Source organism: Piliocolobus tephrosceles, chromosome 7, assembly GCF_002776525.5.
Source record: "Piliocolobus tephrosceles isolate RC106 chromosome 7, ASM277652v3, whole genome shotgun sequence".
In the NCBI taxonomy this organism is placed as follows: Eukaryota; Metazoa; Chordata; class Mammalia; order Primates; family Cercopithecidae; genus Piliocolobus; species Piliocolobus tephrosceles.
The window spans coordinates 126,590,914-126,725,375 of NC_045440.1; the positions used below are offsets into that span (position 1 = coordinate 126,590,914).

The 134,462-nt window shown below is 42.1% G+C and overlaps 2 protein-coding genes and 2 non-coding genes across 17 annotated transcripts in view; 2 read left to right on the forward strand and 2 right to left on the reverse strand.

The window, feature by feature from the left end:
• Nucleotides 1-21,713: 21,713 nt before the first annotated feature.
• On the forward strand, nucleotides 21,714-100,907 carry TBC1D31 (TBC1 domain family member 31). Of its 11 annotated transcripts, none has more exons than XM_023224507.1 (23): nucleotides 21,714-21,919; nucleotides 22,373-22,504; nucleotides 26,174-26,320; nucleotides 31,760-31,875; nucleotides 35,285-35,463; nucleotides 44,737-44,888; nucleotides 48,428-48,587; nucleotides 51,939-52,139; nucleotides 56,194-56,370; nucleotides 60,219-60,298; nucleotides 60,376-60,522; nucleotides 71,114-71,247; nucleotides 76,251-76,384; nucleotides 76,703-76,882; nucleotides 78,484-78,716; nucleotides 79,291-79,443; nucleotides 80,418-80,553; nucleotides 84,590-84,682; nucleotides 88,889-89,029; nucleotides 90,404-90,598; nucleotides 93,185-93,323; nucleotides 98,755-98,850; nucleotides 100,560-100,907. In XM_023224507.1, exons 1-23 carry the CDS (start codon nucleotides 21,843-21,845, stop codon nucleotides 100,691-100,693), a joined length of 3,336 nt encoding a protein of 1,111 aa, XP_023080275.1. In that variant the 5' UTR covers nucleotides 21,714-21,842; the 3' UTR covers nucleotides 100,694-100,907. The 11 variants fall into 11 exon arrangements, with proteins under 11 accessions (XP_023080275.1, XP_023080285.1, XP_023080314.1 ...); XM_023224517.1 differs by having other exon boundaries at nucleotides 98,758-98,850; XM_023224546.1 differs by lacking the exon at nucleotides 90,404-90,598.
• Nucleotides 100,908-105,939: 5,032 nt separating this feature from the next.
• TRNAM-CAU lies at nucleotides 105,940-106,012 on the reverse strand. The gene has a single exon. It is a non-coding gene; the product is annotated as a tRNA-Met (tRNA).
• A 22,631-nt stretch (nucleotides 106,013-128,643) lies between these two features.
• The window catches only part of FAM83A (family with sequence similarity 83 member A), a 35,141-nt gene continuing 29,322 nt past the window's right edge, over nucleotides 128,644-134,462 (forward strand). For 2 of the 4 annotated variants that reach the window (XM_023224486.2, XM_023224495.2), the window contains exon 1: nucleotides 132,191-132,862. In XM_023224486.2, coding sequence (XP_023080254.1) covers nucleotides 132,383-132,862 — 480 coding nt within the window. In that variant the 5' untranslated portion in view covers nucleotides 132,191-132,382. Of the gene's footprint in view, nucleotides 129,802-131,540; nucleotides 132,863-134,462 lie in introns of those variants that run through there. The other 2 variants (XM_023224481.1, XM_023224472.1) reach the window with 2 other exon arrangements.
• LOC111551637 lies at nucleotides 129,881-130,096 on the reverse strand. The gene has a single exon (XR_002734418.1). It is a non-coding gene; the product is annotated as a small nucleolar RNA U3 (small nucleolar RNA).

Here is a 134,462-nt window from a genome sequence, read left to right on the forward strand (position 1 = left end):
TTTTTTTTTTTTTTTTTTTTTTTTTTTGTATTTTTAGTAGAGACAGGATTTCACCATGTTGGCCAGGCTGGTTTTGAATTCCTAACCTCGGGTGATCTGCCCACCTTGGCCTCGCAAAGTGCTAGGATTACAGGCGTGAGCCACTGCACCCGGCCTGACTGGTGTCTTAATAAAAAAGAAAAAATGTGGACACACAGAGAGAGAGAGAGAGAGAAAGAGAGAGAGCGCCATGTGGATACAGAGGCAGACATTAGAGTAACACATCTACAAACCAAGGAATGCCAAGATCGCCAGCAACCTCTAGAAACTAGGAGGAGGGCGTGGAACAGACTCCCCTTCAGTGCCTCCAATAGGAATCAGCCCTGCCAATACCTTGACTTATGATTTTTTTTTTTTTATGACAGAATCTCGCTCTGTTACCCAGGCTGGAGTGCAGTGGCATGATCTCTGCTCACTGCAACCTCTGCCTCCTCGGTTTAAGCGGTTCTCCTGCCTCAGCCTCCTGAGTAGCTGGGATTACAGGTGAACCTCACCACACCTGTCTAAGTTTTGTATTTTTTTAGTAGAGACAGAGTTTTGCCATGTTGACCAAGTTGGTCTTGAACTCCTGACCTCAAGTAATCCGCCTGACTTGACCTCCCAAAGTGCTGGGACTACAGGTGTGATCCCAACCATCACACCCGGTCTTGACTTAGGACTTCTGGCCTCCAGATATGTGAAAGAATAAATTTCTGTTCTTTTAAACCAAACCTCCACACAGTACAGTACACTACTGAAAACCTATCTTGGGCCAGGCATGGTGGCTCACACCTGCAATCCCAGCATTTTGGGAGGCTGAGGCAGGAGGACTGCTCGAGGCTAGGAGTTTGAGATCAGCCTGGGCAACATGGTGAGATGAGACTTCCTCTCTAAAACAGAAGAGAAAGGGAGGGGAGGGGAGGGGAGAGGAGGGGAATTTTTGGGTCTTCCTTCTGTATAGCTTAGACAACACCCTTCAGTGGTACCTTCCCTGAACACTTTAATCAAAATACCATCCCACACCATCAGTCTCATCCTTTTATTCTGCTTAAATGTTTCCTTACTTTTCATTACCCAACATATCATTTATTTATTTTCTTATTTGTTCATTGTCTGTCTCCCCAGCTAGAATGCAAGCACAACTTGGTTTTGTTCACTGCTGTAGCCCCTGCTGACCCAGAGCAGCTCTTGCACACAGTAGGAACTCAATTAACAGTTATTGGCCAGGCACGGTGGCTCATGCCTGTGATCTCAGCATGTTGGGAGGCCAAGGTGGGTGGAGCACCTGAGGTCATGAGTTTGAGACCAGCCTGACTAACTTGGTAAAACCCCTTCTCTACTAAATACAAAAAATTAGTCAGGCATGGTGGCGCATGCCTGTAATCCCAGCTACTTGGGAAGCTGAGGCAGGAGAATTGCTTGAACCCAGGAGGCAGAGGTTGCAGTGAGTGGAGATTGCGCCATTGCACTCCAGCCTGGACAACAAGAGCGAACCTCTGTCTCAAAAACAAGAAAAAAAAGAAAATAACTGAGCTAACAAATGGGCATCCCTTTATAAAAAGAGCGCAAATGTGGCTGGGTATGGTGGCTCACGTTTGTAATCCTAGTACATTGGGAGGCTGAGGCAGGCGGATCACGAGGTCAGGAGTTTGAGACCAGCCTGGCCAATATGGTGAAACCCCGTCTCTACTAAAAATACAAAAATTAGCTGAGAGTGGTGGCACGCACCTCTAGTCCTAGCTACTCTGGAGGCTGAAGCAGGAGAATCACATGAACCTGGGAAGCGGAGGTTGCGGTGAGCCGAGATCGCACTGCTGCACTCCAGCCTGGGTGACAGGGTGAGACTCCGTCTTAAAAAAAAAAATAAAGAGCAAATCTAACCTTGGTATCATGAGGAACAGGAGAAAACCATTTACCCAAAGAAGAGAGCAGAGAGACCTCCAAGAACACCTGAAAGCCAAAAGACTCAGAGGAAAAATAAAATAATTTGAGATGTTTTAGTGAAAGTTGAATGTGCAAACTCTTTTAGTCACAGAATATTATTGCTGTCACTGCAGACATGATGTGCAAACATGCATATGCTTGATTGGCAAGGCATTTGAGCCAAAAGTGCTACATCTGTCATGTTTGTTTGAAGCCAAGCCAAATAGGCTGAACACACATTTAGAGAGCGCTAAGAGAATTTTATACCTTGTACTTGCTGTCAAAAGCAGCAGGGGAAAATGTGTTGAAATGAGAAAGTGTACATACTAAATAGCCAAAATGGTGCATGTGGCAAGTTACGTGCAGGGTTTCTCATCCTGGGCACTGTTGACATTTTGGGTTGATAATTCTTTGCTTGTGAGGGGCTGTCCTGTGCATTGTAGAATAATTTGCAGCATCCATGGCCACCCCATGACAGAACCTTTTCCCCAGTTATGACAACCAAAAATGTCTGCAGACATTGCCAGATATCCTCCGTGGAGGGTGTGGGGGAGATGGCAAAATCACCCCGTTTGACAACCACTGAGTTTGTTTGGGTTTTTTTTTTTTTGAAATGGAGTCTCACTCTGTCCCTCAAGCTGGAGTGCAGTGGAACAATCTCAGCTCACTGCAACCTCCGCCTCCCAGGTTCAAGCGATTCTCCTGCCTCAGCCTCCCAAGTAGCTGGGACGACAGGCACATGCCACCACCATGCCAGGCCAAGTTTTTGCATTTTTAGTAGAATCTGGTTTCATCATATTGGCCAGGCTGGTCTTGAACTCCCGACCTCAAGTGATCAGCTCACCTTGGCCTCCCAAAGTGCTGGGATTACAGGTGTGAGCCACCACACCCAGTGGAACATTTCTTTCTTAGATGCCAGCATCATGTGAAGAAGCTCAAGCTAGACTACTGAACGATAAGAGGCCATGTGGAGAGAGGTCCTGATGGGTGAGAAGCCATCTTGGATGTTCTACCCCAGCTGAGCTTCAGCTGAATGCAACCATGAGGCCTTGGCTGTACCATGCAGGGCAGAAGAACTGTTCAGCTGAGCCCAGTCAACTCACAGAAGTAAAAAAAAAAAAAAAAATGGAAATCACAGTTGTTTTAAGCCAGTAAGTTTTGAGCTGGTCTGTTGCACGGCAATAAACAACTAAAGTATTATCAAATGTCTAAGTTGGTAAAGGTGAATGCACCGTTGCAGCCAGCTCACACCAGCTACAGGAGCCAAATGCTGAGTTTTCTGGGTCAATTATTAAACACAGCTGTTATTAAAAATTAAATTGGAGCACAATTCGCAATTGCAAAAATGTAGAACTAGCCTAAATGTCCATCAATCAATAGGTAGATAAAGAAACTGTGGCATATATATATATGATGGAATATGACTCAGCCATAAAAAAGGAATTAATTAATGGCATTCACAACAACCTGGATGGAATTGGAGACCATTATTCTAAGTGAAGTAACTCAGGAATGGAAAACCAAATATTGTATGTTCTCACTCATAAGCAGGAGCTAAACTATGAGGATGCCAAGGCATAAGAAGGATACAAAGGACTTTGGGGACTCGGGGGGAAAGGGTGGGAATCAGGTGAGGGATAAAAGACTACAAATTGGGTGCAGTGTACACTGCTCGGGTGATTGGTGCACCAAAATCTCACAAATCACCGATAAAGAACTTACTCATAACCAAAACCACCTGTGCCCCAAAAACCTATGGAAACAAAAAATTTTTAAATATATTTTTCTAATTAAATCAGGCTGGGTGAAATGGCTCATGCCTGTAATTCTAGCATTTTGGGAGGCTGAGGCAGGAGAAACACTTGAGCTAAGAGTTTGAGGCTGCAGTGAGCTATGATTGTACAGCTGCTCTCCAGCCTGGACAACGAAGGTAGACCCTGCCTGTAAAAACAAAATTAAATTAAATTATATAAACTTACATTAAAACACATTGTATTTCAAAAGATAATAAGTACCAACTTTCTATTTATTTATTTATTTTTCAGATGGAGTATCACTCTTGTTGCCCAGGCTGGAGTGCAGTGGTGTGGTATCAGCTCACTGCAACCTCGGCCTCCCGGTTCAAGCAATTCTCCTGCCTCAGCCTCCCAAGTAGCTGGGATTACAGGCATGTGCCAGCATGTCCAGCTAATTTTGTATTTTTAGTAGAGATGGGGTTTCACCATGTTGGCCAGGCTGTTCTCAAACTCATGCCTCGGCCTTCCAAAGCACTGGGATTACAGGCATAAGCCGCCACACCCAGCCTTTCTAATTATAACAATGCATTTTACTGTTATCTATGCTCTTGAAGTTATTTATGTCTACTGTGTCTGAACAGTGAACATACTACATAATAGTGTACTGTTGCTTACCTTTGTCCAACTCTGCATTCAGTGATATTACATTGACAGCCTGAAATTGGCCATCACAGGAGCATTTCCACCACAGAAATTGCCAAATGTTATCCACCAGAACTCTTTTTGTCCAGAGAGGCAATCATTAAACATTTACAGCACATCACTGGTACCCACCTGGTAGGGCTTTAATAATAGCTAACACCCGTTGAAAACAGCCTGATGCTGTTCTAAACTTTTCCCAGCTCTATGAGGTCAGTCCTATTATGATACTGATCTTACAGATGAAGAAATCAAGGAACAGAGAAGTTAAATACTTTGTCCAAGGTTATAGTACTATTAGAGTAAGCAATGGAGTGGAACTCAGGCGTCTGGGTTTCATGCCTTTAAGTATACTATGCATATTTTCCCAACCATTACTCAGGGTACAAGATCTAATAAATGCAAATGTATTTAGTGGGGAGAACAGAACAGAAAACGTGAAATTGGAGCTCTAGGTTTACAGTACCAATTAGTTAGAGGTTTTAATATAATGCAAAATTCAAATAGGACGTCCTGTGGGATTTAAAAACCAAAAAGGAGGCCAGGTGCAGTCGCTCAGGCCTGTAATCCCAGCACTTTGGGGGGCCAAGGCGGGTCAGTCACCTGAGATCATGAGTTTGAAACCAGCCTGGCCAACATGGTGAAACCCCATCTCTACTAAAAATACAAAAATTAGCCGGGTGCAGTGGCGGGCACCCATAATCCCAGCTACTCAGGAGGCTGAGGCAGGAGAATTGCTTGAATCCAGGAGGCAGAGGTTGCAGTGAGCCGAGATTGTGCCACTGCACTCCAGCCTGGGAGACAGAGCGAGACTCTGTCAAAAATAAATAAATAAATAAATAAATAAATAAATAAATAAATAAATAAATAAGGAAGCAAGACCAAAGAACAAACTAGAATAAAGTGAAAAGCAGCTAACACATACCTGGCACAGATATCTAGTCAATGTTGGTTCCATTACCCTCTCCATGCTCTAGATGTTCACAACTACTTCCTTACAAAGAAATTCTCTGCAGGGTTAAGTCGCTGGGCCCAACTTCTAGGGCTTGATTTCACTAACAGACAGTACTCTTCCAAAGTCTATAGAGTAAATCAATGATCCACTGTGCTTATCCTCTTATCTTTTTCTTTCCTCACATGGAAAGTTGCTTGCAGTATTTCTCAAACCCATCAAACCCATCAATATAATAAAAACAAAAACACTTGGAAAAAAATGGTTTTTACTACTAAGGCCACATAGAGAAGGAAACAAACCAAAGAGCCAGTTGATGTGATGTTTGGCTGAGGAGGGGTCTGTTAGATGCTGATTTCTTGCTGGTCATCCTTACGCCTCAGGGTGGGTGCCCGAGGAGGGATGCTGCCCTAGAATACTTTACTGGACAGTAAACGCTTAGTTCAATCACTTTGTCTTCCATCCTTGCAGCAATTAGAGGCATTTTACTCATAGTTTACTGGCATTATCTCATGCTTGATTGAGAGCCTGTCCTCTGAGCTCGCAAATGTTATTAGGCGCCTGCAAATCAAGGCTAATTATTCAGTTTTGTGGGACATTGTCCCAACATCTCTCGACGCCCACAGCCTTCTGCCCAGGGAGATCTTTGGAATAGGTCACTACCTGCAGATTATAATTTTGCAGCCTAACTGATAGAATCTTCCCAAGCTGGTTTATACTAGTTCCTGCAATAGCACAATTAGATATTAATTTTTCTGGCACACAGATTGCAAATTTTTTTTTTTTTTTTGAGGGGGAGTCTCACTCTGTCGCATAGGTTGGAGTGCAGTGGCACAATCTCGGCTCACTGAAGCCTCCGCAGTAAGCTTGTGATTCTCCTGCTTTAGCTTCCTGAGTAGCTGGGATTACAGGTGCTTGCCACCACACTCAGCAAAGTTTTGTATTTTAAATGGAGACAGGGTTTCACCATGTTGGCCAGGCTGATCCCAAACTCCTGACCTCAGGTGATCTGTGTGCCTCGGCCTCCCAAAGTGCTGGGATTACGGGTGTGAGCCAATGCCCAGCCTGCAAATATTTTTTTAAACCCAACTGCCAACAACTGGGAGATTATAAAATTATGCCACATCCTATGTGATGGAGTATTATGTAGTTCTGGCTATAGCCCAAGTGGCTCTAAACTGTCTTTACTGCTTAGGACGGCTTTAGATGTCATAAAGGCTGATAATTCCACCCCTGCCTCCTTTCCTGGCCACATGGAAGGGCTCTAAAGACTGGAAACTTGCAAGCAGGGCTCATTCTGTCGTGGGACTGGGAGCTTCACCCTTTGGGCTCCTCCTTCCTTTAGAGTGGAGAAAACCTTTTAGAAACCTAATCTATGTCAGCAGTTTTCTCATTGTATGTGGGCATGGTCTTGCTGCCTGTCAACATCAACATCACATTTCCTCCTCTCCTCTGATATTGTACTATTTCAGCGGTAGGTGCCAAATCCTTTTGATTATACATGAAACACTGCCCTTGGTTGCTTTCATGTATGTTTTATGAGAACACCTAAGCATGAATATTTATTAAAGCAGCTTGGAACACATCTCTTTGATTTTTTTCTGCCCTGACTCATATTAAAGTGGGGAGAGAGGGAGGTATACTATGTCATAGCTCACCTGCAATGGTTTCTGCCTTCTTCCTCCCCCTCACAAGGCCAAATAGTTGAGCCATTTAGGCAATGGAAAGCATTGCCTAGGTTTGCATCAGTTAGCAGCATGACACATATTTTTGTTTTACTGATGAAACAGAACTGTTTCTTTTGCAATGCCAGCTTTCCTACACAATAGGTCCATAAATTTGTCACCTAACTGTTGCCTGACTTGGTCAACGCTTCTTCACTTTTTGTGAAGCAAAAAAAGCAAAAAAAAAAAAAAAAAAAAAAAAGCTACTGTGAACTATGACACAGTGTACCTTCCCTCTCCCGGTTTTAATGAGTCAGAACAGAAAAAAATCAAAGCTATGTGTTCTAAGCTACTTAAATATATATTCAACTTTTGCCTGAAGCCTCAAACTCCTCTGAGTGATCTTCCCACTGCAGTCAAAGGGATGTATTTAGAAAAAAAGGAATTTCCCTAGAACCTTTCAGGATAAGATCCAAACTCCTTAGAATGGCAGATTCGGTATATGTATGTATGTATGTATGTATGTATATATATATATGAGGAAGTTTTGCTTTTATTACCCAGGCTGGAGCCCAATGGCACGATCTCGGCTCACTGCAACCTCCGCCCCCCCGGGGTTCAAGCGATTCTCCTGCCTCAGCCTCCCAAGTAGCTAGGATTACAGGAGCCCGCCACCATGCCGGGCTAATTTTTGTATATTTAGTAGAGATGGGGTTTCACCATGTTGACTAGACTGGTCTTGAACTTCTGATCTCAGGTGATCCACCTGCTTGGGCCTCCCAAAGTGCTGGGATTACAGGTGTGAGCCACCACGCCCGGCTGGCCAGGCTGGTCTTGAACTCCTGGCCTCAAGTGATCTGCCCATCTTGGTCTCGCAAAGTGCTGGGATTACAGGTGTGAGCCACTGCGCCTGGCCCCTAAAATATATAGATATACACACATATATATACATATATATGTATTTTTTAAACACATTGTTTCAGTGTGTTTCTTGTTCTAGTGATTTTTTTCTTTTTCTTTTTCTTTTTTTTAAGACAGGGTCTCGTTCTGTTGCCCAGATTATAGTGCAGTGGCACGATCTTGGCTCACTGCAACCTCCCCCTCCAGGGTTCAAGCGTTTCTCCTGCCTCAGCCTCCTGAGGAGCTGGGACTACAGGCGTGCGTCACCATGACCAACTGATTTTTGTACTTTCAGTAGAGACAGGGTTTCGTCATGTTGGCCAGGCTGGTCTTGAACTCTTGGCCTCAAGTGATCTGCCCATCTCAGCCTCCCAAAGTGCTGGGATTACAGGCATCAGCCACTGTGCTTGGCTGTGTCTTTTATATTCTAACTACAGCATAACTCATTCCTCTGCCATTCTCCATATAGAAATAATAGTAACTGTTATTGTTATTATTGAGGGCTTTCAAAGTGCTAAGCATTGTATATGCTCAATGACTCCTTGTGCATCTGCCCTTAAATTGAACAGAACTCTTTTAGTTTGTGGAAGATATCCTGTCGCTTCACAACCTCTGGATTTTTACAGATGCTATTTCCTCCCCTAATGTCTCCTCTGCCTTGGTAAGCTCCACCCATCCTTCCCGACTGAGCTCTTGCATCATCGCCTCCTGCAGCCTTCCCTCGCCCTTTTTTTCTTCCAATTCCATCTGCTCTCCAAATAAGAGGCAATGTTTTAGCTCTAATACAGGAAAGTCAGGAGGCCAGATTAACTTCTGGGGCAATTAGAACAAGGGATGTTGCCGGAGGCAGTGGCTCACGCCTATAATCCCAGCACTTTGGGAGGCCAAGGCGGGTGGATCACCTGAGGTCAGGAGTTGGAGACCAGCCTGGCCAACAAGGCACAACTCCGTCTCTGCTAAAAATACAAAAATTAGCCGGGTGGGGTGCCACATGCCTGTAATCCCAGCTACTCGGGAGGCTGAGGCAGAAGAATCGCTTGAACCCGGGAGGTGGAGGTTGCAGTGTGCTGAGATTGTGCCACTGCACTGCAGCCTAAGTGACGACAGAACGAGATTGTGTCTCAAAAAAAAAAAAAAATCAAAAAACAAGGGACATAAATGCTGCCACGATGCTCTCTTCCCACCGCTTTTTCCAGCTTTGTCTTGAGCTTTAGCTATCCCCTCTCAGACTCATCACCACAAAGCTATTGCTTATGGCTACTCCCTTTCTTTGCTACCAGGGAGTCCTCACACTTAAAAAAAAAAAAAAAAAAAAAAAAAAAACCTCCCAGCACTGGGTTCTGATTGGCTCAGTTGAGTCAGGCCCCACCCCCATACCAATCATACGACCAATGAGGGTGGGCTAAGGAGCCAGTCCAGGAAGGGTTTGGGAGAGGGCGGTAGATTTGCCGGTGGAAGTAAGAGTGCTGGGCAGGCGAAATTATCCATGTTTACAATCCTTCCCCAGCCCCACTTCCTCTGTGCTTTATTATGTTTTAAAAATGCTCTCAGCATTGACAGCCTCTTTATGTACCAACACTTCCTTTCATACGCAAAGGAACTCTTTGCCTTTCCTTTCTTTTCTTTTTTTAAAAAAAAATTTTTTAATTTAATCCTTGCTTGGTTGAAACTTTATTTTCTTTGTTTCCTTTTCCTTTTTTTTTTTTTAAACAAGGTAGGCTAGACTAAGCTATGATTGACGTTCAGTAGATTAGAACAGAATATTGTTATAAAGGTTCCCAGAGATTTTTAACCCAGGTTAGCAATAAATTATTTTGTGGTCTAAGCAATGGGTCTTTTGGAAGAATTACAGAACTACATCAGTCAGGCAGACCAGCAGACCCATCTACAAAGGCAGAGAAGCATAGGAAACGCAGAGTGAGCCAATGGAGCCAGCTAGGTCTACATTTCAACCTTGGCTTAATGGCTGTATGACCATAGGCAAGTTACATTGTAGCAGGATGAGCAGCAGACAAAACTCCTCAGACACCGGATTAAAGAAGGAAGAGGTTTTTTATTCGGCGGGGAGCATTGGCAGACTTGGCGTCTTAAGAGCCGAGCTCCCCGAGAAAGAAATACTTGGCCTTTTTAAAGGCTTATAACTTTAAGGGGTCCACGTAAAAGGGTCGTGATAAATCGAGCAAGCATGGGAAAGTGACTGGAGGCTACATGCATCAGTTAACAGAACAAAAAGTTTTACAATGCTTTTTTCATGCAGTGTCTGGAATTTACAGATAACATAAGTAGTTTAGGCCAAGGGTTGATGTTATTATTATTACTTTGTTTAACTCCTAGGGCCAGGTGGTGGTGCCAAGGTTGTCTGGCTATTTATCTTACTTTTGTTTCTTTCTCTTTACTCCTGTCTTGTGAACTAGGCAAGGTGGGGGGAGGAGGGCAGCAGGAGTACTAGTGGTCTCCTTCCTTAACATAACCACTCCAAGCCTCAGTTTCCTCATTAGTCAAATGGGGACAAAATTACTGCATTAGGTGGGATGGGCAGTGTGATGGTTAATACTGAGTGTCAACTTGATTGGATTGAAGGATGCAAAGTATTGATTCTGGGGGTGTCTGTGAGGGACTTACCAAAGGAGATTAACATTTGAGTCAGTGGGCTGGGAAAGGCAGACTTACCCTTAATCTGAGTGGGCACAATCTAATCAGCTGCCGGCAAGGCCAGAATAAAAAACAGGCAGAAGAATGTGAAAAGACAAGACTGGCTAAGCCTCCCAGCCTACATCTTTCTCCCTTGCTGGATGCTTCCTGCCCTCGAACACTGGACTCCAAGTTCTTCAGCTTGCAGATGGCCTATCGTGGGACCTTGTGATCATGTGAGTTAATACTCCTTAATAAAACTCCTTTTTTTTTTTTTTTTTTTTTTTTTTTGAGATGGAGCCTCGCTCAGTCACCCAGGCTGGAGTGCAGTGGCGTGATCTCAGTTCACTGCAAATTCTGCCTCCCGGGTTCACGCCATTCTCCTGCCTCAGTCTCCCGAGTAGCTGGGACTACAGGCACCCGCCACCACGCCCGGCTAATTTCTTGCATTTTTAGTAGAGACAGGGTTTCACTGTGTTAGCCAGGATGGTCTTGATCTCCTGACCTCGTGATCCGCCCGCCTGGGCCTCCCAAAGTGCTGGGATTACAGGCGTGAGCCACCGCGCCTGGCCAATAAACTCCTCTTTATATATACATCTATCCTATTAGTTCTGTCCCTGTAGAGAACGCTGACTAATACAGGCAATAACAAGAAACCACCAAAACGCTTCCTTCTGTGTAGAAAGCCTTTTCCACCTCATCCTTCCAGGCCTAGCTCAAGTGTCACTCTGTTTTTTTTTTTTTTTTTTCGAGATGGAATCTGGCTGTGTCGCCCAGGCTGGAGTACAGTGGCATGATCTCGGCTCACTGCAACCTCTGCCACCCAGGTTCAAATGATTATCCGGCCTCAGCCTCCCAAATAGCTGGGATGACAGGCACCTGCCAATGCGCTGGGCTAATTTTTGTAGTTTTTAGTAGAGACAGGGTTTCACCATGTTGGCAAGGCTGGTCTTGAACTCCTGACCTCGTGATCCACCCGCCTCAGCCTGCCAAAGTGCTGGGACTACAGGTATGATCCTCTGTACCCGGCCTGTCACTCTTCTTTTAAAATCTCTCTCTCTTTCCCAGATAATTAATCACTCCCTTCTCTGAAATTTACCAATACCTCAGTTATAGATGGTCCCAACTTATGACAGGTCAATTTATGCTTTTTTGACTTTATGAGTATTCAAAAACAATAGGCATTCAGTAGGAACCATACTTCAACTCATATAAGCATTCTGTTTTTTCACTTTCAGTATATTACTCAATAAATTTCATGAGCTATTTACGGAATATTATTATAAATTTATTATAAATATTATTTGTTATAAAATAGGCTTTGTATTGGATGATTTAGCTCAAGTATAGGCTAATGTAAGAATTCTGAGCATGTTTAAGGTAGGCTAGGCTAAGCTACGATTGACATTCAGTAGGTCAGAGGTATTAAATTCATTTTTTGGCAGGGTGCAATGGCTCACACCTATAATCCTAGCACTTTGGGTGGCCAAGGCAGGAGAATCACTTGAGCACAGGGGTTCAAGACCGGCCTGAGCAACATAGTGAGACCTCATCTATACAAATAATAAAAACATTAGCCAGGCATGGTGGCATATACCTGTGGTCCCAACTACTTGGGAGGCTGAGGTGGGAGAATCGCTTGAGCCCAGGTGATTGAGGCTGCAGTGAGCCATGATTGTGCCACTGCACTCTGGCCTGGGTAACAGAGCAAGACCTCATCTCAAAAAAAAAAAAAAAAAAAAAGCGTTTACTTATGATTTTTTTTTTTTTTTTTTTTTTTTGAGACGGAGTCTCACTCTGTCGCCCAGGCCAGAGTGCAGTGGCGTGATCTCTTCTCACTGCAGCCTCCACCTCCCAGGTTCAAGCGATTCTCCTGCCTCAGCCTCCCGAGTAGCTGGGATTACAGGCACTCACCACCACGCCGGCTAATTTTTGCATTTTTAGTAGAGGTGAGGTTTCACCATGTTGGCCAGGCTGGTTGAACTCCTGACTTCAAATGATCCACTCACCTCCGCCTCCTAAAGTGCTAGGATTACAGGCATGAGCCACTGTGCCTGGCCAACTTATGGTATTTTTAAACTACATTGAATTTACCAGGACACAACTTAATCATAAGTTGAGGCACATCAGTATAACGCTGATCACATGGTATTACAGTCACACATGTATTTCTCCCTAGAACTTCCCATTCCACCCTAAGCTGTGGGCTTTCTGAGAACATGAAACTCATCTTATTTTGCCTCTGCAACTCCAGATACTTGTACAGGGCCTGATGCCTAGTTGGCATTCAAAATATTGAGTGAATGATCCACTGATGATTAAATCAATGAGTGACAAGAGCAAGATATGGCCTACCTATAGAGAGGAGAAGAGCTAATCCAGGCCCTTTTCCAATTTTGATAGAAAGGATTTTGCAGACACATTGAATATGCCATTTATAAGCCTTAAGTTTTTCAAGAGTAGTTACTAAGCCAGTTTTTTTGAGAATCATTGGGTTGAGCTGCTGTCTCCAATTTGGGGCACCAAAAGTTGACTCTACTTGGGTAACAAAAAAGAATAGAGGTGTGGAAAATAGGTGCCAGAGTTTCTTTGTGACAAAAGTCAAAATGAAGTGACGTATCACATGTGTGTCATGAGAAATTCCAGAAGAAACAGGGAAATAAGTGAGGAGGGAATCGTATTTCCCACAAAAAAGAAACCTCTTCCGGAAGGTCCAGACTTGACATTGATAACTTCAAGGGGTATTTTCATAAAATGCAGCATGTTTTTATGTATGTCAGGAAGAAAACTTGTGTGTAAACATGAATCATGTCTGCTTGTGGCCTTCTGAATGCATACCTAAAAATATGAAATAACATTTTCTTTACAATTACGCAGAAGAAAAATGACAAGGGATGCATAAATGAGCTTCCATGTTGTATATTTAGCAGCATGGGATGTGGGAAGTGCAAGGCTGTTAAGGAAGCATTTTTCCATTCCTGCCATTTGCAGGTGAGGAAGATGAGACTCAGAGAAGTTGTGACTTACCCAAGATCATGCAACAATGTAGTGACTGAGCTGGATTAGAAACTCAGCCTTTTTTTTTTTCTTCTTTCCCACTATAGTTTGATAAATTATATATACACAGCCTGAAGTAGTTTAGGTTTCAATAATAGCTCAATTGTTCCATAAACATGCCTTAAGGGCTTACGATGTGCCTAACACTGTGCCAGATGCTAGGAAGCACAAAACAAGTCAAGTCCCCACTCAACACATATATTTTGTCCACTTTTCTTTTTCTTTCTATCTTGTAGAGATAGGGTCTTGCTATGTTGACCAGTTAGTTTTGAAATCCTAACCCCAAAGGATTTTCCCACTTCTGTCTCCCAGAGTACTGGGATTACAGGCGTGAGCCACAGCACTGGTCTTTTGTCAATTTTTTCCATGCCACACTCTGCTAGGCTCTGGGGAGCTCTGTCTTCATGAAGTTAACTGTCCCGTGGGGCAGGCAACACTAATCAAAGAATCACACAATTAATGAGTATCTTACATGGAGGGAAGAGACTTCCATAAGTGTGTAATCTTCCCAATATTTTTCCTTTTCTTTTTTTTTTTTTTTTTTTTGAGGCGGAGTCTTGCTCTTTGGCCCAGGCTGGAGTGCAGTGGCCAGATCTCAGCTCACTGCAAGCTCCGCCTTCCGGGTTTACACCATTCTCCTGCCTCAGCCTCCCGAGTAGCTGGGACTATAGGCGCCCGCCACCACGCCCGGCTAGTTTTTTGTATTTTTTTTTAGTAGAGACGGGGTTTCACCGTGTTAGCCAGGATGGTCTCAATCTCCTGACCTCGTGATCCGCCCGTCTCAGCCTCCTCCTTTTCTTTTTTAAATTTTTTCTTTTTTTTCTTTTAAATAGAGACAGGGTCTTTGCTGCCCAGGCTGGTCTCGAACCGCTGGGCTCAAGTGATCTGCCCACCTCGGCGTCCAAAAGTGCTTGGATTACAGGCTTGAGCCACCGTGCCTGGCCTTCAACATTCTCACAAGGCAGGACTCTAGTTTCTGGATCAGCTTCTAGGCTCTTTTTGACTCCTGTTAATGAGAAAAAGAGCTAAATAAGCAGAAAGATAAAGCTGAGCTTCTAACAAAGAGTTTAGAGTTAGAAACCCTGGTGTTTATGGGCGCTGAGGAAAGTTTTAGAAGAGAAAAGGAGGAAGCCCTGAGGGTTGTAGAGATTTTAGATACTGAGAAATAGGGATGGTGCGGGAGTTTTTAATGCTTTTCACCAAATATTTTAGGTTCTGCCCCGTTCCAAACACACAGTAGGTGTTGTAGATTGCATAACTGGTCCCCATTCTGCACTCCTCCCTGGATCCATGAAACTTTTCAGTGCTCTCCTGCCATGAATGCAATATAATACTCAGCCCTCGGGCTCAGCCACATACTGGCTTTGGCCATTAGGAAGAGGTGAAAGTGATGGTGTGCCAGCTCCAAGACTAGAAGAATTGCATGTCTGCTTGCTCACCTGCACCACTGCCACTGCCTTGAGAGCATGCTTGGTTAGCTTGTGGGAGGATGAGAGACACTTGGAATAGAGTTACTGCAGTTGCCCCAGATGAGGTCAGCCTACAAAGCTGAAAACCAGCTGGCCCCTAGATATGTGTGTGAGCCCAGCCCAGATCAGTGGAGCCACCTGCTGACTCCAGATGCATGAGCAATAAATGCTTATGGTTAAATGCTAAAGAGGTTTGGTGGTTGTTTTTTTCACAGCTTTATTGCAACTATATATAACTGATTTAGCAGTATTGCACTCCCTAGCTCTGTGTTAAGGGTATAGCCATAGTTCTGAGGCATTTTTTATTCACATAAATACAATTCAAATGATCTAAGAGCATCAAAGAGAAAGCAGTTAATAACCTTTAGCAAACTTCTTAAAATATCCCCTTCCCACCTTATTCAGTGAAGTTAGACTAAGTTATGCCACAGTAAGTTCATCGTCTTACGCGAAGGAAGTCAAGTATGCAGACACAAGAAGCGGGTATTAGGAGCAGAGGTTTACTAGGCACAAGAAGGAGAAAGGAGAACAGCTCTCTCTCTCTTGCAATAGAGTGGGGAGCCCGAATGGGACTTCCAGCCTGTGGCAGAGTGCACCAGATTTTATAGAAAGGCTTGAGGAGATGGTGTCTGATTTACATAGGGCCCACAGATTGGTTGGACCAGGTGTGACGTTTACGTAATGCCTGGGGAATGCTGGCCACGCCACCCTAGTCTTATTATGCAAATGAGCTTTCTCCTTGGCCAGCACCATGTTGTCTGCTCCTTGCTATACATGTGGTTTGGCAAAGAGAAGGGAAGATGGAGATGCCATTTTGAACATGCCTAGTCCCAGGTAGCCTTTTCCTATTGGCACAACTGCTGGTATTTACCCATGCAAGCTTCTGGCTTGCTTGTCTATGTCTGCAGCTCGATTTTACAGGCTGCTCCTTGTTAGAAAAGAAAATGATTTGGGGGCTGCTTTTCATTAAAAGGGAAACCTTACCAAGAACTTCCCTACCCTCATTATCTGCCTAAATAATTTATTCTTAACTCCTATATCAGTTCTGGTCATGAGTTGGGAGCAAAAGCAATAATGACGTTTCTGGGCTGGAACATTTAATTGCTGGTGTGAGAACCTCTAGAACTCTTTTCCTACTAATACACCAACCAAAAACTTTTGAAATACTAGCTACTCCCTCTGTCTGGATGCCTCAGAGAATGAGATAAGCTGAAAACCCAGCCCCCCCCAAAAAAAAGCTGTTTTAAGCGATTAATCTAACGAAGATTTTGAAATTGTTCGTTACTGTGGCATAACTTAGTCTAGCCTCACTGAATAAGGTGGGAAGGGAATATTTTAAGAAGTTTGCTAAGTGTTATTAACTGCTTTCTCTTTGATGCTCTTAGAGAGATTATTTGAATTGTATTTATGTGAATAAAACTATATTTATTTGAATTGTATTATATTCTTATAGACAATATTTTAATTGTATTTTCATTTATTTTTGTTAACTTTTTTTTCTGAGATGGAGTCTCACTCTGTCACCCAGGCTGGAGTGCAGTGGTGCAATCTCGGCTCACTGCAACCTCCACCTCCAAGATTCAAGCGATTCTCCTGCCTCAGCCTCCCAAGTGGCTGGGACTACAGGTGCCCGCCACCACACCTGGCTAATTTTTGTATTTTTAGTAGAGACGGGGTTTCACCATGTTGACCAGGCTGGTCTCAAACTCCTGACTCAAGTGATCTGCCTGCCTTGACCTCACAAAGTGTTGGGATAATTATTTTTGTTACTGTACTACTTTAATTTGTTTGCTAACCTGTTGACTGGCCTAGGTTTTTTGAGAGTTATCAGTATAGTTACCAAAGAACTGGGAAAGAGAATAGCTTCACTTCTTTACTTCCAAATATCTTGACACTTTTCCCAAACCAAAAGGGTATTCAGATGTTGGGCAATCTATATGTCTACCAAGCTCCCTCTACCAAAGAAATTAGAAGTACTCTTTTTCTGTCCAAATTGTATATTATCGTAGCAAAAAGAAAGACATCCTTCAACTGTGAAAGTGTGATGTGTGAGAGCACAAGGAGAAAGGGCTTTGCAAAGCAAAATCTAAAATACCCTTAGACACACACGACTTTCCATTCTTTTAAGAATATATTTGAAATACAAAGAAAAAAACAAAGGAAGAAATCTTTATGACCTTGGTTTGGGAAAATATTTCTTAGATATGACACCAAAAGTACAATCCATAAAATAAAAGATGGATTGATCTTCACAGACATTAATAACTTCTGCTTTTTGACGGATACTGTTAAGAGAATGGAAAAAAAGGCCATAGACTGAGAGAAAATATTTGTGAAACATATACAGAATAAAAAGTTTGTATCCAAAAATATATAAAGAATTGCGAAAATTGAATAATAAGTTTTCTTTAATAAGTTTGATAAAAACAAAACAATTAAAAACAAGGCAAAAGATATGAACAAATACTTCACCAAGGATGTATGCAGAAGGCAGATAATCCCGTGAAAAGATGTTGAACGTCATTTGTCATTTCAGAAATGGAAATCATGAGATACCACCACAACATGGAATGGCTAAAATTACAGATTCATCATAGATGTGGAGCACCTGGAACTCTCTCATACTATTGGTAGACATCTGGAACTCTCTCATACTTTAGTGGGAATGTAAAATGGCACAACTACTGTGTAAATGCTTGACAGTTTCTTAAAAGTTAAACCTACTCCTACTGTATGACCCAACTGTTCCACTTCTAGGGTTTACCCAAGACAAATGAAAGCACATGCTCATACTAAGATTAGTATAAGAATGTTCTCGGCACTGTTATTCGGAACAGCCAAAAACTGGAAACAACTCCAGTGTTCATCACCAGGTAGATCAGGTGGATGGATAAACAAATTGTTGTATATTGGGCCAGGCATGGTGGCACACACCTGTAATCCCAGCACTTTGGGAGGCTGAGGTTGGTGGATCGCTTGAGCTCAGGAGTTTAAGACCAGCCTGGGCAACACAGTGAGACCCTGTCTTTACAGAAAATACAAAAGATTAGCCAGGCATGACACCTGTAGTCCCAGCTACTCAGGAGGCTGAGGTGGGAGGATCCCTTGAGCCTGGAAGGTCAAGGCTGCAGTGAGTCATGGTCATGCCACTGCACTCCTGTCTGAGCAACAGAATGAGATCCTGTCTCAAAAAAGAAAATTGTGGTATATTGATGTATTAGTCCATTTTCACACTGCTTTAAAGACATACCTGAGAGTTGGTGATTTATAAAGAAAAGAGGTTTATTTGACTCACAGTTCCACAGGGCTGGAGAGGCCTCAGGAAACTTATAATCATGGCGGAAGGGGAAGAGGCACATCTTACATGGCAGCAGGCGAGAGAGTGTCAAGTAAAGGGGATAGAGCCCCTTGTAAAACCATCAGATCTTATGAGAACTCACTCACTATCATGAGAACAGCATGGTGGAAACTGCCCCTCTGATCCATCCAATCACCTCCCGCCTGGTCCCACCCTTGACACGTGGGGATTACAATTCATGATGAGATTTGGGTGGGGACAAAAACCCAAACCATATCAATTGATGCCATAAAAAAGAATGAACTACTGTACATACAAAAACACAATTGAATATAAAAATCTCAAATTTATGATGAATGAAAGAACCCAGACCAACAAAAAAAGGAAAGACACCAAGGTACAATACGTACACATAGTCTATGAATCCATTTATATAAATTTCTAGAAAATGTTAACTAAAGAAAGGAAAACAGATCGGTGGTTGCTTACAGGCACAGTGGGGTGGGAGTAGAAAGATTACAAAGAGAAATGAGGAAACTTTTAGGGATGATGGATGTTTTCATTATCTTGATTATGGTGATGGTTTCATGGGGGGGTTTAGCTATGTAAAAACTTATAAAACCGTACACTTCAAATATGTAAAGTTTATTGAATGTCAATTATTTCTCAGTAAAACTGTTTATATGTACACTTGGAACACTAATTGGTAGTCCCTTCTGCTCTAGTTCCTTTCTGAATTGTTAGTCACTCAATAACAGGTACATATGTGTCTACGTAATATATATACATATATGTATCTATGTACATTCTGCTTATATATGTATATACTATTTATATAGTACATACTATTTATATGTACATAAATACATATAAAGGTACATATTTGTGTGTGTGTGTGTATATATATACATATATATATATATAAAGTCGTGGCGGTCGTGGGTGAGCTTCGCCATGCAGAGCACTGACCTAGGCAACAAGGAGAGCGGCAAGATATGGCACCGCAAGCTGTCCCCGGCCACGTGGGACAGGTAGAGGCTGCGGTGGGAGGGCGCAGGCTGTGGAGGGGATGGAGACCAGAGAGGAGGGGACGCCGGGTGTCAGGCATATACATGTGTACACACACATATATATATATACACACACACACATAAATACATATAGGCTAGGTGTAGTGGCTCACACTTGTAATCCCAGCACTTTGGGAGGCCGAGGTGGGTGGATCACTTGAGGTCAGGATTTCAAGACCAGCCTGGCCAACATGGTGAAACCCCATCTCTATTAAGGAAAAAAAAAAATACAAAAATTAGCAAGGGATGGTGGCACAAGCCTGCAATCCCCGCTACTTGGGAGACTGAAGCAGGAGAATTGCTTGAACCCAGGAGGCGGAGGTTGCAGTGAGCTGAGATTGTGCCATTGCACTCCAACCTGGGTAACAGAGCAAGACTCCACCTCAAAAAAAAATAAGAAAAGAAAACATATAAAGGTCCAAACTATGTACCTTTATAAATACATATAAAAGTCCATATAAATAGTACACCTTTATACTATACAAAAGTATACTGTATACTAAAGGTAGATTTATATGTAAATAGGTATATAGTATACCTTTATATATAAAGGTATATAGTATACCTTACATATATAATAGGTATGTAGTATACCTTATATATATTATAGGTATATAGGTATACTTATACTATATACCTTTATACATATATATACCTTTATATATGTATTACATAACATATATACATATATGTATTACATAACATATATACATATATGTATGTATATATACATATAAACAGTATGTACCTGTTACTGAGGGACTAATGATTCAGAAAGGAACTAGAACATAAGAAACTACCAATTAGTGTTGTAAATGTATATGTGTATGTGTATATATCCATATATACCCGTTTATAACAATATAAAGCTTAAAAATCTGCATTAGTATTTTTTTTGAGAATTTGCTTTTCTGATCAAGAGTTTGAACTTTTCCAATACCACGAGCATACAATTTTTTTAACGTCATTTTTCTGTTGTGGAATAACACAGAGACTAGGAATGGAAAGATTTAAAGTTTCCTTGTCTGCAAAAGTGGATAATATTAGTACCTACCTGTAATAGGTGGATTGGTGGCCCCCCAAAATATATGTCCACATACTAATCCCAAAATCTGTGACTGTTACCTTATTTGGAAAAAGGGTCTTTGCAGATGTAATCAAGGTAAGGATTTTGAGATGGAGAGATCATCCTGTATTATTCACATAGACCCAATGGCAAGTTTCCTTATAAGAGAAAAACAGAGGGAGATTCTAAACAGACAGATGAGAAAAAGATACATCCTGGAAGAGAAAGACGTGTGAAGATGGAAGCAGAGAGTGGAGCCATGCGATCACAAGTCAAGAAAGCCAGCAACCCCCAGAAACTGGAATAGACAAGCCAGGGAATCTTGCTTAGATCCTGAAAGGAGGCTGCAGATACTTTGATTTCCGATGTATGGCCTCAAGAACTTCCGAAGAATACATTTCTGTTTTTTATGTCACCAAGTTTGTGGTAATTTGTGAGGGCAGCCTCAGGAAATTAATGCACAACCTCATAGAGCACTAAAAATGGAGATAATTAGTACTACTTGTACATTTGCTACAAGGATTAATTGAGTTGATATATTCGGAAAGCAAGTAGAAAAGTGCCCCATACCTAGTAAACACTCTGGAGGCACTAGGTGAATTTTTATCAAAGGAACACTAAAGTCAAGGCAGCCAGTTGTCGATATTATTGCTTTTCCGGACCGTGATTGGTGGACTGGACATCATGATGCCGGAAGGTCCTGTCAGATTATGGAACTGAAGAAACAAAACCAAACCATGAGCATGGTGAAAAGGTCAAGAAGAATGGACTCTTTCATCTGTAAGTTTCTTTTGAGCCCGAACGTTCTATGAAAGGAACCCATCAGTTCTCAATGTATTTATCTCCTTGCTTCTCTGCATTTGTCTCCTTGCTTCTCTTAGTTATTTCTATACAATTCTTTAATCCCTAAAAGCAATTTAGAACGGAATGCAGAGACCACAGGAGAAAATTACTTTTATTGCCTGTGTTGGGAGCCTAAAACCCCACGAGGTTCCCAAAGGGCAGAATTCCCAAGCCAATTCCTCGCGTCTGTGATCTACCTGCAGAAAACTACGATTCCCAGAAGGCTTTAGGTCCGGGGGCGGGAAGACTGAGCTCAGAAAGAGGCGGAGTCTAAGAGAAGGTCTTTGGTCGATTCCGCTGTCCAAAGAGGGAGTGGCCGCTTGGGCGGAGTTTGGTGGGAGGGATCCGCCTTCCGATTGGTTGTTATTAGAAAGGGGGTTGGTAAGGCCGGCGGGTGCAGTATCCAGGCCGCCGTGGCCGGCGCTCAAATTTCCCGGGCCGGGAGCGCTGGGCCTGCCGGGAAGGCACCGGGACGGTTACGCAGCGGGCCGCCGGCGGTCGTGGGCGGCCTTCGCCATGCAGAGCACTGACCTAGGCAACAAGGAGAGCGGCAAGATATGGCACCGCAAGCCGTCCCCGGCCACGCGGGACGGGTAAAGGCCGTGGCGGGAGGGCGCGGGCTGTGGAGGGGATGGAGACCGGCGAGGAGGGTACGCCGGGCGTCAGGTAGCGGTCCGAGTTCTGGCTCTGACCTTGCCCCACATCCTTGGATTGGATGACCTGCGGTGGAACAGGTGGTTCCGGACGTCAGGGTCCGCAGAGATCCCCTTCTGAGTTCTGGGAGCGGGGGTCTGGTCCGGGACAGGAGGAGGCAGGTGGTTCTCAGACCTGGGAACTTGCGGCTTTTGGTGTGTGCCGGGACTCTCCTGGTTTAATGATCACGGTATCCCGCTAGTGTCCCTGGCACGTAGTAGGTGCTCAGTGAGTATTTAACAGTTGCAGCTGGAGCAGAACTCCTGGGGGAGATGCTGGGTGGAAGAGCAGGACAATTCTGCCTCTTCCAAAGTCTGCAGTTTATTCATCCTTAAATCCTTGGATGTGTTTAGACGCACAAGCATTCATCAACTATTTGTTGAGCGCCTACTGTGTGCCAAGGACGCCTCTAAGTGCTGGGGACGGCGAAGGAACAAAACACACTTCCGGTTCTCTGGAGTTCTCTGGAGTTTACATATTGGCGTGTATGTAGGGGCTGGGGCGTTCATTATGCATTGCTGGGGGGCTTCTAGTACGGCCAGCGCTACTTTTCATTCTGTTCCCAGTTACCTGTCCTGTTTGAGGCTCAGCCTGTTTTGTGTTATTTTAGTGGAAGCCTTTGCTACAAAGCGGTGCCATTTGGATTTCGATTTCTGCACGCAGAGTGGTCTTATTGCTTCTAATTCCCTAGGATTTCACGGAAATCGCTGGAGTTCCTGTTTCAGTGTGTTTCTTGTTCTAGTAGTGATTTTTCTTTTCTTTGAGATGGAGCCTTGCTCTGTCGCCCAGGCTGGAGTGCAGTGGCGCGATCTGGGCTCATTGCAACCTCCACCTCCCAAGTTAAAGCGATTCTCTTGCCTCAGCCTCCCAAGTAGCGGGGATTACCGGCGCGCGCCACTACGCCCGGCTAATTGTTGTATTTTTAGTAGAGACGGGATTTCACCATGTTGGCCAGGCTGTTCTCCAACTCCTGGCTTCAGGTGATCCGCCTCTCTCAGTCTCCCGAAGTGTAGGGATTACAGTCGTTAGCCACCGCGCCTGGCCTCTAGTGATTTTTCTGTTGATCCTTTGGTTGCTTCTTGACAAATCAGACTTTTTTTTTTTTTCTTGAGACAGAGTCTTGCTCTGTCGCCCAGGCTCGGGTGCAGTGGCGCGATCTCCGCTCACTGCAACCTCCGCCTCCCGGGTTCAAGCGATTCTCCTGCCTCAGCCTCCCGAGTAGCTGGGATTACAGGGGCACCGCTCCTGGCTAATTTTTTGTATTTGTAGTAGAGACGTGTTAGCCAGGATGGTCTCGATCTCCTGACATTGTGATCCACTCACCTCGGCCTCCCGAAGTGCTGGGATTACAGGCGTGAACCACGGCGCCCGGCCGACAAATCAGTTTTAAGTGCCTACTATGTATATCCAAAGTGCAACGTTTTACCAGCAGCTTGTTTGGTTCCTGGTTACTGTCAGGCCACTTTATCAATGCCGCTATCTCAACTACATTGAATAAAAAATTTTGTCTAAAGTGGGGGTTCCTTAGGTTTTTCATTTTCAAATTTTGAGTTTGTGTAAATACCACTCCCACCTCTGGTATTCTCTAAACATTCTAAAAGTTATAGCCAACTCACCTTTCTCTTTCTTGCTGGTACAGAATATCTAGATATATGTGCAAGATTCAAAAAGTGAAAGAAATGGGTTGATTATCCAAATGTCTTGTTTGCTTTTTCCACTAAAACATAGCTTATTTTTGTGTTCGTTAAAACTCATTGTTCATGCTGTTTAGACAGGCAGAGAGCACTGACTTGGAGTCAGATGTATTTCGTTGAAGTAAATGTCCGTTTACCAACTCTGTGACCTTGGGCAAGTTAATCACTAAGGCTGTCAGTGGGGATAATCGGATTTAGCAGACAAGTTGTCTTACACATTTGGTGCTCAGTAAATATTTGGTATTCTTCTTATGTTTGATAACCGAGGAACTCTGTCAGGCAGTCTGTGGGAATCTGAAAGTAAGTTACTCTAAAATAAATTTTTTACGTGGGATTTATATGAAAAATCGGAGGGGCTGAATGTCACTATTGTGATTACATCTACTTGGTAGGATTATAATTAAGTATTTGTTTCTTAGTGTATTTCTATATTTTTCATATTTTGAACAATGATTAGGTAATTTTGTAGCCAGAACATGTAATAAGTGTTATAGAAAATAAGACTGGAGGAAAAAGTTTGCTCTGAGTTTAGTTGCCATGAAACATTTTGATATTGTTTGTCATTTCTGTACATTTATTGTTGTGTTTTTAATTCCTTGGGGACTAGATAAAAATAAGCATTGTTAAGAATTTTACTGTTTCCTTTAACGAATCTAAAAAGCCTTATGTTTAGATAAACATGAAGAAAATGTTTATTCCACTTAATTCAATATAGCATGCTTTAATCAAGTTTTAATGAAGATAGATGTTTCTAATATAAAATCCAAAAACTAGGCAAGGTGCGGTGGCTTATGCCTGTTATTCTGGCACTTTGGGAAGCCAAAGTGGGTGGATCACAAAGTCAGGAGTTCGAGACCAGCCTGGCCAACATGGTGAAACCCCGTCTCTACGAAAAATACAAAAAATTAGCTGGGCATGGTAGCAGGCACCTGTAATCCCAGCTACTCAGGAGGCTGAGGCAGGAGAATCACTTGAACCCAGGAGGTGGAGGTTGCAGTGAGCTGAGATTGCACCACTGCACACCAGCCTCTGTGACAGAGTGAGACTCCATCTCAAAAAAAAAAAAAAAAAAAAATCCAGAAATTTATGAAAAATCAATTAAGATAAAATTTTCATGATTAAAAACTATTGTTGCAATAAAGAATGGGATTATTCTGGCCTTTGTGACCAGAATATACACACATATTATTTTAAGGAGTTATTTTGTGCTGTAAGTTAATTTTATGAAGTTTTCTTTCAACAACAGGGTATATGATCCTTCTCTCAGAAAAGGGTAAATTTAAACAAATATAGCTGTGTATTCTTGTCTTTCCTGTTATGAAAATAGTATGTAATCATTAAAGAACATGTCTAAAATATAGAAAAGTAGAAAGGGGAAAAAAATTAACCATATTGCTATTACCTGCAGACAGCTGCTGTTAATATTTGACTGTGTTCATCTTTTTTTCCCTATATGTAGATTTTTCTTTTCCTTTGGAGACAGGGTCTTACATGTCACCCAGGTGGGAGTGCAGTGGCATGATCACGGCTCACTGCAGCCTTGACCTCCCCAGGCTCTGGTGATAATGCCACCTCAGCCTCTTGAGTAGCTGGGATCACAGGCACATGCACCATATCTGGCTAATTTTTTTGTGATTTTTCTAGAGACGTGTTTGGTTTTGATTTTTCTCATTTATTTTTTCTTCTCATTGTGTGTGTGTGTGTGTGTGTGTGTGTGTGTGTGTCAGTGTTTAAAACTTCAGGTTGGAATATTTTCATTTTCATTTAACAGTTTAATCATTACATATGTGTCTCTAGAATATAAACTCCCTTATTTTATATGGAAGTATGATTAATGTGGGTTTTAAAGAATGATTTCTTAAAGCATTTGTTCATTCAGTAGGCATATTTTGAGTGTCTTTTGTGTATTGTAGACCAGGTGTTGGGGTACAGTAATGAGCAAGCAGTGGTCCTGTCCTTACAGAACTCACCTGCCAGGGTATTCATGGTAGATACATTAGAAATGAAAGTAAAACTCATGCACACTGAATTCACTGTGAAACATTCCATATACAAAAACAAAATCTCATACCCTGTTGTTGTGTATCACTTAATCACCGTGTATAAATCTGTTTATGTGTGTGTTTATTTTTTTAACGTCTGTCCTTACTACTAAACTATAAGTGCCATGGAAGCAGGGAGCGTATCAATTATTCTTAGCACCTGGCTTGTTCTGCATCTGACACAATGAGTTTTCAAGTATTTGATGAATAAATGAACAGTAGCTGCTTTGACAATGAGTAGCTTCTGCACTGTTTTTCTGAAATCCCGGTAAGATTGATTCTAGAGGAGAGGCGGTATAGCGGTAGCAGTAGGAGAGGGAAGAATGAACAGACAGAATGCTTTACTTGCCATATTTTTCATAATATCAAGTAATACGTGATATAGAATTTCGATGTTTGGGTTTTTTTTCTTTGACAGAATTATAGTGAACATCATTCACAACACTTCCGATTACCATCCAAAAGTTTTGCGATTTTTGAATGTGGCTTTTGATGGCACAGGCGACTGCTTAATTGCTGGGGACCACCAAGGAAATATTTATGTTTTTGACTTGTATGGAAACAGGTAAGCAGATACTGTTGATATCTACGTTATTTAACAAGTTATTAATTCACTGACTGTTTTCATACCTGCTATTCATTATTCATTCAGAAAGATTTATTAAGTCCTATTATACTTCAGGTACCTTGCAAAACACTGTCATAGGTGCTGAAGGAAGAAAGTGGGAAAGGACAGAATGATAATACGGTTCACATTTTAGAGAATTAAACTGCTAGTTTTAATAGTCTCTCTAGTAGTTTTTTTTTTTTTTCCTTAAATTTAAAAATTTATTATTGCTATATTTTTTTTTTTCCTTCAGACGGAGCCTTTTTCTGCCGGCCAGGCTGGAATGCAGTGGGATGATCTCGGCTCACTGCAAACTCCGCCTCCCGGGTTCCAGCTACTGTGCCCAGCCCATTATTGCTGAGTTATCAATTTCTGGTACATCATCAGGCAATGTAGAAAGAGCGCAATTTTCTTTGCACATTGTTGTTATGGCGTGCCAGATCTAAGAATTTTAAAGAATTGATTTTCAGCTGGGTGTGGTGGCTCAGGCCTGTAATCCCAGCACTTTGGGAGGCTGAGGCGGGCAGATCACTTGAGGTCAGGAGTTCGAGACCAGCTTGGCCAACTTGGTGAAACCCTGTCTCTACTAAAATACAAAAATTAGCTGGGTGTGGTGGTGTACGCCTGTTTTCCCAGCTACTCAGGAGGCTGACACAGGAGAATCACTTGAAACCAGGAGGTGGAGGTTGCAGTCAGCCGAGATTGCGCCACTGCCGCTGCACTTCAGCCTGGGCGACAGAGAGAGACTGTCTCAAAAAAAAAAAGAGTTGATTTTCACTCTTCTTCCTCTTCTCTTCCCTTGTGAAACAATCTAGTCCGAAAGCAATGAGGTGGGATTGATGGAGGTAGATATTCATGCAGTGGGGCTAGGTGGGAAGGAGAGCTGCAGCAACCCAGAAAGAGAGGCAGAGGGTGTCTGCATGGTGAATGGGGCAGTGATGGGAAGCTAGTTTAATACAGAGGGCTTTTATCAAATAAATATATTAGGGATAATGAGGGCCAGGTTTCTCACTCTTAGAAAAGAGACTTAAAAATTATGGAAGGCAGAAAACTAGAATAAACCCCTTGACATTGTATTGGAATTAGACATATCAGTTTGAACCCCTGGTTTTGAATATATAGAGATAGATATAGAACTAAATAGAGGTATGTACAAATATATGTACACATATTCCTTACCTTTGTACACTCAGAGGGCCTGGGAGCAACAGCATGCCAGTAGCAATGAATATACCCCGTGTTGAGTTCTTATTTTCAAAGTACCACTTTCTACAAAAAGGAATCAAGGATATTTGCAGAAATGGCCAATTTCAGAATGCAGACAGGGAAAGTACAGGAAGAGCCTGTAACATTTTGTAGCCAGAAAGAAGGAATTGTTCAAAGAATGTTCGGGATGTGTCAAAAAGACACAGTTGCCAGCTTGAAGGAGCTCCCTCTGGTCATGTTGGAGATGGGTTGTCCATTGAATAAAATTGAAATCTATGAGTTCATGTTGGAATCAACAAACAGTTTAATAAGGAATGGATATTGAATAGTCACAAAGTACCTCCCCACAAAATACTTATTAATTATAGAGGAAAAAAAGAGTAATTATACAATGAAGAAGCCTAGCAAACGCTGCCTTAATCAAATGACCAAAGTTAATACAACCTGTAGTGGAATGAATCAAAATTTGTGTGCCACCTGATAGGATGCAGTGAGAAGAACACAGCATCATTTCTGTGGTATTCCTGCCAAGATATATAACCTGAATCTAATCAGTGGGATCATCACACAAAGCTAAATTAAGGACATCTAATAACAAAACTGTCCTGTAATCTTCACAGGGGTCAAGATCATGCAAGTTGGGTAAAGACTAAAGAACTCCTAATCTGAGGGAGGTGAAAGGGACATGACAAAGGCATGAATCTGGGCTGATCCTTTTGCTATAAAGAACATTATTAGGAAAATTGGCAAAATTTGACTGGAGTTTTAGGATTAGATGGTGGTAATGTATAAATGTAATTTCTTGGTGCTGATGTATATTGTGATTATGTAGGAGAGTTTTCTTATTTATAGGAAACTTGATCTTGGTAACTTATTCTCAAATAGTTCAAGAAAAGACGTGACATATAATTTACTTATCTGTGATTCATTAGGTAAAAATCTATAAATCATTGTTTCTGCCCTTTATTAAAAAAGTAATGGGCCCAACTTTTCTACCCTTTATTCTTGTTTAACTTACCTCACCAATTCCCAATCTTAAATCAGTACCACTGTCTATTTGCTAATACTCCTGAAAAAAATAAAAGTAATTGTTGATTGATTTCATGACAGAATAATGAACTTCAATATTGAGGATTCTTTGCACTTCATTTGCTTATCTACCGTTACTTACTTTGCCTATTCTCCACCAAGTGTCGCAAACCTTTACCAATTTCCTTGTCTCCTTTCGTTGTACTCCACTCTTATTCTGACTGCCAGGCCTCCTGATTCATGGGAAAACAGACACCTTCAAGCTTTCCTTTCTCCTTCCGAATTGCAGCCTCAAGTATATTGTAAGTTCAGCCCCCATTACCTTATTCATAAAGTTCAGCTCTCATTACCTTATTCATAAAAGCTTCTGTAGCCTCCCCTGAGACATTGCACCGTGAGTGTTACTATTTTGTCCATTGTCCCCTTTCACTATTGGTTGTTGGGGAGAAAAAATTATTTTTCTTCTACCCTTCTAAATTCTCAACTGGGCCCCTTGTAACAAAAGATAGATTAACAAGAGCAGAATGAACAAGTTATCAATTTGTATCATGCATGTAACACATGAGAATACCCAGAGTATCCAGGTGTTAGTGTGAGACATTATCAACTTGCATCATGCATGTAACATGTGACTGTCCAGGTATTACTAACTCAAAAAGTGGCTTATACTCTGACTTATACAGCATCTTTGTCAAAGAACAGGATATTTTTAGAGAAGTGACAAGACAAAAGAAGAGGACCTTGAGTCTCTCAGGGCAGCAAATTGTGGGAAGGCAAATATATGGGAAACTAATGGTAGTCATATATATTTCTCTGGTGCTATTTCCAGGATGATGAAGATCTAAAGTCAGCTCCTGTGATCAACTGTTATCCTTCCTGGTAGAGAAGGGAAGAGGGACACCTTTGTAAATGTATGCAAATTCATGTAAACTTTTAGACAAGGGCAGAGAGCTTTTCTTTTCTTTTCTTTTTTTTTTTTTTTTTTTGAGGTGGAGTCTCGCTCTGTCACCCAGGCCAGGGTGCAGTGGCACAATCAAGCGCACTGCAGCCTCCGCCTCCTGGGTTTAAGCAAATCTTCTGCCTCAGCCTCCCAGGTAGCTGGGATGACAGGTGTGCGCCACCACGCCAGGCTAATTTTTTATATTTTAGTAGAGACAGGGTTTCACCACATTGGCCTGGATGATCTCAATCTCCTGACCTCATGATCCGCCTGCCTTGGCCTCCCAAAGTGTTGGGATTGCAGGCGTGAGCCACCGCGCCTGGCTGAGAGCTTTTCTTATATCTGCTTTTTCTCAGTTACCTTCAGCTCAAAGTAATCCTTATGCCAAAGTGGCGTGTTCTGATATGGCATATTCTGCCACCCTTCACTAAAAACATTTGTGGCTGAGCTGAGCAGTTAGCGGCAGAGCTCGCACTTAAAATCAGACTTGAGCTCGGACTTAAAATCAGGCTTGATCATAAAGCCCAGTATACTGGGCTCCCTCAAAATCTTCCTAATTGTTCAATCCATTGGTCACTTTTCAGTTCTTGTTTTACTAAAACACTAAGCACTCTTGTCTTCCCATCCTGCCTGAAATTCTTTTCTTTGGCTTCATGGTACAGCAGTTGCTGAATTTTCTACCTCTCTGATCATTTTTCCCCCTTGTTTTACTGACTCTTCTTCCAGCGCCTGCCCCTTTCATGTTGTGCTCCCCAGACATCTGTCTTTGGCTTGCTTCCTTCCACATTTCAGGCACTCTTTTCGATAATCACATCACCACCAAGCCTCAGGCTTCATCTGCCATGTAAACACTGTTGACTTAGACCTACTTCTGCTACTACTACCTACTAGAACTCTTCTAGATTGGGCTTTCCAGGGGCCACTAACTTGTATGTAACTCTTGAGCCGTTGAAAAGCGATTGGTCCAAATTGAGATATGAAGCATGTGTAAAATTAAAATACACACTGGATTTTGATGACTTAATATGATAAAAAGTATAAAATATCTCAATAGTTTTGAATTGATTAAATATTGAAATACTAATGTTTTAGATACATATTGAGTTCTTAAAGTATATTAGTCTGTTGTCATGCTAATATAGACATACCTGAGACTGGGTAATTTATAAAGAAAAAGAGGTTTAATGGACTCACAGTTCCATGTAGTTGAGGAGGCCTCACAATCATGGCAGAAGGCAAAGGCACTTCTTACGTAGTGGTGGCAAGAGAGAAATGAAGACCAAGGGAAAGGGGTTTCCCCATATAAAACCATCTGATCTCATGAGACTTATTCACTACCATGAGAATAGTGTTAGGGAAACTGCCCCCATGATTCAATTATCTCCCACTGGGTCCCTCCCACAACATGTGGGAATTATGGGAGCCACAGTTCAAGATGAGATTTGAGTGGGGACAGAGCCAAAGCATATCATATATTATTAAGATTAATTTAACCTATTTCTTCTTACTTTTCTAATATGGCTCTTAGAAAAATTTAAATTACATATGTAGCCCACGTTGTATTTCTTTAAGACAGCATGGCTCTAGATCAGTTTCACAGGGCCTTAAACCACATGTTTAAAAGCTGATTTATCATTTCCTACCCCCAAACTTATTCCTCTTTTGCCTAAGTTCAAAAGCTTAATTTTCTGTAAATTAAACTCTAGCTAGGTGCCCAGTACTCTACTGAGCACTCAACATGTATTATTTCATTTAGTCATCACAACAGCCTTGTATCTAGCCTTATCTTCATTTTACATAAGTGCAGGTCCTGATTCCCCCTTCTTCGCTCCATGTTTAATCCGTACTGAGCCTCTGCTTGGCTTCTGAAACCTCTCCTATTTGTGCTCCCATATCTCTGGCTGAGATTTTCTGTAGTAACTTCCTTAGTGATCTCCTTTATTCCTTGTCCCTCTTCCCATTTGCCATTGCTGCCAGGATCATCTTCCTAAAACACATACCTGATTGTGATTCTGTTGTGCTAAACACTTACAGCGGTTTCCTATTCTAATAACATCCAAACTCCTTAATATGGCACATAGCACGCTTCATCATCTATTTTTGGCCTAAAATGGTAGCTCATTTTTCTGGGTTTCATTTTCTTCATCTCTACGGACTCCTTCCACGTGGAATTTGTAATTATTGGAAGTATTTGTGATACTAATGCAATGATTTCTTAATAGGTTCAATCTTGTTCAGCGAACAGCGCAAGCTTGCACAGCTCTGGCCTTTAATCTTCGTAGGAAATCTGAATTCCTTGTGGCATTAGCTGATTATTCTATTAAATGTTTTGATACAGGTAAGAACTTCTGTTTTTCTCTTGAAGCAGAGTAAAATATAGAGTGAAGAAGTGCAAGAAGTTGATCACTCTGTACAGCTTGAGGGCGCAGTCCCCATGACTGCCCTCGCTTCAGACACTAGGTGCAAGCTGGGGGTCCTAGGAACAGCCTCACTTTAGATCGGTTGACTACAAAGTCAGGGTTTCCTGACTGCTGTCAGGTTTCATAATTCACTAGAACAACTCACAGGACTCAGGAAAGCACTACACTTAATGATGATAGTTGTAATATAGTAAAAGGATACAAAGTATAACTAGCCAAAGGAAGAGAAGCATGGAGTGGAATCCGGGAGGCTTCCAAAAGAAAGTCTCCATTGTCCTCAGGGATGCATTGCCCTCCCAGACAACCCTCCCAGCACTGGTGTGTGGGTGGCCATCTGCGCCAAGCACTGTTGACACAGGGAGTCAACCCAAGCTTTGGTGTCGAGAGTTTTTACTGAGGTGCCATGACATAGGCATGATTGATTGGATCATTCCCCATGTGGCTGGACTCCATTTCCAGCCCTCCTCTCCTCCTAAGAAGTTAGTCTGATGTCACTCGCCCCAAAAGCCCCAAACTTCTAATCACGTGGTTGACCTTTCTTGTGTGGCCATCTGCCACTCTGAGTCTTCTTAGCATAAACTATCTGGTATAGTGTGAGGGGCCCGCCAGGAATAACAAAGACACCCCTAAGTCACGGGTTTAGAGGTTACCTCCCAGGAGCCTAAACAGAAGCCAGACCGCTCTGCAAAGGTCAAATTCCTTACTACACAGGTACAGTATCTTTTTTTAATATAGCCTGTGTGTTTTATACCACGTTATGTTTTTAAATTGAGAAGATAGAGTTCTGTAGACTAAACCTATTACTCTTAAAAAAGAGATATTTCAACTGTATTTTTTTATTAAAATAGTCAATGTGTTATAATGTTCAGCAGATGTATAAATAATAATATTAAAGCTAGTGATAGCTAACATATAGTGTTTACTCCCTGCCAGGGACTTTCTGTGACTTTATACACATTAATTAATTTTAATCATCATCATAACCCACAGAGATGAATACTGTTATTATCCCCATTTTGCAGATGAGGAAACTGAGGCACATGGGTAACTTAATCAGAGTCCCACAGTTTATAAGCAATGGAGCCAGAATTCCAGCCTAGGTAGTCTGGCTGCGGAGTCACTGCTCTTACTCACTGTAGTACACTCTCATCCTACATACGAAGAAGAAAAAGCACAGTGATTCCACAGTACTGCCTAGAGACGCAGTGTTTTCATAATGGGGCTCTCTCTTTCCAGTCTGTTTTCTACGTATATACATTTTTTATCTTCTAACAAATACATAATTATCCTGTCTGTATTGTGTCATGGGATAATTTTACCTCATTAAAATTCATATTGCATATCTAAAATCAATACCTAACATTCCACTGTATAGATGTTTACCATAATTTTTTAACCTATTACCTATTGCTGGACTTTCAAACTGTTTTCAATTTTTGGCGTTACAAACATTGCTGTGACAAAATATCAGAAAAATCAAGTCTTTATAACTCACCTTTCCTTAGATTCTACTCTTCTCCTCTTTTTCTTCCTTGGTCCATGTTCTTATAGTTTCTTCTACTTCACGGAACCCCCACCATGAAGCCCCTTCCTTAGACACTGTCTCCTTCCTTCTTTCTTTCCCCTCTCTGCCAAATTCTGCCTCTTTGCAGTATCCATTGATGAATTCTGACCCTTGCTTCCCCACCCATGCTACTGAGACTTCTGTCTCCAAGGTCCTTAGTAACCCTAACCCCTGATCGTTTAAGTCATCTTTACAGTTTTCATCCTACTTCTCTATAGCACTTAACAGTTGCGATTACTTTGAAAGTTTTTTGTTTTGTTTTGTTTTGTTTTAGTTTTCATTCTATTACCTTGGTTCTCCTCCTGTCTTTCTAACTGCTTCTCAATCATGTCTCCTGAATTCTTTCAGTGGTTCCTAGATTTTGGATTTTTGACCCAATTAAAAAAGTGGAAGAACTCACATAGCTTGTCAACTTTTAATATTGCTAATTGACATTGGAAAAAAATACAATTTCATAAAACAAGGGATTTTCTTTCTGCATAAACAGGGAGTGACATAATACAAATGAAAGAGTAGTACTTTAAATTTGACTTTATGAAAAACTCACTGCATTATCTGTATTTTTCTCTTTCCCTGAAGACCAATGGAAAATTTATCATTAACTAATGCCAGACCTCCGAATGGTGTTTGGAAACCTCTGCTGTTTCCCTAAGGGATTTGTCTGTTTCTCTGTCTTCAGTTTTGACCTACTTTGTATCATAATGTTTCCCAGATTTATATCTTGCTTTCTGACTATTCTCAAGTTCCATCTTTCTGGGGGGAAAATTCTGATCATAAAAATAAAACATGCCTACTGTAGAAAACTTGCAAACATACAAAAAAGTGTAAAGGAAAAGAAAAATCACCTACACTTTTACTACCCAGTGATAATTATCATGAATAGTTTTTGGTACTTTCCCTACCAAACTGTTTTCTCTGCTTATACAAATACACACAAGTACCTCAGACTCAAGTTTAAAAACCAAATGTATTAAGATTATCTCACACTGATAAAACTGTTCTTCCTCATGTATTTATTATTATTATTATTATTTTATTTTTTTAGAGATACGATTTTGTCATGTTGCCCAGGCTGGTCTCAAACTCCTAGGCTGAAGTGATTCACCTGCCTCAGCCTCCCAAAGTGCTGGGATTACAGGCGTGAGCCACCGCCTGGCCCCTCCTCATGTATTTCTTACATCCACTAACAATATCACCATCTGCTTAAATAACTAAGCTGGAACCACTGGAGCCTTCACTTCTCTTATATCTCAGGACATCAACTTGATCACTAATATCTTTTTGTTTTTTTCCTTACTAGCTCTTGGATTTGTTCTTTTCTCCATTGCCACTTTCTTAGTTGAGGCCCTCCCTATCTCCTGCCTGGATTATTACAGCAACATATAAATTAGTCTTTCCTGTTCAATCTCTTCCCCTCCACCAGATATCCTCAAAGTGCTCTTTCTAAAACACAGACTAAATATGGTATTCTTTTACATAAAATTACCCGCAAGAGAAAGCCCAAACTCACTAGCATAAATTTTGAGGTTATTCTGCATCAAAGCCTTTGTCAGCCTTGTCTCCTACATGAATGAGATGTTGTTAACATGTCCCATCATACTTTGTCAACTAGCCACAGGCTTCCATTTTTGTGGATATTGATGGAGGTGCCTCATATAGTACCTAAGCACCTATTGGATCAGGTCATCTATAGTGTTTATATGTAGTGTTATTTCTAAACGTACAGTGTTTTACCTGGGTAACAATTTTACTTTTTACCACAGTCACCAAGGAGCTAGTTAGCTGGATGAGAGGACATGAGTCATCAGTATTTTCAATCTCTGTGCATGCATCAGGGAAATACGCCATCACCACTTCTTCTGATACAGCACAGTTATGGGACTTGGATACCTTTCAAAGGAAAAGAAAGCTGAATATTCGCCAGTCTGTGGGTATACAGAAGGTCAGTGACAGGGGACATCTTGGCCTGTTGTGCTTCTCGGGCTAATTTCTTGGTCAACATGGTGTATAGATGTATATGAGTAATGATTTACTTTGTCCTTGTAGCTCTGTAACTCAGCAACAAGCAAAGTAAAGTGGCCAACACAAAGATGTTGCCTATAGCTACAATTTATGACTTAGTGAGCTCTTTTCTAAAATTATAGCTGTGTAACTTCAACTCTCGTAAGGCGAAAGTCACTTAGTTGATTGGTTTTGTTTTCATTTTTAACCTTCTGACATTTTATTATGAAAAATTTGAAACACGTAGTAGATTTGTGAGAATTTTTGAACACATGCACATTCAGCATCTAGATTCTACCATTAACACGTTACTGTACTATCCTCTACTATACTTTACATGGTACTATACTCTCTTATGGGTCTATCCATCTTTCTTTCTTTTTCTTTGTTTGAGACAGAGTCTTGCTCTGTCACCCAGGCTGGAGTGCAGTGACATGATCTCAGCTTACTGTAACCTCTGCCTCCTAGGTTCAAGTGATTCTCCTGCCTCAGCCTCCCAAGTAGCTGGGACTACAGGTACGCACCACCATGCCCAGCTAATTTTTGTATTTTTAGTAGAGACTGAGTTTCACCATGTTGGCCAGGCTGGTCTCAAACTCCTGATCTCAAGTAATCCGCCCACCTCAGCCTCCAAAAGTGCTGGGATTACAGGTGTGAGCCACCGCACACCCAGTCACTCTGTCCATCTTTCTATCTTTCTGTCCCTCTGTTCATTAATTCTCCTAATAATGTGTGTGTGTGTGTGTGTGTGTGTGTGTGTGTGTGTGTGTGTGTTCTGAGACGGGTCTTTCTCTGTCACCCAGGCTGCAGTATAGTGGTGTAATGATAACACACTGCAGCTTGGGTTCAAGCGATCCTCCTGCCTCAGCCTTCCATGTAGCTGGGACCCACAGGCGTGTGCCACCATGCCCAGCTAATTTTTAAATTTTTTATAGAGACAAGGTCTTTCTATGTTGTCCAGGCTGGTCTCAAACTCCTGGGCTCAAGTAGTCCTCTTGCCTCGGCCTTCCAAAGTGCTGGGATTACAGGCATGAGCCACCGTGCCCAGCTATGTGTGTGTTTTAAAGTAAACTTCAGACATCAGCGTACTTCCCTGTAAATACTTAAGCCTTTGCTTAATTGACTAGGGGTCAATATTTGTTGATGTAAAATTTATATATAATGAACTATGTAAGTCTTAAGTATTCATTTGTTAAATGTGACGAATACACACACCTGTGTAACCTGTGTAGATGTAGCATTACCATTATCCCAGAAAATTCCACCGTCTCCCTCCCTGGGTGACCACCACTCTTCTTTTTCCTACCATGGATTAGTGTTGCCTATTCTAAAATTTTGTATAAATAGAACTATACAATAATAGTTTATGTAAGGCTTTTTTCACTCAGCATAATGTTTTTGAGATCCATCCATATTATTAATAAGTTGTTCTTTCTTATTGCTGTTTAGAATTCCATTGTATAAATATACCACCTTTTAAAAATCCATTTCTTTTGTTTTTTTCCAACTATGTAGAAACATATGGTATATGGGCCTCCAGATGTACTCTTGTTCTGAGCCCCACAAGTGCCCCAGTTTGGTTCTATCATTTCTTTTTACAAACAAGCCACATAACCAACCTCTCTGGGCTTCCGTTTCCTGAGCAGGAAAATGGGTCTGTGGTAACCACCTTACCAGGGCTAGTGAGAAAATGAGATAAAATAAATAATTCATGTCAAGGGCTTGGCAGAGTGCCAGGCCCTTATATAGTAGCTCCTATTGTTATTTTGTCCTGTATGTCCGCTGGTGGTCATCTCCTATGATTTCCTATATGACATCCAACTGGTCTCTTTCATAGGGTTTCTGTGCTGCTGCCCCCTCCTCCCTCCTTACCACACCCAGTAACCCTCCCATTCTCTCCACCTAGTCAGATCTCACCCTTTCTTCAATTGTGATAATAGCTACTGAATCGTTTACTATGTTTCAGGCATTGTATTAAGAACTTTCCATACCTTATCTCAACTCAGTCCTGACACTGCCTCAATGAAGTAGGCAGTGTTTATTGTTCCCCAAACACAAAGACACTGGGATCTGGAGACTGGAAGCACTGGCAGCTGCAAGTGCCAGAGCCCGCAGGGTGTGAAGCCAGATCGGAGCCTTTCTGCAGAGTCAGGCCTCCCAAATCCTGGGATGGAGTCAAGGAGCCTTTGGCTGTCCCACCCTTTTTCAGTGCCCGGGTGACTCTTCCTCCTCCAGGCCCCCATATCCAAGCCTGTCATATCTTTTCAGCTCTAGAGGTCTGTCTGTTACTTCCACCCTAAGGGAGCTGGCACTTTGTGTCACACTACATTGTCCACATCACCGATTCTCCCTCCCTCTCTCCCCTTCCTTCTTCCTCCCTGTTCTTTTTTTTTTTCTTTGAAACGGAGTCTGGCTCTGGCACCCAGGCTAGAATGCAGTGGCACAATCTCAGCTCACTACAGCCTCTGCCTCCCAGATTCAAGCGATTCTTGTGCCTCAGCCTCCTCAGTACCCGGGATTACAGTCGTGCGCCACGGCAGCCAGCTAATTTTTGTATTCTTAGTAGAGATGGAGTTTTGCCATGTTGGCCAGGCTGGTCTCAAACTCCTGGCCTCACGTGATCCACTCAACTGGTCTCCCAAAGTGCTGGGATTACAGGTGTGAGCCACCATGCCCAGCCTGGGCACCTGTTCTATGCCAGGCTTTGGTGTTCAAAATGTTAGAAGTGGAGAAGTCAGAGGAAGATGGAATTATAGGTCTTTCCTCTTCAAAACTTTCTGTTTGGCTGATTTTATTCAAATGAGCACGCAGGCCCTATTCCTCAAACCCACTTCAAATGTGGCACTGCTAGGTTTTTGTCCAAGGAAGGCCCTGTCTCCTTAATGCCCACCATCTTTTGCTTTTCAGGTTTTTTTCTTTCTATTTCATTAGCTAAATATTATTTTCAGGAGTTATCTGAGTCTTTTGTGTGATTAATTATTTTGCTTCAGGTTATATTATACATGCAGTACTGCTTTTAATTTCTAGGTTATTAACATGAACAGCTAGCAGTGCATGTCAACCAAAAATTTACTTTGTAGTCTCCCTGGAAATCCCAGAGTCCTTTAATGTGCTTTTAATAATTAAAAAGAGATAAAAGTTGTGCCAACTTATTCATTAGGGATTTAGGCCAAATGTCTTAGTAGGTCTTTTCTTCTTTAATTGCTTTAGTACTTACATTTTGAATTTTAAGTTCCAAAGAACAGAACATTGAGAGTTGAACCCACATGGAAACAGAGTTATGAAACAATGACACATGACACAGAAACCATCTGTTCTTTTTACTATGAAATTAAAATGAGTATACGCTGAATAGTTGCCAATGCAAACCTTGCTTGGACATTAAGATATTTTAGTTTAAAAATTAGGACTGTGGAAAATGTATGTATACTGTCATGTGTGCCTAAGTATATTAATGTTAGTGCTATAAGAATAAAATTAAATGTGAAAATGTATGTATAGTGTGATGTGTGCACACAGTAAATCGCTCTAAAATAATACAACAGGACTGGGTACGGTGGCTCACGCCTGTAATTCCAGCACTTTGGGAGTCCGAGGCAGGTGGATCACCTGAGGTCAGGAGTTCGAGAACAGCCTGGCCAACATGGTGAAACCTCATCTCTACTAAAAATACAAAAATTAGCTAGGCGTGGTGGCACATGCCTGTAATCCCAGCTACTGGGGAGGCTGAGGCAGGAGAATCACTTGAACCTGGGAAACAGGTTGCAGTGAGCCGAGATTACACCATTGCACTCCAGCCTGGGCAATAGTGAGACTGTCTCAGTAAAATAAAATAAAATAACACCATAGTCCAAGTTATCAGCAAATTTTTCTTAAAGGGCCAGTAAATATTTTTGACTTTGCAGTTCAAGAGCAAAATTATATAACTATTCAGAATGTAACCGTTTAAAGCCAGGTACCCAGCTAAGGTGGGAGAATCCCCGGAGCCCAGGAATTCAGGACCCAGCTGGGCAACACAGTGACACAGTGAGAGCCATCTCAAAAAAGAAGTGACCACTCTTAGCTCCTGGGCTGTACAAAGACTAGAGATGGGCCAGGTGATGACCACTTCTGTTGAAAACAGGAAATAACTGTAACCTGAATATTAAAGTAAAATGTTCGTTTTTTAAAAAGTTTTTTTTCCCATGACACAGCCCTCAGGAGAGCCTGAGAACATGTGCCCCTAAAAACGTTAATTCTTATCAAATTCTTACTAAACTCATATTTTTATTACAGATTCTGATTCTATATTTTAAATAGAACTTTTATTTATTTATTTGTTTTGATGACACATGCGACCCTTCAGTAACTTGCTTTGGGTCTTCTGTTACGGATTCCAATTTCAAGGGCTCTTTTAATCTAACACAGTCTTCTACTTTTTTCTCATGACATTAATTTTCTAGGGAGATCAGACCAGTTATCTTAGAAAATGCCCCACATTCTGGAGTTGTTTTTTCTGTTTCATCATTATTGTTTAACTTGTATGTCTTTCACCTGCATTTTCTGTAAACTAGATATTAAGTCTAAAGGTTTGAGTAGATTCATGTTAGACATTTTTGACAAGCTATTTACCTTATGTGTAGGAAAAAATAGTAAACAATACAGGTTGAGGATTCCCAGTTCAAAAATCTGAAATCCCAAATGCTCCAAAATTTGAAACTTTTTGAGTGCCAACATGATACTCAAATATCAGGCTCAAAGGAAATGTTCAGTGGAGCATTTAAGATTTCAGATGTTTGGAGTAGGGATACTCAATTGGCAAGTATAATGCAAATATTCCAAAGTCAAAAAAAATCCAAAACATTTCTGGTTCCAAGCATTTTGCATAAGGAATACTCAGCCGTAGTCCCTCCCTCAGGGTTGGTTTCAGCACTGAATGTGATAATCTATGCAAAGTTAGGACAGTGCTGGTTGTATAGTAAGTGCTTAGTAAAATTGCATCTGTTGCTGTTGTAACCATCAAGCCTATGATAGGATTATCTCAGTGCAATTAGATAATTTGCCTAAGCTGTAGGGTGCCAGGCACATGGGCTCACGCCTGTAATCCCAACACTTTAAGAGGCAGGCTGATTGCTTGAGCCCAGGGGTTTGAGACCAGCCTGGGCAACATGGCGAAACCTTGTCTCTACAAAAAAATACAAAAACTAGCTGGTGTGCTGTCATGTGCCTGTAGTCCCAGTTACTCAAGAGGCTGAGGCACAAGAATGGCTTGAATCCAGGAGGCAGAGGTTGCAGTGAGCCAAGATCACACCACTGTGCTGCAGCCTAGGCGACAGAGCGAGCTCCTGTCTCAAAAAAAAAAAAAAAAAAATGGGGGGTAACTGTTATTTATTTATTTTTTAGCTACATTATATTAACAATTAAGAAACCCAGAAGTGTTTAAGTAACTCAGCAGCAAAATGCGATCTGACCTCAATTCATTTGGCAGCAAAATCTGAACCTAATTGACATGAGGCTGAAATATTAATATATTTGAGTATGGAGCATTGCCCCAGGTCGCCTAACGTTCTACATAATGTTATAGAATGTACATCACACTACCTATCTAAAATTGGAAATCTGCACTCTGAAGCCCCAAGGGTTTCAGAAAAGGAACTACAGAACTTTGATTTCAGAGTGTTTGTAAAGAACCTACCACTGTAACCTCTTTCCGCTGATTTTTGTAAGCAGTAATAGTAGTAATTATTAGTAATAGTAATAGATACCTGTTGTTCAGTATGTTCCATGAACCTACATTTTAAATAGTTATTTTCAAGCTTTAATCTGAAAGGGTAGATACCATTGTCCCCATTTTGCAAGAAGGGAAACCGAAGGTCAGAAATATTAAGTACTTTGTCCAGAAATACTAAGTAATTTGTTCAGTATCACATAGTTTAGAAGAGAGTTGCAGTTTGAATTCAAGCCTGTCTTTATCTAAAGCCTTACTGCTTCTCAGGTAAACCAGTTATACCTTTTCAGATTAGTACTTTTTTATTCTTTCGTTGATGCTTGGAGGTAAGATATTCGGCTCATTAGTTAGATTTTGGAATCCCCGGGATTTGTGATTACTGTGGTATCAGAGAGGCTTTGTGATGGATATCAGAAAACATCTAATAAAGAGTGTTTTGCTGAACTTAATTCAGCCTGTGTACCCAGAACACTCAATGAATTACTGCCAAATAATACACTTGACCTTAACTTGCTAATATTAGTATCCTAAACTCTTTAAACCTTGAAAAGGGGCCGGGCACAGTGGCTCACATCTGTAATCCCAGCACTTTGGGAGGCCAAGGCAGGCAGATCACTTGAGGCCAGGAGTTCTAGACCAGCCTGGCCAACATAGTGAAACCCCATCTCTACTAAAATATACAAAAAATTAGCCGGGCATGTTGGCATGGCCCTAGTCCCAGCTGCTTGGGAGACTGAGGCATAAGAATTGGAGGTTGCAGTGAGCCAAGATCGCGCCACTGCGCTCCAGCCTGGTGACACAGGGAAGACTGTCTCTAGATAGAGAGATAGATAGATAAATAGATAGATAGATAGACAGATAAAATAAACCTTGAAAAGAGTTCATCTACCTCCTCAAACTGAATTGGAAAGCTTAGGATTTTTGTGTTCTACAAGGAAAAACTGCAGCTCCGTCCTTGAACCTAACCCCCCAAAAAGTATACTTTGTTAATGTTTTGAAGTCTTTCCTAAGGTTTTTATGTTTCTCAAGAGATGACACTATCTAAATAATAATGACATGCTTCATTAGGAACAATTTTATAATCATTAAAATACGGCAATTAAAATCACAAATCTAGTAATGAATAATCATGTAGGCAATAATCTATCACAGTTATTCCGCTAAAATAGCAGTTGATGCTCATTAACTTTTAAGCTTCTGCTTTTCCCAGTAGGAATAAACTTTATTACTTTTCCAGAAAAGTGACTGCTAATTATAATAATAATTTTCTTAAGTCACTTTTTGACATCAGTTTTGAAAGAGTGTTTTAATGCATTCATTGTAGATCATAGAAATCTGTAAGGCCTTCATATTATAAATCTTCCTAACAGTGAATCTGATAGCAAAAGATCTACCACAGATTATCGTTAGCAAAGTGAACCAAGGAAGAAGTCAGGAGCTTGATCAGGCCCTTGCCTGATCTGTCAGTATCTGATATAGTTGAGTTAGTATTTTTTATTGTCTTATTGGCATTAATCCTAAGTAGATTATTTTTGCTAACCAGTATGTTCTCTAGTGCATTATATACGTGTGTGTGTTGTGTCGATGACACACAAAATCATATTTGAGGCCACTGAAACTTTTATGAGAAAATACTGGTTAATTTCCGTTAATAATTTTGTATTAACAAACGGAAGCATTGTTTATGCTTGTGATAGAAAAATGGAAACTAGGAGAATAAAGTGATGACATTTTCAACTTCACTATCATTTTCACTCTCAGTTGTCCATTAAATAAACTGAATCTCTAATAAGATAGGATTATATATGCATTTGCCCCTTTTTACTCGTATAAAAAAATGCTTAACACTTACTTATCTTAAAACACTTTGCCCAATATTCCCAAAGGAGTAACTTTTTTTCTTGAGATGGAGTTTCACTCTTGTCACCCAGGCTGGAGTGCAGTGGCACAATCTCAGCTCATTGCAACCTCCACCCTCCGGTTCAAGTGATTCTCATGCCTCAGCCTCTCAAGTAGCTGGGATTACAGGTGCCTGTCACAACACCCGGCTAATTTTTGTATTTTTAGTAGAGATGGGGTTTCACCATGTTGGCCAGGCTGGTCTCAAACCCTTGACCTCAGGTGATCCATCCACCTCAGCCTCCCAAAGTGCTGGGATTACAGGTGTGAGCCACAGCGCCCAGCCAGGACTAACTTTTAAAAGCAAACTGACTAATTTGGGAAGATACATATTTTAAGGCTATTGACACATACAGTATAGTATATTTAACTAATTTTTACTCCCAGTGGCAGTGTATGACAGTGGCTTTTTTTTACTATATATGTGTGTGTGTACATATATAGTATATATAGAGCTATATACTAATATAAACACTATATACTAATATAAACACTATATCAAATACTAACTACTGATAGATGTTTAAAAAGTATCAAATGTTGGTGGAAGTATAGGGAAAAGGCACTGTCATACACTGCCACTGGAATAATATATACATACAGCCCATTTTGTGGGAGTAATATGTATATATAAACACACCACATTTTGTGTATGCATATATGTGCTTTCTTTTTGAAGACAGAGTCTTGCTCTGTCATCCAGGCTGGAATGCAGTGGTGCAATCTTGACTTATTGCAACCTCCGCCTCCCGGGTTCAAGGGATTCTTTTGCCTCAGCCTCCTGAGTAGCTGGGACTACAGGCACGTGCCTGGCCAATTGTTTTTTTTTTTTGTTTGTTTGTTTTTGTTTTTGTTTTTTGAGATGGAGGCTCACTCCCTCGCCCAGGCTAACGTGAAGTGGCAGGTTCTTGGCTCACTGTAACCTCCACCTTCCGGGTTCAACCAATTCTGTCTCAGCCTCCCAAGTAGTGGGGACTACAGATGCCTGCCACCATGCCTGAGTAGTTTTTGTATTTTTAGTAGAGCCCTTGTTGGTCAGGCTAGTCTCGAACTCCTGACTTCAGGTGATCCCCCACCTCGCCTCCCAAAGTGCTGGGATTACAGGTGTGAGTCACCACACCCGACCTAATTTTTGTATTTTTTTGGTAGAAATAGGGTTTCACCATGTTGGCCAGGCTGGTCTCAAACTCATGTCCTCAAGTGATCCACCTGCTTTGGCCTCCCAAAGTGCTGGGATTACAGGTGTGAGCCACCACACCTGACCAGTGTGCTTTATTGAAGTAAAATTGATACTCAAAATTATATCTTGTTTTCATTTAACTCTTTAATAATATTAGGTGAAATTTTTTAAACTGCCATTTAAAATTTTGTGACTTGCCTAGTCATTATAGTATACCTAGTTTTCGTTTGAAGGGTTTTTTGTTTTTTGGTTAATAATAATTTATGAAATAATCAGTATTACTCCTTGTCATATATTAGAAATGTATTTTTCTCCAACTTAAGAAAAGAATATTTTAATAAAGAAAAATAAGCTACTTGTATAATTTTAAATTTAAAGAGTACTATGTGAAACTTGTGTGAAAACTAACTTTCTCTATTCCTCCTTAGGTTTTCTTTCTACCATTAAGTAATACCATCCTCAGCTGTTTTAAAGATAATTCCATTTTTGCCTGGGAATGTGACACACTGTTTTGCAAATATCAATTGCCAGCTCCACCTGAAAGCTCTAGTATATTATACAAAGTGTTTGCTGTGACCAGGTAATGTGCATTTTAAGACACTAGGAATATTTAAGAAATTTAATTTCTGGTAAAAAAATTACAAATTTTTGTTTAGTTTTTATTCAGTATCTTTTTGTCATATTAGAAAAAGCTACCTTCAAATTTAGATATTGTCTGCTGACTTTTTTTTATTTTGCGAAATATCAAATATACACAAAAATAGAAAAATACATGAAACCCTAAGAATTTCTTTTTTTTGTTTGCTTTTTTGTTTTTGTGTGTGTGTGTGTGTTGTTTTATTTATACCAGCATTTCCTCCATCAGAACCACTAAATATTTCCATAAGCTACAATAATCATCAATGAATGGCCATTTCTTTTTTTTTTTTTTTTGAAATGGAGTCTCGCTCTGTCGCCCAGGCTGGAGTGTAGTGGTGCGATCTCAGCTCACTGCAACCTTTGCCTCCTGAGTTCAAGTGATTCTCCTGCTTCAGCCTCCTAAGTAGCTGGGATTATAGGCATGCGCCACCACACCGGCTAATTTTTGTGTTTTTAGCAGAGACAGGGTTTTGCCTTGTTGGTCAGGCTGGTCTCGAACTCTTGACCTCATGATCCACCCACCTCAGCCTCCCAAAGTGCTGGGATTACAGGCATGAGCCACCGCACCCGGCCATTTCACGCCCGGCCATTTCTATTTTTATCAGTCATTTCACCTACTTCCCCAATGCATTGTTTGAAGTAAAACCTAAGTATATCATTTTATCCATAAATATTTCAGTTTATCTCTGAAAGATAAGGGCCCTTTTGGAAATATAACCATAGTATTATCACACTTTATTTATTTATTTATTTTTTGAGACGAAGTCTCATTCTTGTCCCCCAGGCTGGAGTGCAATGGCACAATCTCAGTTCACTGCAGCCTCCGCCTCGCAGCTTCAAGCAATTCTCCTGCCTCAGCTTCTAAAGTAGCTGGAATCACAGGTGCCTGCCACCACGCCTGGTTAATTTTTACATTTTTAGTAGAGACGGGATTTCACCATGTTGGCCAGGCTGGTCTTGAACTTCTGACCTCAGGTGATCCATCCGCCTTGGCCTCCCAAAGTGCTGGGATTACAGGTGTGAGCCACTGCGCCCGGCCTATTATCACACTTTTTAAAAATGAATAAGAATGTCTTAATATTGTCATATGTCTAGTCATATTCAAACGTCCTTGATTTGTCTAATAATTGGTTTTTATGATTGATTTGTTTGAATAAGAAGCAAAACAAGGTTCACACATTGTATTTTGTTGATGTATGCATCTTTTCTTTTTCCCTCATAGTTTATTCATTAAATAACTGATTATTTCTCCTCTTGAGTTTTCTATAGTCTGGATTTTGCTCTTTGTCTTCATGTGGTATTGTTTAATATGATCCTCTGTTATCTGTATTTTTCCTGTATACTGGTTATACCTGTATTTTCTAAAAACTGGAGGCTTGATCTGATTTAAGCACAAGAAGACATTACACAAGAAGCTGGTTTGTGTACTTTCATCAGTAACAACATAGAACAGTTTTCTTTTGTGATGTCAGTAGCCATTGGTGATCATTCCCTAGATCCAGTACTGCCTTAGAGGTTAGCAAAATGCTGCTGTTCTAATTCTCTCATTTCTTCTTCGCTTATTAGTTAATAACCTTCTATAGAAAGAAACTTCTTCTCATCTACCCTTTGGTTATTTTGATGTACAGTTGTAAAGGAAAGGCAGGATGAATGCTTGATTTTCTCCTCTTTTTTCTTAAACTAGTTTTAAAAGTAATGAACTGGTTTATTGGCATCTTTCAAAAGTAACTAATGAAGTTTTCTGTCTTTAATCTTTGTAAATTCATAGGTGTAGAGTAGTTAGCATGTTTTAATACATTGCAGCCGTCATTCTTAGATGTTCCAGTTCTCTCATCTTTGACTAATAGGAACCTCTTTTCGCTGGCTTTGGCATCCTTTTACTACAACTCCAGTTGCTTATGATAGCTTTCATGCTTTCTGATGTGACAAGATGTTCCAAGCTTATCTGGTACAATTCCTGCCCTAACCCTGGAATTAACCTTTTCTCTAAAGAGTCTGGGTTCTTTTTTGGGAAATGGTATTTCAAGACCCTAATCTGGATGCTAGGGGTTCTCATTTTGACTGGGCCGATCCTTGTTTCTACTCAGGGGAAAGAGTTACGAGATAGATGTTAATTCCTCTTTTTTCTCACCCTGTTCTTCTAAGTCATCAGTAAATCCCATCAACTCAACCAAACTATATCTCAAATTGGTCAATTTGTTTTTATTCATTGCTGTGGGTGGTACCCTAATCCAAGCTACCCTAGCCTCTTTTAGACTACTATAATAGCCTTCTTATTTGTTCTCCCTGTTTTCAATCTCATTTCCTATAGTCATTCTCTGCACAGCAGATAAAGTGGTTTTTATAAATCAGTAAGTCAGATCATGTCACTTTCCTATTTAACCTCCTTCATCATTTAGAATAAAATCCAACCCCCCACCCCTCATTTCCCCCGAGGCCTTCTGTCATCTGGCCTAGGCCTCCCTCGCTTCGTCTCATTTCCTTCCTTAGTCTCCTCTAGCCACACCCGAGTATAGCAGTGTACTTTCATATGGCAATGCACTTGAGTATGACCTCTTATTTACTTTTCCTTATATACTAACTTTACTGCTTTTTCAGCACTTTTGTACCAGCCAGTCTGGAATACTGATCAGGATAGAATTCTTCCTCCAAATCATCCCATGACTGGCCTATTTGTGTCATTCAGGTAGCAGATCTTCCTCCTTTCCCAGCTTTCATCACCTTATTTTGTAATTCTGTATAGAACTTATTACCCGCTGAGAACAAGTTCATTTATTTGTTTGTTTGCCTTCCTCTAGACCGAAAATCCTGTAAGAGCAGGATTACTTGACTTGTGCAGCCTTAACTGACTGTGTCCCTGGCTTCTGGGACCATATCTGGCTTATAGCAGACACTTGAAACATAACCATAGTATTATCACACTTTTTACAAATTAATAAGTCCTTTACAAGTTCTTGTTGAATGAATGAGCAACGACCTTGCAAGTCAAAACAACTTACTCTTCTTGTACCTTATTAAGGTAGCTTTCTTTGAGCAGGAAAAAAGTTTGGGCTGTTACATTTTTTCATATAGCCAGTACCGCCAATTCTGTATAGCTGTATGTGAAACACAAAGTTGGATAGTGATAAGTGACCTTGAGATTATGCTATGAAATATAAGTGTTATGTAAAAAACCCACTATCAGGTCATTAAACAAATGTTTGGTAAACTGGTGCCTTAGCACAGTAGGTAAAAATATATATACTATAAACCTGAGCTGTCCATACAAGTATTTAAATGAATACAAATTAAATACAATTTAAAAATAAGGTCCTCATTAACATTGGCCACATTTCAGGTGCTCGGGAATCACATGTGACTAGTGTGACCATATTGGATAGCATAGGTACAGCACCTTTCTGTCATCACAGAAAGTTCTGTTAGACAGCACTGCTATAAACAATTGAACCCGCCTTACTTTCTCTCTTTTTTGTTATATAGAGATGGCCGAATCCTGGCTGCTGGAGGCAAGTCAAATCATCTTCATTTATGGTGCTTGGAAGCTAGGCAGCTCTTTAGAATTATCCAGATGTCCACTAAAGTTCGAGCCATTCGTCATCTAGAATTTCTTCCTGATAGTTTTGATGCTGGTTCTAATCAGGTTAGTAACATAAATGTAGGGCACTGTACTTTTTGCGAAAGAACGCATCCATCTCTGAACTATATTAGCTCTTATTTATTTAACTTACACCTTGTTACAAGAATTTGAAATTACAAATATGTGACTTTTGTGAAGAGTCTAGAATTGAAAAAAATTTCAAAATCTTGTATTCTTTATACTATTGACAATTTGCTCTTATAAAATCAGCATACTGTAAATTTATATTGTACTCTATGGTTTGCAGTGTGCTTTAGCATGCTAGTTTTCATTTGATCCTTAATTATTTGGCATAGGCAGGAAAGATATTCTCCCCATTTTACAGATTATAACACTAACAACTAGAAACACTGACTTGTCAACATTCCTGTTAATTGTAAGGATTAAAGATTGGACTAGAACTAAAATTTTTTCATTGTGTTGTTATTTTATTTACCCTAACTGGTTGCTCACTCCTGTGAAACATGTTTTTATCGGTATCTTTCCTTAGTTTACAAAGTGCTTCTTCCCCCAACCCCCTTCACTTATTCCTTTTTAAGAGTTGAGTTCTGTCAAACCTTAACTTTCTTATTTCAAATAGACTGTCATGGATCTTGTATTTTAACAGATTAGATGTATGTTTTCCGTATATATGTATACATATGCATGTATGTATGTATCATGTCCATTTTACTTATATTTTTGATTAGGTAATATATTCATATGGTTGAAAACAAACAGCACACAGTAGGAAGTCTGTCATGCCTTTCTCCCATTTGTCTAGTTGTTCACCTTCCCCATATCCAATGTTGTTATGTATAGTGTTATGTTTTTCCCATTATTTTATACAACCTTGCACCTTTTATTCTTTGGGTTTTTTTGTTGTTGTTTTGAGATGGAATCTAGCTCTGTCTCCCAGGCTGGAGTGCAGTGGTGCAATCTCGGCTCACTGCAACCTCCACCTCCCAGGCTCAAGTGGTTCTCCTGCCTCAGCCTCCCAAGTAGCTGGGACTACAGGCATGAACCACCATGTCCAGCTAATTTTTGTATGTTTAGTAGACCCATATTGGCCAGGCTGGTCTCAAACTCCTGACCTCAAGTGATCCACCTGCCTCAGACTCCCAAAGTGCTGGGATTATAGGCGTGAGCCACTGCGCCCAGTCTACCCTTTATTCTTAAGTTGGAACTTGTTCTATATCAGTGCAGAACTTCTTTCTTTTTTATAACTGCAACACTATGCAGTTTATTTTTTAAACCAGTCTTCTATTGGCACTTAACCTATTTTTAGTCATTTTCTGTTACAAATAATGCTCACTGAATAACTTTTTACAAGTGTCATTTCACACATCCTCTTTGTAGGATAAAATCCCAGAGTAGAAATAGTGGCATAAAGGTTATGTGCATCTGTCATTTGGGTAGATCTTGCCCAGTTGACTTCCAGAGGAGTTGCATCAACTGCAGATGAGGGGCTTTGTTTCCTGCAAGCCAGCCAACAGGAGGGCTTTATAGACTATCACCTCCAAACTGCTTTTGACAGTCTTTTGTATGATAAATGACATCAGCATTTCAAGCAATCACATGATGGCATCACTTACCAGCCACTGCCACTGGGAAGAGAACCTGTGCTTAGACAAGGCAGCATGGGGGTTTATTTGCTTCAACTTTTTTATTACATGGTTTTTTTTGTTTTGTTTTGTGTTTTGTTTTTTGTTTTTTGTTTTTTGTTTTTTTGAGATGGAGTCTCACTCTGTTGCTCAGGCTGGAGTGCAGGGGCGCAATCTCGGCTCACTGCAAGCTCTGCCTCCCGAGTTCATGCCATTCTTCTGCCTCAACCTCCTGAGTAGCTGTGACTACAGGCGCCCGCCACCATGCCTGGCTAAGTTTTTGTATTTTTTAGTTTAGGACGGGGTTTCACCATGTTAGCCAGGATGGTCTCAATCTCCTGACCTCGTGATCCTCCCTCCTCAGCCTCCCAAAGTGCTGGGATTACAGGCGTGAGCCACCACACCTGGCCTTTATTACATGTTTTTAATTTTTGAAATTATGAGTTAAAATTTAAACTTTTCTCCCCCCTTAAAAGACTAGCTTCCCTCCTACCCCTCCACTACCCTTGCAACTCACAAACTCTCCATTCTCCAGATGTTACTTAAAATATTTGCTGAAAACAGGTAGACAATGTGGAGCCTCAGTGGCAGTGACAGGTTTGTGTGGGGGCAGCAGGGCTGATGTTAGCTTCGATTAGCTATGGAAAGGGTACAGGAAGGCAAACCCTCCACCCTCCTTGTTCCTGATAGCCAGTGTGGAGGCAAAAGTTAGGAACTGTCTGTCTTAGTCTGTTTTGTGCTGCTGTATTGGAATACCACAGACTGGGTAATTTATAAATAACGTTAAGTTTATTTCTCACAGTTCTGGAGGCTGGGAAGTTCAAGATCTAGAGGTTGGCATCTTTTGAAGGCCTTTGTTCTCTGTCATAATATAGTAGAAGGCCTCATATGGGTGAGAAAGGGAGGGAGGAATGGGAGGGGACAAGAGGGAGGCGAACTCATCCTTTTATACCAAACCCACTCCCATAATAACAGCATTAATCTTTTCATGAGGGCAGAGCCCTCATGCCCTAGTCACCTCTCATTAGGCCCTATCTGCCAACACTGTTGCACTGAGCAAGTTTCCAATACTTGCTGTTGGAGAGACATATTCAAATTATATCGTTGTCTAATCCTCTCTGTCCCCTGCATGATCTGCCTGTGGGAAGGGAAGATTCTTAGGGCACCTTTCCATAGTCCACCATGATAGGTTCCTTGCTGATTCTGATTAGATCCAGGGCATCATCAACATGAGCCATAAGTTGTGATTTTAAAATATATAATATCAGGCCTGGCGCAGTGGCTCATGCCTGTAATCCCAGTACTTTGGGAGGCCAAGGCAGGCAGACCACCTGACATCAGGAGTTTGAGAGCAGCCTGGCCAACGTGGTGAAACCCCATACCTACTAAAAATACAAAAATCAGCCAGGCATGGTGGTGCATGCCTGTAATCCCAGCTACTCGGGAGGCTGAGGCTGGAGAATTGCTTGAACCCGAGAGGCGGAGGTTGCAGTGAGTGGAGATCGTGCCACTGCACTGCAGCCTGAGCAACAAGAGTGAAACTCTGTCTCAAAACAAAAATAATAATAAAATAAAACATATCTCACTGAGAATAGAATTTCCTCTAGGTGTCCCCCTCAAAATATATGTATTTATATACACACACATATATATACACACACACGTACATACACAAACATTGCATACATGTAAAGACATGTATATAGTATGACTTTCAGACATTCACTGTCACATGTTTTTAGGAGTTTATATTTTTTCTCTCTACTCTTAGGTTCTTGGAGTACTAAGTCAAGATGGTATTATGAGATTTATCAATATACAGACTTGTAAACTTCTCTTTGAGATTGGGAGCCTTGATGAAGGAATTAGCTCATCAGTAATTAGCCCACATGGACGGTACATTGCATCTATTATGGAAAATGGAAGTCTAAACATATATTCAGTTCAGGCTTTAACACAAGAAATAAATAAGGTATGTATGATCAAGTAATCAACATCAGCTTTTTATAAACACTTACCTATTATATCATCAAGAGTAAAATCTTTATGCTACTGTTTCTCACTTACCTGGAACTTATCCATTTTTCTGGATACATGTTGTTGCTCTTACTCCGAAAGCCACATCTCTGACCTTGATTTCTCACATATGCTCTATTCTTAAATTGTTGCCCTCCTGAGGGACATCTCCGTTTGATGTCTCTCATTTAGGTGTTACTCATTATCTCCTTCCCAAAGGAGTTCTTCAATCCTAGTTTCTTCAGTTTTGTCCCATGTTTTCTTCCCATCTCATAAGCTAGAAACCTTGAAGCTCTATGACTTCCTATGCCTTTATTTTCTAAATCCAGTCAATACTAAGTCATATAACTTTTTTTTTTTTTTTTTTTTTTTTTGAGACAGAGTTTTGCTCTTGTTGCCCAGGCTGGAGTGCAATGGTGCGATCTCAGCTCACTGCAACCTCCACCTCCCGGGTTCAAGCGATTCTCCTGCCTCAGCCTCCTGAGTAGCTGGAATTACAGGCGTGCGCCACAATGCCCAGCTAATTTTTGTATTTTTAGTAAAGATGGGTTTCACCATGTTGGTCAGGCTGATCTCGAACTCCTGACCTCATGATCTGCCCACGTTGGCCTCCCAAAATACTGGGATTACAGACGTGAACCTCCGCACCCGGCCCAACTTCTTAAATTTGAAATATCTATAAATGTGTTGCCTATTCTCCACCTCTGTAATTGCTATCTTCGTATTGGTCTTCATTAACTACTCTAGACTAACGATAATTTAAAGAAATATCTTAAACTCAGAGCCCTCAGTGCCTGCCCTGCCCATCCTACCATCTTCTAAAATAATTCATCATCATTTCTTAACTAATGCTACTTTAGTGGCTTCCTTCCTTCACCTGTTGAATTAAGTCCAGACTCTTCTGCCTGGCTCTCAGTGTTCTCTCTAATCTTGTCTACCTGTCTAACTTATTTCCTCAAACTTATAACTTCCCTCATTATCCCCATAGACACCATCCTTATTTCTGAATCTATTATCCACAGCATCCATTTCACTAAAATGCACGCCTCTCTTCTCTGGTTATTTAAAATTCCCCCAGCTAATGAGTCATGTTGTCCGTGTGTCTTCCAGTCTGGAATTGCACCTTGGTAGCTCTAACAGAGACTTTGATGATCACCTGGTCTAACCTTTTCATTTTACACAGGAAGAAATTCATGCTCAAACTTAATCACACAGCGAATAACTAGCAGTTCTGGGTGTTCCAGTTCTTCCAAGATCACATGAGATTGGGTGTATTTGGAGTAGCATTTGCCACCTTTTTTTATTCTAGAAAAAAGTTTGTGCCTCCTCCTTTTTGTTTTCTTTATCTTTTAAAAATTTATGCAAGTAGTGTCTTGTTGCAGAAAAAAATAAGAATATACAGAATAGCAAATACACAAATACAAATCACTGAACATCTCACCATTCTCAGATGATTCTGATTTACACGTTCCCAATTTCTTTTCTATGTGTGTAAAGATATACAGTCACTCCTCATTATTTGTGCATTCTATACATGAGAATTCACCTACTCACTAAAATTGATTTGTAACTTCAAAATTAATACTTGCAGTGCTTTCATGGTCATTCAGGGACATGCACAGAGCAGTGAAATTTTGAGTCACCAGATACCCTTGTTCCCAGCTGAAGTCAAACAAGGCAACACTCTGTCTTCTTATTTCAGCTCTCGTAGTGTAAACAAGTATCCATTTTGTGGTCTGCTTAATACCATTTATTTTTTTTTTTTCATTTTGAAGCTTTTTGTTAAGATTTTACTGTTTAAAGTGGTCCCCAAGCATAGCGCTAAAGCGCTATGTATTGTTTCTAAACACAGTCTGTGGCTTCCCTTATAGAGAAAATACGTGTGTTAGATTAACTCATTCAGGAATGAGTTATAGTCCTATTAACTGTGAGTTCAATGATAAGGAATCAGCAATATGTATTAAATAAGATGTCTTTAAATGGAAACACACATGATTAATTGATTAATGAGGTTCTCAGGAAACTGACTCTGTGTTTCCCCTAGGAGCAGTATTTCAGTATTCACTAATTGAGTGTTCATGGTGACTTTATAGAACCACTGCAAATAGTGAGAATTAACTATACGTATATGTTTGTGTGTGTGCGCGCGCACGTGTGTGTATGCATACTTGTCTGTAAACATACGGGATTATACTCTGCTGCTCTTTTGCCCTTTATATCATTATGTATACTATATAAATATATTTTTACATTATAATATGTGCTATATATTAATAAATTTTTAAAAATGTATTAATACCTGCTCTTACTGACAGAGTTTTCAGCCTCTGAATAGTCAGTTTTACAGTACTAGCTAAACCTTCTTTTTTTTTTTTGAGATGCAGTCTCACTCTGTCACCCAGGCTGGAGTGCAGTGGTATGATCTCGGCTCACTGCTGCCTCTACCTCCCAGGTTCAAACAATTCTCCTGCCTCAGCTTCCCTAGTAGCTGGGATTACAGGCACGTGCCACCACACCTGGCTAATTTTTGTATTTTTAGTAGAGATGGGGTTTCACCATGTTGTCCAGACTGGTCTTGAACTCCTAACCTCGGTGATCCACCTGCCTTGGCCTCCCAAAGTGCTGGGATTACAGGCGTGAGCCACTGTGTCCGGCCTTGCTAAACCTTCTTAATAGAGGCAGGCAGAGATCTGAGAAAAACTATGGTAAGAGTGAGTCATTGAGTTCCTTTCTGCTTGTTATCTGTTGAGCAAATTGAGATCACATGAATAGAAAAGCTAGCTTAGAAGTAGAATGATCTTTTTTATTTTTTGGACACATTCCCAGTACCATCAGTGTCTTTATGGCTGTTCCAGGCTACATTAATGTTCAGCTCTATATTCTCTGTAAATCGTAACTCACATTTGTCCCATTTTTGCCAGTTTTATTTTCTTGTCATTGGAAAATTTCTGGTACTGTGGTAATAGAGTAAATGAATTCTTACATGTTGAAGGTTTAACACTACAAAAGCATGTCAAGTCAGGTCATATCTCAGGTTCTTTTTGGGAGGTTATACTTCATGGTAGAAGATAAGGCTCAAACAGGGGAAATTGTGACATTACAATGGAAATTTTAATAAAAATGTAGAAGAATGGATTGAAGTCAAAAAATAGTTTAAGGATATTAAAGATGGGTAATATTCATAAGTCAAACCATTATTAATCCCATCCTATAGATGAATTGAAGAATTGAATCATAAACTGTAAATGGTCATTGTGTTTGAATTGTATTTAGAACTTAGAAAGCCTGAGTTACCTTATTTGCTCACTTCCTTTGAAGAAGGAAGATCTTTTGATTTCAAAGAGAATATTATTTATGGAGAAAATGTTCTAGTGAGTAATGTTACTTTAAGTAAATTGAAGTTGTTCAGGTTTTTTTCCCTGTCTGATGGGCCCATAAAAATGAAGGTATAGGTTCTAAGTCACATTGTCTGACCTGCTTAAGCTGTTGATACAATAAGGAACTAATAGTGATCACTAAGCAGATGAAAACATTTAACCAAGGGATAGAGAGGCAGAGGTTCCATGCTTCTAGAAGAAAATCATTTGGCAGTTTCCTCTTAGAAATTTCACTTGACCCCAAAGAATATTAGGGTACTTCTGTCAGAATTCTAGAGGGCCATACCGCTAACTGTACCTTTTTTGCTATAGGTAATAATCACCATACTAACTTCACCATGTATGTGTAAACATGATTTGGTATTAAATGATTTAAGGCCAGCTTTCAAGGAATAATTATATTTATTGCTATTGTTAATCATATATCTTTATTATGTTCTTCAAAAAGATTCAGCAGAAATTTGCTTTATTAGTCAAAGCAAATGTTCCTAGACATTTTACTTAGGTTTTTTGCCTGAAGAATAATTCTACATATTAAAGCATGTTATTAAAGCAAAATTTGAACATCATATATTAACAGGCCTATCTTCCAAGGATATCCACTAGAATACATATATTTATTTTTCCATTTAGCCACCTCTGCCTTTAGTGAAAGTTATTGAAGATTTGCCCAAGAATAAACTAAGTTCCAGTGATCTTAAGATGAAAGTAACATCAGGAAGAGTACAGCAGCCAGCAAAATCCAGAGGAAACAAAATACAAACTAGAATATTAAAGCAAGACCTGACTGGTGATTTTGAAAGTAAAAAGGTAAGAATATTTGGTAATTAAACTTTGTCATGACTCTGCTGTAGACAAGTCTTGTGATTTCTAAGCCATCACCACTCTTCCCTCTCTTGGGAATTAAAGAAAGAGAATAAATGAAGAGAATAAAGTTGTAAGTGAAATTATGCACAGGCTGGTCTCAATCCTGGCCTCAAGTGATCCTCCCACCTTGGTCTCTCAAAGTGCTGTGATTACAGGCATGAGCTGTCACACCCAGCCATATTATTTTGAGAAATAAAGAAAATATGGCTATTAATAGAGATGTTACATTATTTTCAAGGGATTTTAAAACTTTTTAATGACAAATATATACACACACATATACAAAGTACACATTAAGTATACAGCTCAGTGAACTTTCACAAAATGCACACACCGTGTTACCAGCACCCAGATCAAAAACTGGAACATTACCATCAGCTTCTTACTCCATTCCATACTCTCTCTCCCTTACCCCCGCCCACCCCAGAATAACTACTCAACTGATACACTGTAGATTAATTTAGTAAATACTGTCAGTTTTCCTAAGTGGTTGATTGAAAAGTAGTTGATTTACATTCCTACCAGCAGTATTTGAGAGTTCTAGTTGCTCCGCATTCTCGCTAATAATACCTGATATTTTTCACATTGATTTTAATATAGTGTCCTTCCTTATCCATGGTTTTACTTTCCATGGTTTTTTTTACATGTAGTCAACTGTGATCCAAATATATTAAAAGGAAGATTTCAGAAATAAACAATTCGTAAGTTTTAAATTGTACATCGTTCTGAGTAGCATGATGAAATCTCCTGCCATCTTGCTCTGTTCCACCTGGCACATGAATTATCATTTTGTCTAGCATAGTCACTCAGTAACCTCTTGGTTATCAGATCTACTGTCACAGTATCACAGTGCTTGTGTTCCAGTAACCCTTATTTTACTTAAAAAACTTCTGTAGAGCACAAAAGTACTGATACTGACATACCGTCAGAATTGTGCTATTTTATTATTAGTTATGATTGTTAATCTATTGTTGTGCCTAATTTATAAATTAAACTTTATTACAGGTATGTATATATAGGGAAAAACATAATATACTTAGGGTTCAGTGTTATCTGAGGTTTCAGGCATCTGCTAGGGATCTTGGAACATTTCCTCCTCAAATAAGTAGGGACTGCTGTAACTTCTTTTTTCTTTAAGCATTTTTTAATTGTAAAACTTGCAACACGGAAGAGTGTCTAAAGCAGATTACAGCTTAATGAAAAGTAAAAAAAGATTACTTATGTATCCTGTGTCAGGTGGCTGCAAGACCATCCTTAGGTTTGGTGATTTATTAGGACTCAGCATGTAGTCATATTCATAGCTATAATATATGAAAGTGAAAGGATGCAAAGCAAAATCAGCAAAGGGAAAAGACACATGGGGTGAAGTCCAGAAGAAACCGGGCACAAGCTTCCAGAAATCTTCTCCCACTGGAATCACAGGACATCCTTGATTCCTCTGTCAATGAAGTGTGGCAATACGTGTGAAGTATTGTCTATCAGGGAAATCTATTAGAGACCTGGTGCCCAGGACTTTTACTAGAGGCTGGTTCTGTAGGTACCCTGTTTTAACAGGTTTCAAATTTCAGACTCCCAGAAGGAAGGTGGGCATTCAGCATAAACCACATTGTACAAGCAGTTTAAACACCATGAGCCACTCTTTATTGGTTCTGGGGGTAGTGAGAACTCTCCTGAAATTCAACTTCTAGGCACCAGCCAAAGGCCGACCTTGCAAGTAAGTCTTCTAAGGGTAGCAGGCTCAGACCGGCTTGTGTTCACTTTTTTCTGCACATACCCATTTCCACATGAAGAAATAGAGCATTACCAGTAGCTTTGGAGCCCCCTGTGTGCTTATCCCCCATCACATTTTTCTCCCTACCCCATATATATAACCATTGTCCTCACTTTTGTGTTAATTATGCCCTTGATTTTCTTTATAGTTTTATAACCTCTTCGTGTAACTTTAAACAAAAGATTATTTCTTTAAAGAAAAAAACTGAATAGCAGACACAAGCCAAGCCTAGTTGTGTAAAGATTAGGCAATATTGCTCCTATTTAATGAATGCTTTATTGCAAAGATAAGCTGAATGGTATCTCTGAGATATTCTGGCTTCAGAGTTTGCAGGACCTTTTCTGGGAAAACTGGTGGGAATGGTCATGAGTAACTTCGGGAATTAAAAGGCTCATCATGTCAGGGTATCTGGCAGCATTGTAGTGTGGATCAAATCTGGATATCCTGCAGAAATATGTTGAGGAATGGAGCTGCTTCTGAGGAAACCATTGCCAGCTCTAAGAAGTAGGTCAAAATAGAACACTTCGATGGGGTGAAGTGCAAGTCCTCAACTAATCTTTGCATTAGCACGTGGAAAGGAAAGAAGGAACTTGATCACCTCATGGTCAAGAACAGATCAAACTGAGGCCAAACTCTCCAGGGCACATTTTGCTTTGTTTAAAAAGAGGCTTCAGTGGCAGCAGATATCTTGCTGACGAAGGCAGTCTTCCTGGATCATACTGCTCTCATTTGCTCTGGTTGCCCTCTAGACCTTTAACATGGCCCTCAAGTATCTTCATTCACCATCATCTTGGGTTTTCCCTTCACCCTTCTCTTACATCGGACTACGTGTTTCTTGTGGTAAAAAGAGCACTAAACTCAATCAGAAAGTCTGGCTTCGAGTCTTGAGCCAAGATTTAGCAGATTTGTGACCATAAGCAATTTACCAAACTTCTCATTTTCTCAAGTAAAGGAAGACATTTCATCTGTTTTATAGAGTTGTTAGATCCAGTTGAGATAATATATGAAAACAGCTCTATAATCCTAAATTCTATACAATATTTTTTATTAAGATAAAAATTGGCTTAAAATTAGGTATAAGGGACTATCAGCAGGAGCTGATGTCTGTTGGGATAAAATGATGTACTCCCGCATGTTTTTCTGCCAGACCTTTCCTTGATGCTTCAATGTTAGGAATTACCTAGAATTTTGAGGAAAGAGAGACGAGGGAGGAGCTGTCAGAATGGATTGCTCTTGATGCAGGGGTCAGCAGATGACAGCCCATGGGCCTAATTCAGCTATTCAAGCTAAGAATGCTTTGTGCATTTTAAAGTGGTTATATATAAATATATGATCTTGATTTTTCTTCTTGGCCCACAAAACCTAAAATATTTACTAACTGGCCTTTATTAGTCCTTTTTCACACTGCTATAAAGAATACTACCTGAGACTGGGCAATTTCTAAAGAAAGGAGGATTAATTGACTCACAGTTCCACATGGCTGTGGAGGCCTCTGGAAACTGACAACCATGGCAGAAGCTGAAGGGGAAGTGGACACCTTCTTCCCAAGGCAGCAGGAGGAGAGAGAGGAATATGTGGAGGAGGGACTGTCAAACACTTACAGGACCATCAGATCTCGTGAGAACTCACTATCATGAGAACAGCATGGGGGAACTACCCCCACGATCCAGTCACCTCCCTCCAGGTCCCTCCTTCAACTGTGGGGATTGTGGGGATTATAATTCAAGATGAGATTTGGGATTTGGGTGGGGACACAGAGCCAAACCACATCATGGCCCTTTACAGAAAAAGTTTGTCAAGCTCGTTTAGGGAAGGTACTATATCATGAACTTTACTGGCTATGTGTATGCATGCTCAAGAGAGGGAGAGAGGGGAGTGGGGAAAAGACCTCTAATACATAAATATGTCTTACTATGTGTTGTTTTCTAAAGTTGGAAAGTACTGTGGACTAGATTACCATTTGTCACCTTTTCAGTTTTAATGATCATGTCATTTATTAATACTATCTTTTTCTTTATAGAACGAGTTACCAGATGGATTAAACAAAAAGCGTTTACAAATCTTATTAAAAGGCTACGGTGAATATCCAACAAAATACAGGTACCATGTAAATTCTGTATGTTACATCAATTTTACTCAAAAACAATTTGGGGGGTTAAAATATATTTTTATTTCAGAATGTTCATTTGGCGCTCTCTGCTGCAACTGCCTGAAAATCATACTGCATTTAGTAGCCTCATAGATAAGGGGACTCATGTGACATTCCTCAACCTTCAGAAGAAATACCCCATCAAAAGTAGGAAACTACTCAGAGTATTACAGAGGTATGTTCTGTATATTGCAGCAACGTGTATGAGACCTGTAACTAATAACTGCAATGTTTTAAAATCTCCTGTTTATAAGATATTGTTTTGTTGGTTTGATTATCCTTATGTGATATGTTGGTTTAGTTTTTAAAATGTACATACACATATATTACATGTGAATATAGTTTGCGTCGTGTTCTAGAAAATAGGACTCTTTCAGATTAATCTAAAGGAACATCCCAGCACTTTGGGAGGCCAAGGCAGGCAGGTCAGCTGAGCTCAGGAGTTGGAGACCAGCCTGGCCATCATGGCAAAATCTATCTCTACTAAAAATACAAAAATTAGCTGGGTGTGGTGTGGGCATCTGTAATCCCAGCTACTTGGGAGGCTGAGGCAGGGAGAATCGCTTGAAACTGGGAGGCAGAGGTTGCAGTGAGCTGAGATTGCACCATTGCACTCCAGCCTGGGCAACAAGGCAAGACTCCGTCTCAAAAAAAAAAAAAAAAGAACAAAGAGGCATAGTGGAAAGAGCTTTGAATTTGAAGGCAAAAGACCTAGTTTTGAATTCTTATTCTACCACTTAATTATTGTGATATAGGACGTGTTATTTTACTTCTTAGCCTTAATTTTTTTATCTAAAAGTGGAAATAATAACACCAACATCATAAGACTATCGGGAAAATGAGATGAGAATCTCTTTGAGAATGCACATGCTAGAGTCCATTCCTAGGAGGCATCCAGTAAATGTTAATAATAACAGTAGCTCATCCTTTAACATGCCTTTCATGTGTTAGGCACATTTAACTTATTTTATAGGTAAGGAAACTCAGGCATAGAGAGACTAGGAAATATGATCAAGTCACAGCAGTGAGAGATCTAAGATTAAGCCCAGGTTCCAGAATTGAAGACTTTTTTCAAAACTAATTTTTATTATGAAAAATTTCAAGCATGAATAAAAAATAATGTAACAAATATCCCCATGCCCATCATCCAGCTTCAGCAATTGCCAACTCATAGCCAATCATGTTGGGTGAATATTCCCACTCACTCTACACTCCACATCCCAACATACACATACTCCCCCGGCTGAATATATACATATGTATCCCTAAAGGATAAGGACTCTTTTTCTTTAACATAAGTACACTACCATACTCACACACAAAAGAAGAATTAATAATTCTTCATTATGTTCAGATATTCAATCAGCATTCCTCTGATTGTCTTAAAAAATTTTCTTATGTAAACTTGTTCAAATCAGGGTTCAAACAACATGGACACATTACATGTAGTTGATATGCCACTGAGATTAATCTATAGACTCTGATACCTCTTTTTTTCTTACAATTTATTTGTTGGAAAAAACTAGGTCATTTAACCCATATGGCCCTCTATGTTCTGGATTTTGCTGATTTTATTTCATAGTGTTGTTTAACATGTTTCTCTTTCTCCTGAATTTACTATAAACTGACAGTTAGAACTAGGGGCTTGATCTGAGTGAAGGTTTTTATTTCCCCCCTTTGGTATTTGTTTCTTTGGCTTGCAAGAAAACTTCCTAGGTGGTTTTATATACTTCTGTTAGGTGGATTATAATTCATACCTGGCTGTCTCTCTTCTGGTGATGTTTTTGTCCATTGATGATTATTGCCTAGATCCATTATTTCACCAGAGATTATCTAAGCAGTGATAATATAATTCTACTCCTCATTTTATAGACCGGGAAATTTCTCCAAAGTAAAAGTTCTTAGGATCAACTATTTGGTTACTGGAAGATACAACCCATGTCGGAAAGGCACGTTAAATGCTTGGTATCTTTTTTTTTTTTTTTAACAGTTTTCAGAATAGTGGACTGATTACCTTGGAGCTCCCCAGAATGATCAGTGTATTGATTATGAACTCAGATGGAACATAGAGGCCTTTTCAGTGCATAGAACCAGGAGTTCATACTAATATTTTCCATTCAGATTTAAGATTACAAATTTGCATAACTTCTTTGATTTTATATTTGTATCTATTTTCTTATGCTAAAAATCTTGATTTCTAACAGCATTGACATAATTCCTTATTTTCTTTAACACACATGCACACACACACAGTCACACAATGGTTTTTAAGCTCTGTAACGTATGCTATATAATAAAAACTTTGTAACTGTAAATAATAACAATGTGAATATTATGATTATTGAAAGCAGTCCAAAATATCTTTTATAGTTCTTTTTGTCCTTAGGTTATATCCCACTAGGCATATATAATCAAATTATTGTTTTCATTTTTGTTTTTGTGTTTTGAGACAGGGCCTCGTTCTGTCACCCAGGCTGAAGTGCAATGGCATAATCATAGCTAATTGTAACCTCGAACTCCTGGGCTCAAACGATCCTCCCACCTTAGCCTCCCAAGTAGCTGCTACAGGTGTGCACCACCATGCCTGGCGAGTTTATCTTTTTTTAAGTAGAAATGAAGTCTTACTATGTGGCCCAGGCTCACCTGGAACTCCTGGGCTCAAGTGATCCTTCTGCCTCTACCACCAATGTATTCGTATTAATGGATTGGTATTGCAGGTGTCGGCCACCACACCCAGCCCAAATTATTGTTTTAAATGACTTGAAATAACTCCTCTTCATATGATAATGCCACTAACTCACTACACAGGTTAATTTGTTTCATTTGTTTTCAGTTTTTTGAAAACTTTTTGTATTTAATGTAATTTGTTTTATACTTTTATAAAACATTTACATGTTTCTAAATCAAATCTACAAAATAAGGTACATTCAGAACATGCTGACTTCCATTTCCTTTGTCCTGTTACTTCTCCTCCCAATAAGTCATCCTTTTAGTGAACATCTTATTTGTATTTACAAATATGTTTGTATTTACCGCCTTAGGTAAATGGTTGTATACTATTACACTTTTCTGTACTCTGATTTTTAAATTTGACAACATATTCTAGATATCATCTTAAAGCAATATAGAGAAATATTCATCTTTTTTTTTATAGCTGCATTGTGCACCACGGTGCAAATGCACCATTATTTATTTGGCCTGTCCCTTATTAATGATCATGTAGATTGTTTTCAATCTTCTGCTGTCACAAGCATGCTGCATTAATTAGTTTGGCCCGTAAGTCTTTTTCTATTAAGTGTATCTTTGGAGTAGATTCATAAATTTTAGATGCTAAGACAAAGGGTAAATACATAATATACTGCCCTTTTTAATTGGAGAAAACATCAGATAACTTTGTTAAGAGTTGACTTAGAGTTGGAAATTTGCTTAATTTTTCTATTTGGTCTTCACACTTACTATACTTCCTGTCAGTGTATAAGATAACATCAGAGTTCAGACATTTGTCAGAATACCAGTGTAGACCATCAGTGCCTTGCCTTTGCTTTGTAGGTTCATATTCTAGGTTGAGAACAGTAAATATTTTGGTTAGAAAGTGAAGTCTCTCATCAGATGCTGAAGAAATTAAAAGAGGAGAGTACATTACTTCAAAAATAATAAATGTCCTGAGTTCAGAGGACAAGGTAGAAAACATTTTCTCCTGTTGACCCCCTCACTGTAGGAAATGAAGTACTGATTTTATCAATAAGTAAAAGTTATTCAAGTAAGTGTTTAAGGTATCTAAAATTTCTTATAATTTTTGCGGATTCTAGGATTTTAGACTTTCTAAATTATGAATGCTTTTCTTCGGTACTTGTTGATGCTTCTTCCTTATCCCCAGTAGTACAACTCAAAAACAGAATATTTTAGAAGTTTTTCACTCTTTCATTAAGTTCTGTTCACACTCACATTAATAACGAATGAATTTAATTATTATACTGCTCTGCTTTTTGGGAAAGAGTGAGGTAACACTTTTAATATCATAGTGTAAGCTATAAATTTCATTAAAAATTCAAATTATCAGAGAAATAATTTTGATTTCTACCTAATACAGTGTATACATGGGGACCTTCTTGAGATGTATTTTCCAAAAGATCTTCCTAAAGTGACAAGAGGTTGCTCATATCATTTGAGGTTCCTCATAAAATGTAATAAGATGTTATGCTTTATATACTTATATGCCTACTAGTACATTTACAATTAAAGTTACCATTATAACTCTAATTCTATGTATGTGTACTTCAAATTATAATCCTAATTTAGTTAAGGCTTCACAGCAATTTTTTTGTTGTTTCTTAAATTTGTTTTTCTAAATTTTTAAATTTAAATTTTACATTTCTGTTTCTACTAAAATTCAAACTTGTGACTTAACAAAAGGGAGGGATTATTCTACATTAAAAGAGACAGAGATTTAAGGGAGATAACCAAATTCAATGAGTGAGCCTTTTTTTTCTGCTACAAAAATGGATCAATGAGTGAGTCTAGCTCAGACAACTGGGGAAATTTGAGTCTTGTGTGATTATGAAACAATACTACAAAACAATTGTTAATTTTACTTACATTATAGTGGTGTTGTGACTATATAAGAAAATCATCCCTCCCCCACTTTTTTAAAGAGTTGTAGACTTCTGTATTAAAGAGGAAAGTGGCATGATGTCTGGGATCTTCTTTTCAATGATCTCCCCAGGCTGGGTGCGGTGGCTCACGCCTGTAATCCCAGCACTTTGGGAGGCCAAGGCGGGCGGATCACGAGGTCAGGAGATCGAGACCATCCTGGCTAACATGGTGAAACCCCGTCTCTACTAAAAATGCAAAAAATGAGCCAGGCGTGGTGGTGGACGCCTGTAGTCCCAGCTACTTGGGAGGCCGAGGCAGGAGAATGGCGTGAACCCAGAAGGCGGAGCTTGAAGTGAGCCGAGATCACACCACTGCACTCCAGCCTGGGCGACTGAGCAAGACTCCGTCTCAAAAAAAAAAAAACAACAACAATAATCTAGCCAAAAATTGAGGGGATGTAGTCAATGAAAGAAGTATAATAAAACATGGATTTGTTGTTGGAGCCAGGCTTATGGGGCTTGATTGTGCTTTCTAGTTTTATATATGCTTGGAATGTTTTGTGGTAGTTTTTTGTTGTTGTTTTCTGTTTGTTTGTTTTTGTTGTTGTTTTTGAGACGGAGTTTGCACTCTGCTGCCCAGGCTGAAGTGCAGCGGTGCCATCTTGGCTCACTGTAACCTCTGCCTCCCAGGTTCAAGTGATTCTCCTGCTTCAGCCTCCAGAGTAGCTAGGACTACAGGCATTCCCCACCACACCTGGCTAATTTTTTGTGTTTTCAATAGAGACAGGGTTTCACCAAGTTTACCAGGCTGGTCTCGAATTCCTGACCGCGGGTGATCTGCTCACCTCGGCCTCCCAAAGTGCTGGGATTACAGGTGTGAGTCATTGCGCCTGACGTGTGATACAGTATTTTTTAAAGTAGCTTTAAAGTATTCACTTTAAATGACAAAAAGAACATACCTTCTTTGTAAAATAATTCAAACCGTACAGAAGGTTATAAAGAAAAAATCAGCACCTCTTCCAGCCCCAATTTGACTTGCTAGAGGTAATTGTTTGGTTTACTTTGGTAAGATATTTTTGTGTGTATATAATGCAAAAGTATTCACATACATTTAACAAAAATGGAATCATACTATACATACTATTTTGCTGCTTATCTTCTTTTTTACTTTCAAGTCTATCATGGCCCTCCTTCTCTCACTATATGTAGGTTTACGTCCTTCTAAAAAATGCACATGGATGGACGTTTCAGGATTTAAGTCTTCATCTTGTTCGTTGACATTTAGGTTATTTTACGTTTATTTGCTTTTCAGACAATATTATAATAAACACCCTCATCAATATCCTGTGTGAATAGTTTTGTATAGACTTCTAGAATTGAAACTACTAGGTCAAATCATTCATTTATTCTCTCTCTCTCAGAAAATTCTGCCAACCCTGAGAAATGCCAGTGTTACTGTTTTCACCGACACTGGATTTTATCAGTCTTTATTTGTTGCCAGTCTGAGAGTCAGTCAAAAGATGGGAACTCACTGTCGAATATGTAACTTCTGTAATTATGAAAGTACTATCCTTAGGAGAACATGTTCTTGTATTTAGGTTGATTTTGTAGCCCTTCCAATAATGAGGATTTCCTTACATTCTCTGGAATTCCATTTCCTAGGCTCAGTAATGATGCTAATCCCTCCCTCCTGGGGTTGTTCTGAGTATTGTCTCGAATAATAAAAAATGTCTGAAATAGCTTATTAATTCCATTAACTATATTAGTTCTCTATTGCCGCTATAACAAATTACCACATATGTAGTGACTTAAAAACAACACAAATTTATCCTTAGAGTTTGGTAGGCAGAAATTCACCATGGGTTGGATCTCACGGGTTAAAATCAGTGTCAGCAGGGCCACATTCCTTTCTAGAGACTCTGAGGAGAATCCTTTGCCCTGCCTTATCCAGCTTTGCAAGTTTCCCATATTTCATGACTTAGGCCCACCTTCTCTGCCTTCAAAGCGCCTCTCTGACCATTCCTCTGTAGTCATATCTCCCTCTGACCACAGCCAGGAAGGGGTTCTTTGATATTAAGGACCTATGTGATTAGATTGGACCTACCCAGGTAGTCCAGGATAAATGCCCTCACCCCAAGGTGCTTAACTTAATCATATCTGCAAAATCCCATGTAAAATAATATCTTCATAGATTACAGGGATTAGAGCATGGACATCTTTTGGGGAGGGGGGCAATTTGCATTATTCTGCTTGCCACATTAACTATAAAGTATACTTCTCAGAAAAATAATTTATATTTAAACAGTAATGAGAGGGAATTAGCCTTAAATGTTAAAAGCTATTATAAAGCATTGAAATTGTTGTTGACATAATTAGATATGCAGAGTCTAACAATAGACCCAGCTACATTCAAAAATTGACTTATTTTTAAAGGTGTCATTTCAAAGTAATAAAGAAGAGGTGGGTTATTTAGTAAATGACATGGAATAACTAGCTAGCCGTCTAGAAAAAGTTGAAAGCATACCTCATATCTTACACCATATAAATTCTGTTTGAACTAAAGATTCGGTTACTTTTTAAAAAAACAGAACCATCAAAGTGTTAGAAATAAATGTGGAGTTAGCCAGTCTGAAACTACTTTATGTGTAGAAGCCACTTTTTGTATACAAATAGCTAAACAGAGATGAGAGCCAGGTTTCTTACTCTCAGAGAAAGAAGATAAATAAGCAAAAGGACTAGAATGAATCTTGCAGTAGTTGATTGGAATTGATAGTGTTAGTTCTTAACATATATGCAGATGAATAGACACAGAAAGAAATATAGATATGTATGTATGCAGGAGTTAGTATACATGCATATATTTCCGAGCTCTGTCGACCGAGAAGGCCTAGCAATGACACCCTGGTAACAGTGAGCGCACCTACTAGTGTGGGGAAAATACACAATGAACCTGAAGCATCTTTTAGTGCCATAAAGTAAGGAAGTGCTCAGAAAGGATGGGCATGTCAAAAGGGCACATGACTCAACCTAAAAGTTTCCAGTGACCAAAGCTGGAACAATTTGAGGAACAAAATAAATAACAATCAATTATAACTTGTAGAATAAAATAAATATCCATGAGTTCATCCTGACATAAATAATTGAATAAATAAAGATATAAATGAGGGAGAAGGGACAGTTCTAACAAATATAGAAGGAATTAGAGAAATAGAAAATCACCACTGGGACACCACAGTGATCATTGTTGGAGGCAAGATCCACCAATTGATGCTAAAATTACTGAACAAAAGTTCTAGGAGTGCCCGGGCACGGTGGCTCACACCGGCAATCCCAGCACTTTGGGAGGTCAAGATGGGTGGATCACCTGAGGTCAGAAGTTAGAGACCAGCCTGGCCAACATGATGAAACCCTGTCTCTATTAAAAATGCAAAACTTAGCTGGGCATGGTGGCACGCACCTGTAATCCCAGCTACTCGGGAGGCTGAGGCAGGAGAATCGCTTGAACCTGGGAGGTGGAGGCTGCAGTGAGCCAAGATCACGCCACTGCACTCGACCTGGGTGAAAGAGTGAGACTCTGTCTCAAAAAAAAAAAAAAAAAAAAAAACATATTCTAGGATTAACAGGGTATTTGCATAGTCTTAAAATATCTCCTCCAAGATGGTTATTAATGGCAAATGGAAAAACAGTAATTTTATAGTAGATAAACTCAGCAGATACCAGCTTAAGCAAGTAAGCACATTTAAAATCACTAGTACACCAGGCGTGGTGACTCATGCGTGTAATCCCAGCACTTTGAGAGGCCGAGGTGGGCCTATCACTTGCCCAGGAGTTCGAGACCAGCCTGGGAAACATGGCAGAAACCCATCTCTACAAAAAATTTTAAAAGATTAATTGAGCGTGGTGGCACACACCTGTAGTACTAGCTACTTGTGGCTGAAATGGAAGGATTCCTTGAACTTGGAGATTCAAGGCTTCAGTGAGCCATGATAGCACCACTACACTCCAGCCTGGGCAACAGAGTGAGAACCTGTCTCAAAAATTAAATAAATAAAATTACCGGTAATAAGACATCAATATGATGCGCATCACTTTTGTGAAATTCTTGCCAAAAATATGTAACCTCATTCTAATCATAAGTATCAGACAAACCCAAATTGAGGAACAATCTAGAAAATAACTGATATTCCTCAAAAATGGCATTGTCATGAAAAATAAGGAAAGACTAAGGAACTCTCACATTGGAAGAAACTACAGAGACATAACAAATGTAATGTTGAATCTGGGGTTGGTGAAATGAAAGAAATAACAGAAAAATGATATCAGTGGAAAAAATGGTAAAAATCTGAGTAAAGTCTATAATTTAGTGAATAGCATCGTGCCAGTGTCAATTTCTTAGTACTGATAATTGTACTATGTGCAAGATGTTAACATTAGGGGAATTTAGGTCAAAGGTATACAAGAACTCTATTATTTTTGCAGGTTTTTTTTGTAAATCTAAAACGATTTCAAAACAAAAAATTAAAAAAAGGAAATTAACAGTAAAGGTATTAGAAGTACATGTGAGAGAATTATAATCCCAGAGTAATAAAGGCCTTTCTAAGTATGACGTATCTAGAAGAGGTTGATAAGAATAAAGATCTCTACATGTAAAAATAATTCCCAAAACAAAGACTCGTGTAAAACTGAAAAAAACATATGCAAACCATGACAAATGAAAGGCTGGTTTCTTTAATGTGTAAAGCACCTATATAAATAAACATATAAAGGACCAGCCAGTAAAAAAAAATGGATAAGCAATTTCACGTACAGTTCACAATGGTAAAATGGTTCTTTTTATTTATTTTTGTTTTTTTGTGTGTTTTTTTCAGAGACAGGATCTTGCTCTGTCACCCAGGTTGGAGTGCAGTGATGTGACTATAGTTCACGCAGCCACAAAATCCTGGACTCAGGCAATCCCTTTGCCTCAGTCTCCTGAATAGTAGGCGTGTGCCACCAAACCTGGCTAATTTTTAAAAATTTTTTGTAGAGATGAGGTCTCGCTCTGTTGTCCAGGCTGGTCTCAAACTCCTGGGCTTGAGCATTCCTCCTGCCTCAACCCCCCAAAATGTTGGGATTACATGCATGAGTCACTGTGTCCAGCCTAGAAGTGGTTCTTAAACATGAAAAGATGCTTAATCTTTGTCATAGAAAGAGTAATGCCAATTGCAACTACATTGAAGTACCATTTCTCACCTAGATTAAAAGATTTTTTAAAAATGGTTGATAATATGCTGGCAAGAGTATGAAAAACAGGCATCCCTTTAGGCGAATCATAGGAATGTGAGTAGACACTTTTTGTGGGGACTGATTTGGCACTGACTTTCGAAATTACAGAGGCACATATTCTTGACTCAGCAGTTCCACTTTAGGAATTTCCAAGTCTGTATTCTCATGCAAAAAATGATACACACTGTATGGTACATACAGTGGCATTAAGCACAGCATTGCTTATAAAAGACTGAAAGCAAATGCCCTACAATAGAGATCATGTTAAAGAAATGAAGGTGGCTGGGCACAGTGGCTCACGCCTCTAATCCCAGCACTTTGGGAAGCTGAGGCAGGAAGATCGCTTGAGCCCAGGAGTTTGAGAGCAGCGTGGGTAATATAGTGAGACCCTGTTTCTACCCACAAAAAAGATTAGCCAGGCATAGTGGCAAACATGTACCTGTAGGCCCACCTACTCAGGAGGCTGAGGCAGGATGACCACTTGGGCCTAGGAGTTTGAGGCTGCAGTGAGCCATGATTATGCCACTGCGTTCCAGCCCGGGTGACAGAGCGAGGCCCTGTGTCAGGAACACAAAAGAAAAAGAAGAAATGAAGGTGTATGGGTACAAAGCTATCGTATCCATCTGTAAAATGTCATAAGGAAGTTCTGCATATACTGATATAAACTATTTCCAAGATACCATTAATGGAAAAATGCAAAGTACAGAACAATTTTTATAGTATACTACCATTTATGGTTTTTTAAGAAAGGATTTATGTTTGTAACAGTGATTACTTTTGGAGAGGTAAACTAGATGATAGGGGTACAAGGAAGAATTTTCACCAAATATACTTTTTGTATCAAATTTTTATCATGTGAATATATTATTTATTCAAATAAATTTTAATACTAAGTTATTTTATTCACAGAACCTTATCTGCATTAGCTCACTGGTCTGTCATTTTTAGTGACACACCGTATCTTCCACTCTTGGCATTTCCATTCGTAAAATTATTCCAGAACAACCAACTCATCTGTTTTGAAGTTATTGCTACTCTCATAAGTAAGTAAATACTTTAAGTATGAGATCAAGAATGGATTCTTATACATTTTCCTGATGTCTTTGCACCTTTGCAACATTTAACAATTCTAGATGTCTCTACTTTTAAGTCACGAAAGTGTGAAACACTAAGGTATCAAACATAAAATAGACAATTGAAGCATTTATATGTAAACCTTTTAGAAGAAAATTTGGATAGTTAAGTTTTAAAAGATATTACAGACTGGATTTAGATAGTAAGAATGAAGCAGATCCTTCACTTACTGAAAGACAGTTACTCTTCATAGAACTGTTATAATTGTAAAGCATTGCTACTCAGGAGGCTGAGGCAGGAGAAACACTTGGACCCAGGAGGCAGAGGCTGCAGTGAGCTGAGATTGCTCTACTGCACTCCAGCCTGGGCAAGACAGAGTGAGATCCCATCTCAAAAAATAGTAATAATAATAATAATTTATTGTCTGCATAATCTGCATAATATAGTATTTCATCTTATAGATATATCATTTATGTATTCCACAACTGCAAGAATTTTATTTTTCTAATTTTTCCATACTTTCAAAGCAGTTTCTTGTTGTTATACTACTTTTACTTCATGTTATATATATTTCCCTTATTTTTATAAATTTCATAAACAGTTTTATTGGCTATTATTACATAATGTGCATGTACTAGTTTAATCTTCTTGGATATTTAGATTGTTTCTAATTTTAACCTCTTTTTTTCTAAGACGGGAGTCTCACTCTGTCACCTAGGCTGGAGTGCAGTAGTGCTGTCTCGGCTCACTGCAACCTCCACCTCCTGGGTTCATGTAATTCTCCTGCCTCAGCCTCCTGAGTAGCTGGGATTACAGGCACCTGCCACACACGCCCAGCTAATTTTTGTATTTTTTTAGTAGAGACAGAGTTTCACCACATTGGCCAAGCTGGTGTCGAACTGCTGACCCCAAGTGATCTGCCCACCTCGGCCTCCCAAAGTGCTGGGATTACAGATGTGAGCCGCCCCCCGCACCCGGCATTCTATCTATTAAAAGTAACACTGTTATAACTATCTTTGCATACAAACAGAATAGTTTCCTTTGGGTAGATTCCCAGAATTGGTGTTAACGGGTCATAAAATGTGAATAATTGATTCCCCAAAAGGGTTGTCATATGGTTTGGATGTGTGTCCTCTCCAAATGTCATGTTGAAATGTGATCCCTGATGTTGGAGGTGGGGCCTAATGGGAGGTATTGGATCATGAGGGTGAATCATTCATAAATGGCTTAGCACCATTCTCTTGGTTGTAAGCGAGTTCTCGCTCAATTAGTTCACACAAGATCCAGTGGTTTAAAAGAGTGTGGTACGACCTGCCCTGTGCTCTCCACTGGCACAGGTGTGAGTCTGATGGATACTGGGTGACTCTGCCTCACTGAGGAAAAAGAATGAAACATTAGCAAGGCAATTCCAAGAAGCTGAGAGGCAGAATGTCATCACCTGCGATCTTTGTGCAGATTTGCCAGGAAAAGCACAAGAAGCACCCAGATACTCCAGTCACCTCAAAGTTTTCTCAGAAGGGCTTCAGAGAAATGGAAGACCATGTCTGCTAAAGAGAAGGGAAAACTTGAAGACATGGCAAAGGCAGACAAGTTTCATCATGAAAGAAATCAAAACCTACATTCCTCCTAAAGGGGAAACAAAGAAGTTAAAGGATCCCAATGCATCTCACAAGAGGCCTCCTTTGGCCTTTTTCTTGTTCTGTTCTTAATATTGCCTTGAAATCAAAGGAGAACATCCAGCCTATCCATTGGTGATGCTGCAAAGAAACCGGGAGAGACATGGAGCTACACCACTGCAGATGACAAGCAGCCTTTTGACAAGAGGGCTGCAAAGCCGAAGGAAAAATGCAAAAAGGATATTGCTGCATACCAAGCTAAAGGAAAGCCTAATGCAGCAAAAATGGGAACCGTCAAGGCTGAAAAAAGCAAGAAAAAGGAAGATGAGGAAGATGAAGAAGATAATGAATAAATTGGTTCTAGCACAGGTTTTTCTTCTTATCTATAAAGCATTTAACACTCCTGTACACACTCACTTCTTCTAAAGAAAAAAATTGAAATGTCAGGCTGTGTAACATTTGTTTAAACTGTACAGTGTCTTTTTTTATATAGCTAACACCCTATTGAATGTCTTTAGATAGCCTTGTCCTGGTGATATTTTCAATAAGATTAACTTTGCTTGGTACACTATAGGGATTATAAATTGGCATAGAAATTTAAAAGCAAGTTTTTGTTAATCCACAGCACAAATTGTTTTGTATGGGGATAGTAGTTTTTCATCTTCGATTTTCTCTAATGTAGCTTATACCAAATAAATGTTTTGTTAACTGAGTACCACTCTATAATTGCAACAACAGCAGCAACAAAAAAGTTGCAACTGTTTTGTTGACATCCTGAATGCTTCTAAGTTTAAGCACAATTTAAAAAAATTTACTGACTGGGCGTGGTGGCTCACACCTCTAATCCTAGCACTTTGGGAGGCCGAGTTGGGCGGATCACGAGGCCAGGAGATTGAGACCATCCTGGCGGCCACTGTGAAACCCCGTCTCTACTAAAAATACAAAAAGATTAGCTGGGCGTGGTGGCGGGCACCTGTAGTCCCAGCTACTCGGGAGGCTGAGGCAGGAGAATGGCATGAACCCAGAGGGGCGGAGCTTGCAGTGAGCAGAGATCAGGCCATTTCACTCCAGCCCGGGCGACAGAGCAAGACTCTGTCTCAAAAAAATAAATAAATAAATAAATGTACTGAACTTCAGCTAAATACTAGCACTGCTGGGATATGCCATTGTTTTGGCTTTTAGGTTTTTAGCCTAGTTGGGACTTAGAAGACATTTTGAAGGAAAAGTCAAATCTATGTATAATTTGGAATGTATTTGTAAAAGTATTTTTTAGACACTGGAGTCTCTTTTATGACAAGACATAAAGTCTTTTGGTTTAGCAAAGAATCTCCACACAATTATCATTTCTCTGTATTTTGCTATCTGTCAGTTCTCTCTCTAGGTCCTCTACCCATGCATTTGTGGTGCATCAAAGCAGAATAAAAATACTTAAGAGCAGGCAGATGGTTACTGTATGTAGTAGGATATCCTTTTGCTAATGAAAAACAGTGCTCTCTTAATGAAGACTGTAAGGATCAGGGCTTTGGGTGCGTGTGTGGTGGTTTAAATTCTCAGAACTGCCAGTGTCTGAGACATAACAGGTACTCAGTTGCTGAACCATATTTTCCTCTTAAAATTAAGAGCTAGGCTGGACGCAGTGGCTCACACCTGTAATCCGAGCACTTGGGAAGGCCAAGGCAGGCAGATCACCTGAGGTCAGGGGTTCAAGACCAAACTGGCCAACATAGTGAAACCCTGTCTCTACTAAAAATACAAAAAAAAAAATGAGCTGGGCATGGTGGTAGGTGCCTGTAATCCCAGCTGCTTGTGAGGCTGAGACAGGAGAATCACTTGAACCCAGGAGTCAGAGGTTGCAGTGAGCCGAGATCACACCACTGTACTCCAGCCTGTGCCACAGAGTGAGACTCCGTCTCAAAAAAACAAACAAACAAACAAACAAAATTAACAGAGCTACAGAGAATTTGAAATATTTTTTAAAGCTCAGTCTTTGCAAGGTTTTATTTATGACTTCATTATTAACCCAAATTTAAATGATCAATAATAAGTGAAATAATGGAACTCCAGAATTGGAAAGTTCTTATAAACCACTGTAATCTAGTATTCTGTTGATAAAGCCTTCTTTTGCTATTTTGAGATAGGAGATCTTATTATCAAAGGATGAATCTACAACTCAATATTTAAAATTAAAAAAATAAAAATTAAGTTTAAATTTAAAGGAGAGATTAAACATAGTCTTATTGAACAAAACAAACTGATGGTCTTATATACGGTTTTAAGAACAATATGTGGGTCGTTCTACTGAGTACAGAGCGCAAGTGAGTCAAAGTCAGCCTTAGAGTTAGTTGAATTTATTCTACTTTGGACTAGCTGACTTTCAAAGAATGCCACTGTTACTGATTTGTTGGTTTTCCTTTTTTTTTTTTTTTTTTTTTCTTTTTTTTGAGACGGAGTCTTGCACTGTTACCCAGGCTGGAGTGCAGTGGCGCAATCTCGGCTCACTGCAAGCTCCGCCTCCTGGGTTCACGCCATACTCCTGTCTCAGCCTCCCGAGTAGCTGGGACTACGGGCACCTACCACCATGCCTGGATAATTTTTTGTACTTTTTAGTGGAGACGGGGTTTCGCTGTGTTAGCCAGGATGGTGTGGATCTCCTGACCTCATGATCTGCCTGCCTCGGCTTCCCAAAGTGCTGGGATTACAGGCGTGAGCCACCACACCCAGCCAGATTGGTTGGTTTTCAAGTCAAGTTTACTGAAACAAATTGTCAATGATCAATTAGATATGAAACCAGTCCTGGTGACTATTTACTGGTTATTCCTTGTTACCATGGTTATAGAACAATCAGTCTTTTCCTCGAAATGAGGACATTTTTATTGTCATTATAACGTTTAAGGGATTAAGGGATACAGTATATACAATTTTGGTTACATATGGTTGTAATTTTGGTTACATATGAATTTTAGTAAATTTGAGGAGCTTGGCATGCTAACGTTGATTACATTTAATGAAGGGTTAATAGGGGCCCTTTTTAAAAAGATCATTTTGTTAATTAGGTGATGAACAAAGCAGGAGTCAGAAGCCAGAATGCCATCAGGAGTATTTTGGGAAGTTGTGTTTGTTTGTTTTAATTAACACTTTTTCATTGACTACTGTAAGGAAATTTGCAAAATTTCTATAAACATACTATGTTAGCATGATAGAATTTTAAAATCGATGTCATATAATGTAAAGAGTTATATTTTTTATTATTCATGGACATATTGGGAACATAAAGATTGGATACATTTAAGAATTGCAAGGATTTTTGATAACATAGAAAGATATTTAAAGATACATTTCTTTTTTTTCCTTCATAGTCAATTGGTGTCAACACTGGTTTGAATATTTTCCTAATCCTCCTATCAATATTCTTAGTATGATAGAAAATGTTTTGGCATTTCATGACAAGGAACTGCTGCAACACTTCATAGATCATGATATAACTTCCCAGGTAAGAAGCATAAGGTTTTCAGAATAACATGCCTTATTTTGTAAGCTAATGTTGGTTCTGATATAAACAGTATTTTCTTGAAGGAGTATAATAAAAAGCATACTACATGTTGTGTTTTTAACAGTATTCCATTCTTTTTCTTCATTAAACTGCCTTCCTGAAAGTCTGTAAAGAAGGGTCCAAATTAAGGTAGTGATTTTCATAATTATGTATTTAATATGATTTTCATAGCTTAAATCGAATGTAAGGTAATATTACCAATGACTCTGTTTTTACTTTTCCCCAGAAAAATGATAAATTTTTCCTTATCTGTTTTAGCTATATGCATGGCCTCTTCTTGAAACTGTGTTCTCGGAAGTGCTGACAAGAGAGGAGTGGCTGAAACTGTTTGATAATATCTTTTCCAACCATCCTTCCTTCCTTCTGATGACTGTTGTAGCCTACAACATGTGTTCTAGAGTGCCTCTGCTCAACTGTAATCTTAAAGATGATTTTGAGGTAACGATCCTTGTTCTTAACAGAAGGTTCTCAAATATCAGTTATTTCTCTCTCTCTCTCTTTTTTTTTTTTTTTTTTGAGAACGGAGTCTTGCTCTGTTGCCCAGGCTGGAGTGCAATGGCACGATCTCAGCTCACTGCAACCTGTGCCTGCAGAGTTCAAGCGATTCTCCTGCCTCAGCCTCCAAGTAGCTGGATTATAGGTGCGCACCACCACACCCAGCTAATTTTTGTATTTTTAGTAGAGATGAGGTTTCACCATGTTGGTCAGGCTGGTCTCAAACTCCTGACCTCGTGATCCACCCACCTCTGCCTCCCAAAGTGCTGGGATTACAGGAGTGAGCTACTGCGCCAGGCCATATCAGTTATTTCAATTGAAAGATCCATTTATTTACTGAGTCCCTGTTATATGTCAGACACTGGTGCTAGGTGGTAGGAATATAAAGGATAACAAGTTAGACCACATCCCTACCCGTGTACAGTTTATAGACAATAAAGCAGGCAATTATAGCAGGCTAGTAGTCTTATAATCATAGCTTAAGAAAAGAATCATGGTAATATTGGGGTTTGTGCTTTTTGCTTTTTTTTTTTTTTGAGACAGAATCTCCCTCTGTCAACCAGGTCGACCAGGCTGGAGTGCAATGGTGCAATCCGGCTCACCACAACCTCTGCCTCCCAGGTTCAAGTGATTCTCCTGCCTCAACCTCCCCAGTAGCTGGGATTACAGGTGCCCACCACCACACCCAGCTAAGTTTTTTGTATTTTTAATAGAGACAGGGTTTCACCAGGTTACCCAGGCTGGTCTCGAACTCCTGACCTCAGGTGATCCACCCGCTTCAGCCTCCCAAAGTGCTGGGATTAGAGGCATGATCCACCGTACCCAGCTGCCTTTTGCTTTTATAAAGGATGTGTTTAACAGGTAGAGTGTTGTTAATTCTGTGCATAATCTTATCATGACCTATCTGGTCTTAGATAGTCTGAATGCTTATTACACATGCAAAAGGTAACTGAGAATTTTGAGAATTGGCAGGAAAGTGTCTGAAAGCAAGCATTAAGATCATTATAAAAAGTAGATGCTCTTTTGGTAGACAAGATGAATTAGTTGGGTTCTTGTGTGTGTGTGTGTTACTTATTTAGTGGTTACTGTCCAATTAAACTTTTTTTTTACTTCATGATCCCATGATACGTTAATTTGGATCTTCTGGCAAAACAAGATAATGTGGAAACATTTCAGATATTTTTAAAGAATCAAGCTAATTTATTTTCAAAGGCTAGTTTATAATTTATTTTGGATTTTGAAGAAAAAAAAATCCAAGCAGAATATGTTCCATTGTTGAAGCATTCTTTTTCTATTGTATTAAAAGCCTTCATTTTTTAAATTTTATGTCAGAATGTCTTATGATTGCGAAACTCTGTTACATTTTTTAAATAAATTGTCTTCATTGTACAACTTGAGTAAAGAAAAGCTTTAATGAATTTACAAAAAAATGTATATTCTTAAATATAGATTCACTTTTTAAAAAAATTCTTGTTTTAATTCTACCTACCTCATAATTGATTTTGTCTGCTAAATCTCGATTTAAACACCAAGTTTTCTTACAGTTTTTTTTTCACCATCGGAATAACCTGGATATAAATGTTGTGATTAGACAAGTTTATCATCTCATGGAGACCACGCCTACTGACATTCATCCAAACAGCATGCTTCATGTTTTTGTTGCACTGACAAAAGGGCAGTATCCAGTATTTAATCAATATCCAAAGTTTATTGTGGACTATCAGACACAAGAACGAGAAAGAATAAGGAATGATGAATTGGATTACTTAAGAGAGAGGTAATTATGGAATAGTTTTTCTTTTTCTGATACAACAAAATGTGTTTTAAACATAATAAGAAAGTTTTAATGAAAAAATACATTTGGCCGGGCGCAGTGGCTCACACCTATAGTCCCAGCACTTTGGGAGGCCAAGGCAGGCGGATCACAAGGTCAGGAGTCCAAGACCAGCCTGGCCAACATGGTGAAACCCCGTCTCTACTAAAAATACAAAAAATTGCCAGGTGTAGTGGTGTGCACCTGAAGTCCCAGCTACTCAGGAGGCTGAGGCAGGAGAATCGCTTGAAACCAGGAGGAAGAGGTTGCAGTGAGCGGAGAACACGCCATTGCAGTCCAGCCTAGGCAACAGAGTGAGACTTCATCTCAATAAAAAAAAGAAAAATACATTCACATTATGAGTATTTGTGTAAAATCAGGGTTTGAAGGCTAGAAATATTAAAGATAGTTAATTCTTGCATATGGAATCAAAATGGATTATACATTAATCGGTATACATTTTGTGTTTTGATGATTCTTGGATTTAAATTACTTAGCTTTCTTCTTTGTGTTTTCATAATAATATTACCTACTTAAGGCAGACAGTTGAAGATATGCAAGCTGAAGTTGACCAGCAAAGAGTTGAAGATGAAGCTTGGTACCAGAAACAGGAGCTGCTTCGTAAAGCTGAAGAAACAAGAAGAGAAATGCTCTTACAAGAGGAGGAGAAAATCATACAACAAAGACAGAGGTATGTGTTATCCCTTTAAAAAACAAATCTGGACATATAAATTGGTTGAATAATTTTTATGCTCTTTCATTTTTTCATTTTAGGAACAACATTATATATAGGGTTACCCAGCTGTGGCATTTCTATTAAGCAACTATTAAGTTAATAAAAAGAATCTTTATATACTACTTTTCAAAAAATTGCTATGTAGTAAAATGTAATTCTAAAGCTATACTGAATATAATCTAGATTTGCACGGATTAATGTTCCTGGAAGGACATTATTTAGAAACATTATTCTGTAGTGGGCAGAAATGCTTTGTCATAGAGTGCTGGGTACATCACCTGTAGTGGAGTATAATTTTTTTAATTGTGTTTTAAACATACCTGTGTGACCTGACAATTGTAACATAAAATGATTATGTCATTACTCATTTAACACTTTGGAGGACGGGGAATTAGTGTTAAATGCATATTCAAAAGTGTGTTAGCTGGGTGTGGTGCCACATACCTATAGTCCCAGCTACTACGTAGGACCACTTGAGCCCAGGAGGTCAAGGCCAGCCTGGGCAACATAGTGAGACCCTGTCTCTTAAAAAATAAAAAGAAAAAACTTAAAAATAAATACATAAAAGTATGTTAATAAGGTAAAATGTGTAAATTAAGTAAAGTTATGGGGTAAACATTGAGACTAAGCCCAATTGTTGGGAAACTCACTTCTGTGTTTATTGATTCATATTCTTAGACGGAACTTTATGTAACAGATTTAGAGTGTGGGTTAAAAGGAACTATTGAGCTGAGCCGGTGAGCTTTCTGCTAAAATTCTCAAAGCATAAGTGTACATCATCTTTGGTAATGGTGGAGCAGTTCTGGCATTCTTTCAGATAAAGGATATCAATTGTATTGAAATGATGGGCATGGTAGACTTGTTATGAAAAAACTATGTCATATTAGGAATTGCTTTATTTGTTCCACTTGATGTATTTTGTGTTTAAGGCTAGCTGCTGTGAAAAGAGAGCTGAAAGTAAAGGAAATGCACTTACAAGATGCTGCAAGAAGGCGTTTTCTGAAGCTTCAGCAAGATCAACAGGAAATGGAACTAAGAAGACTGGATGATGAAATTGGGAGAAAGGTTTATTATTCTTACCTTAGTTCTCATACGTCATCTCCATTTACTCTCACTTAAATGTAATGAACACCTTCAAATTAAATAATATTCTTAGAGTCCACCATGAATACTAAATAGCCCCTTTAATTTTATTTTCCCCTCGGCTTTTCTCATTCTCTTTTGTATTTCATGAATGGCTAAATATTTAAGAAATGCCAGGAAAATTAGTCAAGTGTCCTTAGTGACTGTTTTTCTAAAAATAGAAATATCAGTATCAGTTAGCCATTAAGTTAATTTTTTTTTTTTTTGAGATGGAGTCTTACTCTGTTGCTCAGGCTGGAGTGCAGTGGTGTGATCTCAGCTCAGTGCAACCTCCACCTCCCGGATTCAAGCGATTCTCCTGCCTCAGCCTCCCAAGTAGCTGGGATTACAGGTGCGCACCACCACACCCAGCTAATTTTTGTATTTTTCATGAGATGGGATTTCACCATTTTGGCTATGCTGATCTCGAACTTGTGACCTCAGGTGATCTGCCCATGTTGGCCTCCCAAAGTGCTGGGGTTACAGACGTGAGCCACCACGCCTGGCAGTTAATTTTTAATTAGGGGACATATTCTTTTTTCATGTAAAAATTATCTGTGGCCAGTGAAAAAATAATTTCCAGTACAAAATATATAGAATTAAAAATGGACCTTCTCCATCAGTCCTCATATCATCCCCAGAGAAACACTTTTAAAAAATGGTTAATTGGGCCGGGCGCGGTGGCTCAAGCCTGTAATCCCAGCACTTTGGGAGGCCGAGACAGGCGGATCACGAGGTCAGGAGATCGAGACCATCCTGGCTAACACGGTGAAACCCCGTCTCTACTAAAAACTACAAAACAAAACTAGCCGGGCGAGGTGGCGGGCGCCTGTAGTCCCAGCTACTCGGGAGGCTGAGACAGGAGAATGGCCTAAACCCAGGAGGCGGAGCTTGCAGTGAGCTGAGATCCGGCCACTGCACTCCAGCCCGGGCGACAGAGCAAGACTCCGTCTCAAAAAAAAAAAAAAAAAAAAAAAAATGGTTAATTGGTCAGGTGCGGTGGCTCATGCCCGTAATCCTAGCACTTTGGGAGGCTGAGGCAGGCGGTTCACCTGAGGTCAGGAGTCCAGGACCAGCCTGGCCAACATGGTGAAACCCCATCTCTACTAAAAAAAAAAAATTAGCTGGGCTTGGTGGCAGGTGCTTGTAATCCCAGCTACTCGAGAGGTTGAGGCCAGAGAATTGCTTGGCCCCGGAGGCATATGCTGTAGTGAGCCGAGATCCGAGATCACACCACTGCACTCCAGCCTGAGTGACAGAGCGAGACTCAGTCTCAGAAAAAGAAAAGGTTAATTATATAGCCTTTCAGGTATGTTCTATAGATAGAGGAGTAATTATAGTCATGCTTTCCTATATTTATACAAAAATGGGATTATTCTCATTATACATTGTTTTTGTGACCTGCTTTTTAAAATTACATATGTTGAATATCTTTTCATATTTGTTATGTGTATCTATTTCTTTTTTGTGGTTGTATAATATTCCATTGAATGAATAGCTTATTTAATCCTTTGTTATTGGACATTTAGGTTATTTGCAGTGTTTTGCAAATAACAACCATGCTACATCATAAAAGTCTTTTTACTTGCACACATACTTTTGTTAAGTAACTTCTAAATTATGCCAAATTGTTCTCTAAAAATGAAATGGCTTAAGCTATTTTAAGACCGTAAGAGTACCCATCCCCTAGTATAGTCAGTTGTACTGCATCAGTCTTAATATTTGCCAAGCAGATAGATGACAAATAGTCTATTTTAATTTGCCTTTTTTTTATTGTTAGTGAGGTTAAGTATCTTTTCTGTTACTTATCTTCCATTTGTAGAATTACACATTACATATTTGTATCATTTGTCCATCTTTTTGTGAAGTTAGACTGAACTTTCTGTCAGGTTAGCTTATTTCCAAAAGGCAAGTCAATTGTCCCAACACCGTTTGCTGACTATTAGCCAAGTCATTTGCCAACCGATGGTTTTTACATATTAAATTATCTTACATACTTGATCTCCTTCCTTGCTTTTTCTATTCCTAAGCCAGTACCACACTGTTTGAATGACAGTAGCTTTGAAGTGTTTACTAACTAGTCCTAATTCTCACTCAAAAACTCCTTTTCAGAGTTTTTGTCAGTATTCTCAAATGTTTATCGTTCCAAATAGACTTTAAGAATTGTTTCCACTTTTGGAATTCTCGCCTCTCCCAATCCCATTGGAATTTTTATTAGGATTGCACTGAATTTATGCACTAATTTAGAGTTTCAAGCCTAGTTTTGATAAAATACTAAGTATTTTTTAAGCCTTTTTTTTTTTTTTTGAGACAGGGTCTCATTCTGTCACCTGGGCTGGTGTACAGTGGTGCAATCCCAGCAACCTCCACCTCCTGGGTTCAAGCAATTCTCATGCCTCAGCCTCCTGAGAAGATGGGATTACAGGTGCCTGCCACAACACCCAGCTAATTTTTGTATTTTTAGTAGATACGGAGTTTCACCATGTTGGTCAGGCTGATCTCGAACTCCAGACTTCAAGTGATCTGCCCACCTCAGCCTCCCAAAGTGCTAGGATTACAGGCACCTGGCCTAAGTCTTTCAAAGTATTTTTAATTTGTATGTATTAGAAATCTATTATCTCTTTATAGCATCATACTTGTTTTGTTTAAAGCTTGTTAATTTTCAATTGGTTTTCAAAATCCAAGATTTCTTTTAATTTTCTCGTCTAGTGAAATGAGATTGATATTTCATTACTGTAGAAAAGTATATGTTCTTCCCACAAAGTAAGCTCAGAACTCTGATTCTTTATTCCAAACCCCTTTGAAACAGGAGGCGGCACTTTTTGGTCCAAGAATTCTATAAACTCCTTTCAGCAACATGATCTGGCCTCTGCCTACCCTTCCAGCCTCCTGTCCTCCCAGCCGCCTGTTCTGATGTTGTGCTCTGACCCTGCCGAACCGCAAAAGTTCGTCTCATGGTTCAGGCTCTAGCAGGAAAGGCTGCTTGAATCTGAAATGACAAGTACATGTGACCGTGAACATCTGTTAGCAGCAAGCAAAGCCGATCGGTTTTTGCTGTGGTACACAGCTGTTTCTATCTCTGAAAATTCATAAGCAAAAGAGCTCAGTAATTGAAATTCCTAAAAAGTGTGATTTGCTATGCCACACCTCTCCTCCACTTTCTGTCATTATTACTGTTCTTAGTTCATACAATCAAGCTTCCCCCCACCTTTGAGCTAGCTCCTTTCCTAATAACCTCTTTAAATTGAGCTGGTCCTGGTCCATGTTTCTCTTTTAGCCTTTGGATATATACGTTTGCACATCCAACTATGTTCTCATTTACTGTTTCTCCTATTTTAGGTATTTGATAGCATGTCTTTTACCATAATGACAATATCTAACATTTCACCTTATATCTAAGATCATTTCTGAGAGTCTCTAGAGAGTGCCATATCCCATATGCAAACCCTCTAGTATATAGGAATAAAAAGCTTCCAACTAATCAAATTTTGGAAATAGGCGAACTCTAAATTAATTCACTTGGAGCAGAACATACATAGGTCGAACCATCTGCAAGAAATTTAAACCTAGAATTGGTAATTGTCAAACCAAACTTATAAAAGTAGAGAAGTTTAGTCAAAAAGAGCATTAAATAAATGTTATATTTTTATCTACCCCAGATTTAAATTGCTTAAGTTTTTCTAACTCATGATATTGGTTACTGTAATACTGTAAGAACTGCTATGTGTTCTTCCAGTCTGAGTAGATGGGCATATGGTATTGTGCTTTTTATTTTTAAATTAAACTTCACTTTAACTGAGAGATTATTCCTAGATTCTGCAGTGAGTATTAATCTTTGTCAGCTACTCTGGTTTCAAAAACCCGATTGCTGTTATTTTAAATACTGTTAGTAGGTCGTTCAGATTACAGGATTACTAAATATATTAAAAATTTTTTTGTAAATTCTTTTTGGTATTCACAGTTTGTTGTTTGGCCATAGGTATATATGAGAGATCGAGAAATTGCTGCCACAGCCAGAGACCTAGAAATGAGACAGCTGGAACTAGAATCACAAAAGAGACTTTATGAGAAGGTATAATTCAGTTATTTCCAACATAAGAAAAGCAGGTTTTGGCCAAGCTCAGTGGCTCAAACCTGTAACACCAGCATTTTGGGAGGCTGAGGTGGGAGGAGGATCACTTGAGCTAAGGAATTCCAGACCAGACATGGGCAATATAGTGAGACCCCATCTCTACCAAAAATTAAAAAATCTAGCTGGGTGTGCTTACCTGTAGTCCCAACTACTCAGGAGGCAAAGGCAGGAAGATCACTTGAGCCCTGGAGTTCGAGGCCACGGTGAACCATAATCACACCACTGCACTCCAGCCTGGGCAAACAGAGCGAGACCCTATCTCCAGAGAAAAAAAAAGAAAAGCAGGGTTTGTATAAACCCATTTTAGACTGTATTTATTCATGGTTTTCTAGCGTTCGTTTTATTCACTTTTTAAGCAGAATATAGTGCCATGCAGGATTGTAAGGTAGCCAAAATGTCTGAATGTACAGTTTGTTGTAATTATTTAATTCATGTTTCTGTTAGCAGCTTAGTCTAGTGTCTGAAGCACCAGATGTAGGCCCCAGATTTTGCCTCAGGATTTTTTACCAACTTACTAAATTTTCCTGTAATTATGTAATAGTGACTACAAAATTATCTCAATACCTCACGAGGATCCTGAAAGGTAAATCAGTCAGGAGCTAAAAGTACTTTCTTTCTTTATTTGTATTTTTATTTATTTATTTTTGAGACAGTCTTACTCAGTCACCTAGGCTACAGTGCAGTGGCATCATCTCAGCTCACTACAATCTTCACCTCCCCTGCTCCAGTGATTCTCCCACGTCAGCCTCCCCAGTAGCTGGGACTACAGACATGTGCCACCATGCCTATCTAATTTTTGTGTTTTTTGTAGAGATAGGGTTTCACCTTGTTGCCCAGGCTGGTCCCAAACTCCTGGGCTCAAGCAATCTGCACACCTCGGCCTCCCGAAGTGCTAGGATTACAGGCATGAGCCACCGCGCCTGGCCTGTAAATTATTTTAAATTGGAATCTTCTGGAGTTAAATCAGCAAATATCTGCTTAGTACTTACTGTTCAGTTTTCAAGACACTGTAAAAAAGGAGCTTTGTTAATATAAATTTTTATTATTTAGGAAAAATGTTTTGTTACTCATTTAGTGTTGAAACTGTAAGTTTTCACTTCTTTCAACCCACATAAAAAGTCAGAATTTTTAGCCTGGGCAACACAGCAAGACCCCATCTCTACTAGAAATACAAAGAAATAGCCAAATGTGGTGGTGTGCACCGGTGGTGCCAGCTATTCAGGAGACCGAGGTGGGAGGATCACTTGAGCCTGGGGGACGGAGGCTGCAGTGAGCCAAGATTGTGCACTCCAACCTGGGTGATAGAGTGAGACCCTGTCTCAAAAAAAGAGTCATACTTTTGGTTTGAAATTAGTGATAACTGTGAATTCATAATACGTAACATATATGTTTGATAGCCATATTAGGTGAGATTTAAACCATATAGCATCCATTTACACCTATAACACTTTTAAAGTCTCCACACTGAATTTCTTCTAGAACTGAGCAAGGGATTTATAGTTTGGCTGAGTCTCCCATGATTTGGAATTAGATGTAATTCATGTGGACTAAGCTAAACTTTACTTTTTACTATCTTTTCTTTAGGAGTGGAGGATAGTAGCAATTGAAGGGTATAATTTTAGAACTAACAGAGAATTTGCAATAAAAATACTAAGAATTTCCAGATATTTGTCTCTCAGATTTTTAAACACTAACATTCTACTAAATTTGCTTTCTCTTCCTCTTTTTCTCTACCTATACACATATGTACACACAAACATACACTTGTTTTTCTGAACTGGTACAGTCCCGATGCTCCTTTACCCCTAAATACTTCAGTGTATATTTTCTAAGACCAAGGAGTCCTCTTATATAACCACAGTACAGTTCTCAAAATCAGAAATTAACATAAGGTGATCTGATATATAAACCTTATTCAGATTTGATCCATTGTATCCAAAATGTCCTTTAGAGCAAAATAAAATCTGAGCTCTCATCCATTGTTCTGTTGTCATCATTTTAGTCTCCTTTGAAATAAGAGATGTTCCTGACTCTTTGTATTTTATGACATTGATATTTTTTGAAACATGTAAGCCAGATAATTTGTAGAATGTCCCTTAATTAGCGTTTGGCTGTTGTTTCTTCATGAGAAGATTTAAGTTATCCATAGGAGTGCATAACTTTAATCTGCGGCATTCCTACAACGGAAGTTATGTTTTGAGATGGAGTCTCGCTCTGTTGCCCAGGCTGGAGTGCAGTGGCATGATCTCAACTCACTGCAACTTCTGCCTCCCAGGCTTCAGCAATCCTCCTGCCTCAGCCTCCCAAGTAGCTGGGACTACAGGTGCGTACCATCACAACCCGCTAATTTTTGTAGTTTTTATAGAGACAGGGTTTTGCTATGTTGCCCATGCTGGTTTCAAACTCCTGGGCTCAAGCAGTCCTCCCACCTTGGCCTCCCAAAGTACTGGAATTATACACATAAGCCACTATGCCTGTCCTATATTTCTTGTTTTTTTTTCAAACAATCATGTGATTGTTTGTTGAAAACTAGACATTTTGAATACAATGCTCCCCAACTTATGATGGGGTTATGTCCTGATAAGCTCATCGTAAGTTAGAAATATTGTAAGTTGAAAATTCATGTAACGCCCTGATAGACCCATCATAAAATAAGAAAATCATTACGTCAACTATGGGACCGTCTGGCACATAATGTGGCAATTTTGGAAATAAGATTGTCTCCCCACCCCAGGGTTTCTTCTTGTTTCTTTGCTTAGTGACTTTTCTGAACTAATTTTGAAAGTCCCTATCTTTTGTTGTATATAGCCACTGATGTCTCTACTCAGGTAGTTTGGGGGTCAGCAAATGATTGGACAGAGATTTTAATAGATTCTTTCAACCAGTAAGCTTCTAGTAGTTGTTGAGGAGCTCTGTGTGCATGTTAGGGCACGCCTTTATCACTCAGCTAGGCAGTTTCTACTTCTTAGATTCCACTTCCTGGTTATGCAAAACCTCAGAGTTAACCAGAAGTGTGAGATCTTAGGTCTTTCTCAGGTCTGAGAATACAGCCCTTAGCATATGCACAGCCTTACACATGCACATGACCTTCCAGGAATCTATCCGAGATTTTTTAAGCCTCCTGTGGACATCTGATTCTCCAGTTTTTCCTGTTAAGCTTATTGCTTAGCCTATTGGTTGCTCTCCCAAGATCCACTGCCCCAAGCACCCAAGATACTCAACAGTTTGCTCTAATTGTTTTCAACAACTTCCCCAGGGATAAGACTATTCTACACTAGGTGAGCTCTGAGTGAGATTTTAAAAAGACAGCCTTAGGAGTGGTCTTTCAGGGAACCACCAGACAACTCAAACAATGACAGTTCTCCAGCAATGGTGGTTTGAAGGAGCTCTGTCCAACCCCATTTTGCTTGGCTTCCAGGCTGCTGGTTTTCAAGACTAATGCATAGGCCAGACACCGTGGCTTATACCTGTAATCCCAGCATTTTGGGAGGCCAAGGCAGGCTGATCACTTGAGGTCAGGAGTTCGAGACCATCCTGGCCAACATGGTGAAACCCCATCTCTACTAAAAATACAAAAAAAGTTAACCAGGCCTGGTGGTGGGCACCTGTAATCCCAGCTACTCAGGAGGCTGAGGCAGGAGAATCACTTGAAAACCCAGGAGGGGGAGGTTGCAGTGAACTGAGATCATGCCACTACACTCCAGCCTGGGCAACAGAGTGAGACTCTGTCTCAAAACAAAACAAAAAAAAGACTAATGCATAGCTTGGGAGTGGGGTGGGAACAGGAAAAATGCAAGATGAAATGTCAGAGAGCTAGCTGTTTTTACTGAGATTCAGCCATTTTTATAAGTAAATGCTCCCCAGATAGCTCCAAGTCTTTGGTTAATTTCCAGAATGCTGAAAAAGTTCATTTTGACTTTTTTTTTTAATCCATGTTCTCAATGCTTTTATGGATTAGAGGATTTCCAGGGGTCCTTACTCTGCCATTTTTGCTGATATCTCCAGTCTTCGCATTTTACTTTGAAAATTAGATGATTGCAGCTTTTATTTGTGTGCATATTACTATTCTGAAAAAAGTTGTTTTTGTATTCTACGATTATATAAATCAGTGATTTTTTTTTTTTTTTTTACAAATGATTTTAACAGAATCTTACTGAAAATCAAGCAGCTGTTGCAAAAGAAATGCGAGCAGATGCAGATGCCTATAGACGAAAAGTGGATCTTGAAGAACACATGTTTCATAAGCTGATAGAAGCAGGTGAAACACAGAGTCAGAAAACTCAGAAGGTAAAAATACGATCCATTTAGTATATATGCAGAAGAGAAATTTTCATGTCACCCTCTTAAGAGAACAAAATCGAAATTAAACTCTGTAAAGTTGAATTAGTTTGTTTCTTTGCTTCAGTTGTCACAGTTCTAGAATCTCACATTGCTTCCTTTTATATATAGGATGTTTACTTCACTGACAATCATATGCATGTCTTTTTCCTACAGTTTGAGGAAATACAAAGGAATTTCCTCAAAGAAAATACAAAGAAATAGTGACTTACAAGAAAATACGAAGGAGTAGTGACTTAGAAGAAAATACAAAGGAATAGTGACTTAGAAGAAAATACAAAGGAATAGTGACTTTACAAATTACACTGTCCTTCTATGTTCTGCCTCTGAAATTGTCCCTGAGTTGATTAGGTTCAAAGCATCAGGTCCCTGCCTGGTATGTAAACCAGCACTTCCAAGTCTATTGTGTGGACTATTAACTATTATTCAATAAGATGGGGGATGGTCAAATAAGTACTGGAAATGCTGTCTTAAAGTGAGGTATTTTTCATGCCAAATTTGAGGATACTGTACATTTGTGAATATTTAAGAAAATTTCCCAGACGTATTTCAGAGAATTTCTTATGGAGTACCCTTTCAGAAATGCTGACTTAAGTGAATTGAAATAGAACTTGAGACTTTCAAAGAAGAGCTTTCTCTATTACCTGTTTAACAAAATGTTAAATGGGTATGTGTACCGGTCTGCTCCTGTTCCGAAAACCAGGAATAGTGTACAGTAGATACCTTCTGTTCTACAACAGTCTCTTAGGTGATTTCCTCAAGATATTCCTTTTTTTTTTTAATAGGCTTTTGTCCAGTCTGTTAAAATGGGCTCTTCTTCAGAGTGCTGAAAACATGGAAATTGTTGAATCCCACCCAGCCCCTAGCTGATAAGTTCTTAACCTTGGCTGTAAATTAGAATCACTTGAAGAGCTTTTTTTTTTTTTTTTTTTTAAATATAGAGACTGAGTCCTATTCTGTCACCCAGGCTGGAGTGCAGTGGCACGATCTCAGCTCACTGCAACCTCCGCCTCCTGGGTTCAAGCAATTCTCCTGCCTCAGCCTCCCGAGTAGCTGTGACTACAGGCGCCCGCCACCACACCCAGCTAATTTCTACTTGAAGAGTTTTTTAAAGGTGCCAGTACTCAGCTGTCCGGTGATTGGTTTAATTGGCTTGTGGTGAGGCCCAGACATCAGCTTATTTTAAACACTCCCAGGTGATGCTAATATGCAGCCAGCGTTATGAACAACCGCCCTAGACATGTGGATACATTGAATGGTTATACCTTCATTTTGTATGTTAGCAGTCTGACCTTGTTTCTGAAATGTATAACTTTTTCCTAGATGATTAAAGAAAATTTGGCAAAGGCTGAACAAGCCTGCCTAAATACTGACTGGCAGATTCAGTCTTTACATAAACAAAAATGTGATGATCTACAACGAAACAAATGTTACCAGGAAGTAGCCAAACTCCTTAGGGAAAACAGAAGGAAAGAAATAGAGATATTAAATGCAATGGTGGAGCAGGAAGCCAAGAAGGTAAAAATAGTGTTATCAGCTTTTTATTATATCAAGCATTGGTTTTTTTTTGTTTGTTTGTTTGTTTTTTAAAGAGACAGAGTCTCACTTGGTTGCGCAGCCTCAAAATTCAAACTCCGGGCCTTAAGCGATCCCCCTGCATCAGCCTCCCAAAGTGCTGGGATTACAGACGTCAGCCCCTTTACCCAGCCTAAGCACTGAAATTTTGAAGTAGTACAGAGTCAAATGACAAAAGCATCAAACCAAGTCGTTTTTGCTGGAAAAGATAATGTGATTTTAATAGGTGTTTGTCAGAGAAGTCATCTAATACATCTACCAAAAAATGATTAAGCGTCTTTCTCATTTACATTAGTGTGCTTCAATTTCTCAACTTCCTGGATTTTTGTTCTGGCTGCTTGAATAATATTAGTACTTTAATTTAGCTCATTCTTTATACTTACAATGTAAAAGATGCTGAATAGGTAGAAATGGTATGTAGCTGCTAGTAACAAAACCCCACACTACAATGACTATGAACAGGATAGATACATAGTCTGGAGGTGGGGAGTCCAGGGTTAGTACTGGGGCTCCAACGTTATCAGGGAAATGTCCTCTTTCAGCACGTCTTCTTAGTGTATGACTTTCATTTTCCTTTTTTTTTTTTTTTTTTTTTTTTTGAGACGGAGTCTCACTCTGTCGCCCAGGCTGGAGTGCAGTGGCCGGATCTCAGCTCACTGCAAGCTCCGCCTCCCGGGTTCACGCCATTCTCCTGCCTCAGCCTCCCAAGTGGCTGGGACTACAGGCTCCCGCCACCTCGCCCGGCTAGTTTTTTGTATTTTTTAGTAGAGACGGGGTTTCACCGTGTTCACCAGGATGGTCTCGATCTCCTGACCTCGTGATCCACCCGTCTCGGCCTCCCAAAGTGCTGGGATTACAGGCTTGAGCCACCGCGCCCAGCCTTGACTTTCATTTTCAAGGTTACCTTACCATCCAGGATGACTCCTGGAGTTCCAGCCATCACATACACATTGCAGACAGCAGGGAGAAGGGAGAACACAAGCGTGAATGTTCTGCCTCCCACCTGAGTCACACTCCCTTCTAACTTCTTTCCAGGAGTCCCACATCATATTTCGAGCCACATTTGTCAGCAAAGGATGCTGAGAAAAATAATATTCTTCACAGGGAGCATTATCATCCCAAATAAAATTAAGATTCTTTTCCTATCAGTTAATAGGATAGCTAAAAATAAAAACAAAAGATTCTATTCCTAAAGAAGAATCAAAGAATGGAGTCCGAGGAGGTAATTAATAGTGTATGTCACACGTGTGTATCTTTTGGTTGATCCTTCCAAAGACTCTGGGATCTGTGTTCTGGAGATATTTTTGCAAGTACCGTGGACTTTTGTAAGGACACTGAGGAGCTGGGGAAAGATCAAGATCTAGATACCTGGCTTAATTGCTTCTCTCTGTTGCTGTATCACAGTGTCTATTCTGAAAGCTGGCTTCTTACAGTGTATTTCCTTCAAGTCACTATTCCAGATTCATTGTCCTCCTACCCCATCCCCAGTGGCATGGAGCGTTATCTTATAGCCGTTTCTTTCTAGGACAGGAAAGAAGGGCTTGGAGAGGGTGGGAGTAAATACCCAGACCCTGAGGCTGTTCTCAGGAAAACTGGGGTGGAAATTCACATTCTCAACATAAACATTGCTGACACTAGGGCTAGACTGTGTGAAATTCACTGCTGCTGGACTTTGGGTAAAATGGTATTTTTGAGAGTTGACTGAGTATCATTGTAAGGGCCTTTCATGTTCTGCAGAAATCCTTCCTTATGTCTAGTGTCCTGTGTTGTAAAGCTGACTCGACTCTTGCGTGGCCTCGGGAAGCTGCTCAGAATCAGCCCCCTCATCAGTAACGTGAAAGGGATGGATATCTGTGATCCTTCCTTGCCCTCCTATTTTGTGATTTTTTAAAAGTTTTTGTTATTTAATGCATTATTTCTATAACATAAAAATAATGTGTTTCCATGTAAAAGCTGTAGCTTTTCCAGAATTTTGGCAAACTTTAGGAGTTGAATTTTAAATTTATTTTAGTTACCTTCTGAGCTAATTTTAAGATTATTATTTTCCCATTTTATGGAGAAGAAAATAGGGGTGAATAGAGATCACTTGACTTCCCTGTAGTCATCACGTGGACGAGAGCTGGGCAAAGAGTTCGTTCTCTGAATTTTGTAGATTTTATTATTAAGATGTAGCATTCAAATTAAATAAAATGCAATTGCCACGAATACAAACCTAGCTTAGTCTCATAAGATTTGAGATTTGAAACTTACTGAAATGCATTATTATTTCACCACCTATTGGGATAGAGTTGTGTGCTTTGTGGCACTCTGTAGTACTGCGGGTTGGATAAAACCTGCCTCTGCTTTCAAGGCTCCTAATAGCCTTGGGCCAACACAGGCACCCCGATTACCATAACACCAAACAGATCCTACTTGCCGTGGGAATATAAAGGAAAGTGGATAGAGAAGACAGAAGGCGCTCATTCCACTGTGAGATGTGTATTACTATACTTTTTACGTAATTTTTTTTTTCCATTTATTTGAATTTAGTGGAAGGAAGCTGAAGGAAAAGAGTTCTGTTTGAGATCAGCAAAGAAAGCGTCTGCTCTTTCAGATGCATCTAGAAAGTGGTTTTTAAAGCAAGAGATAAATGCGGCTGTAGAACATGCTGAAAATCCATGTCATAAAGGTGAGTGTCTGAGAGGCCTTTCTCTCCATGATGTTACAGATTTATTCTTTTAGTAGGGTCTATTATTATGATTTTTTTTTTTTTTTTTTTTTTTTGAGACAGGGTCTTGTTCTGTCACCCAGGCTGGAGTGTAGTGATGCAATCATGGCTCAGTGCAGCCTCAACCTCCCGAGCTCAAGCAGTTCTCCCATCTCAGCCTCCCAACTAGCTGGGACCACAGGCGTGCATCCCCACACCCAGCTAATCTGTTAAATTATTTGTAGAGATGAGATCTCACTATGTTGCCCAAGTTGGTCTCAACCTGCTGGGTTTAAACCATCCTCCCGCCTTGGCCTCCCAAAGTGCTGGGATTATAGGCGTGAGCCACTGCGCCTGGCCAATGAATAAATTATTGGGATGTATTTTGGCACTTCTAGTCAATCTACTGCTCAAGTAAAAGGTAATCACTGGTTACTGTATTTTTGGTGGGAAAGGGTGGGCTGAGGTGGGACTATTAGAAAAACAGAGTCCCAATGGAGGAAAAAGTTTGTGCAGACTGTCCTATGGAGTTCTGTTTGATTCTGTTGCTCCAAGGTAAAATATGTGCTTTGCCAAAAGCTGGTCCTCAGAACAACAGTATATTCAAGTACCACAGGGAAACTTCTCATAGGATCTGATCCAACATTAGGTTTCAGTACAAGGCTTATAGTGGCATCAACTGAAAAATCAAAATTATAATTTAAAACTCTAAAATACTCTGGAGGCTGAGGCAGGAGGATCTCTTTGAGCCCAGGGATTTGAGGCTGCAGTGAGCTATTATCATGCCACTGAACTCTAGCCTGGGCAACAGACAAGACCCAACTCTTTAAAAAAAAAAAAAAAAAAGTTTTCCATAAAATTCTAGAGTACAGTTAACAAGGCACTTTTATTTTACTCTGTTGCCTTTTATAATGTGAATACGTTGCTTTTTAAAATAGTAGCTTTGTTGATACATAATTCACATGCCCTATAATTCACCTTTTTTTTTTTTTTTTTTTTTTGAGAAAGAGTTTCGCTTTTGTGTCCCAGGCTGGAGTGCAGTGGCGCGATCTCGGCTCACTGCATCCTCCACCTCCCAGATTCAAGTGATTCTCCTGCCCTGGCCTCCTGAGTTACTGGGATTACAGTCCCAGGCCACCATGCCTGGCTAATTTTTGTATTTTTAGTAGAGATGGGGTTTCGCCGTGTTGGCCATGCTGGTCTCAAACTCTTGACCTCAGGTGATCCACCTGCCTCAGCCTCCCAAAGTGCCGGGATTACAGGAGTGCCCAGCACCGCACACAGCCTAATTCACCTACTTAAAATGTATTATTCAATGGCATTATATTATCATGTACTAAAAAATACACTTACAGAGTCGTGCAGCCATCACCACAAGAAAATTTAGAGCATTTTTCAGCACTCCAAAATAAACCCAGTACCCGTTAGCAGTCACTCTCCATTTCCACTCACTCCCCAAAGCCCTTGGCAACCACTCACTACCTCGTGTCCATTCACCTATTCAGGAAATTTCATACAAATGCATGTAATATATGGTCTTCTGTGTCTGGTTTCTTGTACTTGGCATAATGTCTTGAGATTCAACCATGTTGTAGTGTATATCAGCACTTCATTCCTTTTTGTTGCTGAATAATATTCCATTGTGTGGATATTACATTTTTTTTAATCTATTCATCAGTTGATGGGACATTTGGATTCTTTCCAGTTTTTGGCTTCATGAATATGCTTGTGTGCATTACTTTTCCATTTCACAAATTTGAAAAGTGAAAATATAGGTTAGGTCGTTTAATTATGCCTACTTTTTTTTTTTTTTTTTTTAAAGACAGAACTTCACTCCATTGCCCAGGTTGGAGTGCAGTTGCACGATCTTGGCTCACTGCAACCTCTGCCTCCTGCATTCAGGCGATTCTCCTGCCTCAGCCTCCTGAATAGCGGGGACTACAGGCGCATGCTACCACACCCAGCTAATCTTCAGTAGAAATGGGGTTTTGTCATGTTACCCAGGCTTGTCTCGACCTTCTGGCTTCAAGTGATCTGGCTACTTTGGCCTCCCAAAGTGCTGGAATTATACCTCACCAGGCCAAATCATGCCTGCTTTTAAAACCCCTCATTACTGCTCATATTTGAGATTTAGTGGTCCCAGATAGCACCAAGAGTACTTCGGGGAGGTGGAGAAGAGTAGAATGTGACCCTGCACAAATTAAATATTTAAAACCGGCTTACAAAAGATAACAACCATGGGAGCTGTCACTTCTCCCTCACCCTCTCACACTTACTGTTGATTTTGTGTGTGTGTGTGTGTGTGTGTGTGTGTGTGTGTGTCTGTTTTTTGAGATGGAGTCTCACTCTGTTGCCAGGCTGGAGTGCAGTGGTGTGATCTCGGCTCACTGCAACCTTCACCTCCCAGGTTCAAGCAATTCTCCTGCCTCAGCCTCCCGAGTAGCTGGGATAACAGGTGCCCACCACCACACCCGGCTAATTTTTGTGTTTTTAGTAGAGACAGAGTTTCACCATGTTGGCCAGGATGGTTTCGACCTCTTGACCTCGTGATCCTCCTGCCTGGCTCTCCCAAAGTGCTGGGATTACAGGCGTGAGCCCCCATGCCCAGCCTTACCCTTGTTTTAGAAATACAAATAGAAAATATTTAGAGAGCTATCTATGTAGAAATAGAGAAAGGTAAGAAACTGTAAAAAAAAAAGGCGGCCGGGCGCAGTGGCTCAAGCCTGTAATCCCAGCACTTTGGGAGGCCGAGACGGGCGGATCACGAGGTCAGGAGATCGAGACCATCCTGGCTAACACAGTGAAACCCCGTCTCTACTAAAAAATACAAAAAACTAGCCGGGCGAGGTGGCGGGCGCCTGTAGTCCCAGCTACTCGGGAGGCTGAGGGAGGAGAATGGCGTAAATCCGGGAGGCGGAGCTTGCAGTGAGCTGAGATCTGGCCACTGCACTCCAGCCTGGGCGACAGAGTGAGACTCCGCCTCAAAAAAAAAAAAAAGCTTTCCTCATCAGTGGTTTTCCTACACATTTGTCCCTCTGCCTCCATGATGTCTTCCTTCCATGCTAACTAAATTTTTTTGTCAGACCAGTCAACCATGTATATTTTTGAACCTTGCTAAATTTCACCACTGGAGAGAATTTGATTAATAAACATCCAGTTTTCAAAAGTCTTAAGTTTATGACTGAATGATCTGTCAGTCATTTTCTTAATCAGGGTATATAGATTTAATCAGATTCATTTAATCCTAAAACCAGGAGGCAATCACCTACCATTAAGAAAATGATATTTTTGGGCCAGGCATGGTGGCTCACTCCTGTAATCCCAGCACTTTGGGAGGCCAAGATGAGCAGATCACAAGGTCAGGAGTTTGAGACCAGCTTGGCCAATAGGGTGAAAACCTGTCTCTACTAAAAATACAAAAATTAGCCGGGAGTAGTGGTACATACCTGTAATCCCAGCTAGTCAGGAGGCTGAGGCAGGAGAATCGCTTGAACCCAGGAGGCGGAGGTTGCAGTGAGCCAAGATCTCGCCACTGCACTACAGCCTGGGTGACGGAGTGAGACTCTGTCTCAAAAAAAACAAAAACAAAAAAAACCCTATACATGTTCAAAAAATACATATGTTCAAGACCTCACCAATAGTGATTTCGTTCAGTAGGTCTAATAATAGTAATAATTCCGTCGGTAGCTCTAGGGTAGAAACTAGGGAGCTAGATTTTTGTTTTAAAGTTTCACGGGTGAATCTCCCCAGCTAGTGTTTGAAACATTGCTGGAGACAAAAGGAAATCATTCGTTGTTTGACCAGAGATAATATTTACAACATAGCCCTTTGGGAAGATGAACTGAACAGGAGTGGGCAGGTTGAATTTTGGAGGACAGATGAGAGGGAGCTGTGAGATCTCAGGTCTGGCTGGGCACGGTGGCGCCTGTAATCCTAGCAATTTGGGAGGCTGAGGCAGAAGGATGGCTTGAACCCAGGAGTTCAAGACCAGCCTGGGCAACATAGTGAGACTCTGTCTCTGAAAAATAAAGAAACAAAAAGATCTGAGGAACCACACCTGATTCCCATCTTACCTGTGCAGCAGGTGTAGCAGTGGCCAGGCTGCTTGGGCCAAAATGCTGGTAGACTGGGAAGCTCATGACCTTAGTCCATTTGCTACAAGTATTTTATTTCAAAGTTATTTCTGGCCAGGCGCAGTGGCTCACGCCTGTAATCCCAGCACTTTGGGAGGCAGGCGGGTAGATTGCCTGAGGTCAGTAGCTCGACCTGGCTGACATGGCCAACATGACCAACCTGGCCAACATGGTGAAACCTCGTCTCTACTAAAAATAGCCGGGCATGGTGGCGCGCGCCTGTAATCCCAGCTACTCTGGAGACTGAGGCAGGAGAATCGCTTGAACCCAGCAGGTGGAGGTTGCAGTGAGCCGAGATCACGCCACTGCACTCCAGCCTGGGGTGACAGTGAGATTCCGTCTAAAAAAAAAAGAAGTGTTATTTTTTAGTAAAATAGTTCAATCTGCTTTTTCTTTTCTCTGTTCTCTGAACAGTGCAGATTGCAGGCTATGTTTACTACCTCCACCATGTCCAGCCCTTCAGATGTTTGAAGATGACTCCTAGATTCCAGTCCCCCACCAGTTCAAATTAGTCATTTGGTGATTAGTCACATTACCTTAATGACTCATTGAACTAAAACTGTGAGTTAAAACCATTATCTAAAGCTTTTTAGAGAGGTAAAAGGCAGACATCTTACCGATTCAATGAGACTCCCACATGGAGGCTTAGACGTTAGTGGTGGGAGTAGAAAGGAAGGGACCGTTATAAGCAATGTCAGGATGCAAATGTTTTTAAAATCACCTTGGTGTCATATTGGATGTGCTGCTGTAGGAGTTAGGAAACAGTAAAAACACAGCTGAGGGTGAGTGTAAGTTTTGAGATGAGGAGAGTAGTTGATAAAAGTACGGGGAGGCACCAATGGTTGCTAGGGCACTGCTCTGCCTGCTACTCTAAGAAGGTTTCAGGTAAAACTTGCCTGTGGCTGGCTCTGATTGGCTGAATGTTTTGATGAGGCCCTGCCTGGCTAAAAGTAGTGATCTGCTCATAATTTGTTTCCAGGGAAGCTTTGCTAATCACATTTCGTAATCTCTATCTTAATATCCATATGTTTGAGTTTGTCGGCTTTTTGTTTTAGCTGAAAGTGTTTTTGAAGTATGTTTTACAAAAATCAGCTCAGCTCTTAATTCTCACTAATGACACTTCCTTGCCTTGTGAATGTTGACAGCATTCTTCTTAAAATAGAAAAGAAAGGAGTTTTTAGCCATCCTTGGTGATTTTAACTTACTAGGGACCATTTGGAATTAGTAAGCCTTTCTACTCACTCCCAAACATCATCTTGATCTCCTCACTTTTATAACAGAAGAACCCAGGTTCCAAAACGAACAGGAGGACTCAAGCTGTTTGCCTAGAACCTCACATTTAAATGACTCTTCTGAAATGCATCCCTCAACACAGAGTAAGTTGATAAGAAAATTATTCTGCCATTTTAAATTTAACAATATTTAAGCAAAATTGTAATGTAAATTATGTTTATAGCATGTGGATGCCATTTTCCCAGGGCACTGATAATGAAAATCCTAAAAGGGAGGCAGCAAGATTCTCTCATATTTCCCAGTGGGAAAACTGGGTGCAGACCAAATTCCAAGAAAAGAAAATGTGCTGAATCCACTACAGCCGCTCCATTTCTTGAGCACCAGCACTGCTGCCCAAAAACATAGTTGGAGGTTCTAACAGAAGTCTCTAACTAGATTGATAATATGAGATTCATAACTATTTTGACATCCTTGTGAAGAAAATCTCAGCGTTGTTTTTCAAAGCTATTGCATAGTTGAATTTTCTTGACTCTGTTCATCTGGGCTGGGCTCCCTCCAGCAACCATTGAAAACATGCGTCTGCCCTGGGCACTCCGATGGAATTCTGGGCCCTACCAGCAGTAGAACTGCCAAAGGCAAATGGCTTCTTGCTGACTTTTGATCCCTGGATGTGGTTCATTGGAAGGTTTTGGGTTTTTTAGAAGGGATAGGGTAGAAACATCTTACAGAAATGTAGTCACAGCATTAGGCCATCCATAAAGAAGCTAACAGTCTTCCCAGTAAAGTGTATTAATTTATTCTTAAAAGGGAAGAGGAGACAAGTTAGACTTTCTTTCAACTAATTTTTTTCAATAAAACTGCCATATAGATGAAGCAGAATTTAACAAGATCTTCTGAGTTCTTTTGGAAGAACAAACTTTTATACAATGTCCCACAAAGAAGAGCTTTATAAGAAATATGCCTCATTCCAAGTCAGGAGATTCCAGTATTGTGTAAAATATTTTTGCTAACTCATATTGTTATATGCATCTATAAATTCTGTACCAGAATATGAATTAAACCAAAAATCATTCAAGAGTCAGATGAAGTATGAGAGATTCTCAGCTATTCTCTATTCTGACATATCAAAACTTAAATTTTTAACTAGATAATTCTAAATTTTAAAATGGTAATTTGGTAACCTTACGTTATTTGGCAGCAAAATACAAAAGCATAAAAGCTGGATTTCTTTGGGAGGAAAAACTGTTTTTCAGAAATTGAAGCTGACTGACTGTCTGAATGTGTAACTAAATTTCACAGAAGTATATTTTTAAGGGCTTTTTTGAAAAAAAAAAATCCAGTGTTTACTAGCCCCTCTAAATCAGTAACACTCATACTTGGACATATTGTAGTATTTTAATCTTGATTCTGAACCTTCCTGGTATTAGCCAATATTAAAAATCATTTGATTTATTTATTTGTATTAATTTATTGGAAAGATAGTCATGGTATATATTTCACAGTATTATGACTTGGAGTACCTTTTCTCAGTACCATTAAGCATCATTGTGAGGAAGCTTACCATTGCAAAAACTCAGATTCTCTCTTAGACCAGCTTTGTTTCTAACTTAAGATTGTTTATATCCCAAGTATTTCAAAGCAGAGAAGTTCTCTGTTAGCATTCATTCAGTCTGACAAATAATTATTTGGCTTGTAAATGGAACCACCTAGGGCCAGGTAATATGTAAAATTTAGGTTTTAGAATTGCATTTCATTATTTATTTTTACAGCACATTTATCTTTAAAATAAATGCTGTATCATTGCTAACATCAGAAAACTCAGCTTTTCTACATTTTAAATTTCATTTTCAAGTTTCTTTAAATAGAAGAGCAGTAGAATGGGACACCACAGAACAGAATCTTATCCAGAAAGTGAGAAATCTTCGTCAGAGACTCACTGCCCAGGCTCGTCACAGATGTCAAACCCCTCATCTTTTGGCTGCATAGAAGGCACGTCAGCTTGAGACAGTCGAGAGAGAGACCTATTTTGCAATCAGTGACACTGATTTTTAGATTATTTATTTAAAATTCCTATAAAGATCAGCCCTTTGTACAGAAAAATGTGTCTATAAAAATTATGTGTTATTTAATTCTGATACTTTTCGGCTTATAAATGGCTTATTGTACTTTTTACAATAAAAATGTTTTAGAAATGGTTAAAGCTGTGTTAAGCTTTCAGGTTGCAGGGACCGGCATAAACATCAGTAACTTTAGTTGATAAAGGTTTATCTTGAAGATGAATGGAGAAATCAAGAACAGGAAATGATCTCAACAGCTCTATAGCCTGGACTGAGAGAGAACTCAGCAGCAGGTGGAGAGCACAGCAGCGTGGAGTGGTCTCTGTCAGCACCTTCCTGCCCACCCCTGCCTCTGCCAGCGGGACCTCCTCTTTGTCAGGGACCCCACCGGACTCGCAACATCTCATCTCTGGCCCAGCTCCTTCTGCCCTCTGCCTACTTCTTCTGGCAGCACCGACTGCTCTTCCTCCGTCCCTCCGCTTCCTAGCTCCACAATGGGGCTGCTTGTGACCTCCCGAACCTTACTCTCTGAAAGGAGGGTAGAAATACTTGATATGAGGATTAAGTAAGATCAGGCAGGCGGAACGTGGTGGCTCACAACTGTAATCCCAGTGCTTTGGGAGGCTGAGGCAGGTGGATCACTTGAGGTCAGGAGTCCGAGACCAGCCTGGCCAACATGGCAAAACTCTTCCTCTACTAAAATGACAGAAATTAGCCGAGTGTGGTGGCACACACCTGTAATCACAGCTACTCGGAAGGCTGAGGCAGGAGAATCGCTTGAACCCAGGAGGCAGAGGTTGCAGTGAGCCAAGATCACACCACCGCACTCCAGTCTGGGCGACAGAGTGAGACTCCGTCTGAAAAAAAAAAAAAAAAAGAAGTCAGGCCTAAAAAGTTCCTGGCCCAGTGCTTGACACGTAGTAAGTGTACAATATGTAGTAGTAGTTATTTTCTCTGGTGCCACGAAGCATAATCTTATGGTTAATCAAATATTTTCAGCAAAGTGCTCTCTTTTGCCCAATAAGCAAAGTTCTAAAATGATATCCTGGCATTACACACAGCGTTGGTTTCCCAAGAGTATCTTCCTCAGCCTAGTTTTCCATACATTTTTAGGTGGCTGCAAACATATGCCTGCATGGACCAAGCTGGTGTGTGTTTTTTGACAACAGGAATCCCAGGATATAGAATACGTAGAGTGTGATGGAAACTTTGGTAGACTAGAATTGCTTGCTCACCGGAAAGCATCAAAATTCTAAAATTCTGTGATTCTGCCACCCAGAAACAGCTGTCTATTGCAGTTTTTTACCTCTATTTCAGGTCCTCTTTTACTAGGATTTATACCCAGTCAGGTCTGTTTTGCAGCTACACCTACCACATACACATACAAAACCCTCTTTTTTATATCTAGAACTGCAGTAGTTAATTTTTGAAAAAAGTTCCTGTTCATCCAGTGAAAGTGCACTATGAATGCTGTCACCCAAATGAAGTTCTTTTTATCACATGCTTCCAGTTCTCTCGGAGCCTACATTTCTCCGATAATCTTGAGAAAATCACTGCCTTAGCAGATTTCAGATACTTGGTTGAAGCGCCTCAGTCATATGTGCTTGGTTGGTATTGCAAAGGTTATCACATTTAATGAAATATATAAAATACATTTCTGATTATTTCTTCCTGCTTCTTGACATTATATCTTCAATCTTCAATTTCTTTATAATGTGAATTCTCTGGAATTGAATAAGGACTGAACTTGGCTAAAATTCTTGGCTACATTCAAAAAGTTTCTCTCCATTACTCCATTGAGTTTGTTAAAGAAGAGCGGTCCCTATAGGCCTTTTCATATTTATTACATCCATAAAGTTTCTCTGTGGTGTGAATTCTGCAATGTTGGCTAAATGTTGGGCTTCAGCTAAATCCCTCTCCACATTTGGCTACTTTTGGAAAGTTTTTTTCCAATATGAATTCAGTGGTGCTAAATAAGTTATTAAGTTGGTTAGGGGCCTTTTCGAATTTATTTACATTCATAGAGTTTTTCTCTAGTATGAATTCTCCCAGGTTGAGCAAGATTTCAGCATTTGCTAAAGGTCTTTCCACAGCCATTGCATGGGGGTCGTTATAGCAGTTGACTACAAGGACTGCATAAGGCTTAATTTATTAATATGGGTGTGCTTATCCAAGAGTCTGGATTTAACGTTTAATCTCATTGTATCAGTCTGGGTCCAGTCAGGAAGCAAACCACACAGTTGTTTGGATGAGGAAAGTTTAATGTAAAGACTTATTAAACTATGATGGGGAGCAACTATGAAGATGTAGAGAGAACTCTACAGGGTACGTAGGACTGAGGAGAGCACTCAAGGAAGGACCGACTTGGAAGGGAGGCTCCTCCCTCCCCCAGGCTTAGGTTCACACCTGGTCAAAGAAGGTGTGGTTGCAGACCACTGGATATTGGGGAGGGTCTCAGACTTAGCCAGGCCAGGGGTAGTCCAAGTCCCCAGGCAGCAGGAAACAACTCTCCTGGGCACAGACAATCCGAGGCTGGTAAAAATGCACAGGGAGGCAGGGCATAAGGACCCCGCTTGTCAGGGTGGTGTGCAGGCTGGCCATATCCAGAGGGCCACGAGAAACCACCCTCAGGCACAGGCAAACAGGCCAGCAGGCAGGTACTCAGAGTGCATCAGGGTGCTACTGCCGGCGTGAGGCCTGGAACATTCCAGTGTCCAGACTGGGAAGACTGCAGTGACATGGTCATTGGGCCAGGACTGTGAAATCATAAAGCAATTGTGCACACCAGGCACATGGGGCAGAGCACGGCTAGATGTCCCCCATGCACACGCACCGCTGGTGGGCCATGAGGCAAGAGTAAGCCAAACAGAACATTGGAGCAAGGAAGAGAAGCCCTGTTTCTCCTGCAGTGTCCCTCAGCACCCTCTATTGACAGCTCAGCATCATGTGCATTGTAAGGAGAAATGCCTCAAGAGCCCAGCGCATCGCTGCAGACCTGAGATGATTGATAACTGCCATGCTCATGCCATTGAAAGTGGCTCCACAGTTTACTTGGTTGGTTAACAGGAATGTGGACTCAATGTTGGCCTCTATCTAATGAGACAGATGCCAGAATTTCCCTTGCATGATGTGGATGCAGGTATCCAAAGGCTCAGGGAAGTAGGAATGTAGGGGTGGATTGATCACATCTGGCCCCCTCACTCACCTCCCAGTGCCATGCTCTGGGTCCAAACGCAACTTCCTTTATGAAGGCACTGAGCAAGGGAGCACCTACAAACCTGAAAAGCTCTGTGGTGGCTCATGCAACAAGACGTGACGATGAGAGATCCCACCACCATGGATGTGCTCCCTGGTTTCAGTGGGGATAATGGAGGCAGCAGAGGCCAGGTAGCAGCATTGAATTACCAGACAACCATTTACAGTAAAGGGCAGCAGGGCGGTAGTAGTATTAAAGGATTTTTGGCTACTGATAATTGACTACACTGTCGCTAAGAATGAAATCGATAGGTAGCCTACTAAAATGTTGCTTGAGATATGTAACAGGAAAAACTCCAGACCTGGTAGCCAAAAAACTGACTCAAGTCATCACTATGGAGCGTTAAACCTGTCACTCAGTTTCCAGTGTGAAAATGATTCCCAGATCCAAAGCCTCTGGATTGAAGGGGAGGCCAGGTCTCCCTGAGGAAGGACCCTGAAGCAGCGCCACATATACGTGCTTATGAGTATTCTTTGACCCTTTCCCAAAGAAACCTCTTGCCATTTACTTGAAGGGTTGTGAACTAGGGAAAAGAAAACACCCATATCTCCCAGGGATTACTGAACATGGGTTCCGAATTGACACTAATTACCGTGGCCTACCAGTGAAAGTCAGGACTCACGGTGGTCAGTTGATCAAAGGAATCTTGAGCAAAGTTTGAATTACAGAGGGTGAATAGGGCCATGAAACCAACCTGTGGTTATTTCTGAGTACCTGAATATATCACTGAAATAAACATACGTGAAAAATGGCAGAATCTCCCCGTTGGCACTAAGATCCATTGAGTAAGAGCTATTATCCTGGAAAGATTCAAGTGAAAGCCCCTGGAAAGTCCTCCTTACCAGGATAGTAAACCTGATCCCCAGGGGCTGGGTGCGGTGGCTCACGCCTGTAATCCCAGCACTTTGGCAGGCCGAGGTGGGCGGATCACCTGAGGTCAGGAGTTCGAGACCAGCCTGGCCAAAGTGGTGAACCTCTGCCTCTACTAAAAATACAAAAATTAGCCGAGTGTGGTGGCACCTGCCTGTAGTCCCAGCTACTAGGGAGGTTGAGGCAGGACAATTGACTGAACCTGGGAGGCAGAGGTTGCAGTAAGCCAAGACCATGCCACTGCAGTCCAACCTGGGCAACAGAGCGAGACCCTGTCTCAAAAAGAAAAAAAAAAAAATCCCCAAGGAAACTGAAGAGAATCATGCCACCAGCAAAGAGTTGAAAGATGAAGGGCTAGTTACAGCTATTCCATCGTAATTTAATTCGCTATTTGACCTGGGCAGAAGGGAGATGAATCTTTGAGAATGGCTGGGTTAGCAAGAACGTAGTAGGTGACCAGAGGACCGCAGTTGCAGCGTCTGTTTCAGATGCAGTCTTGACACAGCTCCCGGCATATGGTATAGCCCAGCGCCTGCATGACCTCCCTGAGACCCCTCTCCCCAGACCCTATCATGACCTGCCATTTCCAGATAGGTTCGGTGCCCACCGCTGGCCTCTCATCAATACTGCTTACCCATCCCGCAGCCCCCTCGCCGCCCCACACAGTGTTCCCAGTCACTCCTCCATTAGACGGCCTTGAACCCCGCCGCGCTCGCAGCGCCGTCCTGGACTGTGACCACCCGGACTCCCGCCCTAACCCAGAGCTGTGCGCGACCCCCCGGCGACGGCCAGTACCCAAGGGCAAGGGCAAGGGCGAGGGCAGGTCGAGGAGTCGGGGGCTGCTCCAGGCCCTCACAAGCGCTCTTTCCTGGGCACTCGGGCCGCAGCGCGAGGGTGGACTTGGCGGGAGTTCTTCTTACCAGGTTCACCAGGTCGCCGGATACTCGTCTCAGATAAGTATTTTCCCCTTATTTTCAGCCCGGGACTTTGACCAGCAAACGAAACGCTTTTTTTGGGTGGGGTTGTAAGGACAGCAAACAAAAGTATTGTGCCCCGTGTGAGGATCGAACTCACGACCTTCAGATTATGAGACTGACGCGCTACCTACTGCGCTAACGAGGCACCTAGCAAACGCTTTCGGACGGAGAATTATGAGTGCATATGGCTGGTGTGCTGCGCATGCTCAGTTTTACTCTTACCACTGCTGTAAATCCCGTACAGAGCACTCGGAATTCTAGTTCCGCTGCTGTCCCGTTTGTCAATTAACAAACACTGTGGTTGGCTTGTCAGTGCCTCGCTGGGTAGCGGCGACACGGAGAAGGGGAATTTTTCCTCCTATTGTGAACCGTTATTTTTGTACAGTGCGTACAAACCGTTGGCACACTCGTGAACGCATGAAACACTTATTAGGCACCTACTGTGTTGCCGGCCCTGTGCTGGGTGCTGCGTTCACAGGAACAAACCCAGGCTCAAGGAGTCGGGCGAAGATGCATAATGATTGGAAAACACACACACACACACACACCCTTCCTGTGGCCAGTGCCCTGTAGCACACTTGAGCTGGTTCTGATTTTTCTTCCTTTTTTTCTTTTTGCTATTCAAACAGGACTTCAGGGAATAACCGTGGAAGCGGGGAGTTAATAATATGTTAACTGGGAATCACTCTCTCCTTTCCCTTTCACTCCCCTCCCCTTCCTCCCAGCCCTTTATATAAGCTCATTTGCCTACATTATTGCTAAAGGAAACTTCGTGCCCCTATCATACATGGAAAACAGGTAAGGGTTTTTCCCTAACACATGTTCAGATAAATACATAACTATTATAATTTTTAAAAAGTCTCTTCCACGTACTGTCTAAAATCAGCCAGACTGTGGCACACTGAGGATTTGTAAGTTTCGCTGTATGTAAATTTCACCTTATAAAAAGGAAATGAAGACAGAATTCTGGGCAAGGCCGGGTGTGGGAACCCCTGGGGGGAGTGTGCGGACGCCCGCGGGTCTGGGTGCCTCCCGGGGAAAGGACGAGTGATGGACAGGCCGACGGAAGGACAGGGAGTCGGGAGAGGTTCGTGTGGACCTAGGTGGGTGTGCGGATATTCACGGCACAACTCTATCAACTTTTCCGTTTGTCTGAAGTTTTTCCTTAGAAAATATTGGGGGAGGAATTTTTTTAATCACCTAGAATTTGAGAGATACGGTGGGGTGTTAAGGGGGCAGTATGAGTACAATCAGGTGGGGACATATCTTGACAGCAGACACCCCAATTGCTGAGGGTAGAGGAAGGGGAATCTCGGAGTGGACGGGGGTGTGGCCTGCTCGACCTCCCGGTGGGAGAACGACTGGGAGCTGCCGGCCGGTGGCCTTGGGGCGAGGAAGGAGGAGTTGGAGGTGGGGCAGGTTGCCGGGACCCCAGACCCGGAGACTGACACCCAGTCCTCGGGAAGCTCCTGGATCCCACGGTCTATGGGGGGGAAGCCCAGGACTTCTACCAGCCTTGGGAAAGCGCGCATCCACACGTCCCTGCGGGAATCCGACCCAGGGGGCTTGCTCCCTGGTAAGGTTGCTGGGGCATCCTCTGCGGACTGCGGACTGGCAGTGTCACCTAGATCCAGCTGTTTCTTCCAGATCTGCAGGCCCGAGGAGGTGCTGATTGACCTGCGGATTAAATCCCAATGGTCCTGCCTACCACAATTACAAACAGCCCCACTTTCGGGTATAGCAGTCCCACGACTGGCAAGCTACCCAACATATTAACTCACCACTTCCACAGTTATTCCCTGAAGTCGTATTTGAACAGGAAAAAAAAGAAAAAAGGAAAAGGAAACAGCCCAAGTGTACAACAGGGAACTAACTGGTCACAGGCATAATGGTCTGTCCAGGCTGTAAACAAGAAAAAGGGATGCTCTATGTTGTGATATGAAATGAGCAAAGAACACAATTGCAGAACTAACAGAGTGTGAGACTATTTCTGTAGAAAAGGGTAGATGTTTATATCTGCTAGTATTTGCACACAAAAAGCTAAGATCGCTGGATGCAGTGGCTCACGTCTGTAATCCCAGCATTTTGGGAGGCCTAGGCGGGAGGATCACCTGGGGTCGAGAGTTCAAGACCAGCCTGACCAATATGGAAGAAACCCCATCTCTACTAAAAATACAAAATTAGCCGGGCATGGTGGTGCATACCTGTAATCCCAGCTACTCGGGAGGCTGAGGCAGGAGAATCGCTTGAATCCGGGAGGTGGAGGTGGCAGTGAGCCAAGATGCCTCTCCAGCCTGGGCAACAAGAGCGAAACTCAGTCTCAAAAAAAAAAAAAAAAAAAAAAAAAAAAGCTGAGATCAATAATTAATACTCTGAGGGGTGGAAACTGTATGGCTGGAGGCAGGGGTGACATGAAGACTCTTTAAAAAAATAAACTTTATTTTCTAAACAGTTTTACAGTCACGGAAATATTCTAAAGATAGTAAGAGTCTCCATAAAGCTTTCACCCAGGGTTCCCTATTATTAGCATCGGTCGTTGGTATGTGTTGTTTGTTACAAGTAATGAACCGGTGTTGATGCATTAACTAAAGTCCATCTTAACTCGGATTTCCTTAGTTTTCACCAGATGTCCATTTTTCTGCTCCAGGACCTCATCCATGACACAACATTACATTTGATGGCCCTGTCTCCTTAGGCTCTTCTCGGCTGTGACAATTTCTCAGACTCTTCCTGGGTTTTGATGACTTTAACAGTTCTGAGGATACCAGTCGGGTATTTTGTACAATGTCCCTCAATTTTAACATTTGACTGACAGCTTTTCTGGGATGAAGACTTTTCACTGTATACCTTTGAACAGATTTTTTAAAACATACTTGAACTATGTTAATCTATAATCTATTTAAATGTTGACGTACATTAATTTAAAAGATGAACTGTAGGAATTAGAAGAAAAAGGAGGAGAGGAGGGGAGGGAGAGGGAGGAGGGAGTGGAAGGAGGGAAGGAGGGGAGGAGGAGAAGAAAGAGGGAAAGGAAGGGGGCAGGGGAGGAGGAGGAGCAGAAGGAGGAGGAGGCTACCTGGAGGGGCTGGGCTGATTCTGCCTTGGGCCGGGCTCTCCCGGCGACCTCCCTGCTCTCAGACCTGGCTGAGCCTGGTGGCCGCCAGGGGACGCTGTGCCGAGGGGTCGCCGCCGCCGCCCCTCAGGTTTCGGCTTTTTCCAAATTAGCCTCGGGACACACCGCGCCACTACCCGGTGCAGGATACCAGGCCGGATCCCCGCCATGGCGGATCCCTACGCCATCACCCAGACCTGCTCAGGGAGGGGAGGAAGAACAGGAGTTGGGGCCGGGGGCGGTGCAGATATTCCGCTCCATAAAGTGTCTCCAGCTTTTAAAGGTGTATGTCCCCAATTTTCCAAGACCTTTTGAGTGAATTTTCCAAGAGCCTTTGAGTGGAATGAAACTCTCACGGCATCCCAGCCGCGGCGATGGAGTCCCGCTCCTGCAGAGTCCCGGCAGGAGCAGAGACTCGGGAGGGGACCACTGGCTGCCGGAGCCCTGCTGGAGTCCGGAACGAGGGCGGTCAGGGTCGCCTCCCCACCGGGTCGCAGGTGAGGGAGTGCGGCCGCGCACAGAGGCTCCTGCAGGCGGTGACCCCCAGCTCTGACTCACAGAGAGTGACTGATGCCGAGGACCCACTGGGGACCCGAGGGCCTCAGCCTGCGCCTGCGCCGGGGCTCCCCGACCAAGACCTTCCGGCCCCCAGGCCTTTGCACCGGCAGTTCTTGGCCTGATGTGTCCTGCCCTCAGGCCCCTCTATAGAGAAGGAGATCTCTTCCTTGCCCTCCGTCAGCCAGGTCGGAGGTCACCTCCCCCGCGAAAACCTGATCCCCATTGCCTTCATCTGCCTCCTTCTCCCATCCTCCTCCCCAGGCTGAACGCGCTCCTTCCTCCCACCTAAGCGCCTTTCCTGCGGTGGCTCATTTACTTCCACTCCTAGAGCAACCTGAAGGGCTCAATCCTTCAATTGCCCTTCACTTAGGCAAGCGAAACTCAAACTCAAGGTCAGGCGACCTGACCAAGTTCAAACGATCACCGCCCCCCTTCTCAGCAGTTTCCAAATCCTTTTCCTCACGTGCATTCCCTAAAATAATGTTGAAAAACTTCTGTGCATCTCCTCTCATAATATTAAGTTAATATCAAAACAGTTTAATTATAAACAATTGCAAAAGACATAATTACCAGTGTATGTAAATATGACATTTAAAAATATACCCAATGGGCCGGGCGCAGTGGCTCACACCTGTAATCCCAACGCTTTGGGAGGCCGAGGTGGGCAGATCACCTGAGGTCAGAAGTTTGAGACCAGCCTGGCCACAATGGTGAAACCCCGTCTCTACTAAAAAAAATTAGTCGGGCATGGTGGCACGTGCCTGTAATCCCAGCTACTCGGGAGGCTGAGGCAGGAGAATAGCTTGAACCCGGGAGGCGGAGGTTGCAGTGAGCCGAGATCGTGCCACTGCACTCCAACCTGAATGACAGAGTGAGAGTCCGACACACACACACACAAAAAGACAAAAAGTACCCAATGACATCTGTATATCCTGTGGATTCCATACAAACCAAAATCTATTTTGAAATATATACAAATATGTCTTCCAACATTTGGAAAGTTTACATTTAATTGCCTCCTTGAACTCATTTCCATTCTAATTCTCCCCACAGAATACTATCCCCTTACAGTACATATTTTATGTTTGGATGCATTCATTGATCACCTAGCATGCCTCTAAGCAACAAAAAATAGAGTTTATTGGAAGCCCGTTTTGCAGAATGGAAAGTGTATCTCTGTGTGTGCATGTGTGTGTGTTCTGGGAGGCGGACCCTGGGCTGACTGAGCAGGGTAACTTAATGGAAACCTGTTGAGAGTGATTCCTCTTCCCTGGTGCCAGATGGACCCAGGCAGGGAGACCCCCTGGGACACCCAGGCAACCATCCAGGCCCAGGTGATGAAAACATATCCTTGCAGGTGGTTACAGAGAGCCAAAGGAGGCAGCCATGTGGAGGCACGTTCCACAAACACAGGACTTGGGCCTGGCTGTCAAGAAAAGCCAAGTCACTCCAAATTGGGATGAGCAATGTCCAGAAACATTCCAGTGCCACTGCCGGGGAGGAAAGCGGGAAAAGAGGGACCTGTTGGGAGGAATGCAATAAATTCTGGTTTTGCTTATTTTCAATTGCACGAATAGTATGTACTAATTCTAAAATATATGAATATAGCTATGCTGTATAAGTCAGCTATCACTGTGCTAGTGCTGCTTAACAAACCACCTAAAACGTAATGGCTTAAACAGCAAGCATGTGTTTTCCTTTCTCTTTTCTTTTTTTTTTTTTTTTTTGAGATGGAGTCTCACTCTGTCACCCAGGTTAGAGTGCAGTGGTGCAATCTTGGCTCACTGCAACCTCCACCTCCCGGGTTCAAGCAGTTCTCCTGCCTCAGCCTCCTGAGTACCTGGGATTACAGGCATGCACCACCACACTCAGCTAGTTTTTGTATTTTTAGTAGAGGTGAGGTTTCACCAAGTTGGCCAGGCTGATCTCGAACTCCTGACCTCAAACTATCTGCCCACTTCAGCCTCCTGAAGTACTGGGATTACAGACGTGAGCCACTGTGCCTGGCCTGGATTATCCTTCATTCTTTTTCCTTCCCTTTGGCCTGAGACTCTGCACCCTCTGCCACAGTAAGCTGAGTGTTTTTCCCTGCCCCACTGATGTTGAACTTGGCCATGTGACTTGCTTGGGCCAAGGGAGTTTTGATGTATGTAACCAGAGCAGAAGCCTTAAATGTGCCTCTTTGGCATGGCTTGGTCCCTTGGGCTGTTGTGACTCCTTCAGAAGAATATGCCTTAGTGAATGGCTGGTCCAAGGAGAATGTGAAGACTTAAAGAGCAGACTGAACCCAACCTCAGCCTGGAGCTGAACCCAGCTGATACACAGATCCATGAGCAAGAAAAAGACGTGCTTACCTGAAGCTGAGTGAAATAAGTCAGACACAAAAGGACAAATATGGCAAGCTCCTACTTATATAAAATATCTAGAATATATACATAGAGATGGAAAATAGATTAGAGGTTACCAGGAACTGAGGGAGGAGGAATGAGGAGTTATTGCTTAATGAGCACTGAGTTTCTGTCTGGGATGATGAAAAAGTTTTGGAGCTAGAAAACAGCAATGGTTTCACAACGCTGTGAATGTACTTAGTGTCACTGAATTGTAAACTTTAAAAATGATTAAAATGGTGAGGGATAAAAGACTATACTTTGGGTACACTCCTTCGGGTGATAGATGCACCAAAATCTCAGAAATCACCACTTAAGAACTTATTCATGTAACCAAAAACCACCTGTACCTCCCAAAGGTATTGAAGTAAAAAAATTTTTTAAATGGTTAAAATGGGCTGGGTGTGGTAGCTTACACCTATAATCCCAGCACTTTGGGAGGCTGAGGCGGGCAAATGGCTTGAGCTTAGGAGTTCAAGATCAGCCTAAGCAACATGGCAAAAAAAATAGGTCTCTGCAAAAAATACAAAAATTAACCGACTGTGGTGGCATGCACATGTGGTCTCAGCTACTTGGGAGGCTGAGGTGGGAGGATCGCTAAAGCTGGGGAGGTGGAGGTTGCAGTGAGCTGTCATCACACCACTGCACTCCAGCCTGGGTGACAGAGCAACAGTCTGTCTTAAAAAAAAAAAAAAAAAAAGGTTAAAGTGATAAATTTTGTGTTACATATATTTACCACAATTTTAAAAATATATAGTATAACCAAAGTCATTTAATTGTACGCTTAAAATGGGTGAATTAGTAGCTGGACATGGTGGCATGTGCCTGTAATCCTAGCTCCCTCAAGAGGCTGAGACGGGAGAATTGCTTGAACCCAGGAGGTGAAGGTTGCAGTGAGCTGAGATAGCACCAGTGTACTCCAGCCTAGGCAAAAGAGCAAGACTCTATATGAAAAAAAAAAAAAAAAGAATAATCCAATGTGCCACACATATAGACGTACACAAGTCAAGTCCCCTCAAGTCACTCCTAATCCTGCTCCCCCTCCAGAGGGAAGCCCTGTGAGTGGTCTTCCTACATACAAACATAAAAATAAACACTTGGGTTTTAGGTATCTACTAAAGATCATATGGTACTTATTGCTCTGTGACATTTTCCACTTAGTAAGCTGGACCTTTTACCTTGCCGATACATAGATGTCTTCCCTGTTCTTAGTAACTGCAGTAGTGTCTCTGAGGAGAGGAGATCTGGACACAGATACACACAGAGAGAAGACCATAAGGAGACCCAGGAGGAAGACGGCCATCTACAAGCCAAGGAGAGAGAACACAGAAGAAACCAACCCTGTCAGCACCTTCATCCTGGCTTCCGGCATCGTGTGGGAATACATTTCTGTTGTTTAAGCCACCTGGGCTGTAATATTTTTGTTACATTAGCCCTAGCAGCTCTAGGTCTTCTAATTCTAGAACATCTCATTCTTCCCAATTAGTAACAAATACTACAGTGAACATCTTACGCATGTATTTGATAGCAAATGTCTGAGGAGCCTGTGGACAGCCAAAAAATCTGTGCTGTCCTAGATTCGGCAGGTTTGCTGTTTCACGCCAGGGAGCCCAGAAGAATTTTCCATCTCCCTGAGGGTAAGGACCAGAAGCCCCGAGAATGGCCTGAGCTGAGCCAGGGCATTCACAGGCATCAGGAGCCGGGGCTTTTCTTTTCACTCCTGGCCTCTTCCTGCACTTCCATCCCACCCGCCCACAGGTCACTGTCTCCATCTGCTTGGCAGGGGTCACAGCTGGACTGTGGGCTGCATCTGGCCTGGCCACAGCCACAGCCTGGCTTCTTGAAACAGTTCTCTGCAGGGGCTGCTCCAGCTGGAGGGATGTCAGGGTGAGCTGGCTCCAGAGTCTATGCACACCGTGACTCCCCTCTCCTTTGCAGTTCTCTCTACTCAAAATAAAAATAATAACAGGATGCGGTGGCTCACACCTGTCATCCCAGCACTTTGGAAGGCCAAGGTGGGTGGACTGCCTGAGCTCAAGAGTTCGAAACCAGCCTAGGCAACACGGTGAAACCCCTTCTCTACTAAAAATACAAAAAAATTAGCTGGGCGTGGCAGCGTACACCTGTGGTCCCAGCTACTCAGGAGGCTGAGGCAGGAGAATTGCTTGAACTCGGGAGGCGGAGAATGCAGTGAGCTGAGATCGCGACACTGCATTCCAGCCTGGGTAACACAGCAAGACTCCATCTCCAAAAATAATAATAATAATAATAATAATAATAAAATAATAAAGATAAAGAGGGAGTCGGGGGCTCAGTGAGGGGAAGGGTTATCAGGGCCAGGAGGAGGCTGGAGAGGAAGGGCCTATGGTGGGTCTCAGTTCTCCCGTGGCACTTTGGGAAGCAGCAAATTTTCCCCAGGTCTGGCCTTTTCCCCACAGGCCTTGGTGATGTGGCAGGACTTGGTGGTTAGCCCAAGTGTCTCAGCTCCTCATCTTGGCTGTGACAAGCCAGCTGGGCAAGCTGAGGGAGGCCCAGGGAGCCCGGATGTAGGGAGCAGGGAGCAGGGAGCAGGGTGATCTGCAGATGTGCCCTGCGGGAAGCAGCCAGCAGTTCTTTTGTCATCTGTGCAGGGGAGCAGAAGGGGAGTGGAAGGCCATGGTCGTCCCAGCTCAATTTCCTACTCAACAAGTAGCCGACGAGTTGTGAGTCAGCCTGTTGTTGTTGGACTGAGAGCCAGGGCTCTGCGTGGTGCTGACAAAGCACCCAGAAGAAGGAAGGCCTCACCCCTGCAGACCCAGATGTTCCCAGAGATCCTCCATTGTCCCCACACTGTGGCCAGAGGGAGCTGTCATAAATGCTAACGTGTCTAACATGTCCTGCTGAACAGCCTCGGAAGCTCCCACTGCCCATGACATAGAAGCCAGGGTGCCCGCGGGCCCCTGCGGGCTGACCTCCCAGCCCATCTCTTCCACTCCACCCCCACCCCATGCCCCACAGACACCCCATTCCCTCCACCCCGCCCACCCGGCTGATGACTGTCCTGCTGCTCTCCCCTGTGGCCACAGAGAGGCCTCCTGAGCTGGCTCCCTGCTGCTCACCCTCCCATCCCTGTGCTCCCCGGATCTTAGGTTCATCGCCGTGCGGTGCCGTGATTTCTCAGTTACTGTTGTTCCCACCAGATCACAGGCAGGCAGGCAACAGGGGCCGTGCGGTACCCACTGTGCAGAGCTCATGGTGGGCCCTGGAGCATTTGTGTGTTTGATGACTGCATGCAACATTTCCCAGCCTGCACTGTAATGGCTTGACTTTTCTTGAGGGCAGGGACTGTTGTTGACTTATTTCTGCATCCCCAGTTTCAGTTTGATCAAAGACTTGTTTTCTAGTTCCAAAGGCGTGCAGGCTCTGATTTCTGTAACTCAGTAAACCTTTCCATGGACTGACCCAGCGTGGGCTCTGAGGCCATTGCCCTCTCTCAGTATACTTGGCGGGGAGACAGCGAGGCCCCTAGCCAGAGGAGAGGAAAGAGTTACAGGACTCACCTCACAGGGCCCTCCCACTCTGCTCCTACTGACTGATGAGATAAGTCGGAGTGGGTGTGGTCCCAGCAGCCCTGGGGCCCCAAGGAACTGTGGGCCTGCTCCTTCCAAGTTCAGGCCTGGAACAACACAGTGGTTCTGCCCACAGTTCCAACAGGTATAACAGCAGTGGGGTAACAGTGCATGTCCCCATCACCCCCCCATCACCCCAGGCCAGAGTCATGAGGACACAGAGCCATGGGGCCTCCTCCTTCACAGGGCTACTGGGTTTCATGGTTCTTATCTGCAGGAGCCAGGCACACAGGGACTGGGCTGTCTGAGCACCAAGGTTTTCAAATCATATCATGAAAATCTACCCCTGAGCCTGTATCTCAAACATAGCTTTTGTCCCTGAAATTGCACAATTAAGTTGTGGCAGTTGCATCATCTGGCTCATAGTTTAAGGCTTAGAGGTTTCACTACTTTAGATGACAGTTCGATGGCCCAAGGGAGAAAGTCTGATTACAAAGTGGCATTTACTGGGAGGTCCAGGCCCTCAAAAAGGATTGATCTGGGGATATCAGAACACAGACTCCAGCAACCCCCACATACATACACAGTAGGCACTCCCTGAGTGTGGAATGAATGCATGATGTAAGTTTATAAGTGAATGCATGATGTAAGTCCATCTGCCTTTTAATATTCAAACATCTGCCCTCACTTCACACACACACACACACACACACACACACACACAGAGAGAGAGAGAGAGAGAGAGAGAGCGAGCGTGCACAGGTCTTTGCTTATTGAAGGGAAGCAGGGAATTGGTCACAGTGAGTTGATTCAGCCTTACAATTTGTAAGTCACTAGAGCCAAAGAGGGGTGTAAACCAGAATCTTCTAGAGCAAGCTTGTCCAACCCATGGCCTGAGGACTGCATGCAGCCCAGGACAGCTTTGAATGCGGCCCAACGCAAATTCATAAACTTTGTTAAAACATTATGAGATTTATGCACGGACCCTTTTTTTGTTTGTTTTTTAGCTCATCAGCTATTGTTAGTGTCAGTGTATTTTATGTGTGTCCAAAGACAGTTCTCCTTCTTCCAATATGGCCCAGGGCAGCCAAAAGATTGGACAGCCCTTTTCTAGAACATTACCTTTCTCTGCAAAAAGAGGCAGTCAGCAAGAGTTGGCAATGGGGGTGGCGGGAGGTTGTACAGTACACATAAAAAGAATACAACCCACTTGGTGCACAGAAGGAACTAAAGCTGGTATTCTGTTCTCTCTTGGGACAGAGGCTGCTGGAAGGCGACCAAATGTTTCACTCAACAGGCATTGATGAAGTGCGCTTATGAGACAGCCACTGGGATTAAACTGGTGAACAAGACAGACATGGTTCCTCCCTTATTAAGAGACATTAAGTAGGTAAACAAATGCATAAATGAGCTAATTCCACATTATGGGAAGTGCTGTGAAGGAGGTGATGAGAGTTAAGCTGAAGCCTAATGAGTAAGTTCTTTGTTGCAGACAACAGAATCCACTCTAGCTAACTAAGCAGAAAGCGATTTGTTACAGAGAGTTAATTCATTACGGAATTTCCAGGAGGATCAGGAAACCGGGCTTGGATGCCACAAAACAAGGACAACCCAGTCAGGAGGAGGCTCAACCACACCACAGGACCTCCCTGCTGCTGCCCTCACCTCCCCCTCTGACACACGGTCTGGCACTAGCACTTGCTCCTGTCTAAGCTGCTGAAGAAGAACCAATTCCTGCAAGTGGTCTGCTCAGATGGCTCATGTATGCCTTCCAAGTCATGCAGGGATGCTCCCACTTGTCAGACCCAGGTCCCTAGAACAGCTCTGGCTTTGGGTAGGGCTGGGAAAAGGCTTTTTTTTTTTTTTTCTTTTTGATGGAGTCTTGCTCTGTGGCCCAGGCTGGAGTGCAGTGGTACAATCTTGGCTCACTGCAACCTCTGCCTCCCAGGACCAAGCAATTCTCCTGCCTCAGTCTCCCAAGTAGCCAGGATTACAAGCATGCACCACCACGCCTAGCTAATTTTTGTATATTTAGTAGAGACAGGGTTTCACCATGTTAGCCAGGCTAGTCTTGAACTCCTGACCTCAGGTGATCCACCTGTCTCAGCCTCCCAAAGTGCTGGGATTACAGGCATCAGCCACGGCACCCAGGCAGGGAAAAGACATTTTGAGCTTCTCAGATGTCTTGGAAGAGAACACTCCAGGGAGGTTGCAGGGAGACCCAAAGTATCTAACATCTACGCTGTTGCTGCAACACACGACAAAATGGTAGCAGTTTTTTTTGGTTTTGGTTTTGTTTTTGAGATGAAGTTTTGCTCTTGTTGCCCAGGCTGGAGTGCAATGGTGTGATCTCGGCTCACCGCAACCTCTGCCCCCCAGGTTCAAGCAATTCTCCTACTTCAGCCTCCCAAGTAGCTGGAGTAGCTGGGATTACAGGCACGTGCCACCACACCTGGCTAATTTTGTATTTCTTAGTAGAGACAGGGTTTCTCCATGTTGGTCAGGATGGTCTCAAATTCCCGACCTCGAGTGATCTGCCCGCCTCAGCCTCCCAAAGTGCTGGGATTACAGGCGTGAGCTACTGCGCCCGGCCTAACTATTTTGATGTCCAGTGGTGTGGCTATGAAAGATGTTCTGTTGCCTTTTATTAATTTTTATTTTATTTCTTTTGCTTGTCTCTTTTTCCCAAATTTTTGCAACGAACATGTAATATGTTATTTTCAAGGAAAGGAGACACAGTGGAGTCCAGTGGAAGAAGGGTTCCCCAGCCCAGCTTGGAGGGACTCAGTTTCTAAACCATTACAAACTTTTCAAGATATTTGATGCATGATGTACCAAAACATGAAATGAGAGCACGAAAAAGTTCCAAGTGTGGTAATCCTTCTGATTACCCCTGTCAACCTGAGGGCCACTTTGGGCAGGTTCTGACTGATGACCTGAACTATTCACTATTCATGAGAATCATCTCTAAGTTGTTAAAGAGATAGCATTGGGGCCGGGCGCGGTGGCTCAAGCCTGTAATCCCAGCACTTTGGGAGGCTGAGACGGGCGGATCACGAGGTCGGGAGATCGAGACCATCCTGGCTAACACAGTGAAACCCCCGTCTCTACTAAAAAACTACAAAAAACTAGCCGGGCGAGGTGGCGGGCGCCTGTAGTCCCAGCTACTCAGGAGGCTGAGGCAGGAGAATGGTGTGAACCCGGGAGGCGGAGCTTGCAGTGAGCTGAGATCCGGCCACTGCACTCCAGCCTGGGCGACAGAGTGAGACTCCATCTCAAAAAAAAAAAAAAAAAGATGGCATTGGGATGAGCTCCTTATACATTCCTTCCTGTGCCGTCTGAGATCTTCAAACTTCCCTCCCCACCCACTCATAGCTGTGTGTGTGGTGCAGGGGGCTTCACTGCTCTTGCTCCCCATCCAGCAGCCAAAGCTGGGGTGGCTCTGGGAGCTTATTCCAGTACAGTGCGTGTGACATTGTGATACAACAAGAAAGACATATTTGGTCTTTGTTTCCACTTCCCAGCACAGAGCTCCTGAAACCCTGGAATTTCCTGAGTGACAGGGGTGATAGGAGTCCCTTTTGTTGTAATATTTGGTCTTAGTCCTCTGTTCCTGATACAAGAGCTTCTAAGACCCTAGGAATGCCCAGAGGGACAAGGGTACCTTTTGGATGACAGCAAGATGACTGGTTGCTGGGGACCCCTAGATAACTTCAGAATGGGAGCTGGTCATGAGAAAGATCAAGATATGATTAGATAGCTGGAACTTTCAGTTCCTACCCCTACCCTCTGGGAGCACAGAGGCTCCACAGAAACCATAAACCCACTTGGTAAACACATCCATATTGGAGGAGTAGGGTGAACCCCAGTTCCACAGGGGCAGAAGCTCCTATGCGTGGGACCCTTCTGTACCTCACTTTTGGTACCTTTTCATCTAACAGTTCATTTGTATCCCTTATGATAATCTAGTAAACATAAGCAAAGTGTTTCCTTGAGTTCTGTGAGCCATTATAGCACATGGCCAAATGAGAAGAGAGGGTTGTGGGAACTCCTGATCTGTAGCCAAGCCAGACACAAGTGTAGGAAACCTGAAGCCCCACTGCTTGCAGCTGGTATCCGAAGTGGGAGTGGTCTTGTGGGACTGAGCCCTTAACCTGTGAGGTCTGCGCTAAGTCCAGGTACTTAGTGTCAGAGTTTAATTAAATTGCAGGACACGTCTGGGTGCGGCAGCTCATGCCTGTAATCCCAGCACTTTAGGAGGCTGAGGTGGGTGGATCACCTGAGGTCAGGAGTTCAAGACCAGCCTGGCCAACATCATGAAACCCGTCTCTACTAAAAATACAAAAACTTAGCCAGGCTTGGTGGTGGGCACCTGTAGTCCCAGCTACTCTGGAGGCTAAGGCAGAAGAATCACTTGAAGCCAGGAGGCAGAGGCTGCAGTGAGCCAAGATGGCACCATTGCACTCCAGCCTGGGTGACAGAGTGAGACTCTGTCCCGAAAATAAAAATAAATTACAGGACACCCAGCTGGTGTCTGCAGAGAACTGGATAATTGCTTGGGGTGGAAAAACCAACATTTTGGTGTCAGAAGTATGCTGTGGGTGGAGAAATGGTCTTCCTTTAGTGGACTTCCCCAATAAGCAATCAGTCCCTTCTGAACTCCTGAGCTTCTGAACTGGGTCCCCTGGCCTCAGCCAGGTGCTGTGCTGGATATGAAAGAGCAGAAGTTATGATCTTCGTTCTAGAAAAAGAGCCAATTTCACTAGAGAGACAAGGCACAAGTTAGATAAATACAGGAATCTCCCCAAATGATGCAACTAGATGGGACTTCAGGGATAGAATTTTTTTTATATTACAAAAAATATTTTAATTTGGTTTCACAAATAATGGAATGTGAGAAAACTAATTTCCTTATGCTGTGACGGCCAGGCTGGCTTCATGGGTGTGCAGTCCCACAGGCCCCACATTCAGAAGGACCCCACACTTGGTTTAATGCTCTGTTACAAATGTCTGGAAATTCTCGATGATTTGAACATTGAACTTGGATTTCATAAGTAGGTCCGATGCTGGTGTGGACAGAAGGATAAGTGAACTTGGGTGTCTAGAGTGCCTTGCTGACCCATCCCCTTAGAACATTTGCATTGTCCTGAGATCACTTGATTCCAGGAGACCCACAATGCATGGGAGGTCAGTGAGACTCAAAGTGAGCGCAAGGTAAGTGTCCTACCTCTGTGACTCAGTGGGGGTGACATAGCTGAGAAGCCACACTTTCTGTTCAAACCACAACTTGCCTAAATGCAGGAAAAAGGCAGTGGTGTTCTAAGAAACATAAATGACCAAGGAATTCTACCATACGCTTTCTTACTTGTGTTGTTTCCTCACACTGACCAACCAGGTTACACTCAAAATGATGACACAGAAAGACCAAGAAAGATAAGGCGGCTGGGCCCGGTGGCTCATGCCTGTAACCCAGCACTTTGGGAGGCCAAGGCAGATCACCTGGTCAGGAGTTCGAGACCAGCCTGGCCAACATGGTGAAATCCCACCTCTACTGAAAATACAAAAATTAGCCAGGTGTGGTGGCACACGCCTGTAATCCCAGCCACTTGGGAGGCTGAGGCAGGAGAATCACTTGAACCCAGGAGGCAGAGGTTGCAGTGAGCCGAGGTCATGCCACTGCACTCCAGCCTGGGTGACAGAGCGAGACTCCATATCAAAAAATAAAAAATAGAAAAGATAAGGCAGCCCACAGTTTCTTTTCTGCTCTGCCCTTCTTATTCATTAGTAAGCCAAAGGTAGAGAGTGTTGGTAGAATGTGTACATATCAAGAAGTGAAATAAAACTAGTTGTGTTCGTTTTGTGCAGCATTTCTACTTTCTGGTAAGAATGAAATACATATGCATGTACAAACAAAATATGGGTTGTGTAATTTCAGTAATTCCATGTACAAGATAAACGCTCTCATATTTGCATTTAAAATGTCATTGCACAATGTAAACATGAATGCTAACAATCTTTTTTTTTTTTTTTCTGAGACAGAGTGTTGCTCTGTCGCCCAGGCTGAAGTACAGTGGCGTGATCTCTGCTCACTGCAACCTCCACCTCCCGGGTTCAAGCGATTCTCCTGCCCCAGCCTCTAGAGTAGCTGGAATTACAGGCGCGCACCACTACACCCAGCTAATTTTTTGTATTTTTAGTAGAGACGGTGCTTCACCATGTTGGTCAGGCTGGTCCTGAACTCCTGACCTCAAGTGATCCACCTGCCTCAGCCTCCCAAAGTGTCGAGATTACAGGCATGAGCCACCACACCCGGCCTGCTAATAATCTTAAATTTTAAGTTTTCTTTACTTAAAACATCAAGCAAATAAGAAAAACACTACAAGAAGTCAAGAGAAAGACTGCAGAAGGGAAACCCTTTCTGTTTTAGTACATTTCATGGCATTTTTTTCCCTTTTGTTTTGAGCAAAGGATCCCACATTTTCATTTTGCATTGGGCCTTGAAAATTATGCAGCCAGCCCTGCTATGACCAGCAGTGCATGTTATCATTTCTTAAAGTTATGCATTGGCAAAGATGTGGAGCAAGTGAAATTGCTGCTGGGGATACAAAATGGTACAGGCACCTCAGCAAGCGCTGTGGCAGTTTTTTATCAAGTTATACAGACACCTATCATAAGACCCAGCAATCTCATGTCCAGGTGTTGACCTAAGTGAAATGAAAGCACGTTCGTACAAAATCCAGTATATAAATATTTATAGTGGCTTTAGTCATAAAATCCCCAAATTAGAAACAGCCCAACATCCTTCAGCTGGGAAGTAGATAAACGAACTGTGGTACATCCATGCAATAAAATGCTACTCAGCAATAAAAAGCAGCTAGCTACCAAGACACGCCACAATGTGGATGAACCCCAAGTGTGTTATGCCAAGAGAAAGAAGCAGAACGCAAAAGACTTATACTCTGTGGTTCCATTTATATGACATTCTGGGACAGGCAGAAATTTAGGGACAGATAACGCATCAGTTCTTGCCAGGGATTGGGGTAGGGGAAGCAGTGACTATAAAGAGCAGGGGGAATTTTTTGCAGTGATGGAAATACTCAGTATATTTTTTTTTTTCTTTAATGAGATGGCGTCTTGCTCTCTTGCCCAGGCTGGAGTGCAGTGGCGTGATCTAAGCTCACTGCAATCTCTGCCTCCCAGGTTCAAGAAATTCTCCAGCCTCAGTCTCCCGAGTAGCTGGAATTACAAGCACGTGCCACCATGCCCAGCTAATTTTTGTATTTTTAGTAGAGACGGGGTTTCGCCATGTTGGCCAGACTGGTATTGAGCTTCTGACCTTAGGTGATCTGCCTACCTCAGCCTCCTAAAGTGCTGGGATTCCAAGCATGGGCCACCATGTCCCGCCATATTCTGTATCTTGATCATGATGGTGGTTCCATGACTATATGTGTTTCTCAAAACTCAGAGAGTTATACAGTAATGAAGGTATTTTCTTTTTCTTTTTCTTTTTCTTTTCTTTTCTTTTTTTCTTTCTTTTTTTTTTTTTTTTTTTTTTTTGAGTCACTCTTCGCCCAGGCTGGAATGCAGTGGTGCCATCTCGGCTCACTGCAAGCTCCACCTCCCGTGTTCACACCATTCTCCTGCCTCAGCCTCCCGAGTAGCTGGGACTACAGGTGCCCACCACCATACCCAGCTAATTTTTTGTGATTTTAGTGGAGACAGGGTTTCACCATGTTAGCCAGGATGGTCTTAATCTCCTGACCTCGTGATCTGCCCGCCTCGGCCTCCCAAAGTGCTGGGATTACAGGCGTGAACCACCGCACCCGGCTTAACGAGGGTACATTTTATTGTCAATAAGTTATACTTTGATTTTTTAAGTTTCTGCAATATCCTAACCAAACCATCAGAGGTCCCATGGTTTTTATGCATGTCGGAAATCCTGAGCAATGGAATGGCGATTCTGAAGTAGGAAACTCGAGGGGGCAAAGGCGTTTGCAGCTGTGGCTGTCTGGGAATGGAGCAGTGTTTTTGCTGAATGCTGCAGATGGAATCACTGAGGAAGACCCTGCAGAGATGCCGCTCCCATGGAAAGCAACTGTAAGGCCCTGTGTGGGGGCTCACGCCTGTAATCCCAGCACTTTGGGAGGCTGCTGTGGGCGGATCACTTGAGGTCAGGAGTTCAAGACCAGCCTGGCCAACATGGTGAAACCCTGTCTCAACTAAAAATACAAAAATTAGCCGGGCGTGGTGGCACGTGTCTGTAATCCCAGCTACTCAGGAGGCTGAGGCAGGAGAATCGCTTGCACCCGGGAGGCAGAGGCTTTAGTGAGCCTAGATCGTGCCACTGCACTCCAGCCTGGACAACAAAGTGAGACTCTGTCTCAAAAACAAAAAAACAACTGTAAAGGACCTGTGGATAGGGGAGTGGGGTCTAGGGTGACCGGCAGGACACCCTGGCCTGTTCCGGCTGCCAGTCTCTGACCTTGCCTGCCAGCAGAGGCCAGCGCTGCAGGGGCTCCTTGGCCTGCCTTCGCTGAGCTGATTTTAGGCAGAATGGATTGATTGATGTTGACAGGGAGCTATTTACCCGTCTAATTAATTATGCCAACCAATTTCAACTTAATTGCACTTCTCGGGTCATTGGGTAAGGAGACTGTATGATTGTCATGCTGCTGCAGGCCCTGATGAGGAAGTGGCAGGAGAGAGTGGCAGCTGCCCCTGGAGGTCAAACAGGCACCCTGTTCCTCCAGGTCGCTGTGTCCCTGGCCTGACTCCTGCCCCGTGAACAAGCGCTGGAGTCCTATTTGTGTGCATTCTATCCGCGTGAGCTGGCCTGTGATTCAGGAGCTCTTTGCCGTCTGTTCATCTAACAAGTGCTCATTCGGTGCCTTGGACGTGCCAGCCCCAAACTGGGATAGGCACTTGGAGTTCCAAGAAGCTAAGTCATGTCTGGCCCCACTCCCACCCCAAATTGTTCACAGCCTAAAGGAGGAGATTCCCGCTTGAACCAGCAGTTACAGACAAGCCCAATCCAGGCTCTGTCATGGGGCCCTTAAGGAATTTACTTAACCTCCCTGTGCCTCAGTTTCCTCATCTGGAAAAACATTACTGGTCTGCGCCAGGATGCAGAGTGTATGCAACAGGACTATCCGTCCCTGCTGCTGCCCTCTCTACCCACCCTGCCTGTTGTCTGTTGTCTTGTAGATTGTCCCATGTTCTGGATTTTTCTGATTGTTTCCTTTTCGTGGGAGGACCTAAAAAACTTTTTTTTTGAGACGGAGTCTCGCTCTGTTGCCCAGGCTGGAGTGCAGCGGCGCCATCACGGCTCACTTCAAGCTTTGCCTCCGGGTTCACACCATTCTCCTGCCCCAGCCTCCTGAGTAGCTGGGACTACAGGCGCCCGCCACCACGCCCGGATAATTTTTTGTATTTTTAGTAGAGACGGGGTTTCACCATGTTAGCCAAGATGGTCTCGATCTCCTGACCTCGTGATCCGCCCGTTTCAGCCTCCCAAAGTGCTGGGATTACAGGCGTGAGCCACCGCGCCCAGCCTAAAAAACATTTTTTTTAAATCAAAAGCTTATTGAAGCAGTGCAAAACTAGTACAAAGTATTTCCTTTCTCCTTCTCTTCCTCCTCCTCCTCCTGTTACTTCTTTTTCTTCTTCTTCTTCGTTTTGAGACAGGGTCTTGCTTCTTTTTTTTTTTTTTTTGAGATAGGGTCTCACTCTGCAACCCAGGCTGGAGGGTGGTGGTGTGATCATGGCTCTCTGCAGCCTCACCCTCCACAACCCAAGCAATCCTCCCACTTTAGCCTCCCAAGTTGCTGGGACTACAAGTGCATGCACCACCACACCTGGTTAATTTAAAAAAAAAAAAATTGTAGATATGGGGGTCTCACTGTATTACTGGGCTGGTCTTGAACTCCCGGCTCAAGCCTCCCAAAGTGTTGGGATTACACGTATGAGCCGCTGCGCTCAGCCATTTCCTTTCTTTTGAACCATTGAGAGAATTGCTGACAGAATGCGCCATCATCCCTATTATTTTTTGTGTGTTTCCTACAAGCTAGGATTCTCTCCTACAAACTGCAATTGAACCATCAAAATTGGGAAATCAACAGTGGTAAATTGCTGCCATTTAATCCTCAGGTCCCCTGCAAGTTCTGCCAACTGTCCCAATATGTCTTTCACAGCAGAAGAATCCAGTGCAGAATCATGCACTGCATTTAGTTTTCAGAGCTCTTTAGTCTCCTTCAATATGGAGCGGTTCCCCAGACCTCCCTAAGATACTGGCTTTGATAGTTCTGAGATAAGAGGGCAGTTACTTTGTAGGATGTCCTCTCATTTGGCTTTGTCTGATATTTCCTCCTAATTCGATTCTGATCATGTATCTTTGCCAGGAACATCACAGAAGTGATTCTGTCATCTTGTTGCATCCTCTCAGGTGGCTCAAGATTTCAGTTTGTCCCTTTATTGATGAGGGTCACTTTGATCCCTTGATTAGGGTGGTGTCTGATAAGTGTCTGTGTTGTAAAGTTTCTTGTTCCCCTTTGTAATTATCAAGTATTTTATGGGGAGTTTATTTTTATTTTATTTTATTTTATTGTTTTGAGACAGGGACTCATTCTGTCGCCCAGGCTGGAGTGCCTTGCACGAACATGGCTCACTGCAACCTGGACCTCCTGGGCTCAAGTGATCCTTCTGCCCCAGCTGCCCGAGTAGCTGGGACTACAGGCATGCACCACCACACTAATTTTTTTTTTGGTAGAGTCAAGGTCTTGCCCTGTTGCTCAGGCTGGTCTCAAACTCCTGAGCTCAAGCAATCCACCCACCTTGGCCTCCCCAAATTCTGGGATTACAGGTGTAAGCCACCACACCCTGTCGGGAGTTTATTTGAAATTTTATCCCATTCCTTCTCAAACTTTCAAAATATGTGTTTATTTGTATTAGTCTGGTCTTGTGGTTTCCTACATTATTTCATGCATTATAATCCTTTATGGCCATGATTTTCATGCTCAGATTGTCCCAGGTAAGCCAGTGGGAACCCCTCCAAGTTGGCTTCCATGTCTTTTTGACATGGCCTCATCACTCTTTGAGCTCCTTCCTGCTTTCTGGCGTGAGATGCTCCATGATCACTTAGTATTTCGTCTGCTCTGGACTTGAAATCGGCCATTTCTCCAAGAAGCCCTGGGCACACATTGCAGTCTGAGCGTCACTGTCCGCAGACAGAACAGGAGAATATATAATACATATTATAAATGAATAGAATATAAATACAGAAAACAAATTCTAGAAATATTTTATATATATTTTTTAATCTATCTAAGTTTATCTATCTCTATTGAAAGCTGTGAGTTCAAATCAGTGCCTCCAATTCATATCTAACAAGTCCATTTCAGTTTCCCCCTTTTCTCTGTGTGTGCTCCCTGCTCTGACAGTAAGAAACCTGGTTTCCCTTACCTTTAATCTATTTGTTTATTTGATCAATGCTCCTGTATGTAACCAATCTCCCATCTTCCCCCACCTCCTCCAGCTAGAGCTCTGACACCCCTTTTAGGCAGCTCCCCTGCCCACATGGACACCCTCTTTGCCCTGTTTGGGCCCCGACTGGCCCCTGTGAGGACACATCCTCACACCCTATGCAGACATTCCCTCACCCCCTCAGTCCCCTGCACCTCCTCACTTGGCCTGGGCTCCAACACATGCTCTGAGCCACCAAGCCCATTCCCACCGCTGACACCCACCTTGCTTTGACCCACCCAACGGCTTTAGGACTGACTTGTTCCAGAAGAAAAGAGAAGGGAAGTGTGGAGCAGGGAAGCGTGCACACTTTCAATGACGTGGAAAAGACACTTCTGAGTAATGCTAAGCAAAAAAGGAGGGAAGATATATAAAATTGTATGGAGAGTATAATATCAATGATGTAGAAAACTCAGAAAGAAACATTGACACTCTCTCCAGCTAAAGAACCAAGCAGAAACTGGACAAGGTTTGTTCACTAACCACCCAGTGCAGCGCCCTTAGATCTCACACCCTTTAAGGTTACCGCTGTGCCTTATTTCCTTCATGCATGAAACGGAATGGTAATAGCATTTACTCACAGGGTTGTCATGAGGCTGAAGTGAGTTAGCACATGAAAAGGACGTAGGACACCACCTCACACACACAGGACGTGCCCCACAAATGTTAGCTGTCACTATAGGGACGAGAAGAGTGAAGTTCAGTGAGGTCCTCTATGATACCTTCCTGAGGTCCCCTATCACAGGCACAGTCTGGACACAGTTGTGCCCAACTCAGGGTTCATGTAAGCCTTTTGCCGTTGCACTGCTCAAGGAATTAGAAGCAGTGGGAGATGGGGCAATACACCCATGACCAGGACAAGACTACCTGAGACATATTCTACAAATGCCTTGTGGACCAGAGGAGGAGCAGTTACAGCTGGTTGGTAATTCACCAGGGGGCCTTCTTAGCATAGGTCAGATTCTGGATAGACCTTGAACGCTGGGAAAGATTTGAATAAGTTATGATGGTGAAGGGAAGGACTGGGGGAACAGACTGAACAATGGCAGGAGACTGGGATCCCCACATCCGTCACCTGTAAGGGTGTTCCTCAGCACTGCAGGTGTTCTGTACTGTGGGGGACTTTCCAGTGTGTTGTTGGATGTAGCAGACTCCCTGGCTTATTCTCACTAATGCCAGTTAGCAACCCATGCCCCCAGAATGACAACTGAAAATGGCTACAGACGTTGCCTGATGTCCCCTGGATGGGGGTCCAAAATTGCCTCCAGCTGGATGCCACTGTCCTAGATAAATGGAATTTTCAGGAAGCCCCAATATGCCACTCATTTATTAACAGGAGTGTGGCTTCTCATCCTTTCTCTTATTGTTGGATGACCTCATGAAAAGGAGACAACCACACTTCAGATGGCCACAGGAAGGAAGAAGGGAAGTGGAGTCCTCCATAATCCACAGTGCCTGTCACTGAGGGCTCCTTGATAAGGATTTTTCAAGGTATGAACGTGCAGTTCAACAGCTGGCCAGACTTCCTGGTTCAGAAGTGCAATCCTAGGTGGGGAAGTTTGTTATTACAGCGGGCAAGAATGAGGACACTTCACAGGGCTGGGCTACAGAGGAGAGATGAGAGACTAAGCTGATGAGAATCACCAACCAGTTTGATGACTTTGAGAACAGTCACTTCCTCTTTCTGGGCTACAGTTTTCTCATCAGTAACTGAAGAGCTTACAGTACCTTCAGCATTCCTTCAGGTAAGGACTTCTCTGTGGTTCCTGCTATGGTTTGAATGTGTCTCCTAAAGTTCATGTGTTGGAGGCTTAATCCCCAGTGCAAAAGTGTTGGGAGGTGGGGCCTAATGAGAGTAATTAGACCATGAGTATTCTGCCCTCATGAATATATTAATGTCATTATCATAGGAGTGGGTTTGTTAAAATGAGTTCGGCCCCTTCTTTCTCTCTCTTTCTTCTGCCCTGCACCATGGGATGTACAGTGCAGAAGGTCTCACCACATGCTGGCACCATGCTTTTGGACTTCTCAGCCTCCAGAACCATGAGCCAAATAAATTTCTGTTCATTATAAATCACCTAGTCTGTGGCATCCTGTTACAGCAGCATAAAATGGGCTAAGATAATCCCTACAAAGAGTGGCAAAAGAACAGTTCCCAGCTCACTGGCAGAATCCTATGATCAACTAGTAATATCTGCCAGGGATGGAGGATGAGTGACACCAACATGTATTCATCTTGATTCAACTGGAATCTCTGGGTCTGTGTGAGGACCAAGAGCTGGGGACGGAAGCAGGACTCTAGAGGGGAAGTTTCATTCAGATTCGGGTTTTTGTTTTGTTTTAAAGAGCTGCTCTGTGAGAGGACGAGGAGAAAATGGTCCCTATAGGTCACAGATACTTCTGTCTCAGGGAGACACTCAAGCATTTATTCAACCAAGAAAGAGAATTAGGTCCAGGTGAAAGGAGAACCCCAGAATACCCACCTACTTTTAAAGTTCTCCCCATGCATATTCAGGAACCAATAAGAGGATTTGTAATGCGCCGTGAATAGAAAGGGAAGGGGAATGGGAAAGAAAAAAGTGAAGCTTGGAATGGTGGAAAGTACATGGGCTCTGCCATTTATCAGCTGTGTGATCTTGGGCAAGTACTCAACCTTTCTGAGCTTTGGTTTCCTCTTTGGTGAAATGAGGACTAATAATCCATTTCTCCCTCAGCACAGAGAGCCAGCAAGCAATGAGCACTCAGCGATGGCCAAGTACGGGAGAAGCCAGGCTCGAATGAACATACGGGACCATTTTGTGCAGGGTCTCAGGTAGGCTCAAGACTTGGCACTTAGTTTAATAGGCAACAGGGAGCAATTGACAACTTAAAAAAAATTAACATAAATGGGAACCACTCAGACTGTGTCCTCTTCCTCTTTCAGAGGAAGATAAGAACCATCTTCCATGGCACATGGCAGTTGCCAAATTGCCATGAAGCAATACCTAAAGCCACCTCATGCTCAGGAGAAAACGCTCACCTCCCCCTCCTGGTTCCCAGGGCTCTACACGTTCAGAGAAACTTCTCTAGTAATGAATTCGGGAGCTGGTCGCTGAGAGTATAGTCTATGGACAGCTTCGGAGCCATGGAGTGAAGCTGAGCAAATCCACGGACCACTGCCCTGCCCCGGGGTCTGTCTCGCTAGACTGGGGACCGGACTTGGGTGATGCAGGAACAGAGAATGGCCTGAGGAGGACCCAGACCAGACCAGAGAGGAGGGAAGATGGGAGGAGGATGTGGGAAAAGGGCTTGCGTCAATCTACAGAAGCAAGAGTTAGCAAAAGGCGGAAGGGAAAGGGCGTAGATCCGAAAGGCAACGGGACAGAGGGTTTATTGTGTTTGTCCTCTGTGACCGCCAGGGATTGTAGGGAGTAGATAAAATGGAATAAAGAGAGGATTGCTCAAGATTGTGAATTGGATTCCTTCGATGTTCCAAAAAGAGAAAGAGAGAAGAGATTCCTTTTATTTTATTTTATTTTTTGAGACAGAGTTTTGCTCTGTTGCCCAGGCTGGAGTGCAATGGTGTGATCTTGGCTCATTGCAGCCTCTGCCTCCTGGGTTGAAGCGATTCTCCTGCCTAATCCTCCCGAGTAGCTGGGACTACAGGCCCAAGCCACCAGGCCCGCTAATTTTTGTATTTTTAGTAGAGACAGTGTTTCACCACGTTGGCCAGGCTGGTCTCAAACTCCTGACCTCAAGTGATCCACCTGCCTCGGCCTCCCAAAGTGCTGGGATTACAGGCGTGAGCCACCGTGCCCGGCCGCACCGCACTTTAAAAAACACTGTGGTACTGCTGGGCTGAGGTACAAGGACCACAGCTACAGTAGGGTTACAGGTGCTCACAGCTGTTTTTCTCCAAAGAATGGCTATGCCACTGAGAGACATCAAGTTCTTACCATATCCCGGCTCTCTGAAGACCACACAATTCTGATTTCTTGGTGTCGTCCCTGAGCAGATAGCGTCAGGACCCTGCTTTAATTTCTTCACTCCTCACCACTCCCACAGCACTCTCTGCCTGTAGCACCTGACACTGCCTGAAGACTTTCTCTGGGTTCAGGGCTGTGCTTGGTGAACTGGCTCCGGGAGCAGCCCTCAGCCAATGATAACTAGGACTCCTTAGATAAACTCTGCAGCTTTCTCACCCTTCGGGCAGGAAAACCTTAAGGTGTATTTGCCACCATCACCCAGAGGTTCCCACAGGCTGGAAAGCCCTGATGTCCCCACAGATGTCCACAACAGTGGCCTGCTCATCACCTTCACATGGCTTGGCTTCCTTCCCTTCTCGTCTCTCTTCCCCACTCCTCTGTGTGCTTCTCGGAATGACCTTCTGGTTAACCACCTGTACTCAAAGCCTAATCTCAGGCCTGTTTCCAGCAGAGCCCAATCAAAGAGAGTCAGGGTTCTAGGCAGTTCATCCCATTGTCAGGCCACGACCTGATCTAGAAAGAACACGTGGTCACTCCCCTCAGAGTTCGTAGATTTTAAACCCACGTGCTGCTCCTCCAGCTCCAGCACCAAGACCGACTGGTCCTTTGGGCTCGTGGGCTGCGGGCAGCCTCGGCTCGTTCTCCAGACAGTGTTCCAAGCAGCCTCTTCCAGCAAGGCAGCGTTGGCCTGAGAACTGGAAACTCTTTGCGGTCTCTGCAAACAGGACAATGACAATGACAATGACACTTGAGAAGGCATGGGAGAGAGGAGCTCCTTCATAAGGCAGGGAGGGGTGGGCACTTGGGTGTGACCAAGGAGAGGAGACGCACCTGGTCTACAGCTCTCCCTGGCCCATGTCCAGCTTCCTCCTCACACGGGGCCGGGGGGAGGCATCTCAGGGATGGCATCTTTCCCCCCACAGGGAAATTCTCATCTTTGAAACAGCGTGGGAATCGCGGCACCCAGGAGGGGAGCAGAGGCAGGCAGGCCTCCTTCAGGCCCATCCTCCAGCTGGGCTGGTGGTGCTGGGGAGGCTCCCTGCTTGGTAACAAAGGCCTGAGGGAGAGTTGTGAAACCCAGCAGGAAAGCCGGCTCACCTTCGCCTCCCCCTGCGGCTGGGAGGAGAGGAAATATCCCATGACTGACTGTGCCAAGGTGGTGTCTGAGCCAGCCCTCCCGGCCCGAGGGCAGGGCAGGTGGCCCTGAGAGATAAACCAATCCCTCGGCTGCAGAAGAGGAGTTCTGAGAAGCATTGCTCAGGACAGTGGTAAATCACTTCTTGGAGGTGCCCTGCACGCCGGGACTGGGATCAGGCAGCCTCCCAGGGGTGTGGGAGCCCCACTCCTCCGTGGTGTGTTCCATTTGCTTCCCACATCTGGAGTGACTGACGTGCCAGCCTCCCCCAGCACCACCCAGGGACGGGCGGCATGAGCCGGTCAAGGCACCTGGGCAAAATCCGGAAGCGTCTGGAAGATGTCAAGAGCCAGTGGGTCCGGCCAGCTAGGGCTGACTTTAGTGACAATGAGAGTGCCCGGCTGGCCACGGACGCCCTCTTGGATGGGGGTCCTGAAGCCTACTGGCGGGTGCTCAGCCAGGAAGGCGAGGTGGACTTCTTGTCCTCGGTGGAGGCCCAGTACATCCAGGCCCAGGCCTGGGAGCGCCCCTGTCCCCCTGACACCCTGGGAGGGGCAGAGACAGGCCCTAAGGGACTAGACTCCAGCTCCCTACAGTCCGGCACCTACTTCCCCGTGGCCTCAGAGGGCACCGAGCCGGCCCTACTGCACAGCTGGGCCTCAGCTGAGAAGCCCTACCTGAAGGAAAAATCCAGCGCCACCGTGTACTTCCAGACCGACAAGCACAACAACATCAGAGACCTCGTCCGCCGCTGCATCACCCGGACCAGCCAGGTACCAATGGCAAAACCCTGTCTCCGTGGCTAAGTAGCAGGGAGGATGGGGGCTTGATGGAGCAGGGAGGGGGGTGCATTTTGCTCCCAGGGTCAGAGTCCAGATGATTGGGGCTTCAGATGGAGGGGCATTGCTGTCCACCTTGCCCTGGACCACTGACCTCCTGATCCCACCTGTCACAACCGGGGTCTAGGCCACCACCACTTATCACTGGAACTTCTGCAATCACGTCCTGCCTGGCCCCCTCTTCCATTTTGATCCCCATCCTTGCAGTCTCCATACTGCAGTAGAGTGGCTTTTCCTCTGTTTTTTTCCTTTTTTTTTTTTTTTTTTTTTTTTTGAGACAGATCTTGCTCTGTCACCCAAGCTGGAGTACAGTGGCACTCTCCTGGGTCACTGCAACCTCCACCTCCCAAGTTCAAGCGATTCTCCTGCCTCAGCCTCCTGAGTAGCTGGGATTATAGGCGCATGCCACCACGCCCGGCTGCTTTTTGTATTTTTAGTAGAGATGAGGTTTCACCATGTTGGCCAGGCTGGTTTGGAACTCCTGACCTCAGGTGATCTGTCCACCTCGGCCTCCGAAAGTGTTGGGATAACAGGCGTAAGCCACAGTGCCCTGCTAGAGCGAGGTTTTCTACACTACAAATCTAATTTGGTCTTTTCCCTGCTTAGAGCTTTCGGTAGCTCCCAGTTGCCCGCAATGGGAAGAGCAAAGTCCTCAGCATGGCTCCCACCTCCTCCTGCTCCATACCAAGTGCCCTGTAGAGCTTGTCTTTGGGCCTTTGCGTGTGCTGTTCCCTCCGCCTGGCCCCGCTTGCCTTCCCTGCTTTTCATTTGATGCACACCTACTCCTGCTTCAGGACCCAGCATGAAAGCCTCTTCCCCAGTAAGCCTTTCCTGCATTCCCCAGGCTGCGTTGGGGTACCCACCTCTGGGCTTCCAAATGTAAGGGGACCACTCCGCTGGGCTCACCTTTGCCCCTTCTCCTCTCAGACTCTGCTAAGACCTGTCTGCCCACCAATGACCTCATGGCTCTTGAATCCAGCCAGTGGCCAGGCAGAAGACGGGGTAGGCAGCAGAGGGCTTTTCTCTCTCCCCAGAATATTCACACCTTGATAAGTGTCTTTAGAAGAGAAAAAGCCCTTCAAGCCCAGAGCTGGGCTGGTAGGATTTCAGGCACTGTCAGAGCTGGATCAGGAGTTCTCCTAATGCCCTGGGATCTCCAGCCTCAAGTGACATCCTGCTGTCAGCCGGAAATGACTGGAGGGACTCGACCTCTGGGGTCTTGTTCTATCCCAGGTGCACAAAATGACTCCAGCACCAGGCTGTGGGTGCCCAGCCCTCGCTCCTGATGCTGCAGAGGAGTAGGGGAGAATGAGCCCCAAGGAAAAACATTCATCGTCTGTAAAATCCTCTCTGTCTCACTCTCTGCCTCTCTCTCATTAAAATTATTTATTTTGTTACCCTTAGAAGAACTCGTAAAAGACCGTGCTGATGCTTAGGTTGGTTTTTTGCTAGGTCCCAGTCTCATAACTGAATTCCCTCCCCAGTTCAATACCGTGTGAAATCTTTTTTTTTTTTTTTTTTTTTTTTTTTTTTT

What these genes read in the sequence shown, in the direction of transcription:
- TBC1D31 (XM_023224507.1), top strand. Translation starts at nt 21,843, where the DNA reads ATGCAGAGCACTGACCTAGGCAACAAGGAGAGCGGCAAGATATGGCAC. An exon ending in AGTCTGTGGGTATACAGAAG is followed by an intron (nt 35,464 to 44,736) that starts GTCAGTGACAGG and finishes ATTCCTCCTTAG; the next exon opens with GTTTTCTTTCTACCATTAAG. An exon ending in GAATATCCAACAAAATACAG is followed by an intron (nt 60,299 to 60,375) that starts GTACCATGTAAA and finishes TTTTTATTTCAG; the next exon opens with AATGTTCATTTGGCGCTCTC.